Source organism: Ictalurus furcatus, chromosome 28 (assembly GCF_023375685.1).
Source record: "Ictalurus furcatus strain D&B chromosome 28, Billie_1.0, whole genome shotgun sequence".
Taxonomy (NCBI): Eukaryota; Metazoa; Chordata; class Actinopteri; order Siluriformes; family Ictaluridae; genus Ictalurus; species Ictalurus furcatus.
Genome location: NC_071282.1, coordinates 3,448,531 through 3,570,161, shown reverse-complemented (window position 1 = coordinate 3,570,161; position 121,631 = coordinate 3,448,531). Strand labels below are relative to the sequence as shown.

Sequence of the window (121,631 nt, the reverse complement as noted above, 5' to 3'; positions counted from 1 at the left end):
CTACTGCAACTCATTCTTTCCATGTGCCTTCCAACTGATCCAGAATGCAACTGCATGACCTTTCAACTGTTTTCAAGTTCTCCCACATCACCCAATTGCTGCGTTCCCTCCACTAGCGTCAAGATTTTTTAAACACTGACGCTCACCTAAAAACAGAACAAAAACAGATTAGCCCCCATCTACCTAAAGGTACTTGGTACACGGTGCACACATGCTTAACAACTAGTTGGCATGATGCTTCGTAAAAATCTAAAATATTTTTGTCTTTTTTGTTCTGGCTAGCAGGCTACTTTGTGGTTAGCTTTGTGCAGTAAAAGATTACCTGAATTTTATTCACCATCAGTACCTCCAATTTCCCCAAGAAAAGCTTTTTGAATGCATCATTAAATGTGCACGCATCGCATGGCCAAACAAGCCGCCAGATACAACGATTTTCCTTAAATAGACACGCAGAGTGACACTCCAAAAAGAGAGTCGTGATGCACTAGCAGCTGGCAGTTCATCCTCACGCGTGTCTGAACATATGATGGCCTCGGCAGAACAAACACTCATAATCTTTCATTGAGCTTGTTGCACCTTGCTGCTGAAAAAAGCAACAATTGATCTCTGAAAATAAAACAATGTACACCACCGGTCAAAAGTTTGTGGACGCTCGACTGAAATGTTTCTCATGATTTTAAAAATCTTTTGATCTGAAGGTGTGTGATGAAATAGTTGAAATCGGTGTTGTAGACAAAAATATACTCGTGCCGACGTATCCATTTCTTTCATTAGAAAACTAACATTTTATTTAAACATTTAAAAAAAAATGTTTTTTTAAACAGATGACTCTGAGCGCAATATTCCAAAAAGTACCCGATAAGTGTCCAGCGTCGGTGGGAACTCCTTTAATACTGTTTAAAAAGCATCTGAGGGGAAATTCCTCAAAAAATTGGGTGAGAAAACGCCAAGAATACATTTCTGGAAATTCGAGGCAGAAAGGGTGTCTACTTTGAAGATGCTAAAATACTCAATTATACTCAAAATAAAATTAAGAATGAGTGTCTAAACTTTTGACAGGTAGTGTATGACCTTTTTTCCAAAAAACATAAAACCTCAACAGGAATTAAACAGCAGACTTGTAATAATTTAGTCTGAGGAATTTAAATCCATTATAAAGCCTGGCATAGTGGGGGGACCCAAAAACTCGAAACAGGCAAGACTGATTCTGTAGTCCCAATTAACTAATCTGTGTATTTACATCAAAACTATGTGCTGTTACATTGTAACTAAAAAAGAACATTCCCATCATGCTTATGACTTGATTGGGGGAAAAGAGAAAAAAAAATCATGTGACTGAATGAAGAAAAAAAAAACAAGTAGACAACCTAATATAATCCATTCTCATATGTGGAAGATGATATTTTCCAAATTCTCATGATAAAATGTGATAAAACACTGAAGAAAGCTCACATGCTGAACGTAAAACTGTTTGGTTTTTTTTGATGATTCTTTATTGATTCTCTGTGCTGTTAAAGGACAGCCCGAGTTCGCGTTCATATAAAACCAAAAGCACGTTCTGACGATAATCACGACAACAAAGGGGGACCGTTTTCTGAAGCTGAGGAGGAACATTTCATTGGCAAAGCGACCACACTGAAAGTGGACTTGACCCATAACATTTATCCTGCTGCTAATGAAGCTCTCCCTACTGCAGCGGACTTCACCTTTGAGCAAGGAGGATCATGCAGAAGCTTAGGAATAAAGGATCAAAGTATTACGCAAATCGGTTTAATATAAACACACAAGGGGGGATTTCTGTGTGAGTGTGTGAGAGAAGAGGTTTAGTATGGTTGATGGCGCAGAATACCAGAGAATGTTCTGATTCATACATTGGGAACTATTGTCCTCTGGATTACTGCAACAAGAGGAAAATATTTATAATGGTCCCTTTTTAAAGGATAAGCCATAACCCCTTTTAAAATTTCTGACAGAGAGTTGAATACAATAGCACATGGCGTAGATTGGAAACGCTTCAGCCAACGCTTTGAGGAACCAGGGCTTGAGAATTCTTAGCGGCTAAGTGAGACACCGATGCTAAATGCTAACAGCAGTTCTATCAGTCTGACGTGCACCGACATGCACAGGGTTAGACTCGAAGCAAGCCATGCAAGCTCAGAATCACTACTGCCCGTATGCTTGCACATGGAAACTAGAAAGAAAAGATATAGCATTATCACTGCGACTTCTAGATCATTGTCAGCATCATATATTCCTCCTAAAAGACAAATCAGGTACACACAGTCTGGTAAGTATGTGTCACAACAGTTCATTTAGTAGGAGAACATCTAAAAGTGCTGCCAGTGAGAGGAGATTAGCACATAAAGAAAGGCAAGCCAATTAACTGTAACGGTACTGTGTAAAGATGCTGTGATGGCTGTGTGTGTGTGTGTGTGAGAGAGAGAGAGATTTGTACATCCCACCTCCAAATCACCTCCATACTGTAGTCAGAATGAAGGGTGAGAGAGTGAGACGTTCAGGATCATTGGAGGCTGAGAGAGAAAGGGGAGGGGAGACAGAGACACTTGAACCAAAATACAGAGAAAAGCAGAGCTTCTTCTCCTGCACTTCTATTCCAGAGAGACAAACAGAACACGCCTCCTTTCTTTTAACAGTCCAATGAATGATCCTGGATGATGATGATGATGGTGGTGCAGGTCAGCTTGAGATGGGGAGTTCAGCATGGGCTCCATTAGGCCAGGGCAAGAACTACATAAAGAAAATTTATAATTATATAATGATCACACGTCACAGGAATAAAAAAAAAATTATCCACTTACCACTAAAATGCAATGGATCAGCCAAGACAAGCATGTCAAACTTTTTTTTTTTTAAAAAAAGTAGCTCTGTTTCACCCAAAATATTTATGTTATATATATATAACTCAGAGGACGTGTTGTAAAATATCAGTAGTGTAATCACAGCCATTAAGTGCGTACCAAAGAAAGTGACTAGTCGGTCCAAGATGGCCGCCATCATAACGTGGGTATATTTTTAAAGATAAAGCAAGTTACAATGCGTCTTAAACTAGTCAGCAAGTCTCTGACAGAAAAAGTAGCAAAGGCATTTACTTATTAATAAAAAATATTCAGAATTTCTGAACCAAATGAACCTTTTTATAACTGAAGGAGCAAACTTTGAGCAGCAAACATGTCATTGCTGATCGTACACTTGGGGCAAGTAAAAAAAAATTATAATAATAATAATTATTTATTTATATACTACCAATCAAAAGTTTAGACACACTCATTCTTTATTTTATTTAACTCTGGAATAACACAAATAAAACTATGGGAATTATGTTGTGATAAAAGAAATCCAAAATAAATCTAAATAATTTAATATTTTAGCATCTTCAAAGGAGACCCCATTTTCATCTCGAATTTCCAGAAATCTATTCTTGGCATTTTCTCGACCGATTTCTTGAGGAATTCCCCTGAGATGCTTTTTAAACAGTATTAAAGGAGTTCCCGCCTACTCTGGACTCTTATATCGGTTGCTTTTCGGAATATTTCTCTCCGAAAAAAATATTTTTTTTATAAATTAAATGTTAGTTTTCTAATGAAAGAAATTAATATGTCGGCACGATTATATTTTTGTCTACAACACCGATTTCAAACATTTAATCACACACCTTCAGATCAAAAGATTTTTAAGATCATGAGAAACATTTCAGTCGAGCGTCTCCAAACTTTTGATCGATAGTGTGTATTTCACCAAACTATTCCTTTAAATCCATATTTCAAGCCTACCACTTATGGCCTCTTGGGCAAAATATTTGACGTCGATGTCTTGGTCTGCGGCCAATTTCTCCAGCACAGGCTTCACCTCAGTCTGCAGAGAGCTGCCAAAAAGACAAACGACAAAAGAGTTAAGCAAGTTTCCAAAAAAAAGAGAAAAATTAAAAAAGGAATACACAAGAAAAGCTTTCGTGTGCAGGAAGACGTACTTGCTGTCCAGAACAGGACCGATCTTCTGCAGAGACTTGGCCACGTTGAAGCGTACGTTAGCCACCTGATCGTTGGACATTTTCAGGACGACGGGGAGCATGTGCTTGGTGGTGATCTCCTGACCGCACGCCTCCGACAGAGCCTGAATAAGACACATGCACGCATTAGTGCTTACGTAAACCGGCTGTACGTGTCGTATCCTGTAAGGGGTTAGTCACTGGGCGCTCGGCTGTGGCAACGGCACAAACCAATGAGTCACCAAATGGTCTAGAGGAGAACGAGGACCTGCTCACTTTAAAACAGACGACACGGACTGCTAGCGCGGATAAAAATCCCTGCTTCGCAAAGCGCTAAAGCCTTGGGGCAGTTGCTATAGCAACCAAAGGTGAGTCACAGTGAGTGATCGTTTTAGCAAACACGTACGTTGATGCAGAAGAGCGTGGTCATACGATGCAGGTAGTTGGGGTCGTTGGCCATTCCCAGCACTTTAGGAACAATAGTGTTCTGAGCCCACTCGGCACCAAACTTCTCCACCAGCTTCGTCAGGTTGCAGGTGGCTGCCTCTCGGATGGCATATACTGTCTCACACACACAAACACACACGATCAGTTATCAAGTCTCAAAGCATTGACATATACCTCACGTTGGTGCCTGAAATTTCACTCATGCAAATACTATTCACATCTTCAGAATATTTACATATCCAAAGGCAAACAAAACACTTCCAAATGTGTGACGTTTCTCATCACTAACATCACTTCATAATGTTTATAATCACTTGCCCTCTCATCTCCTCCCCTACCTCTCTGTTTGCTGTACCTGTATTCAACCAGCAGAACAACAGTTTCCTCATCAGACATATATATGTATATATAAAAACGCATCACCCAGGATCAGTTTGAAAAGAAAGGCTTTAAAGTTGCCCGCTGTGCTTGAATACTAATATGACCGGAACATGGAGCTCATGAGGCCTGTGGATATTTAGAAAGCCATAAAGCAGCAGCCAGAGCTCGTTAAGTCAACCTCATCAGGTTTATGGAGATGTATTCAGAGGTCACTGAGGGTTTACATACCATGGTCGACGAGCCACGCCATGCACAGGGAATTCAGTTTCTCGTCAAAGAACTCCACACCCTGAAAGCACAACTCATCAGCATCACTGGCATAATCAATCGACATTGCGATGAGTTCCTTAAAAAAGATTTTTAAAGAGAGGTCCGAAAGTTCAATCGCCTCACTACAATCGAGCCGGTCCGGAGACTGGTCTTAACCGGGTCAGGCAGAGTGTATATATGCACAAGACCATCTCTTGTGAATGCGCCTGATTGTTTCCAGTCAATTAACATAAATTACCATTAAAGTGAACCATTAACGGTAAACGTCTACATAAAATAAGGCTAAAAGTGCAGTAGACACTTTTATGGAAATCAATGCTAGCAGTGACCGGAGAAACCGAGTCTCACCAGCTGGCCGGCCAAAAGCGGCATGTATTCAATGATGGCCAGCCGCACCCTCCACTTGGCATCTTCTGCAAGCTCTACAATGGCAGGGAGGAGAGACTGGGAGAGCTGGCGGATCCCGATGACCTCATTCACACAGTCCAGATTAGAGATTATGTTCAGACGCACCTCTGGACACTGTAAGAGAAGGAAGGAGATGCATGTCATCTAGCTGTTTTAAAAAAAATAGTAGTGAAACGGTTGGGGGGGGGGGCTTGGGGGTATGTTATGTTCAAAGGCCCGGCTGAGGAGGACGGGTACAACGTAAACACCACGGTGAGTGATAAAAGATGAAACAAGAGAAAACTGTGCAGCACTCATCCAATTCATCCCTCACTTCAAGGCTCCCCTGCAGGCCCGTGAGATCAAAGTGGGAAAGTTATACAGGACGCTCATCTGGTTAAAAGATGACACAGATCTCCCCACACACACACACACACACACACACACACAAGCTGTAGCTCTCTGAACTGAAGTCCTTACCTCATCTTTGAGCTGAGCCAGGAAGAGAGGAAGCAGGTGCTCGATGGTGTTGTCCTTGCCCAGAATGGTCGACAAACCCATGATCACGGAGGCCAGAGCCGATTTGACGTGCTGATTTGTGTCCGAAACCAGTTCCTACAGACACGCGCTAAGTGTTAATGATATTTGACAGCTGTAAAATCAAACATTCGCATCCCCCACATCTCAAACCACATCGGTTATTCGGACTCAATTAAATAAAACCCCTGCAATTAGATATGTACAGGGTTTAATTGAAATTACAGAGCACGCAGGAAGACAGACGGGCAGCAGGCAAGCTGCAAAGCTGTTTAGCAATGACACACTTGGTTCGACTTTGTTTCCAACTTCAGAGATGAGTGTGATGTCTATTATTAGCCTTCTTAAAGAACACCATTAGTCTATTTTTCAGCATCACATTTAACAGTCATTTTAATGCTGAATCATCCAACCAGCCAGTGCGTCCCCTAATCCTCTTTCATAACTTCGACCAAAACGCCATTATCATTTGGTTACAATGAGTTAAGCCTGGTTTACGCTTCACCAGAAATGCTTCTAAGAGGATTCCAAAATGAACTTTATAATCTTTCGAAACTCTAGGAGTTCCTTGAAGGTGTTCATCATGTGAAAGTGGACATTTGGCATTCAAGTAAAATGAGGTGAACATGCTGTCATTTTTGTTTGTTAGAAAGCATGATTCAGTGCATTCAAATTATACTCGGATCTCGTTTAAAGTGGAGGCTTTGGATGAAGCTTCCCAAATTTTTTATTTTAATAAGCATCATTAACTGTTAGGTTCTTAAGCAGTGATTCTAGCCTCACTCAAAAGTAAAAAAAAACAAACAAAAAAAGCCACTTGTTAATCTTAAAGTATTTTAACGATGCAGAAATTGACACTAAATCGTTTTGTTTACTACGTTCCAAAACACATAGAATACGCTACTGTATAGTATCGCTATATTTATTCACACATCCATACCAGCCAATCGCTTCAGTGTAGAAGTGGGTAGGCGTTTCATACATACTTCATTTGCAGAGCGACTTTCCCTACTGTCATGCTCCTCATCCTCCAAGGTCTGTTCAGACAGATGATTGCACTTCCCAAAAAACTGTTAACGCCCAAGACTTCTCCTTGATTCAGTGGATAATCTAACATCAATACTGTAGACCTGTACCTGAGAACTGCTGCTTTAATCATAAAGATTGGATACTTGTACTGAACTTCATTTCAACATACTTGGCACCACTTGACTTGATAGTATAAAAAGAGTAATGATTCATAATCCCATTATTCCGTGTCACCTAGAAGAATGAGTTCCTTTTCGAGTTTAGTACCCATCAAAACTCCTAAAATACCCTAAATCTATATCCGAATTTGAGAAAAGCTTCTTTGTGACAATGTCTATTGATAAAAGAGATATAAAAGTAAAAATAAATGCATTTAGTCAACAGTAGGATTAGGGTTAAGGCGACACCTACTGCTGCAGAATTTGAAAACATACCATCCTCATTCTGTTAATCCAAAGGTCAAGGTTAAGAGACACCAGTGACCAGGCTAATTTGATCTCCTTTACGTATTAGACGCTTTAACCGGAGACAGCTGCTGAGTCAGATGTTAGCTGCTAGTCAGTGTAAGGAGAGTCTAAAAGTGACAGCTTGGTAAAATAACACTGGCTGACCATCAGCGGATAAGAGGTGCACGTTCACAAAACGTTTAATCTGGTAGAGCATCGCCTACGGAGACTTTAGTCTAACGACCCAGACCCTGGTGACCGGATGAGTAACGTACCTTGACACAGGGAAGAATATGATTCATGATGATCGTCTCTCGGCTGTCTTCCGGTAAATTCTCGCAGAATTCTGACGGCCAAAGAATAAAATACAGTGAAATAATATGAAACGGATGAAACTAATGAATGAACGACTGTGTAACAGTTCTTTCTCTTGACTAGCAGCAACAGATTCTGGTGAGGGAATGTAATAGTTGCAAGGGCGGCCATACCTTTAACCTTATTGGCGGCAGCGGCGCGCACTTCAGCCTCGCAGTCTTTGAGGAGGTTCTGGAAGGCTGGCACGAGGTCGTTCTTTGTGATTTCTGGACCGACTGCCTTTTGTAACTACAAGTTCAAAGGAAAAAAAGCTATTTAAATAAACGATGCACGGCCAATGCATCAGTCTGAGTAAGATTTCAATTATATAGAAACTGAACATATGGTTAACTCTTCATCTAACTTTTTAATCATCACTATAGGCATGCATATATTTGTAAAGAATAATCGGCGGTTAATCAAAAGTTTTCAAGTTCATTTACATAAATGGTAACAATAACAAGTGGAAATCACAGAGGTGTCGGTTCAGCGTGTTAGACTAAAGTCCGTTCGGCATATTAGATTTCGGAAATAAATAAACAAACAAACAAACAAACAAATAAACGAAGCTCTTTTGTACCAGGTCTTATCCATCAGCTGCTTCGTACTTAATCAGGAATCTAAAGACGGAGGCGGATTACTTTCCTGCTCACCTCAGAGAACTTGTCTGCCACCATGTAGCGCACCCTCCAGGACTTGTCTTCGGCGGCCTGGCGCAGAGTGGGCATGACTAGAGACTCCAGGTCCTCCTGGGGCAGCAGCGTGGCGATGCTCACACACGCCTCCACAGCCAAGAGACGCACCGAGTCCTGCGGGATGCGTTCATCAGGAAAACAAGCACATACTTTAAACATCGCCGGATCGACCATTGAGCATGCTTTTGACATCAAGAGTTTCAGCCAAGTCTGCCTACACTTAGGGTTAAGTGAGAACTTCATGAGTACGAAGATGCACAAAATCAAGGTTTTGTTATGTTTCGGACAAACTCACCTGCTCGTCAGAAGCCAGTGCAGTGAACAGAGAAATGATGTCGCTCTTGACGTAATCCAGCTCCAACACTTTGGCAAACTCGCCCAGCTTAGACGCAGCGGCACGGCGGACCATCGGAGTATCGTCAGAGCAAAGGTTACGAAAGTGCCTAAGAAAGAGATAAATTAAAACAATGATGTCTTTATTTCTTTAAAAAACTTCCTAAATGATGTCTTTTCAATTATCAATTTTACAAAACCTTAATAAAGGGCTAGGCAATGATCAGTAGGTGTGTTCTGTAAATGTACTTATAACCATCCATTAAAACCTCTACATGTATAATAATACTAATGATTAATAATAATTAATAATAATACTAATACTAATAATGAGGAGGCTAGAAACTGAAGAGTGACTGACTGGCGAATCTCGGCTTTGACGGTGCTGGAGACCCGCGGGTAGCAGACGCTGAAGAGACCGCAAGCTGAAGTGCGTGAAGTGAACCAGTCGCCGCTGGCCAGGCGTTTTACCAGGGGCTCGAAGTGCACCTCCAGGTCCACAGGGGAGTGCTCATGTGAGATCTTCCGCAGTGATTCCACAGCTTTGTCCCGCACCACAGTCTCCTCTACCGTGGCCAGACTTTCCAACGGTGGCTGAGGACACGAGAGGAAAACGATAAAGGCTATGGCGAGTTATACAACGGTTGAAAGAGCTTTCATCACAGAGAGATATAGATTTGTTTTGGCACCTACAAGGAGACAGTGCACATATTCAGGGCCTCCGACCAGCATGGTGAAGTTGCCCAACTGCTCAGCGAGCGCAAGGAGCACTTCGTCCTCATCGTAGATAGTATCTAGAACATACAAAACAAATGTCATAAGAATCTTTGCTTGTGGCTTATATTTGAAAACTTCAAACAAAACTGAGCACGAAGGTGAAAATGACACAGGTGAAATGTTTCAAAGCCACGTAAGAAAGTATGAATCCTCAAAAATCTTACCTGTAAGGAAAGGGAGCAGTTCTGTGCGTGTCCTCTCAACACCCAATGCCAGGGCGATGGTGGAGAGCTTCTTAATGCTGTTCAGCCGCAACTGTTTAAAAAAAAAAAAAAAAAGAAAGAAAGAAAAAAAAAGAAAAACATTCAGTTATGGATTGATGAGATTCAACTTCTTGGCACTGATGAAGAAAACGGTTGGATGAGAGGGACGCATATTCATTTCCCACGGCTCACTGTAACTTCTGAAGGGACCGACATTATTATATCAGGGGAAATTTCCAGAACTGCAGGATTTCTCAGTAAGATGACAAGCTGTGTTTTTTTTCCCTAAAGTGACTGCGTGTGGTAAGCAGGAGTGTTAAATGACAGCGGTAGGTTGGATATTACTTTGCTCGGCATCCTCAGTGTTTCCACAGACCTCTGAATTCGCAAAAAAAAAAAAAAAAAAAACATCCATCATCAGTGCACACCAAATAATCCATCTAGTGAAAATCTACCGTCACACAGATTGGTCTCGGCCAATGTGCAACTCTTTTGTCAAAAGTCAATAAGTAGACTTTTTTTTTTTCCTCAACCTTGGATTTTTCCTACCAACCCAGGAGGGAGGAAGCGAACATGTGTTTCCTTCAAGTCACATGAAGCCAGCCAACCGAATCTTTCGAACATATTCAGAGGAAAGTGCTATCCCAACCCTTCAGCATCCATGAGCTCACAGGCATAGTGATCACTCAGGGTGGTGATTGATGGGGAAGAAACGGTATGCAACCCCTTCTACAGGCATAAAACGTCATCATCCAATACTGCTCCCTAACTATCGCCCAATTGACAATAGTATTTCCTGGGGGGGGGAGCGTGGCCAGGCATGTTTTCTGACAAATCGTCCGACTTAAGGTATATTTACACACACAGTAACTCGCAGCGACAAAGCGACCATTCATTGTCGAGGAGAGTTGTTGACTTCCAGCGACATGAGCGACCGTTGGTGACTCGATGCGAGCGTGTCCAAAGTTGAGAAAAGTTTAACTTTGATGCGGCGGCTACCAGTGGGAGTCAAGACGGTACAGCGCACATGATCCGCCATGCTGCCTGCGAGACCGGATCGTTTCGTGAAACCAGACAGTCCGACGTCTGCGCTTTCGCCTTGTATAGACGGCGACGGCAAAGAGCTCACGCACGCTGCTTCTACTTCATCTCGTAGGATATGGCGCATATATACACTGGTGAATTTTACATACGAATGCTCTCCCTCCAGAACGTTTCAACGGTTTGTCGTCAAAAGTCGAACGCAATTGGTGACTTGCAGCGATAAAATCCGCTGTGTGTGTGAACATACCTTCAATAGCCATCGCAATAGTTGGCATCTACCTGCGATTCCTGATACTATCATAGATCATCCCAAGCTAACCTCCAACGCAGAAAGTACCGCCAATCTGGATGTCGTGGACTCCTGGCCATGGCATCGTCAAGGTTTGAACTCAATCTCCAGAGGACTGAGTTGTTTTTTTTTTCTGGTTGTTGAAAACATAGCCAGGCGACTATGAATTAAAAAAACGACGACAACAACTGGACACCCTGAGAATATTGCGCGTCATGAAAATAAAGTATTGCGATAGGACATTTTGTCCACGCTGTTGACCCTGAATTTCTGGACTTGAGAAACTTGGACACGTCGATAACCTGCCTGGTTTAACATAAAACATTCACTTCATACTCCATGGATTTGACAAGTAAACACTTATCATTCTCAAACAGGGAGGACGGGAAAAAAAATATTTTTTTGCATTTGGTTGATGGTGGAAAACTTGGCTTTGATTCCAGAGCTGTGATTAATTATCTCAAGATTCAGCAAACCGAGTTTGTGGACCTGTGTTTATGAACAGACACTCCCATTATTTTAAGACAGGCTTATATAGAGTTCTAAAACAAAACAGGGACGTTTGTACATTATATGTGCACTATGCGGACTTGTAGATGTTTGTGTATGGAGTTTATTGATGCTGATGCATGCCCCTACTTGTCCTGAAGCTGAAATTGTGAAATCAAGCCTTGTAGTGATTCATGCTTCAGTATCTGCCAATAACTGACTTATTCTGTCAGCTGCAAGTTTATATGACATTACACCAGTCACATTTATATTAAGTGTTAACGTTAGCTAGTTACCTTTCTAGCAATTTGTCATTGTCACAAATACAACCTGACCCCCGCTTATAGTATTAAAGACATATTAGTGACGTGGTTGGTGAAATAGCTAAATGTTTTGGTAGTTAAAGAGTTATCTATCTATGCAGTTATAACGACGGTTGTATTTATAGGCCGCTTCAACGACACTGAATGCTAGCTAACGCGCAAGCTAGCCTTAAGCTAACCGGCTCTGAGGTAACCTAGCTAGCTAGCAAGCTAGCAAAGCGTCGCTGTTCTTTTACTCACAATACCTTAAAAGAATTTATATCTGTTTTAACTTTTATAACTGAGTTACCTGGACGTCTTCATTTCTTAATTCGTCAATAAGCACCGCAATGGGGTAAAGAGAATCATCGCCGTCGGCACCCGCCATCTTCTATTATGGTTGTTATGGCCGGCGCTGACTCGTGCTACGGGGTTTCCACACAGGGGCATTGAAGGGCCCTGCATTCTACCGTACTAACAAGCGTGTAAAAGTAGTACGTACGCGAAGGTCATCTATACTACATAGTACGGTAGTGTGCGGTTTTGGGCGCAGCAAAGCGCAAAATGAAGCGATTGGTCGGCGAGCGAGTGCGCTCCCTCGCAACAGCGCTTTAAATAAACTTGAAAACGTTTTCAAATATGTCCTTATTAGTAAAGTAAACTAAAACAACTGTGCATATAATATCATGTATGTGCGTTCTAGGTTTGAATCGAACAGCTAGTGAAACAGCACAGCAATAGCATCACGCTGAGCAAAGCAAAACATATTGTTTACCTCAGATGTGTGAGGGCTGTGAATAGTTTGGGGGTAGAACAATTTTCCAATAAGAACTCCAAGTCATTCAGTGTTTTATTCTTCTTAAACCACAGCAATTTGCCAACTGTTTGCAGTTTTTTTTTTCTTTTCATGAACAACACTTTTATGATACTTTTTTTTTTATCCATTTACAGTTACATTTCATGTTGGGAAACAATTTAGTTCCTGTTCTCGCTTAGGTTATAGGAGCAATAAACAGCCGTTCCTACATCAACCTGTCTTTCTTTCTTTTCTATCTTGAGGTTAAGACAGCATCCTGTTACGGTGAAATCAGAATGTGCGTAGTTCTCTGAACCTAAGACGTCCATCCATCCATCTTCTATACCGCTTATCCTTTTCAGGGTCGCGGGGAACCTGGAGCCTATCCCAGGGAGCATCGGGCACAAGGCGGGGTCCGTCCTGGACAGGGTGCCAATCCATCGCAGGGCACACTCACACACACATTCATACACTACGGACACTTTAGACACGCCAATCAGCCTACCATGCATGTCTTTGGACTGGGGGAGGAAACAGGAGTACCCGGAAGAAACCCCCGCAGCACGGAGAGAACATGCAAACTCCACACACACAGGGCAGCGGTGGAGTCGAATTGAAGCCCCGACCCTGGAGGTGTGAGGTGAACGTGTTAAACACTAAGCCACCAAACCTCAGACTTCTACTCACTACTCACTTCTACTTCACTCTGAGTAACCAATTTTATTTTGATCAGAGTCGTGGTGAGTCCGGAGCCAACACCAGTCCATCGCAGGGCACCGTGCACACACATGTTCACCCACATGGACACAGGAGGAAACAGTACACTGGAGACTCTGTCCTTAAAAGTATTACATTTTAATGTCTTCATCCAAAAAACTTAATCATAACACAGATTCTACACTTTATTTGTTAAATAACACTGTTTTAAAAATCTGTTCACACAGATTCAAACACGTCTCTGTGAACGGGGGAAAAATTAACCAACACTTTCTGACCAATCCAATTCAAGAACATTGTGGTATAATATTATTTTATGCCTCCATTTTCCAGATTGAAAAGGTTCAGTGTTCTGAATCAGGTCGGGAAAAAAAACCCCACAACTGAACCGTTCAATTCAAATGCCTGTTGCATATCGTATATCCGTGCTCATGTTTCAGAAGAAACATTTACATGCATGATTAGTTATCCTGCTGCACGATCAAAATATGCATGGGCCATCTGTCACACCATTCATTTGCTAATTCATGCTCATTGAAAACACATCAGCCTTCATTATTCAGATTACCATATCCTCTTTCACTGGAATACCTTTTTTTTTTTTTTTAAATAATCACCACATTATTACACACTGTTCTAGAATGATCTGATGTTCGTCCTCATGCTTATGTTGCCTTTGGATGGTGAAAGATGAAAGAAACTTATAGAATAGATGTGATAAAAAGATCTCATTTGCTGGGGATGCTTACAAAGGATGCACAGCAACCTATGCATAAAACAATAGGATGAAGTATTGTATAGCTTGGACATATTTCCAACAAGGGAAGCTCAAAAGACAACTGCTGTAGCTAAACCCTACAAAATTAATCACAAAGGGGAAATGGGGGAGACAAAAATTTGCATTTGCATAGTTTCTGGGTTAGCTTTTCCATAGTTTTTGGAAGGAGCATCTAAGAAACCTAACATACTGAATGTCTTATATGTTGTACATCCATCCATCCATCCATCTATCTATATTCTTATCCTACACAGGGTCACGGGGAGCCTGGAGCCTATCCCAGGGAACTCAGGGCAGAAGGCAGGGAGGACACCCTGGACAGGGTGCCAGTCCTTTGCAGGGCACAATCGCATCCACATTCACACACTGCGGACAATTCGGCAATGGCAATCAGCCTACAAAGCACGTCTTTGGACTGGGGGAGGAAACCAGAGTACCCAGAGGAAGCCCCCATAGCCTCCATGCACACAGGGCAGAAGTGTGATTCGAACCACCAACCCCTCAAGTGCAAGGGATACATATTATTCACTAAGTCACTGTGCTCCCCTATATGTTTTAAATATATATTTAAAATGGTTCCAGCCCTGTAAAAACTATATAATTTCAAATATCATTTAGATTTCCACTATTTCCAAGTAACTGATCTGCCTTGTTTCATCATTTCAGGCTTCTCTTTAACATTTTTACGGCCCTGTTCAACCTTTGTCCCATTTCCTTATAAGGCAGCTCACAAAATATACATTGTTTTTTTGTTGTTTTTTTTGGGGGGGGGGACCGGAAGGTTTGTTAAAGGAGTGGCACAAAAGATTGTAAAATCGTAAAATTCAATCAAGTCCAAGACAGCAAAACTGGCCGACACTAGCAAATCTTGCTTGTCTGTGAGCTCATGTATGCGGAAAATATAGGTAGCGCTTTCCTTTGAGTGTATGACGTAGCATGAGCATCAATTTGAAAAGATGCAGTGGTTGGCTTGAAATGTCTACGCTAGTGTTCACCCTCCTTGGCTGGTAGCTGTTGTATAAAGTCTAAATTGGGAGGAAAATTGGGGTTGTCAATGTTTTGCTCCCTTAAGTCCATTTGAATAATTGTGGGGGGGGGGGGGGGCAAAGTATAGACTGCAACACAGGCAGAGTACGGCTCAAAAATGATAGGAGTATAAGAAAGGAGGCGAGTGTCCTATATAAACAGACAGATTAAAGTTTTAAATGCATGGTTGATTCCGGTTAGCAGCGGACAAATGACCTACTAATGTCATATAACGATGAACCTGGCCTCGGGTATGCAGCGACGTCTCAGTGCAGCCTCACAGTTAATACAAATGGATAATTTTCTGTTCTCTAAACCTCTAGGAAGGATGAAAACAGAAATGGGTCTATGGAGATTTAATGATTTGATTTTGGACTCCTAAATCTATTTCAGAATAATAATCCTTCTCTGCGTACCTTCAAGATAGTCTCTCACAAATCGGGTCTGACAGAAATCATATCAAGACTCCGTGTGTCCGAAAAGCATGCACGAAAACATCTGGAATCCATCAAGCCATCTTGATGCCTCAGGACCCCCAGCTGCATAATACTAACAGATAATAAAAGAATGGCTTGATACAAAAAAAAAAACAACAACACTTCAGGCTTGCACTAAATTAAACATCTGACCTCGTTTGGGTTATGAAACATCTGTCGAGCCGAGTGTCTCTCAGCAGTTAATAAGGATCGCAATAATAACAAGAGCGGAGAAGGACTGGGGCGGGAGGGAGGGATTATTCATATTTCATTCATATTTCAAAGAAGCTCCTGCGTCACCAGCAGTAGCATCAATGCCAGGATTTGAAAAGGCTCAGAGTTCCTTGTGGTGTCACAGGGCTTAAGGCATCATCAATAATCCCTCGATTCATACACACACACTGAGAGGCCTGTACATGTTTACTGAAACTCACCCTTACTGACTTTTACACAACGGGAAGAATGTGTTCCTTTGTAGCATTACAGTAGTGAATCAATAGGTTAACCCCCCACAATAGAATTAACAATGAGACTCAGGGGAAAAGTCTATACATATATTGTGCTACATGCAAATATGCAAATAGTGCTAATTAAGAATGTTACCTAATAGGGACCAGTAGCACTAAGCAAATAAACTGCCTACTACTGGATATCTGAATAATGCATGAACCTAACTGCTAGCATTAACATCATGCTTAACTCCTTTCATTTGTTAAGCGTGTAAATGCTCACTGATCGGAACATGTCATGTCAAATCTGAGTTAGTGCGACGATACAGAAAAGAAAAACGTTATCGCATCAAAGCGTAAAAGCCAATCATGTTTGAATATGCAAACTGGAGCAAACCAGAGTTACTATCCTGACGTCTCAAAGTGTTTTATTCCTCTTGTATGACAGCAATTTACCACTAATTACACTTTTAATGATTAAAGAATGACTTTCTATCCACTTATAGAAAAGTTGTAGATTGTCCGTGAAACAATTTAGCTCTTGTCATCACTTCCATTATAAAAGCTGTAAACACAAGTTTACTTGTGTGAACTTGTCAAGTTTGTGTCCTTAAAACGCTAGTTACGGAGTCTTGAGCCACTGATAAATGAATATCGATAAGCCTACTTCTTCACAGCGATTTTCTTTTTTTTTTTTTACCGCAGAAAATACAACGAATAAATAACTAAATAAATACTGATAATTGTTCACTGGATTCTCTCACATGCTCTCTTTCTTCTCGCTCGCTCGGTCTCTCTCTATCCAATAATTGCCCTGTGGCCACATTACCACCTCGAGGCATTACTAGATGTGATATTATTGGCAAAGTGATATGGAACTATAATGCGTCCAAGCCCCGACTGGAACTACTTCAGCTGTGCATTTACTGAAAAATATTTGTACACCTCAGAACTTCTGTCAGCCAATCAGAATGGAGAATTCAACAGCCACTTCACTTAGTATTCACTTAGCTTTCGTTCATGATTAGCTAAACGTGGTAGTAAATATCAGGATGGAATGACGGTAAACTCTAGGACGCTTTAAATTTTTTTTTTTAAAGCACTGTGAAAGAACTCCAGTAATTCCTTTATTTTGTATTTTGACCTTCTGTGAATGCACAGAAGCTGTTGCACATGTTATATATATATATATATATATTTTGTGTATAATGAAAATCTCCGGTCATTCAACAAGATGTTCTTTATTTGACACCATCACACACTGAACACTGAGATGACTCCTTTCCAGGATGAGACATGACATCACTGAAACTGATCAGGGCAATCAGAGGACCGGGCGTCATTTCTTCCTCTGCTGGAGAAGGGACAGGACACACAAGCCCACGTACGTATACTCTGCACTGACTACGGATGTTACCCGAGACCTGAGGACGAGTTCAGTCCATTGTCTGAGACCAAGTCGAGACCATGTGGACGTGCACGTGGGAAATAACCAAAGATCCTTAAAGGGGCTGCTGAGTAAAGGATCCTCTGCTCAGAAAGATACAGCGTGATACCGTATTCACAGCAGTGAAGGAAATGGAGGGACCTGTGATGAACAAAGACGTCATATGGAATGATATGAGATGATCCGTGTGCAAAATGGCTAACGGTTCCATGCTGATATCGTGCACACACACACACGTAACAGAGGGAGGTTCTTTTTCAGGAGGTGCAGAAAAACTGCTAAAGGGAGAAGCAAATACGGAATCCAATGATGAGGGAAAAAACAACTAGGGCTGCGTTCGTCTCCTGCTGTGTTTCACTCGCCGTGGTTTCAGGATGACGTATCTGCTGTAACTGGTGTACTGCTCAGATAGGAAAGGAACGAAGAACGCCCTGTAGAACCTGGATGACCTACAAAGGAAGAGAAAGAGAGAGAGATGAAGGACAGAGATTTCAACATCCTTAAAAATTAAAACCTCAAGATATCTGTCTCTGTGAAGAGTTCATCAGGGATACAATTTTCTTACTTTACTTTTCTCAAGGACCTTCAGGATTTCATCCACAGACTTCATCCCCTAGGTCATGTAGTCGTTCATTTTTTTTTTTAATGCTAGACTAGGTCGCCCCCTATAGGACAAGTGCATTCAATGCAGGTGTCAATATAACACGCCACATTGATGGCTTACGAAGGATTTAATTCTAAACCTAATCTAACACGCAGGTATCAGTATTTTAATGAGATAAGGTGCATGTGGCGGTGCAGGATTAGTACAAAAGACTACAGACATCTGCACTCCAGGAGAAATCTGGCAGACATGGAGACTCACATTGAAAATATTTGCTGAAAGTTTTCATTTGCGCGATAGCTGCATTTTACTTTTCGTTTCCCATTAGTTATACTACTGCTTATGACGCTTAGATGAACAAAACCGGCCCCTACATGGAAACTTGGTTACCATGTACTTTGGTAATAAATAAATAAATAAATAAATAAATAAATAATAAAAAACCTTTTTAACAAAAGAGGAGAAATTGTTTCACTTGTTAGATTGTGGTATATTTATACGACAGCTGAAAGTGTGGAATAATTTTTCGCACCTGTGACAGCAGCGCCGACTGTAGTTCTGGCTGCGAGACAAATCGCAGGACTTTATTAACCACGCTCGTTCTAATGCGTTATGGTTTCCATAGTAACAGCTAATTCACATGGACTTGTATGGGAAGCGTTCCATATAATCTAAGCCGAATAATAGATCGATTTCAAATACGTGTTGTAATTGAGCAATAAAAAAAAAACAATGCTTAAGTGTCGACGCGTTCTGTAAGGAGACGTTTATTTCATGCTTACGGAAGGAGTCTCCAGTGTCAGTCATCAACAGACATGGAACAAACTACAGCGGTTTTGAATTAAAACGAACTGAATCGTTCATTTCGAAAATCACACAGTCACTAAAACACACTCTTTGACTATTCTATTCATCATCACATCCCACTCCCTCACACACACTTCCTTTCTTAAAAGGCTTACTTTGAAGTATCTAGGAAGGGTTTTTCTGTGACGATGCTCCACTCGTCTTTGTTAGCGGCGTAGCGTGGTTCTCGTGGGGTTTCGGTGTCTGTGGCCAGGTCCACCAGATAGTGGCAGTGCTTCACATCCACCTGAAATAGAGAGAGAGAAATCAGACAGGATATGTAACACCTTTATGAATAAAAATGACTTTCAATAGAAACATTTTGTCCTTGCTGCAATCCAGGAGGTCAAGCCGAAACCGATCCAACACTTCTTATAAGCCTAACCTGAACCATAACCCACAAAACACCGTATGATGGAGCGACACGTTTTTCCAGCATGAAACATACGAATTGTCTCCACCCCCTGGACTTTTGGTTAGCCTCTACCAAAGTAGGAGGAGCTTGAGATCCTTGGTATACCACTACCAACTTACAAGCTTCCCCTAGGTCGTAGCTACTTTAGCTTCATAGCGTCAGTACAAAATGTAAAGTATAATAAAACACTGAACTTTTGTTCTATTTGATGTGTGCACTGTAAGTTTTCTTTCCAGGGCTCACTCACGTATCGCGACGGTTCCTCCAGATTCTGGTCGTTCATATCTGTCGGGATGAGTCGTGTAGCGTCCGGGCCTGATGCGAAAGGCTTCGGCAGCTGCCCCCGGAACTCCGACTCGATGAACTGGAGCTGCCAGCTGGACCACGAGCAACACAAGAACAGAATTAAAAATAAAAGTTTACGACGGTAGAAGAACGTACACGTTACTTCAGGATCACTAGTCGTACTCACTTGTTGGGCAGGAGGAAGCTGCTGGGGAAGCGGTGCCACTCCTTACCCACGCACACGCTCACCGGCCGGCCGTCGGGTACCGTGTGGATGGACGGGTCTTTGGCGATGCGGTGGAACTCGGGATACAGATCCAGGGGAGCGTGATAACCTGTAAGCATATCACAACCATGACGATAAGAACCAAAAAAAAAAAAAAAGCTATAGTATGAGCACTGCAACTAAGCAACGTGAACAATGTGAAGTTACTTCAAGCCTGAGTTATAAGTAAGTCTAATAAATATCAGACAATGTAATGCATCAAATACAAATAAATATATATGCATTGAATCAGTGACACTGATGTGCAAGTTGCTCTGGATAAGCATGATGTAAAGGTAAAGGAAAATGTCGGTAGGCTTTGCGGGTCACCTCGGAAGAGAGCCACCGAACGGGAGAGAGAGAGCACACCGAAGAGAAGAACGGAGGCCAGAGCCAGCCAGTTGGAGGAGATGGTGTAGTGCTCCAAACGATATCGCTGAAACATGAAGTGGTAGCATTTCTGTAGAGAAACGGATAACCATCACGTTACGACTGAAACGGTCGGATTTGCTTTGTAAGTTTGTAACTCTACGTAAATGCCGTTTCTGCTGCTTTCAGGTCGCCCTGCAACTCTTTTCGTGTTTCAGCTTCTCCTTTACCGTCTTTATCGTTAGTCTTCGAGCGTGCACCTGTCCAGGGATGAGCGACTGCGATTCCAAGACCTTCCCGCCAGCATATTATCGAATTGCTCATATTACGCGTTATGGATCGGGACCAGCGAGACGACGCAAAGGACTACGATCGGTAAGTCTGATTAGAAAGGATTCTCTACATACAGGCATTTCTTAAAACGAGTGACGTTTAAGGAGGAACATTTACGACTAAATGAACGCTCAGACCGTGTTACCTGGAGAGACGAAAGAGCCACGGCACCGCACAGGCAGATGAGGGGGTAGATGGGAAACAGAAAGCGCTCCTCCTTGTGGGGACGTGTGAAGAAAATCAGCATCCAGAGGTACATGGGAGACAGGGTGAGCCAGTAGGGACGACCAAGGTTCTGCACTGTGGCGCACAAGTTCATTCAAGGAATCAGTCGACCCAAGACAACACAGACTGCTTTTTCTCTCCAACACACACACACACACACACACACACACACACACACACACTTCTTTACTCACCGTTGAACCGCTGTAGCAGACCCTCCATGAGAGCAGTAAGAGGAAGCGAAAACAGCGCCAGCACAAACACAATGTTGAAGTTGAGGAACCCGTTCACAAAATAGTAGTGCCAAGGCTCAGTACCTGAAAACAAGAAAACAATAGCTTACTTTAACTTCCCGCTGTCCTCTGGTAATTCATATTTAAAGCAACAAAATAGTGAAAAAAGCTATAGTATATAGTACGAGCTATATATAAAGCTATGATTTATGTATATATTATTCTGTTCAGGTAATATTCTAGCATACGTACGCTAGAGCAGTGGTTCTCAAAGTGGGATCGGTGAAGCATAGCCAGGGAGTCGACGATTTCTAAATCACAACCCACCATTATTAAAGATTTTATATTTATTATCGAGTCCCTATTTGACTGGTCACTTGAACCGAATCGGTTTAATTCAAATCCTCAAAAACAAGTACAGTAGGTCTATAAATAACGTCGACTCGGAATAAGTGTGTTCCGTTGCTGCAAAATTCTAGAATAAAAATCTCCATGACTCAAATAAATATACATAATATGATTGCATTCATATGAATAATCGAGCCGAATATCTGAACTACAATTATAAAAGCAGCTATGTTCGGAAAATAAACCTGCACTAAGAGGGTCCATGGATGAAAAATGTCCGAGAACCGCTGTACTACAGTAGATGTGTCAAATTATTTCAGTAATTGAAAGGTTTAGCATTCAAACGTATGAGTTTATAATGTTATACCACCTTAGACACTACACTGTGTTTTTACTGCTTAAACCATGGAAGGTCACTTTATAAAGCAAAAAATAAAAAAAGTGAGGCAATATCAAACTTTAATATTTCTGATTGGTTCATATTTATTTACCCAAAATAACATTTTCTCATCGCCGAAATTAGCTTAGGGTGCCTGGTCTGCACAGGATGACAAATAAAATCTGCCATCTTTAACTCATCGTCACGATATCACCTTTATCTGCCATCTTTAACAGGAATCATTGTTTCACAAGCTCCTCCATTACAGTTAGTCTAAATGTAAGTGGCTTCATATTCACTACATATGCTCACCACATGGGGTAGAATAATAGTATAATGCTGTTGTAGCACCTACACAGTGCACAGATTCATGGATGCTTTGACCTGTTAACTAATTACATGTAATTTGCCTCATAGGACACATGATATATATATTTGCATATATTGTAGTATAAACCATAATAATTCCATGTAGCTGATGTAATGTAGAGAATAAGCAGGAATAATAGCAACGTCACTCACCATAAAGATCTGGCCCATGAGGAGTGAAGACGTTGTACAGTATTATATTAAGAGGTGCGACCACCAGCTTGCCATAGTAATAACTGTCCACCACGACAATCGGGACCTATAATAACACGATGGTTTATTTTAATATCTCAAAAAAAGAAAAAAAGAAAAAAAAAAGATTGGGGAGTCAAATGTCAATTCGTTTCACAATTTTTAAACCTTGAGCTGCACTTCTACATCGTGATCTCGGAAATAATAGCGTCAAACGGAGTCATGCCGTCTTTACCAGAAAGAGCACAAGGGCCACTAGTGTCCATGTGATGAAACTTTTCCATTTCTTCTTCACCAAGAGGAGGTCAAACGCAATGGGAAAGCTGCAACAAAACAAAAATAACAAAACTGTCGCTTTATTCATGCCAGTTCAGTACTAGAACCTTCACATTCTTTCATTTTTATATATTTTTATATGCGATGACCGTATGAAAATGTGTTCTTGATTCATTAACAAATACAAGACTTTAATGCATACACTACTGTTTCATTCATCTACTATAAATGTATCAATCTCTCATTTTTGAATATAAAAGATGCTATATAAGCGATTAATATAAAAGATTCTTCATTAAAAAGATGCAAAAGAACTTCTACATTTGAGCGGTTATTATTTGTAGACACAATGAAGTTTCATGGGGTAGTAAATGGGCACAATATTGAACAATATTCTTCCTTTCTTGCCGTTTGAAACTCAAATTCAGAAAACTGACAAGGTTTTGGTTCATCCGGTTCAACGGTTTTCTTGCTTTCAGTTTATCGTGAGAAAGGAAAACACAGCAGTCATGATTATATAAGATGTTTTACATTTACATATGATAAAAATGGTTCATTGGCTTCACAGGTGAAATTCTGAACGCTCCCAAGGCAACCTGTAAATCCCTAATGATGCACTGTGTCGAGCTTTTGTTTGGAGGATTTCCTAACAGAATCATAACAGAGGCATTTTGTTATCCAGGAGAAGGTCTAAGAACTTGGTTTCCTTAACGACTTTGATGTGGTCTCTACTGATGAAGAGTTCTGGGCCACCGGTTAATGTTGCGAATACATAACTGTAACTGCCTTTCAATTGTACTCAAGTTCTTTCCCCTGTAACAGATGCAAAGGTCATCCACATATAGGCTGCAGAATATGCAGGGACCAATGTTATTGACGATTGGCTGAGAGTATGCTTCCCTGAGGAACTCCAACGTCTTGTTTGTGTATATTTGATGAAGTGTTTCTTAAAGCACTTGGACCCTGAAATATCTGCTAGCCAATAAGTTGGAGATGAAGATGGGTAACCGATCGTCCGCTAAAACCCATTTGATAAAAAGGTCTTTCAAGATGCCGTACTTCCAGGTTATATCGTGTAAAGAGACAGCGACAACATGTTCCGTTCTAAAGAAAAAACCATCTCGGATGTATGATTCTAGTCTAATCAGGTGATCCAAGGAACTCTTTTCACATCTAAACCGCACTGGAAGTCATTTATGTTTCTTCGAACCCAATATCCAGATGAGGCGTTTGTTTGCCATCCTTTCCATGGTTTTGCAAAGGCAACTGGCGAGGGCAATTGGCTGATAGATATTTGGATTAATATTGTCTTTTCCTGGTTTAGCTATGGGAATTATTATTGCTTCTTTCCAAGCGGATGGTATTTTACCAGATGACTAAAAGTTGAAATTATCCAAAAGTATGGATAACGTACTATTTAGTAAGTGCTTTAAGAATGGGTAATGGATTTTAACAGCAGTGTTGTGTGACGATTTCAAAGAGTTTAGCAATTCTTCCATCTTGAAAGGTTGATTATTTGGTTCCTTGTTATTAGTGGAGAAACTCGGCGGTATACGTTCCTGCTCCGCTCACGTAGACTAGAATTCAAGGAGGCAGTTTTCTACTGATGAATTCTCTTCAAAGGATTCTGCGAACGTGTTTGCTTTGTCTGAAATGAGTCTTGTTTTTTTGGATAATGTTGAATGTGTGATCCACTTCCCACACCCTTCATCTTGCGAACCATGTTCCAGATCCTCTTCGTAGGTGTATTACATGTGAAGTTTGATACAAATAGTCTCCAACTTTGTTCTGTTTTGTTTTTTTGCTTCATTAATGATCCTGCGGGCTTGAGCTATATAGATTTATAAATTTGGTTAGGTTTGCGGTCGATGGATGTTTGTTAAAAAGTCTTTCAGCCTTTTTCCATGCTTCGATAGCCTTTTTACACTGCTCATTAAACCACGGATTAGCCTTACAGTGTGATCCGATTGATGTCTTTGGTATTGTTACGTCCGCAGTAGCAATTAATTGAGGAGTGAGGCTTTTTATGGGGTCCTGATTGTCTTGCGATATTGAAAAATTTCTCGCCGCACAGGGTTTGAAACGAAGACCAATTTGCTTTCTTAAGCTGCCATCTTGAGAGTCTTTGTTGGACATCTGTTTTTGTGAAGCAGATGATAAGGGGAAAGTGGTCACTCCCACAAAGGTAATCCCAGACCTGCTACGAGCAATCTAGAAGAATCTCTGCACTGCATATGGTCAGATCAACTGCCGCAAAGTGCCATGACCTGGATGGAGGCAAGTTTTAGTCCCATCATTTAGTGAACATAAAGATAAGATAATACTTTATTAATCCCCATATGGAGAAATTAGGGTAAAAATCATTGTTCTTCCATTCTCTTTCCGTTGACATCCCAGCAGTCTTCTCCCCATAAAGGGTTATGGTGGTTAAAATGATTGAGAGACAAACTCATTGCACTGCGTATAGTTTGAGGTTTGTCTGTAGATACTCGGGTCAGTTCTATTTGACAGCAAGTTGCTTGCAATTTTGGTCTTACTCGGCATCGGAGCAGGGAGTCCTTCAACTTGTTTGCCTGCTTCAGGATAGCTCACCTTCTTTGTGTGCTTGACTTTCTGTATCTCTTTTTCTCTGATCCAAATAGGGCATGCTTTTAGAGGGTTCAGTAGAGTTTGCTTCATGGGGGTCCTCACCACAATTTTGACAGATGGCCTTATTCTTGCAGTCAGGAGAACCATGACCAATTTAAAACATCTCAACTTGTTCGGTATGAAGCCATTCACAGTGACACTTAGGTATCCTATTTGGATTCTTTCTAGCGGTTGGGGTCTGTTAAGTGTCAGGATGTACAGTATGTACCCGTTTTAATTATTTGACTGCCTTTTTTTTGATAGTTATTCTTTTTACAAATCGGTCACACCTAGTTGTTTCAGTTCTGATGTTATTTCAGCTTCGTCCACGTCCTGCAGCTCTCTGGTACAGATCACACCTTTGCTGTTATTTAAGGAAGGGTGAATGAATGCTTTCATGGCAACTCCGGTACTCGTAAGCTTTCCGAGATTGCTTTCTTAGCACATTCCACCGAAATTTTTCCAGATCGCAACTTTTTGTTGTCTTCGACTGGTCCTGCTATTCCTGTGACTCCTTTTTGTATAGTGAAAGAGGACAGTTTAGTAAGGGTTCATATCAGCAGATAGCGATTCTAGCAGAAGGAATCTTTGCCAGTTTTCGTTTTTTAAAGAAAACATTAAATCAGTGATTGGTTCATCATCCGAGTCCTGGTCCAGTATCAGTCTTTTAGTGTTTTGTTGGTTTGCCAGGTTTGAAGTATGCTTATTCATCATCTCTGCTCCTCACCCACCTCAGAACCCAACAAGGGCATGTACAGGGCTGCGGGAACCCACTGGATGTACACCGAGGAGACAGAAATGATATACTCAAGCATATAAACACAAGATTTGTACTACTCAACTGACCCTACGCCAGCGCCTTCTGGGAAAAGATATGGTTGATTGGAATACCAAAACAGTCCCAGGGCAAGTCCTGACAAGCCGATTGATTGGAACGAGCCTTTCCAACCTCTCGTCTGGATGACGCAGGAGCCAAAGTGATGTGTTGGACATGTGGAAGCCAACCACACCAAAATCCTCAATCACTAGGATCTCTTCCTGCACTGGTACGAGTCGCAACTCACGGCCAACAAGAGCGTGCTAGGGACGGGACCTATTCTACCCCCGGAGCTTTAATTCAGACGCTTCATCCTCTGAACTATGATATTTAATTGCTCCACGTATCTGAGTGTTTTCATTTGCCCATTCAGTCTTTGCACATCGATTCAGCACAAACACTGGTACTCACCCAAGCAGAGCGCTAAAGGGCCAGCCTACAATGGCGCCAGCCGCTATGCCCAGTATGGCCAGACTCGGGCTCCCTTGGAACCAGCCGGTCATCGCGACCACCGTGCTGTACATGCAGAAAGTACTGGGCAGAAATGCTGTGGATACAAGACGCACACACATTCTGAGTACGTATAATATGATGCCTCCATGTATGGTATGGCATAAAAGTACCTCAGACCACCATGACACTATTTAAACCTACAGTTTGTCAGGGGCGTCGGGTCGGAAATTGCTGGAAATTTTGTCTTCACACGTCATGATGCCAGCTTTGATACGTTAAACATCATAACGCCTTAACATTAGGCATGAAAAAAGCTCTCAACTACAGAGTGACAGACAAGAACCGACAGCCAGTAAGGGTAGAAACACTAGAAGTGTTCGAGAATGTAAACAAACTAAATGCAAGTCCAAGAATGAGAATCCATATGATGCCATAAGAGAAAAAAGGATCCAGGAGGGGTGGAGCTTTCGCTTTTCTTACTGAACAATGAAATAAATGAGGCATTTATATATTTTCTAATGTGGTGGGAAGCTAGTGAATAATAGTAGATTTATCCTTGTTGTGGAATTTGCATCATTAACCAGTTGCCAGCTACTGAGTAACGACAGGTGCTGGTGAGTTTCTCTGGATGTTTGTATTTTAGACTCGGTTATATTGGGTGAGAGCGAGTCATCAGGGATGTCTGCTTGGTGTGTATATTTCTTGCTCTGCATTTGAATTTTTTGACAGACTTAGAACACAGGTATTAAAAAAAAAACGCTGTATTTTAGATAGCAAGTCAGAGTTAGTGGGCTAGCGCGATCGGTTTTGGAGATGAACGGAGCTCATACAGCAAAATCTCATTTAAACTAATGCTCATACATGCATACCTGCAGAGGAGCAGAACATCCCTGCGCTTAGAACCAGGAAGGCCAGCATGAGCCGGGCGACGTGTAGGCCAAACTTCTTACAGACCGCCCTACAATTCACACAAAAGGTTGTTTTTTTTTTTTTTTTTGTTTTTTTTTTAAATGGCGTCTTGATAAAATTAAAGCAGAAACAGTCACAGATCTAATACAACAGCTAGAGCGTCACATTTACTTGTAGAAGTAGAGTTCACACACACAACAGGCGAACGCCAGCACGCAGCGGAGGAAGTAAAATACGAGGACCTGAAATAAAAAATTAAGGGTGAAAATCAATGAAAATGACAGAAAGCAACATGATTTCTACTTGTAGACCAGTGAATGTTTCTCAGAAGATTATTGATGCATATCTGTTATCCGGTTAAAGTTATTTGTTCAGCTTGTTCACTGAACCAAAGACTCGTTTAATTAATTAAGTTAAAAAATATATATATTGATTTTTTTTTTTTCCAAATCCAATTCATCAAAAACAGATTCACTCCAGTGTGAGAGTTGCAATTTTTGGGGACAGAGCCAGACTGGAAAATTAAAATCAATCAATCAATCAATAAAAAGAAACCTAAAACTAGAACCAATATCTCAAAATAAATAAATAAATAAATAAATAAATAAATAAATAAACAAACAGGACTATTTATGGAGCTGAAAAACAAACAGAAAATGTCTGGTGAGATTTAAGATGTTTTGCATCAGGTGAAGAAGTGAAGACTTTTCCGTTTTACCTTGTTGGTCTGAAGTATCTTGGCATGAAAGTACGCCGGAAGGGCATGCAGCCACAGGTACGCGTAGGAGCGAATGGCATAGACGGGGGAATATTCCCATGTCTGCATCCCTTTTCCATACAGCAGGTAATGAGTCTGAGGAAGAAGATCAGAAGCTCCTGGTTCAGTTTCTGGTTCGTAGACGGAAGAGTTTAGAGTCGAACGAGAAAACACTCAGCTCACCGGCTCCCAGTAGTTGAAGGTCTCGTCACAGTCGGAGATGTTGCTGAGCAAAGCGGCGCAGAAGCGGGCCGACACCAGGCACTTGAAAGCAGTGGAGCCCTCAGGAGCCCAAACCTGGCCGGCCTTACTGGAGGACCTGAAACGGGACAAGAGTGGGCTTAGTATTAGGTTTTCCATACGTTACCTTATTTAGTACAATAGTACTGTATATATTATTTATTATCAAGGTATGTATATTTGAGTAGTATGTACCGTTTCGTACGACAGCATGAGGTTTTGAACGGTATGGAAGTACATGTACATCACTTGTCACTTTAATAGGAACACCTGTACACCTGCTCCGTTTTCCAATCAATCATGCGGCAGCCGTGATCACATTACAACCGTGGTGAGCAGGAAAAACATCTCAGCATGCGCAACACATCGAACCTTGAGGGCGATGGGCTACAACAGTAACCCATCCCCTGCTCATCACGGCTGTAAAGAGTGATTATACGAGAGAGTTACTATATCTTTCCTAGCCATTCTCCTCTGACCTCTCTCATCAACGGAGGCGTTTCCACCCACAGAACTGTCGCTCACAGATTGTTTGTTAGTTTTTCGCACCATTCTGTGTAAACTCTAGACCCTGCTGTGTGTGAAAATCACAGTGGACCAGCAGTTTCAGAAACACTCAAACCAGCCCATCGGGAACCAACATCCATGCTGCGATAATCGAAGTCACAGAGATCATACATTTTCTGCATTCTTGACCTGTATCTGCACGAGCTAGATAACGAATAGATAACTGCATACAATGTGCAGGTGTTCCTAATGCGCATGCGCGCACGAGATGACCAGCGTGCGATCATGAAGTGGTTAATATTATTATTATTATTATTATTATTATTATTAAGAGCATAAACAGAAAGTGTGTTATACAGTAGTACAGTAGGTGTGTGAGATGTTGGAATGAATGAATGAATGAATGAATTAAATTATTTCATTACAGCTCGCTGTTAGACAGCTAGCACGGCTAAGACCCTGGAGAAAACTCGATAAACACCGACTTCTTGGCGAACTGAATCTGACACGTCATTGTTTGAGGATATTTGTGTTATTGCCTCTCATAAGCGCGTGCATTAATAATCTAGCACCGAGCTGTCAGCGAAACAAACGCGGAAGTCGACCGCGGCGTTACTCACTCATTTCTCGACTCGGTGGATTTACTATCCTCGACGCCTTTCTCGTCCTTTACCGCCCGGTTTTCGTTGACAGCCGGACTGTTCGCGGTGCTCGCGTCCTGTTTGCTTCCCCGTCTGTTACGCTGACGGAGTCCCTTCGTCGCCATGTTTTCTCCTGGCGCGTCATCATGGAGGCGTTTGGGAAATCACACCTTCCGGAAGTCACGGGAGGGCTTATTAATATATTCATAAATGAAAAGTATACCTGATTGGCTGGTTATGAAGGGCGGGCTCATTAATATTCATAAGAGAAACGCTATCTGTTTGGCTAGTTACGAGTTTCCAAAACGCATGAAGTCAGGAAACGGCTTATTAATATTTATGAGAAACGCTTCATGATTGGCTGTTTAAGAGTTTCCAACACGAAGGAAGGTGGGGGCTTATTATTATTCATCTGGCAACCGCTGCCTGTTTAGCATTTTACGAAGGCTCATTAATATTCATTACGGAAACGCTACCTGATTGGCCGCTGAAACGTTCTGTTTCTGACGTTTCATGTTGCTGCACGCGACAGTTCTACAGTATGACTGCTGTCAGAAGACATGCTGAGGAGATTACTCTGACCAGTGCTTCGAGTAAAATATGTGGGGTTAATACATGAAATTTTATGAACTTTATATGAATACATGTTTTCGATTTTATATAATGTAACAAGATTAGAGAAAACATGTTCTACTAATCTAACTTAGCCAGCTAGTACTATTACTAGAGCTATACACCCCCCCCCCCCACCTTCCCCTCTTTAAAAAAAAAAAATATATATATATATATATTATTTGACTATTACAGCCTCTACTATTCTGGGAAAGGTTTCTGCAGGATTTTGGACTGTGTCTGTGGGAATTTATCCCTATTCAGTCAAAAGAGAACTGATGTTGGATGAGTTCCAATTCATCCCAAAGGGGTTTAATGGGGTTGAGGTCAGGCCACAAGGAGTACCTCCATACCAAGCTCATCAAACCATGTCTTCATGGACCTCGTTTTGTGCACGGTCATGCTGAAACAGTAAAGGGCCTTCTCCAAACTGTTGCCACAAAGTTGGAAGCATATAATTGTCCAAAAATTTCTTTGTATGCTGTAGCACGTATATTACCTTTCACTGGAACTAAGGGGCCTAGTTCCAGTGAAAAACCGCCTCAGACCTTTATCCCTTCTACACCAAACTTTACTATTGGCACTACGCATTTCAGTATGTAGCATTCTCCTGGCATCCGCCAAACCCAGATTCGTCCATTACACTGCCAGATAGTGAAGCGTGATTCATCACTCCAGAGAACACATTTCCACTGCTCCAAAGTCTAGTGCCTAGACGCTTGGCATTGTGCATAGTGACCTTAGGCATGTTTGCATCTGTTTGGCCATGGAATCCATTTCATGCAGCTCCCAATGTACCGGTCTTGTGTTGATTTTGCTTCCAGAGGCATTTTGGAACTCTGTAGTGAGTGATGCAACAAAAGATAGGCCATTTTTACGTGCTACACTCTGTGAGTTGCATGGTCAACGTAGGCTCCCTCTCTGTAATTGTACAATCCCAAGTAAGAAACCTGGGAGTACAATTTGACAAGCTTGGATAAACAAATAAACTCTTTTGTGCTTTCTTCCAGCTCAAATCTATTTCTAAACTAAAAAGCTTTCTTTCGACTACAGACATGGTGTTTGTTATCCATGCTTTTATTACATCTCATTTACACTATTGTAACTCCCTCTATCTGGGAGTCTCACAGTCAGTTTTATCCCAACACCAACTGCTCCAGAATCCTGCAGCTAGACCTTTGATTGGAACGAGGAACCAAGAGAGTAGAATTTAAAACACTGCTCTATGTTTTTCAAGCCCTAAATGGTCTGGCACCACCTGTTTGGTTAGGTCTGCTAACCAATCTCTTCATTGGTTCATAGTTCCTGGCTCAATGATAATGACAAGGAAAAGATGCTTGGGGCTTTTCTGCTGCTGGCCCCAAGCTTCTGAACTCAATGCCATTTAGCAGCAGGACCTTCCCCTACTTTAGACACTTTTGCAGGCTACTCGAGTTCTTCCACTCCAACCTTGGCAAACCATGTCTTTATGGAGCTCGCTTTTTGCACAGGATCATTGTCACGCTGGAACATCTTTAGGCCCTTTATTTCCAGTGAAGGGAAGTTGTAATGGTACAGCCTACAGACGTCCTATGCAATTGTGTACTTCAAACATTGTGGCAGCAGTTTGGGGAAGAACCTCATATCGATGTGATGGCTGGTGGTCTACAAACTTTTAGCCATATAGCCTACTTCTGTATAAAAATTTTGAGCTAGAAATCTTAACATCATTAGATTCATAAGAAACTTGTGCATTCTTCACATATTTATTGGTCCTTGTCACCCCTTTGCCAAGACAGGTCTTCCACTGTGAAGAGGGGAGAGATCTACAACTGTAAATCTTGACAAGCTGCCAGGGTGGTTAAACAAACCCTGAGTGATGAGAGGACTTTAAACAATGTCACGATTACAAGATTTTCCAACAGCAGGAAAGCGCAGATAGAAGCACTGCGCCGGTCAATCATGTTCGGCTCCTGGATTCTGGCTGTGTTTTGCGTTTGCCTCTTCTTCCTCTTCATCAGGATCCAGAGGCCTAAGAACTTCCCTCCTGGACCACGACCCATCCCTATATTCGGCAACCTGTTTCAGCTCAACATCAACAATCCTCTGAAAGATTTTGAGAGGGTATAGTACCATATTGTCTTGTCTCAAATCACATACTTGTGTTCTATTCTAGATTACCAAGTGCAAGCAAGATAAAAGTACAAATAATGTACTATATTTGTCAAACATTTGAGGTGTGAAACAAAGTACACTTTTGGTGCTAATCTATCCCATCTTGCAATTCTGACAGTTTGGCTGTGTAAACTTATTGGTTTGGACATGCCAGAATGTACTCACATTTCACCCTTTCTATAGTTTAGTTTTGTGACTGTTTCTGCCTATTGACTTTTAGTTGGCTGAGCGCTACGGGAAAGTCTACAGCCTGTACATCGGGAGAAGGCCAGCTGTTGTTCTCACTGGTTTAAAGGCAATAAAAGAAGCTCTGGTGACCAAATCTGCCGACTTTTCCGGACGTCCAGAAAACCTTCTGGTCAGCCATGTCACGGAAATGAAAGGTGATGTTTAATTCAATAATTACAGATTCATTGGTTATCAGACTTGGACCAAATATACAACAGTGCTGGTAAATTCTCGATTCTTATTGATCAGAAGATGTTTATTCTTCTCATGTTTCTTTAACAGCAGCTCTGATAGTATCGTGCCAGCTGTAATTCAAATCACAGGTTATACATGAATGGAGGATGCACCACTATTAAAACATGCTATTATTTAACAAAACAAAATATACAGTTCTTGATATGGTAACGTTTTCTGTAAAGAGATGTTTGTTGAACATTTATGTAAGGAGTCTCCAGTGTCAGTGATTTGTACCAGTCCAGATTGCATTCGAGTTACAGTTAATTAATTGTGTAAATATGACAGGGGTTATCATGGCTGATTATGGTCCTGTATGGAAGGAACATCGGCGCTTCGACCTCATGACACTGAGGAACTTTGGCATGGGCAAACAGTCTGTGGAGAACAGGATTCAGGCTGAAATTAAGCACATTGTTGCACGACTGGAAAAAACTATCGGTTAGTTATCACATCACCGTCAGCATTTTATAATATTCAATTGACTTGATTTGCATACCTTGAATTCTTCCATTGACTATGGGTCAAAGATAAAATGTGTGTGGCAGTCTGGGCAGAACTTGATGGAGTTCTTTCTATAACATATTGACACTTCAACTTTAAGAAACCATATATATATTTTACCAAAACGACATAGAAATGTTTTTATTTACTTTTTAATCTGCCTATTGGGTAAGAATGAAGTTTGACATATACCGCATTCAATCTGTCTAAAGATGTCTAAAACCTTTCTAGCTTTGCTGACATTCAATTTCACGTTCTGATCTAGTTTTTGGACTGCCATGTACCACAATTCAGCCTAATCAAATAAGTTTGTAATCAGATTCTGGTTGTAAAAATGTCTGTGATGCTCTGTGTGACAGGTTTTCCCAGTCCGCCACACGTATGATAGATGGCCAACCAAAATTAGCTCTGCATGAACACATTTAATAAGAAAAATGTGAAATGAAAAATGATATGAATATGTTGTTTGTTGAGTAATGTCACGTTCATCATTTCTACGCACATTTTCTGAACAGGCAGCTGCATGAGTCCTCAAACTCTGTTCCATGACGCAGCATCAAATATCATCTACCTGTTTTTGATTAGCACTCGTTACGACTATGAGGATAGTACCCTTAAAGAGTATGTTCGGCGGTTGACGGAAAACGCGAAGATCGCCAATGGACCCTGGGCAATGGTGAGCTCGTATGGTTCTCTGTAACATACACCGTATGCTTGTACAATACGTATCGTATTCGGATCCAATCCAGTAACATATTTTGTTCCTACAGATTTATGATACATTTCCTGTGGTGAGATATCTGCCCCTTCCTTTTAAGAAGGCCTTTACAAATGCTCAGATATTAAAGCAAAGGGCAGCAAACATGATAAACAAGCACAAAACAACAAGAGTGCCAGGACAGCCACGAGACTTTGTTGACTGCTATCTGGACAAGATCGATAAGGTGTGTGCAACTGTGTGAACTTCCATGAACTGTTGAGTTAATACTGTTTCATAGTTTCCATTAGATCTCACACAACGTTAACAGCCTACACACACGAGATAACATTAAGCCAATCAATTGGGACATATCAATTAGGATAATATGGAAGGCAAACTAATCATTTAATATTGCAATTGAATGCTGTTTTGTGACCATTAACTTGCATCGATTCCTCCCGTCTATTATGCCACAGGTAAAGGATGTTGTGTAGATACTTATACAAATATATAATACCTGCACTATATATTCAAAAGTATGATATCTGATGTTTTCGACAGAGTGTTGATGGTTCGTCTTTTACCGAGATACAGCTTGTGATGCATTTGCTGGACCTGCACTTTGCTGGGACTGATACCACGTCCAACACCCTCCTTACGGCATTCCTTTACCTCATCACTCATCCAGATGTTCAAGGTCTGAACTGTGAATTAGCCACGGCACTGTGCTTTTTGTTTGATCCATTTAAAACCTTCTAAACACGTAAGACTTAAGAAAGGTGGTCATAGTGTCATGTGCCTTTATGTTCGACATTTCCAGAGAAATGCCAGCAGGAGATTGACGAGGTTCTGGAGGGAAAAGATCATGCATCTTTTGAAGATAGACACAACATGCCATACACACAGGCCGTGATTCACGAGTCTCAGCGCATCTCCAACACCGTGCCTCTGAGTGTGTTCCACTGTACCACTAGAGATACTGAACTGATGGGCTACAGCATCCCAAAGGTGACGATTTCCTTCCATTTCCACACATTCGCACCAATTCTTTTGTGTTGCTCATCAATTATCCACATTCTAGGGCACTCTTGTTATCCCCAACCTCTCCTCGGTGCTGGCTGAAGAAGGCCAGTGGAAGTTTCCTCATGAATTTAACCCATCGAACTTCCTAAACGAACAGGGACAGTTTGAGAAGCCTGAGGCCTTCCTGCCCTTTTCTGCTGGTGAGTGCTTTTAGACTTCGGCTTTGACTTTTAGCTAGCAGAGGCTACTCTGCACTACGTAAATAACACGATGTGATCGACAGCAGGTTTCTTCATTTGTTTCGACAAAAGCCACGTTACTTCTTTGTTGGAGAAATATATATATACATATATATAAAATCTGTATTAACAAAAGGCATGCCACTCTATTTTGCATGTCTATATGTGCGTGTAGGTCCTCGTACATGTCTCGGTGAAGGTCTGGCTCGGATGGAACTCTTCCTTATCTTGGTCACCCTGCTGCGTCGCTTTCAGTTCATCTGGCCTGAAGATGCAGGAGCACCAGACTACACTCCTGTATATGGAGTTACGCTTACTCCTAAACCTTACAAGATGTGGATCAGGCTGAGACAGGCAGCTAGAGGAATGCAGAATTAGTCAGGAAATATCTGTACACTCATAATGGTAACTAACTGAACAACAATAAAAAAAACTCAATAAAATAAAAAAGACATCAATTATCCTGGTCCTAGTTTCTCTTCACTGACTCACCGTGCAATTTTGACACTAAGGTTTGATTATTGTTATTATTATTTAAACCTCTTCCTCCTCTCACTTGTTTCCATTCCATCATTACCAGTTTAAATCCCGATGATGCCAATGCCATCAGTGGCTGGTAATCTAACAGAGAGTAATCATCCATCACTGGGGAGAAAAATAGGAGGAAAAGAGTAAGACAAGCTTTGCTTCTTCATATGTATATTTTCCTTACATGCATTGGTGGTACTGTTGTGCTTGGTTCCACAAAAATCCCACAACAATCCACGTAACAGCAAACTTGTTAAAGGATACAGCATCAAATATCATCTACTAGGCTTTGATCAGCGCTTGTTATGACTACGAAGATAAAACCCTTTTCATGGAAAATGCATAGATCATTAATGAACATCGGGGAATGCTCGTATCATTATCTCTAGTGTGCATCATATTCAGGTGCAATCCAGTAAAAATATTTTGTTATATTTTTTCCTGCAGATTTATGTTACACTGTCTGTGCCAAGATGTCTGGCCCTTCCTTTAATGAAAGCCGTTACTGAGATATTAAAGCAAAGGGCAGCAAACATGAAAAAAGCACCAAAACATGAGCGTTCCAGGACATCCACCAGACTTTACTGACCGCTATCTGGATAAACTCGATAAGATGTGTGGGTATGAGGGCAACTGTGCAAGCTCGCATGAACTATTGCGAAACTACTGTTTCCACCTGATCAGCATTTCTACTTCGATGTAGTCAGGGCTGAAAATAGAGTTTAAAATCGAATTTGGAGGGTGGTACCACTCTGACCGGGATAGGAAAGTTTAGTCCGAATTGTATAAATCTTGTGTAACCAAAACATTCAATCAAAATTTCTAAGAGCAGAGAAACCAGCTTCAACCTGCATTCCCTCTCAGAATCAATCACTGGAATTCAAAGCAAGAACACACACACACACATTCAATCTCCAATGTGACGCAATGTTGTCCAGTGGTGTATTTATTACAAACATATTCACGTAAATATAATCCAAATCGTCATCATCGAATAAGAATAAACAATCATCCAAATAAGTAAAATGTTCGTCTTTGTCATGTACAAGATCATGCAGCATCCTCGTGAAGATCTTTAAAGAACCAGAAGAAAATGAAAACGTTTAATATGATAAATAAGATTTTATAGATTTTATGTTTGGTTCCTTAAGTTCAGTGCATAAACATCAGCTGCTTATTACTGGCTTGAAGCTGGTCATGCATGCAGAGGAATGCCTTTTTGATACATCAAGAACAGAAGGTATTCAAACACCTAGAGACATAAATGATGCATCGATTAAAACAACAATAAGAACAAGTCTGCACAAATGATCTGTTGCTCTGAAGGAATTATTTTGTGATAATAAGCCAATGATATTGTTTCCCCTGGGTGTGGACTTGTTATACCCCCATTACAGTACAATCTGTTGCACCAGGTGTGCAACATCTGGATATTTATCATTTGGGTGGAATATAAATACGTTAATAAATAAAATATGTCTTTCTAATTGAGCCAAAAAACAGAGCTTAGGGGGAAAAAAAACAACACCACACATACAGTGTTCTGGATCACGGCTGAAGAAAAATAAAATGCTGTTTAAAACTAATTTTATTATAATTTAATAAATTATTTCGTCATATATTAAGCACCGGCGCCGTGATCTGCATGCTCGGGTGATTACTATGAGCACTTGCCGATGGTTTACCTTTTTGCATGGACCAGTGACTCTGTGAGATCGTTTTCAGCTCTACATACCATTCACGTGCTGTAGTCTGAAACCTAACCAAACAAAACAGCAAATTGACCAAAGGTATTCGTTTCCTTTGACCCGGCACACAATGTAATAGGTGTGGAAACGCTCTAAAAGAGTACAAGATGTAAAGGTCTTTTGGTTCACACAGCCTTGGGTATGGAAAGAAAAAAAAAAGGCTTAAGTGTGAAAACCCCCAAAGAACACACTGTAATTATAGCATTTACAAATCTTCTTTAATCCTAGGAGCTCATTTCAGTTGGATTACCTCAACAGGATCTCTGTAATAAAAATATGACCTGTAAAATTCAATAAATAAAGATTGATGTCCATGAGAAGTATTTAAAAAATGGTTGATTGGATATCTGGACCCAAGTCCAAAAGAAAATCTCCAGTGTAACCATTATTGGTAAGGCTCCTCTCGTGTTTACCTTAGGGTGAGGTACTTGCGTAATGTTCTTGCATTCTTGAGGATTCCTGGATTTACCGGAGGGTGATATTCAAGCGTAGAGGCAGCAACATGCGCAGCTGGTTTTGCAGGTCCAGCACTCGGGTGCGGGACAGGGCGCGATCCGGTGACTGGTATGCCAACCGGTAGCACAGACTAGCGTGTCCCATGTGAGGGTGGCGGAACCGGTCTACCAGCTGTAGGTCCCTTACAGCTCCACACGTGGCTATGCGGACTGCCTCGTGAAAGTCAAGTTCGTCAAATGTGTCTGGCTCCATCCAGAAGCTCACGTCATGGGTGTAACTCGGTGGGTAGAGTGAGAACGGTTGAAATGGGGAAGGCACCTGGATACCCGGTTCAAAACTTGCCAGGAAGCGTGGATCCGAAGTCCACAGTAGACGCCAGTCAGGGATCGAGAAGATCAGGGTTGCTAGGTGGTCCAGATTTAGCAGCAAGGTCAAAACGGAGCTTTTACAGACCTGGCGTTCAGCTCGAGGAATGGGGACGCAAGTTATTTGGCCAAAATTGTGGAGCTCCCGAGAACTGAGCCACGCTCGATGCTCCTCACCTAGATCCTCCTTCTCAAACGAGACGTCGTAATGAGAAAGCAAAGCTTCCAGATTATTTTGGAGACTCTGGACAGGTTGGGATTCAGAAGGTAAAACAGCGATGAGGAGAAGCTGATGGAAAACAGGGGAGCGGTTTGGAGAGATGGGAACTCTTTGATAAACCAACCCACTGAGCGCATAGATGGTACCGGGGCTAAAATCCTCACGCTGCATAATTTCCTCCGCATGCACTAACAAAGATGGCCGTAGCATATAGCTACTGCTGGGGAACTGCTGCTCCTCCATTGGCTCACAATCCTTCTCACTATCTTCACATTGGTCAAGGGGATGAGTCTCAATTGGCTTGATCCAGTACACTTCAGAGGAGCTCAGGTTTGAGCCGCAAGCCCGGAGTTTCTCTTGGGAGCAGCTGAGCAACTCTGGAAAGCTGCCGCTCACTGAACACACAGGCCACGAGGATTTGATCTCTCTGAGCAACTGCTCCAGCACAAGTTTCACAGGATGGCGCGACTGCCGACTGAGGAAATCCCTGCCATAGAGAGGAAAGACTGACAGCATGACTATTAAGTTCCAGTCATTCAGGGCATTCTGGATTGCCTAGCAGGAGTGACTCAAGGTGACTGGACTTCATCTTTAAGATGTCTCACATGTTCCTATGGGGCTTACTGGTTCTGCTGGAAACTCTCTGGCATTTAAACAGGATACATACCTATGATATGACCCCCTAGCTGACTGACTGAAACCAACACACTCTTACACAAAGCTTTTTTTCAACCAACATTCATTTGATCAGAGGGTTTACTAAACTATACATTCTTACTCGAACAGAGACCAGTGGCTGGTTAAAAAAAAAAAAAAAAAAGAAGTGAGGCATGCTTAACTAGTCAGAATCCCCTCCAAAGGACCAAGCAGAATATGACCAATAGTCAGGCTGAATGACAAAAATGAAGTCCAGAAAATTTATAATAATGATAATGAGTCTTTATTGGTCACGTATACAGTAGAGCACAGTGAAACTGTTTTCTTCGCATACCCCAGCCTGTCAGGAAGTTGGGGTCAGAGTGCAGGGTCAGCCATGATAGAGCGCCCCTGGAGCAGAGAGGGTTAAGGGCCTTGCTCAAGGGCCCAACAGTGGCAGCTTGGCAGTGCTGGGGCTTGAACCCCCGACCTTCCGATCAGTAACCCAGAGCCTTTAACTGCTAAGCCCCCACCGCCCCAATAAATATACCCAGCTTTCCAACTACACTAACCTCTGACCATGTGTCCAATGTTAAAATGATTGTCTCGATAGTATTTCCCTGGTCAACTTAATATATTTAAGTATTCACTCTGCGGAGTAATTGGTTCTTCACAGTGACCCTCATGTGATTTTCGGTTTCCTTATACCACAGTGCTGTGATTGTAATTGTTGGCAAATTTCTGTTGTACAAGAGGAATAAAACACTTCAGAACATGCTGCTCTTGGAAAACAATCAACGTCATTCATTATTATCCTCACCTTGCTGTGTTTTTTCCCCCCCTCACTTTCAGCTGAGAATATACTGTACAGTATACAATCCATGTGGCTTAACAGCCTAACTTTCCAGAACCTTCCTAATATCTCTATAATATATATATATTCATGTTGTTTTTCCATAACTGGAAAAATAATCGATGAATTTCCAGGACATGATGGAATTATGGAAATAGTGTATCTAAGATCTTAACACTTACCTGTTCACATATTCGCTCAACTCCTGGGGAAGCTCAAAACGAACCATCTCCTTCCCGATTGCGACGTCCATTTTGAGTTTCTCGGGCATTGTGTACGGCAAGCTCTGGGTAAAAATGTGGTTCAGCCCCCCTTCTGCATGAAAACCTTTATCCTGACTCCTACAGAGGGATTAAAGAGCATGTAATAAGCCTCATCTCAAAGCCATGCAGTTATTCACTGCCATGCTGATGAGCGTATATGCGTGCCTTACATTTTTTTTTCTTCCTTTCAGGAATATGAAATACGAGTGCATCCAAAAAATAAAAAAATAAATAAAAAAGAAGATGAATACTGGTTACATTTTGTATATAATCTCAAACCCTATTCTTGTGCTTGGCGATACTCCTGGTCAGCTGCGTGTGCACTCAGGTAAGAGTGATTGCAAGAGAAGATCGGCTATAACCCCTACTTTTGTTTGTTTCTATTATAACCTCTGTACTATATCCAAATTAATTTTGACGTGCATTACAGAAACTGAGTCATTGGAAATGACTTTGGAAATATTCCAAGAAAAAGGAAATGTGCTATGACTTGATACACAGGTTAAACTTACAGGCACTTAGGGCAAAATGGCCGCTTACCTGTAACCCGTGCATTTGTAACCTTGATATCTGTCGCGATCGAACGGACGGATCTCGCTGAGAATGAGGCCGGCCTCGGCTGCCATGGCGACCGCCTGCCAACTGTTGTGCCATTCTCTCATCGGGTTGTCACATGGAGTGCCTCCTTGGCCGTTGCATAAAGCCACGTGCACTTCTCCGCCGGCCTTGAGCACTTCAGCGCAGCTAGAAAGGAAAAAACAAAAAAACATCACAAAAACCATTGTGCAAGCTCGAGAGTTCGCGTGCAGCATCACAAGCGACCGTGTTAAACATTCTTAGCTGTTGTGTAACCCTCACAGGCTCACATAATGTCTAAACAAAGCCTTTACGGCCCTTTGAAAGAAAAGAAAAGAAAAGAAAAGAAAAGAGAAAGACGTCTGACCTTATGAAGAATTTGGCCAGGAGAGTACGGTTCTTCTTGACGCCGCTTTTCCGCCCACAATGAGGAAAATTGAAAATGACGCGGTCGTAGACACGGCGCCGGATGACCTCGTGCTCATTTAGGCATGTGCAGTCCACCTCAAAAAGCACTGTACAGCCTAAAAACCACACACACAAACACACTGTATAATCTGTATGCACTAACCTGTGTGTATACAGATTAGTGAGAGTATGCATTGAGGCTGTTCCATAGCAACTAACTCCAGGAAACACAATTCACTGGACAAAAGGATGCAAATCCTTCCACTTATCACCCTTCACAAGAGGAAAAAATGACAGGCACCGTAGTAAAGCCCACGCAAGCATACAAGTCTATGTACAAAAAAATTCCCATGTCGAAGCATGTTCTTCAAGTAATAAATCATTGTAACTTTTGGCGAACTGTGATATAAGAAGTCGTCGTCACTGATTATTTTCCTACAAAAGCATGCCCCGAAGCATTGTGCTCCTGGCGTGCACTGCCGTTTAATATCCAAAACATAGAATCAAAAGTCAAATTTTTTTTGCTTATCAAACGATCAAACAGTCTTTTTATTTTTTCACTCCTTACTTGTATAAATAACCTGAAAGATATTTAGAACATGATTTAAAAACAAAAAGACAATAAGTTGAAAAAAACCCCCCGATGGATTTAGTCATGGCTCGGGAACGCTTGCTTGTGGCGGCTGCGACTCCTGTCAGTCATTTTAGAGACACTCTACTGGCTATGGTAAATCCTGGGGGTGGAGCTTCATGAACATGGGCGGAGCAGGAATCATTCTAATGTCGGTTAGTTACGGTTACATTTACATAGCGCTTTTCTAGACACTCAAAATGCTTTACATTCTAGGGGAGGGGTGGTTTGATCTCCTCGACCACGACTAGTGTGCAGTATCCACCTGGATGATGTGACGGTGGCGTCAGTGCACCAGAACGCCCATCACACACCAGCTATTAGTGGAGAGAAGACGAGAGTGATGTATCCAATTCAGAGATGGGGATTATTAGGGGGCTATGATACAGAAGGGCCAGTGGGGGAATTTCGACAGGACACTGGGGTTATACCCCTACTCGTGTCCTGGGATTTTTAATGACCGCAGAGAGTCAGGACCTCGGTTTAACGTCTCATCCAAAATGCTGTTTGTTTGTTTTTACAGTATAGTGTCCCTGTCACTATACTGGGGGCATTATAACCATCCGGACCGGAAGTCACACACTCCGGACCGGAAGTCAGGTTTCCAAACCAGAACACTTGTTCTGAGACATTTTATACTAATAGGAAACAATAACACCTTTAAGCTGTTAATTAATATATATATATATATATATATATAGAGAGAGAGAGAGAGAAATAAAACAAAGCATGCTTCAATGCAAAGCACATATTTATATAGGAAAGTCTGAAAACATAGTACGTGAGTATGCGGGATAGAGTGTCGCCATGGCAACGCGCGTTGGTCGCGTGCTATCCCGGCTACTATTTAGTATGGAAGTCTATAGTTGTTGTTGTTTTAAAGCTCTTGAGGAGATGATGGTACTATACGGTGATGCTGAAAGTCTCACCTCGGTCTCGGAGGCGCTGGATGTTGTGGGCAGCGTGTTCCTGAGCCACGGCTTGCTGCTCGGTTTGTAAGCAGGACGCGGTGATGCTCGCAACTTCACCCGATTCACACACAGCCACCGAGAAGGAGAAGTTCCCTTCTCCAACCAAGAGCACTTCCAGCCTCTCCGACATCTTCACCAGTACACACTTCTCTCAGAGTGCGCTTCACCGGGACAGGAAAATCCTCCCGAGCATCCTCGATTCCATTTTATTTATCTTTCTAGAAGCGTCTCGAAGGGAGAGAGGAAGCGTGGAGCGCTACTGATGATAGAGGGGGATAGGATAAAGATTAACAGGTTAAAAATAGACAGCTAGTGGTTGAGCTTTTACAGCTCTTTTGTATGATAAGCCTAGCGCGCGCGCGAGAGAGAGAGAGAGAGATGCAAATTCGCTACCTAGCCACCGCACAGCCAACACAAATTTCCTTCCCTTTCGATATAAAGAGCCGCAAATGAGACCAAAATCAAACAAACCACATAATATAACATGTACCAAATATTTACACGTCCACTGAAAAACAACTATTGTTTTATTATTATTATTAAATACCGTTTTTTAGCTTACAAATTTTAGCAAATCGGTTTGAAGAGTAACAATGAGATGAGTCCGGGTGGAAACCATGGCTAGGGCTAAGTGTACACACTAGAGGTGGTACAAAATGTGGTATCGATCCAATACTAAGTAAATACAGGGCCAGTATTGCCGATACTTTTTACTTTTAAAAGCATGCACTTGAACGTACATGCACTTCCCTGTAGGGTAGAGCAGTGTGGCATGATTTATGATGTATAATAATGCATCGAAATCCAAAAATATTTTATGACCGCTGAAAGATTTTGTGATTTGTGCTCTCGACGTGCCTGGAATTAGTTGCGCATGTATCGTTGATGATTTTCTTTTTATTATTATGATTATTATTTTTTTTGTCAGGGTGACAGGCGGACAATAGGGAATAGAGAGAGAGAGAGAGAGAGAGAGAGAGAGAGAGAGAGAGAGAAATGAGGACAGAAAGAACAAAAGAAAGCAATACTTTTTTAATTCAACGAGTTTCATCATGTCCCTTTACTGATATCCAGTAACTCAACATTAACTTTAGTCTTCTAATATCAAGCGCACAGGACGCTCGCTCATCCACGAAAAGCGTCAATATAATCAGAATGCATCTAAATATTCACCGCAGGTGAACATTTCGGTTTGATGCGAATATTTTATGTTAAGACAAGCTTTTTCAATTGAGTTTCCTACTAACTAAAGTGACCCAGGTGGAATGAAGGTCTATGACAGTGGCCAGGGCTGTGTCTGAAATGATGCTAAAAGCTGTTAAAGTGCACTAGGAGTTTACAAGGTACATTGTTTGGACACTTGATGGAAGAAATTTCGCTGTATATATTGTACTTAATTAGCTATATTCCACAAGTCACAAAACAGTGCCTTGTGTAGGTTTGGGGCAGCTTCCAGGTTCCATTCAAAGCAGTGGGTTTGTTACCTATAATAATAATAATAATAATAATAATAATAATAATAATAATAATAATAATAAGTAGTAGTAGTAGTAGTAGTAGTAATTACTCAAATCTGATTTGATTGTCTGTAGCTCTTGTTTTTAGAATGGATTATAATACATAAGTATATAATAGACACTCCTAAAGTTATTGCTTTAAATAAGTGGATATGGAAGAGTATCGTTTTCAGTTACAGGAAGAGGAAAGGCCACTTTTGGAGCTGAAATGAAACGAAAACGAAAGTTTCCTGGCACATATGCCGGCTGAGAAGGAGCACTCAAACCAGGTCAGTGTATATGTCGTGCTTATTTCTTGACACTTTTTCGGATGTGTTTTGTATATTGTTCGGGTTTGTTCTTTTCTCTCTATGAATTATTTGCTTCAGTTTTTGAAGCTCATGTCTCGAACTTATTTATTCTCACCTACACTCTTATAGGGTTCTGTAAAGGTTCATTAGATAATTAAACCCCCACTTGAAATCCTTGAAACACATTAAATATGTTTATATTTTTTGGGGGAAAAAAAGAAGTATGATGTGTTTAGTACTTCTGGTGCTAATTTGTTGGTCGGTGTTGTATTTTCCTTATTCCTGTGAGACGTAAACAATTGTCTGCCTCCTCTGACGTCAGCACAGTATGTTCCGGGAGTGTACCTCTGTTATTATTTTGTTTAAAGATCTTATTATTATTATTTTTTGTTTATTTAGTACTGCCCTTTACGGAAGACCTAAGCGGCCATGCATTATTACTTTTTTCCTGTTGTTTTCTCGTGATCTCGACTTAATTTTCATATGTACTAGACATCCATCATCCCGAAGTCAATGGGGTTTTTTGAATGTTTTTTTTGTTTGTTTGTTTAATGCCTGAATTAAGGTCTGTGGTTAACAAAAGCTGAATATATGTTCACGTTTTATACAACGCCGTAAAATACATCAGTAATACCTCACTCAGGATTTTTTTTAAAAAAGCTTGAAAAAGACGGTTGCTAACAAGTGGTTAAATGGAACTACAGAAGTTGTCGCGGACATTAAACGTCATCACGCCGAAGAGTAAAATCATCTCGTTGTGTTTATACTCGCGCTCTTGCTACTCAAACGTTCCAACTTGTAGATTGCTCAATTTATAGTATTTCCCAATTGAATTGTTGTTGTTGTTGTTTTTTTTTAAATAAAGATTGAAAGAGTTGTCGGAAGCGTAGCGGTGATGACGTTGAAGTCATGCGACCGTGGTGTAGTTCGTTTATAGCCCAACATTAGCTTTTTACTTCTGGCGAGTGTATAGGCTTCAAAATCTTATGAATCTTATCTTAATGAATGAAATATGTAAGAATCATAAACTTTTGTTGGTCACAGAGCTTGTTTTCAGCAATAATTCAAAAGCCAATAGAAAAATCCTATTGGCTTTTTGTCAAGGGAACCAGGGTGATGCTAACTTCTACGTGGCCTAGAAAAATACATCATCCCTGCAGGACTGACGACTTCCACATTAGTGTCTGATACTTGAGAAGGGGACATCCCTCTCTCTCTTAATGTGGAGATAAACTCCATCTCTGCAGCTGGCAGTTATTACATTTATCATGGCGACGATGCCAACATGCATGTAACACCAGTCCCACTCACAATGGAGGAGATTTTCTCACAATAAAATTACACCATGAGAAAACAGCTTTTGTTATGTCGGGATCACGAGAAAACAACAGAAAAAAAATGAATAATGCATGGCCTCTTAGGACTTCCGTAGCCCTTCAGAAGCTACATGCAATTTCTTACATGTTTCGCAGAAGACAAGAGTAATAACAGTTTACACCGATCATCCTGTTAAACAGTTTACACCCCCCTCCCTGGATCTTAATGTATCGTGTTGCCTTCTTGAGCATCAGTGAATGTTTTCACCGTTTGTAATAGTTGTGTACGAGTCCCTAAGTTGTCCTCAGTGTAAAAAGATCTCAACATCATATAGCCGCTGTTAGAAATGGGTCAAATATGCCGAAGATGCTGGAAAAGCAAAGAATGTGCAGGACCCGGAGGATTTCTCTGAAGAACAGTGGGCAGTTTAACTGCTCAGGACAAACAAGGGACTCATGAACAATCTATCACAAACTATCACAAAACATAAAAACAGTCGTTGGTCATCTAGGTAATGACACACTGTATTAAGAATCAAGCGTGTGTAAACTTTTGAACTGGTTCATTTGTGTAAATTCAGTTATTATTGTGTCTTGTGGACTATATGTATAGATCTGTTATGTGAAATACCTTATTCAGGGCAGGACTAAATAAAAAACTAAATGCAATTTTAAAGGGGTCATATGATGATTTTAAAAGTTCATTATTTTTGTTTATTGGGTGTAATAGAATAGGTTAACATGCTTTAATGTAAAAAACAACAACAAAAAAAACATTATTTTTCACATACTGATTTGCCAGTTGACCAATTGTGCTGTGATTGGCCAAAAACCTCAAGCGTGTGTCTGAAATGTAATGCCCCTTACCATAATCGCGAGCTTCAGCTTCCAAGGCTTCTAAAGCAATTATAAACACAGTTAATAATGTCGTCGGTTTTACCGTATCAGTTCGAGAGTTCAGATTCTGAAAATGCGGATGATCGAGCAGATCAATCAGAACCAATTTTTTATTGTGTAACTCTCTTAGACTTTCAGATATGATGTTATAATGGTTTAATTTGTCTTCTTCATAATTTGATGTCCTGAAGTGACAACATAAAACATACAGTTTAAAAAAAAATAAATTAATTAAAAATGATGGCGGCATTATGCTGATATTTCAAACTGTGATGTAGACGTTCGCGGACGTAATATCTGGACTCCGATCGAGGTGTTTTAGGCAGGTCTGGAGTAGTGTTCTCTGTTAGAATAAATTCCTTTGTGGGAGACTATGAGCTTTGTAACTTTGCAGATCTTATACATGCAAAAACAGATACATTGCACACTGTAGGTAAAGAAAATATTAAAAAGCATCATATGACCCCTTTAATTATCTCATTTATTTATTTTAAATTAACAACATTTTGCAGATTCTGCAAGGCGTATGTAAATTTATGAGCACAACTGTATGTCCTGGCATACTGTGAAAATGATAAATAGACTTGACTTGAACTCCTGTAGAATTTACACTATCAGCTTATTGCAATGTACTTTTATTTCTTTTGGTACAGAGAAAATAATATTAATAAAAAAAGATGTCAGTCACTTTCTATGGTTGGGAAGTGGACTACGATGAGGATCGCCACCTCAGAGCGGAACAAGCGGCCAAATCTGGCAGGCATTACACCATGTACCACGGCACCAACGTCCAAGCAGCGCGCCATATCATCCAACATGGCTTCCGTCAGTCCCGAGATGGGATGTTGGGGCCTGGGGTTTACGTGAGCCGCAACCAGAAGAAAGCCGAGCGCTACCCTCTGAACTCTCACGTCACCGATCGCGTGGTCTTGAAGCTGAGCGTCGACTGTGGAAAAGTCAAGAAAATTGACAAAGATAACCACCCTATGCAGAAGACCTGGCATAGTAATGGCTACGACACGGCCTGGGTACCACCCAAATGTGGTATGAAGGCTGTTCCCAGTGGCCTGGAGGAAGACTGCGTGTGGGACCCCAAACGCATCGAGGTGACCGATATCGGGTTGGCACCCAGCACCACCATTTTGAATGAGCTCAAACAGTTACTCGCCCAGAAATCCCCGCAAGCCGCCGCTGCTGCCGCCAACCCGCAAGTGTGCCAGCTGTGCAAGTGGAAAATAGTTCCCGAGCATAATGTTCAGACCTGCTGGGGCTGTGGGGAAACTATCTGCACGCTGATGACCAAACACAAGTGCAATCACTGGGGCTAGGAAGTCCGAACCAGAGTACGATGATAGAACGACATAGCAGTATACCGTAATAGGGAGATGTTCTGATATAGTGATATATTCATTCATTCATCTTCAGTAAGCACTTTATCGTGGTCAGGGCCTCGGTGGATCCGGAGCCAATCCCAGGAACACTGACGGATATACCCCGGTTCATCGCTGGGCATATAATGATTTTTTTTTTTTTTATCAAGGGCACATCCTCTTAAAGCAACTTGGGAAACCAAACATCTCTGGGGAATGGGGGGAATTGTGGATTTTTAACCTGTCCATTTTATTCTAGCACTTTCTTTAATTAGATAATTGAATATGTCTTAGTACCCTAGTCTTTTAGGTGGTTTAATATCACCCTCTTTTTAAATATGAAGATGTTCATATGGTGTTATGCTGAAAACTCTGCTTTTTGGGTGCCACTATTAGGTTGTTCCACTACGGAGGTAATTTCCTGTCAGAAGTTATTGTATTATGTTATTGAGTTATTGTGTCATGCAACTTTCTGATTGTATGAATCACAAATCTATAAGTCACTTTCTTAAATCTGCCCCTTGACTTGCAACTCGATTTGACTTTATGACCTTAAAGGAGTTTTTTTGTGTTATTTTAACTCCACCCCCTCCGGCTCTTTTCATCGAGCCAGCTCACCACTCGCCACTGGACAAAATCTGCGAAATTTCGACCGTGAACTTTAAATCGCGAGTACATTTTTGGGAATAAATGATGACTTGGCATACAAAAGTCACGTTTCAAAGCTATAAATGAAAGTTTTATTTCATTTAACGAACGAAAGCATCGTCACACTGAAGATGAATGAATTCACGGTAATAAACAGCTTGAAAAGAGCTTTCTATGGAAGCATCTATGGACACTTTCAATGTTTGACCGGACAGATGTAATCATGTGCTGCAATGCCACAAGACACAATGCCAAAATACAATGAAATGTTCACTCTTGTGAATATAAACAAAGATACCAGGAAGGAACTCAGGTTCATTCAAACTGCACAACCTCTATTGCACATTAGCCTTTAGAACCCATATTGATATCTATGCAAATTTGTTTACATCACATTTGTTCTGTGCATCTCTGGGATAATACAAAGTTATATGACTTTTAAGGTGACATCTGCATACATGGACAATGAAAATATTATAATAGTTTTAGAGAATTTTTCTTCCATTCACTGCCTTGTTATATCTTGCCATGAAATAGTGATAATCCTAGTCTTATATCGACAATCTTTTTTTTCTTTCTTTCCCAAAACTGAGCTCCTATTAATCAGGTTTTAGTGTTGACTGTTAAATGCAATGGATTTGATCTCCCTTCATGAACTAAATAAAACAATATTGGAAAACTATGATTCATATTTTCTTACATTTTTAAGGGAAGAGCTACCAAGGGTATTGTATTTAAAAGGAACGCCTGTACACCTGGACATTCATGCCATTATCCAATCAGCACAATGCATTAAAAAAAAAAAACACCATGCAGATACACGTCAAGTGCTTCAGTTAATGTTCACATCAAACATCAGAATTGGGGGGATCTCAATGACTTTCGCATGGTTGGTTGTTTGATGATTTGTTTTTTGATGGTTTGAGTATTTCAGAAACCGATCTCCTTGGATTTTCAAAGAGTTTACACAGAATGTCACAAAAAAAAACAAAAACAAACAAAGAACATCCAGTGAGCGGAAACTCCTCGAGGTCCGAGGAGAATGGTCAAACTGGATTGAGCTGACAGGAAGGCTACAGTAAGTCAAATAATCACTCTTTACATCCGTGGTGAGCAGAAAAGCATCTCGGAACACGCACCATGGTCAAACCGTGAAGCAGATGGGCTACAACAGCAGAGGATCACATCGGGTTCTACTCCCGTCAGCCAAGAACAGGACTCTGAGGCTACAATTGGGCACAGATTCAACCAAACTGGGCAGGTGAAGATTGAAGAGATGGCACCTGGACATTTCCTTACTTTTGACTGTCTAGTTTGATTGTGTGTCCATTTGTAGCTTCAGATTCCTTTTCTTGGCTGACGAGTGGAGCCACGGAGGGTAACACATCATTGCTTTGAGGTGGCAATGATACGCACTGCACCACCGTGTCACTTTCTGACAATTTCAGATGATTACATGATTAATTAGGAATGTAGGAAAATTCATAATGAGCAACACAAGTTATAATGCCATTATCTTGGTTTAATCTGGTGTCATTAATTCAGGGTTGAAGACGCACACACAAAAAACATTTTACATTTACAAGAAGTCCATAATCTAGCCTGGTCCCAAATTCGGGTCAACAGTTTTCTTTCTTTACAATCCGTGTGTGGATTTTCAGTCACGTTGTACAATGTGTGTGTGTGTGTGTGTGTGTGTTTGTGTGTGTGGCATTGCCAGGCTGATCATTTAGCCGGTTAGGATGTTAAGACAGGTGCATCATTCGGCATCATTTCAAATTTTCAGCTGCCCTGCTGCTCTTTGTGCTGTATTATCCCCTTAGAGATGAGGTCTGGGATCTCCACAGCAAGCCAGGGTCCGAGCTGAGGAGAGCAAGAACACCACGAAGTGAAATACGCAACATGTACGACGAATCCGTTCTGAATCAATTCAAATCTCAATCAACTCGAATAAAGACACCTACTCCCAGCGCCATCAGGTGAGCCAGTCCGAATTTCGGCACGTTCCTCGCCCACAGCGGTTTGAAGTGATCCGTCAAGCAGATCTTACCCCCTCTTTCAGGATGAAATAAAATGGTCATTCTCCAAACCACTTTGGCTTCAGGAAGGAAACAGAAGAATCAGTAAAAGAAAAGAAAGAAAGGAAAAAAAATCCTGACCTGTACATCTTCGCCGTCTTGCCATCTAGTTCAGGGATCGCCACTTCAGGCGCCGTAGCGGGATACGTGACTGGAATCTTAAATCAGAGTTGGATTTTAGAAAGCATCGAGCAGGAGCTATTTTTAAAGAACACGTGGATCTACAGTATATGGCTCGCAGATTTGTAGGTAAACGTACTTACGTCGAATTCCATGTCAAATTCATACTTAAGAAGTTCGTGGATGTACCAGCATTTTCCAAACCACCTGCAAAGAAGAGTTCGTTTTATCTACACGCCAACTTTATCGCACAGATCAGGTCGCTTTTTTCAAATCCAAATGCTGCCATGAGTCATTCCAGAGGTTCTCAACCTTTTGTAACTAAAAGCCTCCCCTATCATGTGGCACGCCCCCCCCCCCCCCCATACTGAAGGAGACCAGGTATAATGATCTATTCTATATAAAATCTGTCTATATATAACCTAATCTATAATCTGTTTTTGATAGATAGATAGATTTTTTTTAAAATTACTTTTCATAACTTTTATGATTTTTTAAATATAACTTTTATAAAACTATATAACGGACACGTATGGAACATGAATGATCAAAAAACGTTTCTGAACACTAGAACTACTTTGAACAAGAGAACTAGGCTGTAATAACGTGGACTATTTTACATGTAAAACATGATGCATTCCATTCGTCTTGCGTTCTAGAAATATTCACATTTGAATGATGTAAATTGGGACGAAGGGCGCGTCTCGTTATCTATGACGTTGTTAAATCTCGGGCTCTCGGCCTCTCACTGAACAGAGCAGATGCAGAGAGAGGTGTGAGTGCAGCGGTTAAGAAAGACTTCACGCTTCCAGGACAGTACCGCGGACATTTGGAAAGTCGCTAAGGTTTGTCCAAAAAGTCACTAGATTTGTCGCTAGGCACCTTTTTCGTGTGCAAAAGTCACTAAAGGGGTCTGAAAAGTCTCTAAGTTGGCAACACTGGTCTGCACTGACAGCTAGATAAAAGGCAGGCTAAGCTCCGCCTCTCCCCTGCAAAAAGTAAATACAGAGGGACAGGGAATGTGGGGTTTTTCCATTTATGCACATTCTATTTGAAAAGCAATAAAATACACCGAGTACCCAAATAATGCCCTGTCTGTGTTTTTTTTTTTTGACTTGAAAACAATTTGCACCCCCTTCCCATCTCTCCGCGCCCCCCTGATTGAGAACCACCGAGTTATTCCATCCGTAACTGTTTCCTTCACGTCAGTTTCCTGACTCCTCACTGACGCTCTTGTAGAAATATGTACAACGCTGTAGAATTAGATGTGGTGCCATGACCCAAGGCGACTTCTTTCTAGAAGAAATGTTAAAAAATTTTTAAATGATATTTTCTGACAGAACTCTATTCTAGCGTTTTTGTATTTCTCTATTCGTTCTACTTTATTAATTTGATATTATTCTATTCGTTCTGTTTATTCTATTCTATCCATTGCATCCTTTTCTATCTAATTTTAGTCATTCTGTATATTCTATACGCCTCATATTCATTGGATTTTATTCTATTCTCCTCGTTAATTATAATCTATTATCTTCTATTCTGATAAAAACCAGTTTATTTATTCTACTCTACTTTTTTTTCAACCTCTTTTGTTCTATTTTATTCCGTTCTACACTATTCATTAGTTATAATCTTCGGTAATTATTCTAATAAAACTCAATTCTATTCTATTGGTCTTCAGACTGTCTTAACAATCCTTCCTCATATGACACATCGATACTCAGAATCGTGACGACATCTATTCATTCTATTTTATTCTATTATACTCCTCTCATCATTTTCTATTCATTCCATTCGACATTAATTATTCATTAGTTATTCATTCTCATCATTAGTTATTTTTCTACTCGGACAATATTCTGTTCAGCCTATTCAATTTATTTTATTCTACCCTACTCATTCATTATATAATCTATTAGCTTCTATTACGATTAAACTAGTCTAGTTATTCTACTCTATTTCAATCTATTCTACTCTTTTCATCCTTTTCGATTCTACTCACTCCATATTAATCCATTCTACATTCTTCTAATAAAACTCAATTCTATTTCGAACGGTCTTCAGACTGCCTTAACAACCCTTCCTCCTATGACACGCTGCTACTCAGATAATCGTGACGACAACACGCAAACGAGCAATCCCTATTCTATTAATTTCCTATTCGTTCCTTTCAATCTCTAACGTTAGTTATTTTCTACTCTGTTCTATACAGCCTGCTCAATTCATTTAATTCTATTTCACGCTTCAACCTTCATTAGTTCTAGTCTATTGTTTCCTATGCGAATAAACACGATTCTGTTCCATCGTAACCGTCTTCAGATCAGCGTGATACTCTGATCATAAAATCATGACGAAACAATATGCAAACAGTTCATCTATGACGTCATTCGACGTCACGATTTCTCGAGCATGTCTTACCTTGTACCCTCTTTATTGGATTCTAGACGAAACCAGTCGTTATCAGCTGCTTTGTTGTTTTCAACATACTGCAACACATGGAAATACAGAGACGTTTCACATCAGACATACATCTCTCACACACACACTTTAAGACTATATAAGATTAAGTATCTAATCTTAGTTCCCTGTTATAAACAGACAGTCAAACACATCACTAATCACTGTATATGAGCACTACACTGGGTATAACTGAACACTGCGCACTTTGTAGTGAACTATAAATCCTGTAAAGAGCAGTTTGGGATTAAGCCTGTGCAGAAATGACACGTATGAGTGACAAGCTGGAATTGTTTTAACTAAACACGGTTAATATATATTTAAATAAATAAATAAACAAATGTGTCTTACCTTAATTAGAGACAAATATTCCTCTCGCAGTCTTTGCACCCACAGCTCTTTGTCTCTCGGCCCAGAATTGGTTTTTAAAAGCGGTATTTGAGAAACTACTTTCCTAATGGATTCGTCCGCCATGTTGATAATAAGGTACGGGGAAACCGGAAGTACGGGACTAGCCTAGCTTCCGACGTCAGAGATTTTTTTTAAAAAATGTCTGCTATACTGTAAAACGTAACCTAGCACGATGGAATTAAAACGTTACAGTGTTCTGTGGCACTACAATATTGTATAAATTAAGAAAAGCGTATTGTTGTTTAAAATACATATATATTTATTCGTGTCAAACCGGAATCATGTTTAGTGATTGATTGTCCGGTCGGGAATATTTTGTGGTTACACCCGACGTCAATTCGCCGGAGTGCTCATCTGGGCTGAATCCTAAACAGCTCTGTGCGCTCTACGTTAGTGCGCTACATTGTATATGACGGCAAGGTTGATACGCCCTACGTAGTGCACTAGTTATAGAAAAACAAACGCATTTGGGATACGGTCCTTTTGCTTCGTTCTATTTCAGAGCACTGCCTCCTGCATCTCTCAGCATCCTTTCAAATTGAACTCGTTTCCATTTTTAAACCCAAGCCAATGGGTAATAAATTTAATAAATGTTAGAATGTGATTTTGTTCAGGCGGTGTTCAAAGGTTCCATGCTCAAATACAGTAAGTGGTACAAATGAGTGCAAATGTTATGTTATTACCTCATATATGAACAGTCATATGGATCACTTTTATTCCTAAACATCTTTTTTTTTTGGATTAAATGCAATTATTATTATTAGTAGTATTATAATATTTGGTTATGTATTCTACTAATATATAAATATCCACACTTTTCTGAGCATGCATGTTGCAATATAAATTATTTAATTTTTTTTACAGATAATTTGGCCAGATCAGGCTGGAAGTGAGTGAGCGTCTCCTCATGGGCAGCGTATTGGCCTTGTCATCTCGCCCTGGGCGTCAGAATTCCCCTTTCCCCCAGGACAGACCCCTGTCGAGGTGGGACAAGAGGGATGGAAGACTTCCAAACCCAGGCAGCTTTGACGGCCTTCATCGTAGCTGCAAAGGTGAAACAAATCCACCTGGGACTGTCAGTGGAACAGTAAAGCACGTTAATACCACGTGAAGACCACAGCGCTGACGAATTCTCAATTCTGATTGGTCAGAAGGTGTTATGAGAGGAATAAACTAATTGCCTGCTAACTATATCTGCAGCATGTGTCTGATTATCGCAGACAATTATAATAATTAAAAAAAAATCAAGTTCTCGGAGATGAACAGAAAGTCTGTTTACTCGAAACTTACTTATGGAGGTATAAGGGCAGTTTTTTGGGTAGTTAAAGCACCTCTGTGCAAAGCGATATATATATATATATATATATATATATATATATATATATATATATATATATATATATAATCCTTTCCGAAGGAACTAACTGGTTTTGTGGATGTTACACGATGGTAAATGTAACTATAAATGGGTAGAAAGTACGACATTACGCTCGTTAATAACACACAATTCGAATCTTTGGGGAAAATGGCTGTGGTAAGAGGAATAAAACACTGTTTTATTACACTCTTAAAAATAACGGTTCCAATTAGAACTCTTTTAAGTTGTGCAAAGAACCTTTTACTCCCGAGTTCTTTAGAGAACCGTCTATTTCCTGGTGCTTTAAAGAACCCAGAAATGGTTCTTCACATAAGTGCCACAAGAAACCATGTTATCATAAGTTCTCTAAAAATCTTAGCAGTTAGTAAGTGCTTTAAGGAACCAAAGTAAGGTTCTTAAGAATGATTCCATGTCCCAGAAAGACCAATTAGGGTTCACTTTCACTTGAAGAGCCAATACACTGCTCAGAAGAACTTGTAATAAAAAGTAAATAACTTCTTGAACCCCCAAAGAATCATATAGCTCAACTTAATGCAATGAAAAATGGTTCATGACAAGAAGAAGGTTCTTTGTAGAACCTATGATGCTGTAAAGAACCTTTATTTTTGAGAGTGTAGGGAAATAATCAGCTTTGGGCTGATCACACCAGCCTGTTGTCGAGTATTTTCTGATAACCGTTTTATTCCTTACTTTCAATTACCTTGAGCTGGCTCTGAAACTGTTTATCATTTGAAATGACGTCAAACTGTCCCCCCCCCCCCCCCCCCCCGTGTGTGTGTGTGTTTAGACGTGTTTCCACAGCAGGTTGAAGGCGTGAAAATGGTCATAAACAAAACCCTAAGCAGCTTTTTCAAGGTTTGTTTCATGCATGTGTTACAACCAGAAGCTGATCTTTTTCCTTTTTTTTTCTTTTTAAAGAAGGGATGCTTTGTGTAGATGCAACAGTTTAAATCTTCATCGTTGTAAATGTGGACTTTTGCTGCAAACCCGTGATTGCTTATATAACCTAAAACTCCAGGTCAGCCATACGTTTCACATCAGCGCTGTGGCTCCGTCGACGTACCGCTTCCACGTCGAGTACCTACAATCAGACACAGACTGCAAAGACACTGTAAGCACAGTTTCGCTTATTACTCTCTGCTTCCTGGCTGGATAAAATGAATAAGAGTTGATGTTTATAAAGTGTCGTCTCTGCTCACAGGGCTCGCCCATGCTCATTGGGGAAATGGACTCATCTGGCAGCCTGAACGCACACTCTTTATTCCACCTGAGCGAGCGAATACGAGCCAAAGCTGTATTCCAGGTTGTCGACCAATGTGGTACAAATGTTGTATATCACGTTGGATCTGTTGAAATGATTTCAAGTGACTTTAATTAAACCGTGTTTTTTAGACTGTGCAGTCGCAGTTTGTCACGTGGCAGTTTGAGACCGAGTACCGAGGCAGCGACTTCACAGCCGCCATCACCATGGCCAACCCGGACATCTTTAGAGAATCTGGTGCGATTCTCGAAAACCTCTGTGAAGGGATTTAATCTCAATGTCCAGTTAGGATGCACATTTTGCATCAATGACAGGAATGAAGTTGTCTCACGTACATTACATAACATTATATGTAACTATACACCGATCAGCCGTAACATTAAATCCACGGACAGGTGAAGTGAATGACGTTGATTATCTCGTTACAGTGGGGTTAACCTGTCAGAGGGGGGGGGGATATATTAGGCAGCAAGTGAACAGTCAGTTCTCGAAGTTGATGTGTTGGAAGCAGGAAAAATGGGCAAGTGTAAGGATCTGAGCGACTTTGACATTGGCCAAATTGTGATGCCTAGACAACTAGGTCTAAAACATCTCCAAAACAGCAGGTCTTGTGAGGTATTCCCGGTAGGCAGTGGGAAACCGTGTGTCCTGGCATTCATATGGATGTTACTTTGACACATACCACCTACCTAAACATCGTTGCAGACCAAGTACACCCCTTCGTGGCAACGGCGTTCCCTAATAGCAGTGGCCTCTTTCAGCAGGAATTGTTTGAGGAACATGACAAAGAACTCAAGGTGCTGACTCGGCCTCCAAATTTCATCTGTTGGATGTGCCGGACAAACAAGTCCGATCCATGGAGGCCCCACCTCACAACTTACAGGACTTAAAGGATCTGCTGCTAACATCTCGGTGCCAGATACCACAGCACACCTTCAGAGGTCTTGTGAAGTCCGTGCCTTGACGGGTTAGCGCTGTTTTGGTGGCACAAGGTGGACCTACACAATATTAGGCAGGTGGTTATAATATTATGGCTGATCGGTGTAAATGGCTAAAAATGAGTTCTTGAATAATGGTCAAATTGCTGTGGTATAAAAGGAACAAAACATTATATTACAACATATAGGAAAATAATCACTGGTACTGGTACCAGTAACAGTAGCCACATCACACCACCCTGTCATTGATTATTGAATTCCTTAATTATTATTGACATATCTAATAAATTCAGTCTAGTTAGCTGACACTAGCTAGTACTGGTGAGAACATTGTTATGGTTACAGTGTGCGTGTTGCAAAACATATAGCTATAGCTAGTATTCTGGTAAATGAATCATAATTACTAGCATAAGAAATGGAGCCTTTGAAACGCTTCACATTTCTTACTCTTCTTTAAATACCTTCTAATTATCTTTATGGGTCACTGTCTGAAATCTACGTCCTTGTTTCTCATGGGACAGTTATCACGGTGGCGCACTTCCTCCAGAGCGTCTCTCCACAGCTGGTTCTTGGAGGAGAGTTGGTTTACCACCGAGGGCGAGCTGAAGAAGGCGGGATCCTCACCCTCGCTGGACAATACTCAGGTTAGGGAGCAAAGCCTATATCGCTGTTAGCATCTTTTAGGTACTTGGAGAAAAGGTCAAGAAAACAGTTGGGACCAAAAGTTTGAGCCCAGTACTAAGTGGGAGTGAGCTAAAATGATGTGATTAAGGTCGTATCAACTGCATGTGTATGCTTAAAACAGATGCACATCTACGCATCTCTGAGGCTGATTGACAGAAACTAGCCCTGAACTCTAGCTAGCTAGCTAGCTAGCTAATATACAGTGTAGAGAACCAATCAGTCATGACCGGTCCTGTCCGGTGTGTTTTGTTACATGACCTGGTGTAATTTTGAAGTACAAAAACACAGAGAAATACACAAACACCTTCTATTAATCGCCTTACCTGTTTACTCTTGCTCTCTCCTGCCTCTGTGTGCCTGACAGCTTCTGTCTGTCACTCTGTAGTTGAACTTCTTTTGTGCCTAAAGTTCATGTAACTCAGCTAGAGTATGATATATGTGTACAAACTTTCGAAATAAGCACTAGTGGAATATTTTTTTTTTACGATTTTTTCCGATATTTTATTCCAGGTCCCAACTGGGTCGCCACGTTGAATGCTGGTAAAGGAGGTGCCCATGCCAGCTATTATCATAGAGCCAACAAGCAGGTACAGTGGTCTCTAATGTATATGACTTCTCCTTTGAGGATAATCACAGAAGGTCCAATATGAAAACGAGTCTTCTATTAAAGCACTTCATATTGGATCACGAAAATTAGGATCAACAGAAACAGGATCCAACCAATGGGCAAAATTATACACGTCACATTAAGCTGGATGTTTTTAATATACACTATATGCCTAAATGTTTGTGCACACCTGGCCATCACACCCATATGTAGTTCTTCCCTAAACTGTTGCCACAAAGGTAGAAGCACGCAATTGTATAGAATGTCTATGTATGTATGCTGTAACATTAACACTTCCCTTCAGTGGAACTAAAAGGTCCAAACCTGTTCTAGCATGACAATGCGCCTGTACACAAAAAGCAAGCTCCATGAAGACATGGTTTCCCACGATTGGAGTGGAAGAAATCAAGTGTTCTGCACAGAGCCCTGACTTAAACCCCACTGAACACATTTGGGATGAACTGGAACGCCGGCTGCACCCCAGACCTCCTCGCCAGACATCGTTGCATGGCCTTACTAATGCTCTTGTGGCTGAATGAACACAAATCCCCACAGCCACGCCCCCAAAATCTAGTGGAAAGCCTTCCCAGAAGAGTTGAGGTTATTTTAGGAGCAAAGGTGGATTAAATCTTAATTGAGATGTTCAACAAACATACATGAGTGTTATGATTAGTTGTAAACAAATTTTGGGCGATATAGTGTATCACAAAGCATGCCATAAATGCAATAGGTGGCAGCTTAATTGCGAAGTCGTATTTCGTCTATAGTATACAACCCTATCGTTAGCCTAATCCTAGCAACCCCTTATCCCCTTACCCCTAATCCTAGCAACCCATACAGTACAGTTGTAGTCGTCTTCCCAGATCCAGGTCGGAGTGGAGTTTGAGGCCAGCACTAGAACCCAGGAGACCAAGTTCTCTTTTGGCTACCAAATGGATTTACCTGAAGCCAACATGGTCTTCAGAGGTAAGAATCTCCAACATCTTTCATTTTACTATGAATAAGGAACTGATCATTGTCTGTATGAAATGTTCCTTTGAGGATGTTCAATCCAAACTTGATGATCTCGCGTTAGGTATGCTGGACAGCCGGTGTATCATCGGGGGCGTTCTGGAGAAGCGCCTGTGTCCTCTTCCGGCTACGCTAATCATGGGGGCCTTCGTCAACCACAGAGGAGACAAGCTGCAAGTCGGCCTCGGCGTGAACGTCGGCTAGATGTCTAAATGGAAAGTTCCAGAAGTATCCTCAGGTCTGTCCAAATGACTGGTTCATCACAGCTCAAGGCTAACCAACAGAAATAATGAGCTCTGAGTCCAAACGGAGAAACACTTCCATGTTGGTGCTGCCCTTCCTCAAACTACGACACGTCTGCCACCTCAAAAGACCTTTTTTGATCCTAACCTCGACAGGATAATGACTGGAGAAGAGACCGACTAATTACTAAAGACATATGCAGTTTTAAACATGCAGCATTATCGTTTGATTCATTATGCATTCATCTGCAAACCGCTGTGGTAGAAGAAGATAAAAAAAAAAAAAAGCACTTCAGGACGTGCTGTTATTTCCGACGTCGGTTCCTAGAACCGCACGTCCCTTTGTGTTTATTCCGTACTTATGCTATTATCACAATTTCTGCGAACCTTATCCAATAGGCAGCAAAGCAAACTGAACCACTGTAAGTCTAGAGAGATCCACATGCAGGCAACAAGTACAGGGTACTTTTGAATTGTTCATGATATCGATATTGTGCTGAATATTGGAATATATTGTACAACCAATTATCGGCACATCCCCATATTGTACACTTGCACATATTTATTTTTATTCTGGCTCCTTTTCCTTTAAATTATGCACCATTGGAAATCTAGTAAAACACCTAGAATCAATGTAATTAAGCGATGAAAAGAATGCTTAGGCTAGTAAAGATAATAAGCTGGAAAGGCTTCCAGTAGTTATGCATTTATTATATACAGTCGATTCCAGAAATATTGGCATCCTTCAAGAGAATGTACAAAAATGATGGTATAACATAAACATTACACATGACAAGTTTCCCCAGTTCCTCTACTACAAATAAAAAGAAGAAATACGCAGCAAAATCTTGAACACCCCTAAAGTGCATTTAATTCAAATTATTTGTTGTCCTACGGTTGGAATCGTGTGTTGTGATGAGACCAGACGAGACTGAAATCAAACTGTTTGACCATGTAAGGAGTTACGAATGTCCTCTTTTACAGTATATACTGTAAACTATGGTGGTGGATCATGGAGCTGTTTTGGGAAGATTAGTGACATGAATTCTGTACCAGGATCAGCCCAAAGCAAAGCCTGGTTGCCTTTGCCGGGGGGTTAAAACTTAACAATCATCACAAAAAAAAAAAAAAAAAATCCGTTATAGCAGCACAAAATCTTTTGCAACGACCATCTCAGTGTCAGGATTTGAACCCTACTGTGGTGTGAATCGAAGAGAGACGTCCATGTGCAGAAACTTCAGGATATAAAGGAAGGGTCGGCTTTAAGGTTTCGTGTGTGTGTGTGTTGGGGGTTTGGGCTTTTCAGTTGTGTTGAAACAAAACTATGCAGCATCTATATAGGTTTAAACTCAAAATAGCCCATATGCATATTTATTTATTTTTACTGAGGGTGCCAATAATTTTGGAGCTGACTCTATGAAAAGGATTTTTTTTTTTTTTTTTTTTTTTTGAAATCTGTCGTTGAATTTGAATACATTACTATGACGAACATGATGTATTACTGCACTACACTGTGGTGGTCCTGCTATCCTATATGCATAGAATTTAACCCACGCTGACCGTATTCAATGATTTATTTATTGATGAATTGATTTATTCTGCATCTCAGATTTTTGGCTGCTAGCCCGCATAAACAGAGTTGACCATGACTAGCCCGTCCATGACTAGCATTGTCCTCGTTAACCTAGAGTTTCTATTTCTAAGTGAATAAAACGAAATATTTCTTTCTAAAGATTGCAGCTTCTGCGACTTCTTCCTTCACATGTCTTCGCTGTTGTTTATGCTTTTTTTCTGGATGATGTTTGCCCTTCCCTCACTCAGGACGGATCTTTTTTATGTATAGGCTGTGTGCAATGCGGACAGGTGAGGTGCACCTGCCTGACAGGAAGGTCCTGTTTTGTTGTTTCTCCTGAATGCCAATCTTGCTAACGAGAGAGAATAAAAAAGTTCCTGTGTGATGCTTTGTGACGCAAAGTGACAGGTTATATTGATGGTTGCCTCAGATAGAGATCATATATCATGAGTGCTGAATGAGCCGGGACTCGGTGCACAGGCAAATACGCGCACACTCGATCTCCTACAGATTAATCTCTTTCTGACAGCGGCAGGGTGTTCGCTTCTTCTTCACGATGTGTCTTAAAGCCTGGAGATCATTTGTTTTCTGGTGAGTGTAAATCTGCTCGATTCTCGCATTGAAACCACTAGTGTGTGTGTGTGTGTGTGTGTGTTTGAGACTGAGCGGTTGAAATCGTTGGGCTTGTTCCCACTTGCAGAACAGACCAGCCTGGACATGCTGCTCAAACAATGTATCTCAGGGATGTTCATCCCAACTTTTTACACCGGCATCGACATTCCGAAGTCGAGCAGAATTCTAGACGCGACTGACGTTCGGCTTAAACGCGATAATGTTCGATGCACGATATGTGTCTTGCAGAGCAGAAGTCGTCTTCGGAGGCTCGATGGAAGCTCGACATGATGGCGTGCGCGGCAGCCGCTCTTTTGGCCCTGCTCCTGAGTTATCTGGCATCGTCTGAAGGTAACGCAACAACCACCGTACGTTCTGTGCAAAAACAACCTGATGCTATTCCGAAGTTAGCTGGCTGAGATTGTGACGTACAGGCTGATTTGGACGTTTACTTCCAAATCAGCTTTAGTGTCTGATGATAAAGCAGAGATAGTTGCACGACCGACATCAGAAAAGAAGCCGCATATGAGGTTGTGCTCTTATTTTGTGTGGCCCACAGTAGTATGAATACTGTATAGGGCGAGGTAAAGTCTAACAGGTTGTAATCCAAGCTGGGCAATTACGTATTGTAAAGAGTAATTAAAACACTTCATTGGACTTAAGGTATTTGGTCAAATTTCATCCCTTCTCTAAACCATCATGCTATTCTAAGCACACCTTGCTTGACTGATTTGACTACATTTGCCATGTTGTGACATTCACTTCCTTGTCTGACTACTTGGTTTGCTCAGTACACAGAGAAAGTGTGTTTGCTTTGAGGGTTATTCATGACGGTTGTTCAAATGTGATCTGCAAATATTTACTAATTAAACATGGTTGTGGTTAAACGCCGCCGCCCCCACCCCGAATGAATAAACCCGTACAGTACTCTGACATCATATAAGATGAGACCAAGCATAATCAGTAATGCAAGAAAATCACAGATATGCTGTGCCAAAATAGAATAACAGGGATTCTTGGATAGACATTTTATAGTGGATCAGTGGTTAAAGGCTCTGGGTGACTGATCAGAAGGTCAGGAGTTCAATCCCCAGCACTGCCAAGCTACCACTGGGCCCTTGGGCACGGCCCTTAACCCTCAATTGCTCAGTTGTATAAATGAGATAATTGTAAGTCGCTCTGGATAAGGGCGTCTGCCAAAATGCCACAAATGTAAATGAATGGCAATAGTTATAGTCTGACACTACAAGACCGTAATAGCATTGACGCAGTTTCTTCCCTCCCCCAAAATATGTCCAGTCAAAACATGATTTGTGTCCAAAATACGCTACTTTGGCCCTGAGGCTGCGGGTACAAAGCGAGAATCACGCACTCGACTCTACTTTAACAACCGCACTCTGTTGTTAAAGGAATGTGCTGGCATTTTTTTTTCCAACCTTTATTCCTACCTAGCACATCTGCAGACAAGTATATTAAAACATGTCCCTGTGCCCAAAAGAAAACCTGTTTACTTGAAACTCATTCGTGGAAGTCAAAGGGCAGTTGTTAGGGGCAGTTAGGAAAGCTGTTATGGGAAAAGAATCCACTCAGGATTCAAGTCGGCCCGTGTCACGCCACACGTTGTTGATTATCTATTAAAAGAACTTTTTGACCAAATGATTTCCTTTTCTCAAAATCTAAACAAAGACACTATCCTAGTCATGCTGCATGAATTTGACTACATATTACATACAAGAGATAATTTGCTTATCTGAAAATAGGCAGATTTGCACGAATCTTTATCTCGAAAATCTGATCTCTGGCAGAGAGTCTCTTCTCTTCTCTTCAGGCTCACAGATGACTGCTGTGTAATAATGTAAACAAATCTATTAATTTAGGTCTAAAAGGCAGAATCCAATCCAAGCTGTTAAAGGTGCTGTGGGTAGAATGTTTGCATGTGGTATGTGAAATACTTACTGACTTTTGTTTTCATGCAATCTTTGGTTCAAACAGGTTACCTTTCTATAACATTAATGAGGAGATATTATACAGACTGCGTGGGGATGCCCCCCTTAGTGATGCATAAAACAGTTTCAGGGAGGGGGGGATTGGATGTTGGGTGACAGGTGAGGTAGTAAACATTTACGCAGGTGTTTTGTATTCTGAAATAAACTGACACTCTCTGGAAGCCCCTCCTCTTCCCTTGTTTCACGCTTGTAATGTTTTTCTTTCGGTCAAGGCAAATGGAGAAGGTTTTGAGTTGACCAATACCAACCATTTTGCCTGAAAACCCATTAAATAGGCCTACAATAAATGATCAAAAATGTTAAAGTTATTGGCAATTGGACGGAGATTAAAAAACACGTTCAAACCGTTTGAGCAGCAGATCAGTACAGCGACTCTACCCATTCAGTTGGTTATCTGTCTGGTCATCTGTGAGCTCATGTACAAGGAAGAGTGCTGATAGCGCTTTTGTCTGAGCGTGTTACGCTGACACGTGATGCAGATATGATATGCGAGAGTTAGCTAGTAGGTGGCTAACTACAGCTGAGACCTGATCTGCTCAACAGTAGCTTTCGGACAGTCTTAGATCACAACCTAATGAATATGCAGCAAAAACAATTTGTTTTCATGGTTTCAGGATTGTACATGATGATAATGTAATTGACTCAGCTGACAGTTTCATAGCACTTGAAACTGACTCACACCCTGCTGCTATATTGCTTTGGCATGACAGGTTTTTTTTTGTTTTTTTGTTTTTTGTGCCATGACAGGTGCTCTGTCTCCTCCGCTCAACCTGAGTGTGGAGTTGCTGGACTTCAAGGCATTGGCTCGATGGCTTCCCGGACCAGGGAACCCAAAAGGAACCAGATACTCCCTCAAGTTTATAGACATTAGCCATTTGTAAGTAATGACTACTGCTCTAGGGACCAAAAAATTGTGAATTCAAATAAAAATAAATAAATAAATAAAATAAAAGCAATTACCTCAACCAACCGAGAGATTTGGTGTCTGAAGTTCGCATTTTAGATTTGCACAGAGGCCACAAACCTATTCAATTGCAAATTTAAGATAAAAATAGAACTAGGCTTGATTCTGATTGGTTATGAGGTGTTGGTTAAGTTTATATAACAGGAGCTCTGACATCTGCACAGGTTTATACGTTGTATTAATGCAGTCGTTCTAATACGTTATCGTTTCTATAGTAACAACTAGCCTACACAGGGACTTGTATGGGTAACATATGTTTTTGAAAACGCGTGTATACGGAATTGCAGTTGTTGATATGGTGAAATGTTCTGTGAGGGAACATTTTCGGAAGGACCCTCCAGTGACATTTGTAACGTTCCGATTTCTAACAAAGGAAAGAGGACCGAGGGCTTTTGCGGTTTGTTGACAATACGCATATTTTTGGTTTCGTCAACGTCAAGAGAGAGGAAAAAAAGAGACACAACCAGAGAATTACACCACCCTGTTATTGATAATTTCAGCATGCCTCATTGTGTTTCAGCATTCCTTTCAGATTATGACGTTATTAAAGAGCACTGAGTCATTATTACGACTAACTGGATGAATAGAAACAAAAGGAACGATATATATATATTAAATTCTCATTACTGGCTAAACAACTTGGCTTATCTTGGCTTCCTCACGAGAATAAGTTTGGGATTTGCAGGGTTCTTTTGTTTTTTTAAGATCTTTTATACATTTCCTCATGCTGCAACATGCTAACTGGCCTATGCTTTAACTGTTTGCATTAGATTCCTGTAGAGATTTTTCAGTTAAACAGAATTAGATAAGCCATCGGGAACCAGTAGGAACAACACATTCCATTAAACTACCATAAAAAAAACCCCCACCAGAACACATTCAAATGCACGGAGCACCGGATATCACAGATGATTGAAATTCAGATTTTTTCGCAGTAGGGTAGACAATACAATTCAAATTAAAATGCACACCAATTCCCACTAAGGTCCATTATGTGATGGAAACCACCAGATATTTTCCTAATAGATGGATAATTTGGTCTGTTTGTTTCTTTGTGTGTATTCATTTCATTTTCCATTTTTTTTAAATTAAACTTTTATTCACTCTCTTTTCATTCTAACTATCTAAATATTTGACAGTTTTTAAAGAGTTTAACATTTTACTACTGTGAGCTGCATTTGAAACATAAGAGGCGCTCCTGTGCAGTTAGAACTAAAGAATCGAATGTCAGTCACCAAACATGGCTGATCATTTACAGTTAGAACAAGTTAGAAATTTGTATACATTTCTTTAACGTTTGATTGCACTGATGTGTTTGTGTAATGGATGTCGCAGAGGTTTCTATTGGAAATAAATCTAAATGTGTACAGGTCTGGGAAATCCTAAAAGTTCTTTTCATTTTCAAGAAGATGAGGAAGTTGTATTAAAACAAGTTATATTAATGCAAAGGAAAATCTTACTGGGGTTTTTTTTTTTTTTTTGTAGCTCCACGTCAGCATGGAATCAAACCAGAGATTGCACGAATATCACCTTGACACAATGCTACCTGATCCTCAACCAGACAATTCAGACGGAGTATTTTGTGAAAGTCAAGGCAGAATGGAAGGAAGAGCGGTCGAATTGGACGTTCCTGCCGCGTAGCTTCCAGCCATATGAATACAGTGAGTATGAACACATGTGTAACACTACTGTGTAGACACGGTGATACAGTGATATAATCCATTTCCTGGTGGAATCCCAGCACTGCTTTTCACCCTGACAACACCATGATCACAGTGAAGCATGGGGGTGGTAGCATTATGCTGTGGGAATGCTTTTCATCAGCATGGACTGGAAAACTGCTCACGGTTGAAGCCAAAATGGATGGATGGATGTTCCATATTTTGAATGACCCAAGTTATTCTGGGTGTTTTCCAGCTTTTCTGAGTGCTCCAAACATGATCGTGTCTACTGCACAAAATTCCATATGGATTAACCTCAGCCATCCAGTCCAGTCACTCATGGAAGTGCGGATGAAATTCTCTGTTGACCTTTTTCAAATGACCTCTAAAAACACAACAGAGGTAAAACACTCTTCATCACCACTTTTCTTATATCAATAATATATGACGCAATCTGGTGATCCAGATATTCTTAGAACCACATACAAGTAATATATACACCATTCAAACGTTGTTGAATATTCTAATCTGCTTGGTCAGAAGGTGGTGGTTAATTTTCTTGAACAGCATGGCTATGATTTAGACAGGTTTTCGTAGTGCGCTCGTTCTAATACGTTATCATTACTATAGTAACTAACTCAAAGGGACTAGTATGGTGGATGCTCATGATTTAGTTGTAACAAAATGAATTATTTTAATATTTATATTGTTATTTAACAAACAAAACTATAATCTACTAGAGTCTCCATTCCTGAATTGGCTACATCACTCTCCTCTCCACCAGTAGCTGGTGTGTGGTGGGTGTTCCGGCACACTATGGCTGCCGTCGCATCATCCAGGTGGATGCTACACACTGGTGGTGGTTGAGGAGATCCCTATATAAATCTAAGGAATTTATTAATTGGTGAATAAAGCATGAGAGTTAAAGAGTGCATGATTTCATGAGTAAGATTGTGTTTTTTTCCCCCCCCAAAGCATATTGCACAGAATATAACTGCAAGGTCTTCCCGCTTTGTGAATCTGCCATCTGGGAAGTACTGCATCAATGCTTCTGCTTTCCTTACAGCGAGGTGCAAACGCAACAACAATGCCACCAGTTGTGTTATTCTGCATCAAGACCACAGAGGTATGAACATGGAAATTTCTCACTCAATGACAGTTAAGTTGATTTTCATGGCAGTGTTTTATGAGCAGTATTTTTTTGTGTTGAAATGTGTAATGTGTCAGTAAAACTGTCAAATTTAACATCTGTACGGATTTTGCAATTATGGATGAAACAGTATGATAAATTCCCATTGTCATAGTTATTATAAGCCAGAGAGGATAACATAAAGGTTCAGGTTATGTTATGTTATTTCTAGGCTTCTAAGAAGCATAAATTTTGCAAATACAGTGTTGTAAAAAAAAAAATGTTTGCCTCTGATTTATTCTGGTTTTTGTGTATATCTCATACTAAATGGTTTCAGAAATTAGAACAAAATCTAAGATAAAACAAAGGCAACCGGAGTAAACACAAAATACAGTTTTTAAATGATAATGTTACTAAATATTTAGTATTTACTAAATTCCCTAAATCTGTGAAACTGCATTCGTAAATGAGTTCCACTGGACTAGACGTAACAAGGCCTGATTACTGCAAACCCCTGTTCAATCACATCAACACTTAAATAGAACTTCTTCAACACCAGGAAGTTTTTTAAAAGGTCTTACAGAGTAACACACTGTGCCAAAATTGAAAGAAATTCCAGAAATGGTGAGGAGGAAGGTGATTGAAAGACATCAGTCTGGGAAGGGTTACAAAGCTATTTCAAAGGCTCTGGGACTCCAAAGAACCACAGCGAGAGCCGTTATCTCCAAATCGAAAAAAACTCGGCACAGTAGTGAACCTTTCTAGAAGTGGCCGACCTTCTGAAATTCCTCCAAGAGCACAGCAACGGCTCATCCAGGAAGTCACAAAGAGCCAATGACGATATAAAAGGACCTACAGGCCTCTCTTACATCAATAAAGGTCACTGTTCATGACTCCACTATCAGAAAGACACTGGGCAAAAACGGCATCCATGGAAGAGTGGTGAGGTGAAAACCACTGCTTACACAGAAGAACATTTAAGGCTCGTCTGAATTTTGCCAAAACACACCTTGATGATCCTAAAACCTTTTGTGAGAATATACTGTGGATTGATGAGTTGAAAGTGGAACTGTTTGGAAGACAGGAGTCCCGTTACATCTGGCGTTACAAATGCTGTTATTGGAAAAATAATCTACTTCGGGCTGCAATACGCCATGCTGTTGTTGACCAGGACTACACCAAGTGTTTTCGTTCCTTATATAGCGTCTATCAAAGGGGCGTCAACCTTAAAGTCCTTAAAAATTCTCTCCACAGCCATATTATAAATTAGGTTGCGATACATAACACAGAGGTGCTCTCCTCTATCTTTTCTTAATGATCTTTTGTTTCTCTCATGTTTCAGAAAGAAAAGATTGGGTGGTAATGGTGGGTGTCTTTCTACTGCTGTCCATTCCTGCTGTGATTGGTTTGATTGGGATGTACTGCTACGTGATGGCATTTAGGAACAACGACATTCCCATACCACTGGTATGTTAGCTAAATTTCTCCTAGAATTATTGTACATACACTATATACAGGATATTATATAATGACAGCGCTTTTAGTATAAAAAGGATCTTTCTGGAATTCTTTCAGAATGCATTTGTAATTGCCGAGCAACTGGGTGAATAAAAGATATACGACCCTGACTACACTATGTTCCTTCTTGTGTCCCTCACAGCATTTTACAGAAGGAACTGTCCAAATACTGAACACTGAGGAACTCCATATTTTTCCAATTTCATTGATGTTCACAGATGTATGCCAGGCGGCTGCACATCAGGAAATGGATGGGAACTCATCTCAGGGCTACTATGGGAACTCGCCTCAGCACTACTCTGGGATCTCATCACAGGGCAACTATGGGATCCCATCACAGGGCTACTCTGGGATCTCAGCACAGGGCAACGATGGTGTAATCAGAAGAAAAGATCAGAACGTGCCTCCAGTCCATGATTTTTATAGCACAGCTGAGAAGATGGAAGAAACCGATGAATATCCGACACACACGGAACATCATGCTTATGGCTTGCCACCAAGAACCTCATTCTCAGGTGCGAGTCTACCAACTGACCAAAATGCGGATATCGAGAATATTTTAAACTTGGAACTAGACAAGTCTGAAGAAGAAAACATACTGACCTCTTTGTATTCTTTTGAGCAAACAGACTCATACGAAGGAGAGACGGACAGCATAGCTTCTGATTACCTTTTCAATAGCAACTATGAGCCCAGGCCTGACCCGGCCTTGGTGTTTAGCAACCAATTTAGATCACAACATTAAACAGTGAAGTGAACAATGTTCATGGTGCTTCTGTTGTGCTCATCTGCACAACCCAGCTCAAGTATGTAGATTTGGGTGGAACACTGGGGTGGTTTAATAGAACATTTGGAGAGCAAACAACAATTCTGAGAGCAAAACAATTTGGATTTAATTAACTGTCACATTTTCTATAGATGATTGATGACTAATGAAGTACACAGACATAGGTATGTAGTTACTGAGTGTAACTAGTTACGTGCACCAAAACATTTCATTCATACGGAAATGATTTATGGCCAACATACCGTACAGAAGTAGCTTTTGAATTTAGGCTACTCTACAATTCTGGTCATGGCCTAAACATTTTAGTGCTTTCCTCACACTAACAATCCCTATACAACTCCATAAATGCTGCTAAGGATATAATTATGGAAAACGCTAAAATGTGCAGGACAGGTTTCTTATTTCTTAAAGGGTTTCTTATTGACCAGGGTTTGGAACATGTATAGAATGTTATTATGAAGGAATGAGAACACTTTACTAAAAAGCTAAATTTTTTGGGGGGGTAGGCTTTCATAACAGGGTGCTATGAAGGGTCAAAATGACTTAATCACTTGCTACCTCTTTACGTCTGAAATGTTTATGCCGTGATGTGTAAAGCATGATGAAAGACTCAGACATTAAATATATTAAGGATTTTTATCAACACTTTTCATAATAAACATTTGTGTCATATTTTATACATCAAGAATGTATATAGACAAAATAAATATGCATGAATGCCATGCCATTATACATTGTTTGGTCTGCTTCATATGGTTTATATTGTCCTGGAGAGAAAATATACCCCAGAAATATGCTTTTGGTCCTTTCAGTAGTTTCGTGTCCTCATCTTGTTTTTGTTTTTTTGTCAGTCAACTTTTTTTTTTTAGTCCCCACCAAACAAAGAAGAGAAGAAGTTCTTCTTCCCCTCCTCTCTTGGTAAACGGAAAGACTTGCTTGTGCGAATGTTTCTTTGCAGAGGCGATGTCATCTTCTGTTTCTCTTTCTCCCTGTCGTGTACCTGTTGCTGCACCTGCTGGGATATCACCAGACGCATGTCCTCCTGGAGGACAGAGACCAAAAACAAATAAGATAGTATTCGTAGCATTTCACCCAACAAGTGACTGTACTTCACTATCTAGGAGTGTGAGAACGTTGCAGGATGGTGGTAGGCTAGGAGAAAGAAAACTGAAAGAGTAACACAGTGAATGGTAATGCTATTTAATCAGTGAGAGGAAGTGTGTTATCAGAGTGCTGTTGGAGTCTTTCATGACTGTCTTAAACAGTACAAAGACAAAATAAATAGACAGTGTTAATGGTTGGACAGCAGCAGAATAGGAGTAGTGGTTGAACTGGTGGTTCAGGTAATTACGACTACCACAACAACCACCACCAATAATAATAATAATCATAATCATAAATCCATTTTCCACACCACTTATCCTAAGGAAGAGACACGAAGTACCCAGAGGAAACTACTGAAGCACAGGGAGTATATGCAAACTCCATGCACACAAGGCAGAGGTGGGATTCGAACCCCCAACCTTGGACATGCAAGGCAAATGTGAGAAGAAACTTTTTGTAAAATAAACACAAAAATCAGTGTAAATACAGAAGAAAAAAAAAAACAAACAAAAAACACAATTCCTGATAAATTCCGATGTTTAATGAATGAATTCTAAAGTCACTAAACAAAACATTATTCTAGAGTTTGAGGTAAATAAAAGAAATACTGTATCAAATATTGTAACGGCTAAACTGTGAGTGGTTCTCTGGATTAATTATAGACTAATAATATACTGGATGGATTAATATTTCTGTTTTAAATGACCATAAGCAGGACTTTCTAGTCAAAGCGGAACTTGATACATGGCCAATTTAACTTGCGCATGATTACCCGTGAAATTCCTTTCCCTTGGGAGCATGCAGACTCTTTCATTCTGATCAAGCAAGTGGCAATAGTCCAATCTGGTTATGAAAGCATGAACTAAATTCTGAGCATTATATAGAGAAGCTAGTTAGTGGAGTGACATGCTATTTAACCCTCAGTGCCTTCTTTGAGATGTATTGAAAAAAATGTAAAGCCCCCCACCCCCCCATATTTTTCTGCTAATTGTGGTTTATATTTTAGATTGCAAAAAACAAATAAGGGTACAGATCAGGTTTTGCTGTTTTGAAAACCACAGTATTTCAAACCAGTATTTCAACATTGCTCAACTCTTTGAGTCCTCTTAACACAGTTTCTCTAGCCAAATAATTTAAAACACTTGCACTGCAGTATTATATACACATTCAAATGTCACCCTTGTAAGAAGATACCAGATTAACCCCCCCCCCCCCCCCCCCCGAAAAAAAAAAAGTTTTCACAACACACTGTACATTGTCACAAAGCTCCATCTATTGTCTTAATGTGGTATTGTAAAAGAAGGAAACAGTTCACACACCTGCCATGATTCGACCTCCTGAGAGAGCGCCACCTTGTGTCTGATGGTGTTCAGGAGCTGCTGGTTGAGCGTGTCACGTTCCTGCCGGGCCACAGCGAGCTCTTCTTCCAAAGCACTGTGTTCACAACATAGTAACAGCATGAAACCACTGCACTGGGAAACAGTCAGGCAACACCCAAAACTACACCCGAGTCACTACAAATCTTAAATCTCCACTGTTTCAAAGTATGCATAGCAAGTCTTGTTTTTGCAGTGTACACATCAGAGCTCCTGAACTGCTAGACATTCCTAAACTTTTTAAAAACAAAAAGTTACTCTTGGCTGAAAAGGATCAATGAGATAAAGAGAAGTGATAACATGAGAAGTGTCTCGCTCTGGAACTGTTTGGCTGGCTGTCTTGTTGCTATTTTTGTCTAATGATTGATGGAGAGACAGCAATTTGCAAAATGATATGGATGGAAACATGCAAAAAAAGATTTTGCAACAACCTTATACCTGTATGTTGGTTTGCTGGGATCACTGCGAAACAGCTTCAGTTCGTCTCTTAATGCCGCCAATTCATCCTGGCTGGACTCAAGCTATGAAAATGCATAACACAAAAGTACGTGGAGATGAAGTGATTTAAAAAACAAAAGAATCCGACTGAGCACAAATGCAGTTAAAACCTGAAAAAAATATATCATATTTAAAACAATGGTTTAACATTGTAGCTTTGGTAAAACTAATTAAAGGGCATCTTTGCAGATGTTAATAGAACAGTTAGATTTGCACCAGATTGTACGATTTAAGGTGTGTTTTAAAATGAGTGACACACAAAAAGTCAATGAACCATTGTAACTACACAAAATTAAGCATGGAGAGGATTGATAAAACAGTTTATTTCTATTTTTGACTAGGGCATGAAAACATACTGGAGTCACTGGTGTTGCAACATGGATATACCATTAGCCCAGATTACCTTAAGTGAATTCTAAAACGTGAATGCACTTTTTCCACAGATTCCCACCAAATAATTAAGTGTGACATTCCACAACACATCACATCATGGCCATGAGCTACTTCGCTTGCAACCTCATGGCCTCAACATATTATTTGTGGCCACACTTTAATTAAATAAATAAATACCAACATGTCACCTCAACGGCTCTGTACTAAGAGTCAAAGTACAATCTTTAGAATCTAAAGTGGGCATCAACTGACCTCCATGGATATCCATTAAACTGTCAGTGGTCTACTTTGGTCGGTCTATGTCCACCTTGATTTGTCAACCAACCAAAGTAGACCACTGACAGTTTAATGGATATCCATGGAGGTCAGTTGATGCACACCGGGATGCAATGAAAAAGTAGACCAACCTCTTTCTTTAGCCTTTCAATCTCCTCATCTTTCTCCTGCAGGACAGCAGAATGGGCAAAGATGCTTTCTTTAGCCTGTTAAACCAAATCACATTCAATAAGTAAATAGAGAAAATGTTTTTTTTTTTTTTTTTTTGTCCCCACCCCAGCAGAAAGAGCAAATAAGAAACATAAATCCAGTATACAGCTCAGAAAGTCATGGTTTGGGACCAACAATGGCAGTCCCAGGACTGACTCTCACAACCTTCTTCACTAGCATAGAACATTTATCTTCATCCTCTGCTGAGCTACTACTGATAGTACATTTATTTCCATGTACACACCCTATAAGAAGAGAGACACAGTTAAAGAAACACCAACAATGACCGTAACAAATGAAGATCAACCATTTCCATGAAAATGAGATCACAGTTTCAGCTAGCTTATATTCTCATAACCATATTAATACTCAAGGGTGAAGTATTCCTTTAAATATACCTGCTTAAACCCTTGAGGATTAAGAACAGGTCACGTGACTGTCGGGAGTAAACACACTATTACAGTGGCTTGCGCAAGTATTCACCCCATCTGCTGTGAATCAGAACTCTGATTGTGACTGGTTAAGCCAGTAATAATTAAAGGGTTTCAGATCAATGGGGGTGAATATTTATACAATCCCAACATGTACTTTCCCCCCCCCCCCCAATTTGTGAACAATTTTGCACGCTATATTGATTCCCCCACCCCCTACACTAGTTTATGTAGATTCATCACATAAAGGGTAGAACATGACAAGCTACAAGCTCCAAATATGGAGTTAAAAATTATAACAAGGAGAAATGAGAATTTAGTTTGAAACAAGTGGGGGGAATTAAAAATAAAAGAATCCAACAACAGTATAAATGCTTAATATTGTTGCTGTAATTTTATTTATTTATTTTAACAATTCTGCATTCTTTGTTTCAAATCTCTTAATGCAATTAGCATACAAGTGTTCATTTGGACAATTACTGTACTTATTTTTTTTTTGCACCGCTTTGACAAAAGATTCTCAGCGTCTTTACTCGTGACTCAAGCTCTACAGCTAACAAAACTGTATGTCTAGAGCCTCATTTGTAAGTGTTTACAAATTCTATTTTACTGCTAATTCCACAACACTAACAATTTGGCCCAAAAAATGAAGTTTCAATTGAAAATTATTTCTTTATTATTATTTTTTTTTTTTTAGTTTTTTCCACTAAAGTAAAAGATGTGATCAAGTAAATGTGAGATTATAGCCACTGGTTTAGGATCAGGCCTCAAAAGTGGAATGCTATAGCTGATAAGTATATATGGAATATACTGATATACTAGTATATGGAAATAGACAAATATTTATTATACATAGAGGTTACGGTATTTTACAAAATAATGTACATTTTACTGTTGAACAACATTTTTATTTGTATTTGCTTGTTCCTGTTACTCTGTTAGCAAATAAACATTTATAAATAAACTCTATGAATTGCCAACACTCCCTAGTAAAGAATAATTACAAACCAAAAAACAAACAAACAAACAAAAAAAAAGGGGCAGGGAGGGGATAATTGTTTCAAATATTCACATATAAATAGCGCGTCATTATTAATGCCGGCGGCTGTTAGCCTTCCTTAGGTCATTATACACTATGACCTATGGGCTGGTGTTTTCGGTTTTCTATATTATTATTTTTGCCTTTTGCTTACAGTCCTGAGATGACCTCCTCACAGAAATGAACCTTTTTGTAAACGAGACGCTTATTTAACATTTATCTGTTAAATAAACTGTTCTGTTCGCACCTCATCATGTTTTACTCCTTACTTAGCAAGTATAGAAAACTGCAGTACTACCTGAGACTGTTGCAGTTCATTCTGGAGGGACAGGGGGAAGCATGTGGTCTCCTCAAGACTTGCCTCTTCTCCAAAAGCCTGGACTTTCTGCTGGAGGGTCCGGTTCATGGTGCGCAGCTGGAACGCCTCACTCTGGTGCTGCTCCAGCTGTGGAAAAGCCAGAAACAAATCCAATTTCATCCACGAAACCAAACCTACTTTTCACTTAATTTAAAATTCTGATGCATCCGTCAATGACTGCCAAGGTGAGTGGTAGCACTAAACACATTATCCAAGTAAGCGTACTGTTTAAATGACGTACTGCTCACAAAAGAGGAAGTTTGTGTGAAGGAGAGGTCAGCAAATATGGACTCTGTCCCTACTAACAGGAACTATTGCATCATAAAAGTCAGAATAGCAATAACAGAGTTATAGTTTGCTTCAGAGTAATATTTTTCATGATCTTTTTAACCAATACCCACTGATCTTCCACTTCTCACCTCACACTCCTTTTCTTTCAGGTCGGTCTGTAGTTCTAGGAGTCTTGCACGCAGCCCCTCCCTCTCCATCCTCAACCTTTCGTTGTCCTCATCTGATGACTTCAGCCGCTCGTCCATGTTGGAGAACCGCTCTTTTAGAACTTGATTCTGTTCAATAAGGAAACATTGCTGTGTGACATCTCATGCTGCAAGGAAATGGTTCACTATACACTTCTCATATCTACAGTAGTGGGTGCCAATATTTAAGAAGGATTATGTACACATTTCACACACACTTTGCCCACAGCTTTAAAGCCAAGCCACCAGCATACAACACGTGCACTACAGGGGCGTTTCAAGGATTTGAAAACATCAGGGGCTGAGCCCAAAACATTGGGGGCTAATAATTTGATATAGTGACTTTCAATTACTTTAAAATTCGACAGTAAAGTGAACTGACCTTTAATTAATTAAATCTTTATTATGAACATAGAGTAACTCACTTTGCCCTGATTGCAGTGGGTTTGATCATCTGTCAATTTGAAAATGTCCATTTTATAATGAATCACATTAGATTCCTGGCACAATTATATTAATAGATAGGTGACTTTGAATTGGAATTACTTTAAAGTTCTACAGTAAAATTAATGAATATTTATTTTGATCATAGAGTAATGCCCTATGAACTGACCTAGGTTGGTCATCTACCATATTGAAATGTCCATTTTATAATGGTTTAAAAAAAAAAAAAAAAAAATTCCTCCAGTGACTCTGAAGGGCAATTACTTTAAAATTCTACAGTAATTTATTTTTTTTTCCTGTTGTGAGCATAGAGTAGCTCACTATGAACGGATACGAGTGGGTTTTAGATTTGAAACGTCCCTTTTATTTCAGCAGTAATAAATAGAACTGATATTTTGGTGTTCGAGGCTTTCTCTTTTAAATGAACCAGCTAGACTTGTTAAAGATGTATATTATTATTATTATAAATAAAAGCAATGTTTTTAGTTTTGCAGTTACGCTTCTAATTGTTGCGCTTTCTGGTTTGCTGTGTTTTTAGTTACAAAATTACCTCAAAACAGAAAGTGGTGGTCCTTATGATCACAACAAAAAGAACTGCAGTTTTCCACTCAGATAAGCATATCCAAAACAACATCATATGAATATCCAGATCATATAAATAAAAGCATCAGTAGATTTATCCATCCATTTTCCGTGCCGCTTATCCGACACAGGGTCATGGGAAGCCTGTAGCCTATCCCGGGGAGCTTGGGGCACGAGCAAACCCGTCACAAGGCACAAATCACACACTACGGACAATTTAGAGATGCCAATCAGCCTACAACACCTGTCTTTGGACTGGGGGAGGAAACCAGAGTACCTGGAGGAAGCCTCTGAAGCACAGGGAGAACATGCAAACTCCAGGTTTTCAAATTTGCTGTTGAAATGGACAATCTTGGATTCTCATATTCAGATTAATCATAAATTGGTTCATGTGACTTGTGAAAATCCGTGTAGATTAGACTCCATTTTGAGTCGGCATCTACTACGCCCGTGTATGTACCTCTGCTTGTAGGCTGTCCAGGCGAGCAGAACTTATCGATCTGCTGAAGCTCGTGTCCTCCATTTCCTCTTTAAGAGAGCGTAGCTCTAGGCGCAGAGAGTGCTCCACCGACACTGCCTGGGAATGAGAGATGAACAGTAATGAGTGTTAGACGCTCATTCTTTAGAAAGGGGATGACAGAAAACTGGCTTCTGTGTATTCTAGTTTCTGTAATCGTCATAAGTCATTCAGTGACTACATGGGAATGTTTGTTGTGCGTGTATGCAAATACATCATACATCCACTAGCTTGGTTCTATTTTTAGACCACCACTGGCTACAAACACTTTCAAAACGGGTCACCTCGGCCAACTGCTCCACCAGCTTCTGGTTGTGACTGGACAGTTGCGTAAGCTGCTCACTTTCTTCACGCCGTCGGTCTCGACCCTGGGTGAACATACACACAGCATTGCCAAAATGGAGATGGTTAATGTTGTAAAAAATACTTGAAACAAGCATTAAATACATATAAAAGCATATCATGGCATGGTTATTGTGATAGCCATACCGTTATGCCTACCTGGTTGTGCTTCTGGTCGTACTTTTGTCGTAACGACGCGATATCAGCCTGTAGCTCTGCCTCCCGCTGCCCTGCCTCTAGTTCCCGTACCTCCAGGTGTCTCTGTAGCGTGTGCTTCTCCTGCTGCAAAGCCTGGAAGCACACGTAGCCATATTAACATAACATAGCTTATTAAGCTAACTTTGCATAATATTCCATTGCGTTTTATGAGTTAGGGTAAATCTCAGTGAGCTTGCAAATCTGTAGAAACACAGTATGGATGCCTGACAGGATTCATTATACCACAGAATTCTTGACCTCTCAGTTCTGATCGCTCAGAAGGCGTTGACTGATTTTCTATAAACAGCAACTCTGACAGTAGCAGCTATTTCTATAGTAAACAATTACTTCACAGGGATTTGTACAGTGGCTGCGCCATATAATCGAAGCCTAATAATAAACAAATCAAACGTGTTGGTATTTAATAAACATTCCATCGTTGATATGGTAACGTTTTCTGCATTTAACCAGAAGTAAAGCTGCAAAGTAAAGCTTTCCACCATGGGAGAGTCTTCAGGACTGAGGGCTTTCTGGTTTCTCATTTCACAACACAAATAAAAAGCTATAAACTAAAGAAAGAATCTTAAGAAACTTAATTGCACTTATGCTGAGTTAAAATGACGTTATTTATGAGCTTCAGACTCAAAACCAACCAACTCCCAATTCCTCGATGTTGTGTAAGCTCACGTTATAAACACGACTAGCAGCAGCTTCACATTCAAAAAGTTGGTTAAGAGTTGGCTAATAGATATCAAAAACACTCCCTATGCATTAATGACCACAAAAAAAAAAAAAAAAAAAAAAAAAAAAAAAAAAAAAAACAACAATAGATCAGCACAGGTTTGCTTTTTAGCATGTAACTTAGCTTCCCAACCTGAAACAAGCCAGTAAATGATACCAAAATATAGTTTAGAGTCTGGCTAGCTAGCTAGATTTATGGTCCTGTGTCCTTTGCCACAGAAATGACCAAGATATTAGCTTGAGGTGAATATGCTAATATTTGGACGGAGATATGTACACTAATCCTTTCCTTCATGCACAGAGGTATAATGCTTACGATAATATCGTATGAATGATGTCTTGCTCATTGTAGCAATATGGGTGCTTCGAGCAAAATCTGTAGTGCCTTTAGGAAGCTAAGACAATACAGTCATGTAATTGTTTAATCTGCATAAAGGAAATGCAACCCTATCTTATACTTAACTAGGTGTAGCCACCCATTACTGTTACTTCACAGCTAAAAATCTGGACATGCCACTTTTCGCCCACAGGTGTGACTGAGCAGTTTATTTTTATTCTCTTGGCTTTAGAGAACCATGTTTCAAAACTTCACACACTCGAACCAGGAAGTCTGAATCAAAGGCACAGTGTGTCCCAGTTTTGCATAGCAGCACTCATGAGCGTCATGTTTGTCAATGAAGGAAACATCTCTCTGACCTCCATGTCTCTCCTCATCTGTTCCAGCTGAGCTTGCAGCTCCTCGTTCCGCTCCAGAAGAGCCTGGCCCACTTCAGCTGCCAGGATGAGATCCTTCTCCAGCATAGTCGAGCTGCTGTCCTGGTCTGTGTGGGATGCCAGCAGGTTGTTTGCTCTGACCCCCAGGCCCATGATGCGATGCCGGGAAACAGGGGTCGATGAGGAGAAGGGAAAGAATGAATCCTCCAGGGTGGGGGAAGTTAAGCTTTCCTTTCGTGTCGAGATCATTGGAGCTTTTTGTGGGTTTCAAGCTGGACTGCTTCTCCTTAAGTTTGGTGTAGGATGTGAAGTCATGTAACACCATCTTCAGCGCTCAATGGCGAGTGGGGTCTTCATTGTGGATTTTTGGTACTCGGCAGGTCAAAATCCTGAAAATATACAAAAAGATCAACCCAACGACAATGATCTTAACTCTTAAACTTACAATTTGTACTTGTTCAATCCTTTAATACTTAGATTAGATTTCAGTCTTTCATTTTGTGACCCAGAACACCTGAGAGAGGAAAAGCTAAAAAAAAATAAAATAAATAATAATAATAATAATTCCTCAGAGCCCGTCTATTATCTCTGAACTGCTTTTGTGAAGCAAATAAAATAACAAAAGCCATAGTGTTTCCTACACATTCCAGGAGTCATTCAAGTCTGCCAGACTGGTTTTGTGTTTCTAACAGTGTCCATGCCTTTTCACAGCTTGAGCCACTCTTACAAAAGCCTAGAAATCATTACACAACTAACCATCCAAATAATTTGAAAAGTAAGCAGACTATGGTAGATCATATCCAAAACCTCTAGGCTAATTTCCTATAACCTGACATTTCCTAGATAAAACAGTCTTAAAAAAAAAAAAAAGGTTTTTCTATGAGTATTACAGTTTCACCCCAACCGGTATCAGCCTTAATGTTCACATCACCACCACCACCACAACAACAACAACAGCCTCTGAACAGGCTCCAGTTTCAAATTTCACAAGTTAAGAATTAAGAAGATGTTGTATATTTGTAAATAAATCTATTCCCAGTTTTCTTTTGTTTGTGTTTTTCTTACCTGGCAAGTTCCTGCTTTGGTGCTATCGTGTATAGCTCAAGGGAGGCACTGGTGGTTTCCTTGGAGTCCAAGTTCTGCAGTTAATACCCAAGCTCCACCCTTTGTTCGTGTTCTTGTCGGGTGGGAGGGTATGAAACTGGTCATGCAAAAAAAAAAAAAAAGGTGGGGAGGTGCTTCATGCAGGTGATGCAGAATTGCACAAGCCTCCCTCAGGTGAGGTTGTTTGGTGTTGAACTCACCCAGTAAAGCCATGAATGTAGAACCAGTGCAGCTGGTTTACACCTACGAATGTGAACAAATTAAGGACAATGTTCAGTTTTGTCACTATATATACATACATGTATATGCTCACACACCTGTACAGCTGCTCGTATTCATGTAATTATCCAATCAGCCAATCATGTTGCAGCAGTGCAATGCAAAAAAAAAAAAAAAAAACAAATAAAATAAAAATAAATCAAGTAGCTACAGGTCAAAGAGCTTCAGTTAACGTTCTCAGAGAATGTGATCTCAGTCGTTGTGAGCCGCATGGGTATTGGTGCCAGAAAGGCTGGTTTGAGTACTTCAGAAAGTGCTGATCTGGAGTTTGCACAAAACAGCAGACTCTAGCCTTGATACAGAATGGTACTAAAAAACACCCATCTGAGCCATAGAATCATGGAATGTAGGCGTGGAAGGAGTGACTTATTTACATTTATGGTATTTAGCAGACACCCTTATCCAGAGCATCTTACATTTAGCCCATTTTATACAACTGAGTTGTTGAGGGTTAGGGACTTTGCTAAAGAGCTCAATAGTAGTGGTGGCTTGTGAACTCACAATCTTCCAATCAGAAGTCCAATGTTTTAACCACTGAGCTACCACATTTAATGGGGAAACTGCTCGTCTTTTACACCATAATGGAGGAATGATAATTTGTCCTATTATATGTACATATATATGGTCGGGATAAACATGAACATTGTCTTGAATCTTCTGGACTTCAAATGAAGTTTCCAACTAAAATGTAGAAATTGAGATTGCAGCAGCTCCCATTAGGAATTCAGTCTGTTTGTTTTCTGCCCTGTGAGAAGGTGAGTTGCTCCAGTCTTGGCATAGCATGCAGACTGAGTGGCTATAAAGTTCTAAGGGAGTCAGAACAGTAGTGTGAGTGTGTTGAGTATCTGTACACAAGCAGGAGCCTGTGGAACTCCTCCTCACTACTTCCTGTTCTCAGATCTGCAATATTTTACCCCAGGAGGAACAGAATGCTTACTCTTCCAAAGAAAGCTTTGAGTGAATCTGTGTTTCTTTGGTATGATGCCATACTGGATTCAGGATGTTCTACAAGATACATGACAAATACTGCTTTCTTTGTGAATCATTTTGTATGATTTACAGTGAGAAGTTTCACTGTGCACTGCACATTTTAGTGTTTATTTTATTTTATTTTATTTTATTTAAATCAGCTGCAATGCAAGTGTTACTCAGTGAGCTCTTGGGTTGTAATGTTATAGCAAGGAAATCTCCAGGAGCTTTGACAGTGCATTGCGTTAGGCCCTTGTTTCAAACCACACCACATGATCCTGTTGTTGATTATTTTCCTATAACAGCACACCTTTTAAATGTTTCATTCCTTACTTTACATCAATTTTATAGCAGATTACACCACGTATCCATGGCCTTGTAGTTTGTTTGTAGAAAACAATGGAAAATATATTTGACATATGAGCATTTGTATTCGTCAATGCTTTCATATTCATATTCATATTCATATTATTATTATTATTTATTGTGATCATTGTGCAATAAGTTTTCGTTTAAAGACTATATCAGCAATTACTGTAGACATTCAGATTGAATATATAAATATGTAGAGGTTCAAATTGAAATAGCAATGGCTGAATTCTTAACAGCAGAAGGAATTTATTTATTGATATTGTTATTGTATTATTTTACAGGTCGATGAACTGCTTTTAGTGCTTAAATGCTTTTTGCGAGTTACTCTAAGAGTCTTAACATTATGATTAGAAATTGTATCCAACATCAGCCAGTTAAGATATACTTTAAACTTTAAAAATTATTTGTGAATACAACTTCTTCTATACTACAAGGCAAGCTTTTCTCTTCCCAGAAGCACATTTAGCCATCATTCCATCCTGTGTTTGTTTGCAATAGCTGGTGGGAGTGGTGTGGAGGTAGGGCTTTTACTGGATTCCTTCCTCTGCCCACAGCTCTGCTCCCCCAAACCCCTAGCAGACTCCAACCATATCAACCATGAAGGGACACTACACTATCTGGGCACTGCTCTTGGTTCTGTGTGGACTGCTGCCGTTATACACACAGGGTGGACAACAGATGCCAAAACTTTCAGACAAGAAGCTGTGTGCTGATGCAGAATGCAGCCGTGAGTAGTAATGTGTAACAAAACTACAGTATTTGTACTGCCAGGTGTCAGTACTTTTGTGTGACAAGATTTTTGCATTGGTATACTGCTATGTTGTTTGGTTGTTACAAGTAGAATTATTGAATATCATGAATGCTACGGTATATCTTTTGATATTGGTGCAAAATAAAAGCCGATACAATTCTCTAGTATTTTTCTGGAGCAGGAATGCTGGATTTCAGTTCTACTGTGGGTTATTAAGGAACATTTCACCCCGAACAATATTTATAATCAACATGTGAGCTTCAATGGAATCCAGTATTTATTTTGTAATGAATAAACAAGTTCTTTCATCAACAAGTTGGTGTATTTTCACTTTGGTGAATGGTTTCCTACATTACCCACAATTCCGTTCAATTCCTGATAGTAGTGCCAATCAGATTTAGCCTTCAATTCATCTCTACATAAAGAGAGTCATGCAGCAGTTCTTCAGTCCTTTAGTCTGTCCAGTTATTTCACTTCCATGTCTGTACACTCTGCTGAAACAGATCAGCTTCCAAAGCTTCAGCATTCATGCTAATACCACCGTTAACGTCATCACATACCTAGATCGCTAACTAGCCAAGCTAAGTTTCTGCCATAACTCGGTGAAATTAGTGAATGAGAAAAGTAGCTCTTGCTCTTTTTTCAGGAGCTAACATTATCACTTATGATTGAAACTTGTTAAATATTTTCTCTCCTATTACGGATTTTTTCAACATAAACATATGTTTAGGGATTTTCTCTGCGTTTCATGGTGGACCTTTCTTTTAAGTGGCTAATATGGAACACTTATTTTCCACCAGATCCCATCCTTATTGCCAAAGCCATCCAGGATTATTATCCCCAGGACTGTCGCTTCATTCCCATCCACCAAGGCCAACTCGTCTATGTCTATTCCATGCTGAAAGACCGGGGCAACCTCTTTTGGTCTGGCAGTGTAAGTTTTCGGATCGTAACACTTTACAGAGCATTATTTTATACTTATTGATAAATAAGTTTTATTACAACGTCTGAGTGTGATTGACCGTAGACCATGCTAGGAGCAGCTTATGTGGGACACAGAGAAGCAAAGTTTGTTCGTGATTCTTTGCAAAAATAAAAAAATAACCACATATATGTATGTCTATCAGGTCCAGGGATCATACTATGGAGACCAGGAGGCTCGGCTTGGCCATTTCCCCAGCAGCGTAGTTGAAGAGACCCACGCTTTAATGCCAGCTGAAGTTGAGGTCAAAACAAACGTATGTATTGCATGCTTTTTAGTACACGTTCTGAGTTTTTAACTAACAAGAAATGATGCAAACTGGTTTTATTTATTTATTTATTTTTTCAGAAATGGGACTTCTACTGCCGCTGAGATGCTGACATCCTCCAATGAGAGAACATTATTTTCTTGCACTTTACAAGTTCTGCTAGCATGGCATGCATTGTTTTTCTAACACACTGGCTTATGGACCGGCTTCCTTAAAAACTCATTACTCTAGAACAATTAAGAAAAAAAATCATGTTTTAATTAAGCTTAATTAAAAAAAAAGTAGCTACAACTTTTTATATTGTTTAATATCAAATAAACGCCAGCTGCTACTAACGACTTCCGGGTTGTTACTTGTGTCACGTGACGATAAACAACAACAACCGCAACCAGTGACAAGGGCTGCGTCTAAAATGGCGTCAATTTTTTAAAACTATAAGCGCACTATTTAAGCTGTAAAAGCAGTTCCAATAAGTGCACTTGTTTAAGAAGGTGGGAAGCCATTTAGGATTTGGCCGAGCTCCGCGCGAGCTTCTGTAGTAGCCATAGGAACGAATGATGACAACACAAGGTGCGCGAGAGCCTTCTTCCTCTCTTCAGGGAGTTTCAAATCCAAAGAAGCACTTCGTATTTTATTTTTTATTATTTTAATTTCCGTCCGTGTGTTAAAGTAACCTAAAAAAACACTATTTTTTTTCCAAAATAAATAAATAAATACATTTTTAATCACCTAACTATCCAGGGATGGAAACCAGTTCACCTTTTTATTATATGCTTCCGGCTTCCGGTCACGGTGAAGTTTGGCGCGATTTCACAGAAGAAGCCAAGTTTCGCCAATATGGCTGGCGCTGCTCTACTAATGAGGAGGATTATTCAACCACTACCCTGATGGGAAACTGGTCGGAAAAAAGATTCGACACTGGGAGAGCGAAAGCGTTACGACGCCCTCTGCCGTCTCAGGTTTGTACTGCAGTAATAGCAAACGGACCAACAGCAGGAAAAGGGTAAATGCTTAATTAACCCTGATACACTATATAGCCAGTAAAAAGTAGTAGAAAGCCTTCACTGAAGACTGGGTTAATAAATCCCAGAGCCATGGTTTCGCCTGGTTTCCCACTGAAGCTAAGCAGGGGTGAGCCTGGTCAGTACCCGGATGGAAGACCTCCTGGGGAAACAAAGGTTGCTGCTTGAAGTGGTATTAGTGAGGCCAGCGGGGGGCGCTCACCCAGTGGTCTGTGTGGGTTCAACCACACTGTGCTGAAGGTTCCTATAACATCACGTCCCAAAGTGTTTTATTCCCCTTATACCACAGTGATTTGCCAGACATGATGTTTTTTTTTCAAGTCATGCTTTTAACCACATAACTCCTCTGTCCTAACGACCATGGTGGAAAGAAACCTTCATCATATCAATGATCATAAGTTGTTCTTTGTTATATAACACATTGTTTTAATCTGTTTTTATGATTATTCTTATGATTATGTACAGTGTTTGTTTACCATACCAAGTTGTTATTATAGAATCGATGCCGCTGTAAACCTGTGATCTGAATTACAACTGGCATTATTGTCAAATCTGCTTTTCTGTCAAATGAACCAACGCCTTCGGAGATTTCAACAGCACCATGATATAACATGGTATACCTGGTTTGACCTTCGAATCCTTCATGTGTAAAGCACTTTGAGACTTTGAACTCGAAATGAAAATAGCTATATAAATAAACATTACGTTACATTCCCTGCAGGAACAGTATAGAAGTGGTAATTATTGGTGACTGGACTTTATCTTCACCATTTATCAAAGAGATATAATCAGTTTTACTGAATGGTGGGAAAATCCAATGCCTTTAAACCCTGTGTTTGATTCATACCCGTGACATCATTTGAGAGCTGAGCATAAATAAACAGCATGGCTCAATAGGTAACGGGTGGCGTAGTAGACTGCCCTTCCTACTACTGTTTCAGTTTGACGTCAACGAACTCCAGTGTCATGCAAGTCTTGTGACATCACAGGCGTGTGTGTATAAAAAGCAGGGATTTTCCAGCATTTGAGAACTGATAAACGAATAAGCGCCAAAATGTATTGATTTAAACAAAAAAAAAAGTCCAGTCACAAGACTTAAATTGTACAGGAGGACATTTAACCTGACCCAGTTGACTGAAGCTTTTTGCAGATGTTGTTGTTGTTGTTGTTGTTTTCAAAAGCATCACATAAAATTTATTCCTGCAGTTCTCTCACTACTATGACACCACATACTCCTCCTCTTACAACAAGGAAGAGAAATCTCCTGTTTACAGATGTGAGTTGTCTTTCATATATATGTTTTAATTAATTTGTTAAGACACTAATGAATTAAATGGGTGTCTGTTTCAGTCTGACGGATAAACAGGACCAGTTTATTTCGATTGTTTTGTGTTGTTACAGCTTTTAAGAAAGAGCCCAGAAGCTTCCCGGGTCATCAGCCCGAACTGGACCCACCTCACACCAAACGTGTGCCGAACTCCTGCTACAGATTGGACTTCGGTGGGCGCCACTCATCTGGACAGACCAAAGTAATCCAGGAAAATATTAGCAGGGAGCTGGACTCATGCATTGCTTCCAAAAACTGCTCTACAGCTTCTCAGTAAAGTCGAGTCTTCCTTCCGCGTACATGTCCGTGTTGTGTGAAGAGCGCATAACTTATTCTGTTAAAGATGTTACAAGTGCAATCGTTGATTATTTTTGTTTCTTACTAGAACAACTAACCTTGGAAATACAAGTGTATTATCTGTCTGGTCTGGTCTGGTATGTTTACATGGCCCTCTGGTCAATCTTTTTATAGACAATGCCCAGCACTGCTTAATTCCACCCCCATTCTCAGTCTGTGAGCAAAAAAAAAAAAAATCACACCATGCTTCCAAAAATTTAATGACAAGAAACATAGTAAAACTAGAATAAATGCTCGCACTGGACACGTATGTAAGTGCACTCTGTATAAAGTGTTTATAGAAGTGTATGCAGTGCTAGCTAACTACTTAACACGGGTAGTGATGGTCAGCTGTAAACCTTAAGGGAACGCATTACAAAGAAAAACATTGGGGATTCACTCTGATTGATTCACTAGCGAAATCAAAGCTCACTCATGACGATTGTGATCAGTTAACTGTGTTAGAATTGTTATATGCTGGGTATTAAACAGCATGGCACATAGAGTACTGTGCAAACTGAAAAGTGTTCTCTTTGGAAAAATAACTATGTATTTGAATGAATGTGTTTTAGGTAAGTTTAAGGGGCTTAGGTTTAATCCTCAGCTCAAGCATTTCACCGCTGTCCATGAGGGTTTCCTCTTGAGTCCTCCCACCTCTCAAAAACATGTCAGTAGGTGGATTGGATGTGTTTTATTGCCCTTAATTGTGAATGTATGTTCTCCGAGGTGAATAAATGACAAAATAAAATTATTTACAGTGGCAAGAAAAAGTATGTGAACCTTTTGGAATTTCATGGTTTTCTGAATAAATTTGTCATCTTAGTCAAGGGTACTGACAAATATAATGTGTCTAAAATAATAACACACAAAAAAATTCTGATCTTTCATGTCTTTATTGAGAACAACCAAAAAAATCTCATAGTGTTTGTCATTGTTTTAATGGTTATAATGGGAATTGTGTTGGTTTGAATGAAACTGTAATGGTCCCTGTGAGTCTCTACTGGACTCTACTTTGTTGTCCTTCTATTGGTAACATGTTATGTCTAGTGGATACCATTAAGAACCAGTAATGGTCATAGTTTAAAATGGTTAGCTGGTGGTTTGTAATTGACAGATTTTTTTTTTTTTTTTTTGTTAGGGTAAAAATAACCCGGAAAATACAAACCCATTTATGAAATAAAATGAACCCAGAATTTTTTTTGTAAAAATGAAACTGTCTTTTGGGTTGAAAAAACAACCCGCTTTGCAGGGTTAAAATGAACAACCCAACTTGATGGGTTAGATTAACCCAGAATGTGTTCTGTCCCATATTTACCCAGCCGTTGGGCTGAAAATAACCCAATTTGGGTCGTTTTAAACCCTTTGTTTGGACAAACATCCGTTAAACGTATAAATGTGAATATTTGCTTTAGTATCCTGCCTGACAGTTATTCGTTCTGTTATATCACAGGGTTTTTTTTGTTTTTTTTTTACTTAGTCAAAGTCTATAATGTCTGATTCAAGTGATGTTCTTCATGGTCTTGTTTGTATAGTTCATGCTTTACGTGTCACTAAAGAAGAACCGCGACACGGTAAACGTTCATTTGATGTACCTTTTTATTTTCTAGGGAAAACCCCTACAATTAAGCAGGCCATCGTCTCATTCACAGCAGGTGATGCAACAGTTTGCTGGTGTTTCAGTTGCAGTAGTTTTGCAGGTCTTGTAAGCTGCAGGGTTTATGGCAGCACAGCTCCACAATGCCTCTCTTCACCATCAGCTCACTGTACTCTTTATAGGGGTATTCAGCCAGCTCGCCCTCCGGAGCAGATTTCGGGGGAAGGAACCCTGGAAAAAGACCTCATAAATCAGTCATCCAAAAACGATGGGTCCATTTTGAATCTGAGGATAAACACTGGAAGGAATCTCATTTAAACGTGAATTCTTCCTTACCCAGCAGAGGATTCACCTCTCTTTTAGGGTTGTAGAAGAACCCGTTAGGGCCGCAGACTAGGTACAGGGCTTCAACCAGGTGAGAACCACACAGGTGTTGGGGTGCCACAGCATTGACTCCTGCACTGTAGAACGCCAGCAAGAACAGCAGAACACCACCCTGGAGCCAAATCGCCATTGTCTGAGTGACACAGAGGGGCAGGAACAAGAAAAGAAGAACACTGTATTTGATCAGACACCGTGTAACTAAAGTAAACTATCCCCACTTGGGATGAGGTGGAGACCCAACAGGAAGCAGACAGACACATCACGAAGTGTTTTATTTCTCATTATATATAATTATAAAATATCATGTTACACATATCACATTATAATGTCATTTTACAGATAATTGTCTACCTGAGAAACAAGTTAGTTCCTGGGTTAAAGCAGCTATAAGCAACAATTCTCTCGAAGGTTAAAATTGTTTAGGAGTTAGGGCTCTTACAAATTTGTAAGAAATCGAGTCAAATCTTATTTTACAGCCGAAATCTTTCATGTTTCTTTCCTTTTAGAAGAAACGCTCTCGAAAGGAAAACCCGATATGTTTTATTTGATCCCGATCCCACATCTGTACGTCACTGTTCGAGATATTCGCATCCGCTAATAATCTATACCAAAGTATAACAGAAAATGTAAATATCTTTAAAGCAGTATAGGGTTTGGCTAGCTCTTCCGAACATATCCACAACCCAAAAGAACCGTTAAATAAATAAATAATAGAGATGTGATTGTTTTACCTGTATTAGTTGACAGAGGAGACGCTCTGCGAAGGTGGTTGGAGACGCTGAGAGATCAGAGATGGTTGAGGACGAGCCGTGGCTCTTCTCCACCTTTATACCTGAGCAGGTCGGCTTCGTCAGCGGAAAAACAGCGCATCAGAGGTGCACAGAGCCTCTAATGCTGTTAAGTGGCTGTCCAATCGCACATGCCACATTAGCTGTGTTTGTTCTAGCTAATTCACTTTTACGCCTGAACAGACTCGACTTCCAGAGCAGACGCCCGCTTCTTCGGAAAAGTCGCGTGAACGTAGGCGTACGCCTTCCAGCGTGCATTCGGAGAACTTCACTTCAAATCAGTTCGGGAATAAAAGTTCATCAGAGCGAACGGAACCCTGAATCATGTGTCCAGCAAAGTGCTACAATTATTGGGGATTAAAAACAACAACAACAACAACACCCTAGTAAACAGGGTGCTTGCTTCAGAGGGTAACAGAAGGTGACAGCTGTTGGGTGTAATTTGTGAAGATGTTTTTCCTGGACCAGAAACCAGGCAAAACCATTAATGAGCTCCACAAACACGGGCGATACGACACGTGTTAGTGTTTCCTGCGCTCGGGCGAAAGGTTGATGACCAAACTGTATTGGTAAAAATGAACATCTAACATTTATAAAAGCACATCGGGATCCATCAGGCATAGTTAGATAGTCGCATTTGATTTGTTTTATTTGTTATAACTTTGTTAAAGTGGTGGAAATCACAGCACACCATTATCGAACGTATTTATTATTTATTATAGCTGTTCTTATAGTTAGGATCCTGTTTTACTGGACAACTGAATGGGTTTAACTCAACTGAGCAACTCGTGAACTTGAAGACCTTCTTAACTTCCTGTAGACTGCAGTATAAATAATTTATTCACTCGAATCAAATGACAGGAAACATCTAATTTCTCCTGATTCGTTCGACTCAAATCATTTCTCCTGATTCATTCGACTCAAATCATTTCTCCTGATTCATTCGACTCAAATCATTTCTCCTGATTCATTCGACTCAAATCATTTCTCCTGATTCATTCGACTCAAATCATTTCTCCTGATCCTAGTCCTTGGAATTATTTATTTATTTATTTTTTAAAGATAGCCCGGTCTAAATGTTGAGAACCTTACAGAGTAATGCACTTGTTCATGTGAGCAAGATCATACTTCTGAGCATTTATTTTTATTGTCTGCTATGTAAAAGTTGATGTCTGTCCTAGACTAAACAAACATTCTCATCTGAAACACATTGACACTAGTACCTATGGGTTGAACTACTGACTAAGGACAGAGTGAAACGCCCCCTACTGGTTTCTTGAAAATTAATAAATAATGTTTGCTGATTGTCATGGACTGTATTATATAATGTCAGTGAGTCTGGTCTTGTTCTTTGTCTCGTCACATCAGGTGCAGGTGCAGCCTCACGCCAAATGTATACAACAGGTAAGACTGATTAGCTCTGAGTTTAACATCTTACCCACTGTAAGCAAGACACTCCAGAACCTCTCACACATTAGACCCTACTACTGCAATCTTTTCACTGTACTGACCCAGTTTTCTTAAGCAGGGCACAGCGACACATCCAAATATTTTTTAGGCTGTTGAACTTTTCTATGGAATTCTTTAAATGGAATACTACAAATCTAACAATTTCCTATAAATATTACTGGTGCATGTATGAAAATAGTTCTCCATGGGCCTTATAGGTTCATATGATTTCCCACGTAATCCAATTCATGTGAACACCGGATGAATCCTGTTGCAGTGGAAATGTGGTGCTGTTTACAATCATTTGATTATCATCTGTATTTCAGGTGCTGACTTCGTGCATAAACACAGAGAAACACTGATTCAGAGATTTAATTCAGTAATGGAGGTTGCAGACTGTCTAAACAGCAAGAACATGATTACTGTTGAAATGTACAATAACATTCAGGCTAAGCCAACACCTCAGGATCAAATGAGAGAATTGTACACATGTCTCGAGTCAGGGGGAAGAGCTGCGAAAGAAGAATTCTATGACATCCTTGAAAGGAGGCACAGTGGGTTAGTAGACGATTTGAAGTCTGAATTAGATCAGGCATAGTCAACACTTAATGGAGTAAATCTCACATGCTGAGTAAACGACATACACACCCACACATTATGCTGTATTTTATTTTTCTCACTGCTATTGTGAATATGACATATAAAAGTAAATCTTACAACTTTATTTTCAAGTAATTTCCACATCTGGGTGATATAAAAAAGGTGTACATTTGTGGTTATTCTGATTATTGTGTGATTATTCGAGTATTTTTATTTCCAGAGGTTTGATGAAGTACTTCATATGGACAGTTTAATTATTGTAGACTATATTGTATCATATTTTTAATTGCTGTATCTGAATTTTTAGAGCAGGGGTGTCAAACTCTTTTTAATTACAAACAAATCTCTTTATTTACTTTATTGCTGATACTGAGAGACACCTTAAAGCGACATATTTTCAGTTTGTTAATGAATAATTACACTTCATTAGCATAGTGTCAGTATCTGACTTTGTGGCCCTGTGTTTATAGCTCTATTTTGCCCCCTAGTGGAATAACAGAGACTAACACTTCCTGAAATCTCAAGTACACAAAACATTTATAAGTTATTTACACATGTATGAATTTTGTCTCATTGCCTTTGCTTTAAATGATCATATAGAGAGTTTATATACAGCTACTGCTGTTACTACTGCTTTTAATATTACTATTATAATGGCTACTACTGCTGCGACTACAGATATTAATATTATAAATACTACACCGCCTAATAAAAAGATCTGTAGTACAACTAAGGCAATTACTGGTAACAATTTTAATACTAAAAGCAATACTACTACTACTACTACTACTACTACTACTACTAATAATAATTATAATATAATAATAATTATTATTGCTGTTGTTATTGCGGTTATTATTATTATTATTATTATTATTATTATTATTATTATTATTAGTAGTAGTAGTAGTAGTAGTATATTTGAAATAAATAATTATAGCATCTTTACTTCTACAACATGCAACGTGCATGTGCTACTACTAAGGTTATTCCTTAATACTACTACTAATACTCATTTTTATACTGCTACTTATAATACTATTGCTACTAATCATATATAGACTTTTATTAATACTTATAACACTAGTATGGTTACTTATTTTTAACTATATATAAGATTATTGGGATTAGTGTGTAGTTCTGAAAATGTAAATGTAGTTCTGCTGTTCATAAGTGTATTAATAAAGGATCTTAAAGGCTTAATCCTGGAGTATACTGCCGCTGTATTGTTGTCTTCATCTTGCTTACATCACACACACACACACACACACACATACACACACACACACACACACACACACACACACACACACACACACACACACACACACATATTATTTCCTGTTCCCAAATAAACCACTTTCATCATCTGATTACATCACTGGATATACAGCATTTTGTGAGGTCCATGGAATCCAGATCTCTGACAGTCATTGACTACAAAATATTTGCATCCAAGTATTAAAAATAATCCTAAATATTTATGATTGTTTGTTGTCCACTTGGAAAATGGAAGGACTATGTAAAAAAAAAAAATAGCTGTAATTCCTAAACAGTTCTTTAAAAAAACAACAACAACAACAAAACAACTCTTGAATTAAAGTTAAAAGTCACACTCCAATCACATCTCGACTACATCATTTCAAATCCATTGTGTGGTGTAAAGAGGCAAAATTACGCAATTATTTTCCAAATACTTGGACTCGACTGTACAGGACTGCTGTAGCATTTAACACATGCACACACTTGTAATGTCAGTGTTCTTTCTTCTTATTGTGTGTGTACAATTACTTATTTGTTTGGTCTTTTTTTTTTGTCACGCGCTGATAGAGCATGCCACAGGTGAAAACGTCCTGATTTCACACATGCGCACTGATGGGGAACTGATGTACTGAAGTTCTTGGGAAAAAGCAGCAACACACTGCTGATGATGCATATAGACACAGATAGTTTTCTTTCTTTTTGATTGAACAAAAGATAATTAGCTGATACAACTTCATAGCGTGCTGTACATGTTCTTAAAACCAAACTTAACAGAAGTATCTCTCACTTCCAACAGCGACATTCAGGTAGGAATCAGTTGTGCATGATCTCTGCTCATTTTTAGAACAAATTCAGCTTTTGTTCAAATCAAAGCCTTTCATTTAATTTACACCATCTACTTTACATCAGAAGTATTCTCCTTCGTCTGAACTGCATGTCTACTGTCAATGTTTTTTTATTATTATTATTTCATTTTAAATTTCACTCTAAAAAACTATTTTGGAGGAGACTAGAAAACGAGTCACCAAAGATTCATGCACGGGGTCATGCATTCATGCACCAAGACGGTGAGTCATTGCACCAACGTATGGTGTTTCCTTCCACGTCTCTACATAATCAGGGTAGGTGGATTGCCTACACAAAAATGCCCCTAGATGTGCATAAGTGTGTGAATGTGAAGAGGTCAAGAGCCTCCGTTGTAGGGTTTCTTTCTTTGATCAATGGTCATCAATGTTGTCATCCTTTATTTTGTAAATTTGGTATACAATCCATGGCACCAGAGCTGGTTGCATTATGATGTATCAATGAATTAGCATTATTCCTACTCAAGGACTGCATTAAGCATTGTGTTGCATTACTACATTTTTTACTATTGGCACCCATCGGTTATTAGACTTCTTTACATAAATCAGAGTTAAAAAGTACATTGGTAGAAAGAATCCCAGACATGTTTCAACTTTAAATGACCCAAGGTTTTATTAATAGCTCGTAGCCATCGGTATACACACGGAAACCACTGTGGCTACACTTTGCTTGGTGGTGTGGTGTGAATAGTCAGAAATGTTAAAGCAGGGAACTAACAAAGCAGTAGAATGTAGGCCTTTTTCACTGATCTGAGACTAGTCTAGTCATTTGCTCTTATTACGTTTCATCTTAGAATAACATAGGAAAGGAAATTCTGGGACCAGAAGAGTGTAAAAAGGCCGCCTTGACTCAAACGCCGACTTGTGTGCTCCCCTGCATTTGTTCCTCTTTGGTATTTATTATGCAATGGTGAACACAGGGAACATGTGAGAAATTAGCTGTGTGAAAACCTGTACTTTCTTTGTAGCATGCATTGTCAGAAAATGATTGAATGAGTTAAACGCTTAGTTTAGCAGCTTCGTCAGTGTTGCTTTTGTGAGGTGGTGCTCTGGTAAAACAAAATAACACTTCACCTCATTATATGGTATACTCACGTACCATCATGCACCATCCCAAACATTTATACATACATTTATACATACACATCCACTTTCAGTATCACGTTTACGACAAAAGTGAATAGACACATTCCTTAAGAATCTTGTTTTAAAGAAACTCTCTGTAATTTAGTCATAATGCTTTCGAAAACCGCCATCACTACTGAGTTAACAGCAAGTTTCCAATCACTACACGTCCTACAGGAGTAGTAAGCAAACCAGACTTGAGCGACATACGTTAAGGAACAAGAAGAGTTCGTTTTCTTCACTACGGCATTTCCTCTTCCTTCACTACCTGCACCTGGTCTCTTTGTATTGTCTGGTCCCAAGTTCACTGTGAAAACGAAACATCAAATCACTGAATAAACTTTCCTTTTCTCATAGCACAGAACATCACCTCCCATTCTATGCATTTGAAACACAAGAATGTCAAAACCATGCACTTCTTTGAAATATGAGATTATAGGTTTAGAAATTCCATCACTCTGTTCTTTCTCGTTTTCATCACAACAGATGCACAACAGGCTTCCTACACGCAAACCCTCACAGACTCTGTGCAGCCATTGTTTGGGTTTGACCAGCTATGAAAGACAAAGAGCCCTTATATTTGGTGGATGTGTTTTATGACTAGCGGCCGCATGGTACAAACAAAACTCCAGCGGTGTAAATGATTTAGATCTAGCAGCCAATTGGTCAATGCCATGTTTAACTTCTGGATGGAAAAGAGAAACTTTCTAGACATGTCAATCTTGACTCTTTCTCTCTGTCGCCTGATTAGACCCAGTAGTGGAGTGCAAGTGCAGGGGAGCACAGTGGATCAGCAGGGGAAACACAGGGATGACAGACTTGATAACATGTTGCAGCTTTACTTCTTCTGTGGGCCAGACACTGCAGGCTTGTCTTCGCGAGTGATAGAAATAAAGCGCTCGGGAGCATCAGAGGCCTTGCGAGGTGCCGTGATGGTCAGGACTCCGTCAGAAGAGATAGATGACGTGATGCTGGCCGGGTCCACTCCAGATGGGACACGGTATTTTCTGAGAAACTCTCGTGAGATAAACCCGTGGTCATCCTGCAAGGTATGAGACACATATTGGAGATCTAGGCCTACTTACTGAAATATGATCTGGTTTGTTATACATTTTGAGAGATTCCACTCTAGATGTAGGCGGTGGGTTGTATTTTGATGTGTGGATTTACCTGGCGATCCTCATGTTTGGCATGAACTTGGATATAATCTCCGCTGATCTTTACTGACAGCTCCTCGGGTGCGAAGTGCTTTATATCCAAATTGATGGTAAAACAGTCTTTTTCCAATTTCATCTAATAAAGAGAACATGGAAGGTATACTCATGAAATTGTATAGTATGAAATGCCAATCGAACTTGCCCATCCAAATGTTCCCCTGATTTACATCAATTTATATACAGATAGAATTGCTTTATAACTTATACAGAAACATTAATGTTACAGAATGCTATAGAAATGTAATGTTTAATATCAGCCCATGATACAATCATGGTACAGTGCAATCACTCGAATTTAAGGTATAATGGGTCTCCGTGTTGGCTGGCTTTTTCCATTTAAAACGTATTAACAGATTTACTTAGATACAATATGTAACAAGATCTAATTAAAGTTGAGTTTAGGATCATTTTAAAAAACACTGTATGTAGCTGACAATAACAATAACACTGTTTATAATAGGCCTTAAACATTAATAGACTCAGTAAGCCTAAATATAAAAATGACGTGGAGGTAATCAGCTGCTTAACTTCAGAGATGTCCTTTCCTTGTCACTTTTTGATTAAAAGCAGGTTCATTTGACTGGCAAAAAAAAAAAAAAAAATCTGTGAAAACCCCATCATTCTTGTGATATGTTGGAAAATATAAGCATTGCAGATTCTGGATAAATGACAGGGAGCTCGGAGTCCACAGAAGAACCCTTCCCAAATAACATTTTTTTTTTATAAGTCCCTGTAGTCAATGAAATAGAGAGAGACAAAGAAATATATGAAATAAAATGAAAACTGGCACTTTTGCTCACCTCTGAGAGCCCACTGTCCACCCAGCTGGGCCAGCGAAAGAAGGAAGGGCGTGGAAAGTATAGTGAAGGGTAGGGTGCCAACACATCACTCTCTGAAATGTGTTCCCCAAAATGTTGGTCGAAGATCCGGGTGGGAAGGAAGGATGTCCAGAAGGAGCGGCGGAACCAAGGATGCTGGATGGCGATGTCCATTTTGTCTCTAAACAGCACAATGCTGCTCAAATACAACCTGGTGCCTGTCCTGCCAGTCTACTTATATACACCACTGGCAATGGGCGCAGAGACGGGCCTAGATCTTTCTGGAACAATGATGTAAACTGTTTGCTTCTCACCCCTCGTTCTGTCCCTCCCACTCTCTTCTGTTAGTTGTCTTGCCCCCCCCTTTCAAACACCTCTCCTGGTATGTATCTAAACTGCTGCTTTTATTTCATTCACAAAGACACCGGATGGATTATTCCACAGGCTTTAAACAGGAGAAACTTTGCCATGTAGGATCGAGAGTACCCAATGGTCTTTTGGTTTCTTGGCACAAATACTGTGAACCCAGCAAGCTTGCTCTGTGCCAGGGAAGATTAGGCTGTCTGTGCCCTGACATGAGGTCTGAGCTCTCTTTGTGACTGTTTGTTTTTGGCAAAGTACTGGGTGCATGGCCTGTCTGTTTGCTCAATGGTGCTGGGATCATTCTGCATGGTCAACCGCCATAGAGTGTCATTTGCTTCCAAAGAAGCATTTACTCGTGCCTGACAGCTGCAGAGGGCTTAATCATTCTGGCACAAGTACCCAGGACAGAGTTAATGCACAATCAGTCACACTCAGTGACTTATTTTAATTAGTATTTTGAATACTATGTAACTTATATATTTGACCAATATAGATGTAATTATCCATATATCATGCCAGTTCCCATGTTCATTAACCCTGGGCACATCTGGTAGCTTTGTGACCCACCTTTTGATTCTTAGCCAGCTTCCTTAACATTGCTGGTTAAGATAACATTCATTTTAATTTCATTGCCCCAATCTAGAGGTGTGCAACTGGCACACTGGCCACAATAAATACTGCAAGAGCAGCTGGGATCGATCAAACTTTCTGCAGGAGTGGGTGGGATTGTCCAGAATTCCATTAGGAGCTGTCAGACTCACAGAAATACAGGTACCATGCTGTACTATCCTTGTCTCTGTAGTGGTACCATCAAGGGTACATTTTTAGCGCCATTGGTATACCGTAAAGTCCCCTCTAAAAGTATTAGAACAGCAACGCTATACATTGAAGACATTTGGGTTTGAAATCAAAACATGAACATGAGACAATAGAACAGAATTTCAGCTTTCATTTACTCATATATACATCTAGATGTGTTAAACCATTTAAAACGTGACACCTTTGGTGGCAACCACACAATTGTTTGTGAGCAAAAGCATAGGAAGTGATAGTCTTAAAGTAAATTAAAGTAAATAACTCTTAATATTTGGTTGCATACTCCTTGCTTGCAATAACTGCATCAAGCCTGTGACCCACTGACATCACTAAACTGTTGCATTTTTCTTTTGCGTTGCTTTACCAGGCTTTTACTGCAGTTTCTTTGAGTTTTTTTTGTTTTGTTTTGTTTTTTTTTTTTGGGGGGGGGGGGGGGTTGGTTCTCTCATCAGTCTCCTCCTTCATGGTGATATACATGCTCAACTGGGTTAAGGAAGCATCCCAGAAGCCAGCATGCAAGCCAAAGCCATGACACTACCTCCACCATGCTTGACTGACTGATGAGCTGATGTTTTGGATCATGAGCAGATACATTCTTTCTCCACACTTTGGACTTTCTATCACTTTGGTAGAGGTTAATCTTGGTTCCAGAACTTTTGTGGATCATCTCTGTATTTCTTTGTGAATTCCAGTCTGACTTTCTGATTCTTACTGCTTATGAATGGTTTGCAACTTGTGGCCTCTATATTTCTGCACTTGAAGTCTTCTTCAAATGGTGGATTATGATACCTTCACCTCTGCACTGTGAAAGTTGTTAGTGATGTCACTAAGTGTTGTTTTGGGGGTTTTGTTTTGTTTTGGCTGACCTGTTCCATGTTAGTACACCTGTGGTTTTCTTTCTTTTTCAGGACATTCCAATTTGTTGTATTGGCTATGCTCAATGCTTGTGCAATAGATTGTCCCTGTTTTCTCAGCTTCAAAATGGCTTGCTTTTCTCTCATAGACAGCTCATTGGTCTTCATGTTGGCAAAACCTAGGGCTCAAACCAAGAGGAGAAATTCAGAGCTATTAATTCTTTCGAAAATCAATATAACAGGACACACCTGGGCAGCAAGAAACACCTATCAGTCACATGTAGAGATGATCTCATATTCATATTTTGATCTCAAACCCAAATGTCTTCAATGTATAGTGAAAACAACAGAATTGACCTGGCTGTTCCAATACTTTCAGAGGGGACTGTATATATTTTACATTATGTGAATGTGGTGTAGATTTAATTACCTTTTAGAGTAGTCTTTGAGGTACAATTATGTTTCTTAAACTATTTTTCAAGGATACATACTAACGGTACCGAGTCTCCGACACACTTCTATGCCAATCTCTCAATATGATGATGACTCAGGTGGTAACCATTTAGGAGAACAAGAGGAACTGTGACTGTTGTTTTGGGTTTGCAGTATCACTTAGCATCTGCCCCCTGTAGGCTTTGCCATACCAGCATGTGTGCAACAACCTATTTCTAGACCCATTTATCACCCTTGTCCAGTCACAAGCTCACAGTCTCTTTGCCCTGCACCCTCTCGGTCCCTTCTCCCTCTTGTCTCACTGTCAGACTTTCTGAATAGCCAGAAACATCTACTCCCTCTTTTTTTTTTTTTTTTTTTAAACAAAGGATACCTGCACTTTTTTTCAGTATGGCTGATCGCACAGTTCCCCATGCATACCCCATGAGTGTTAATTATGAGATGTGCACTCCTGCTCGGATATATGACCAGAACTTTGCAGAAGGTAAGTGGGAAAACCAGCTCTTATACAAACGTAACAACATGTAGTTTTGGGAGTGCATTTGGCTGAAGATTTATTGTGTGTGTGTGTGTGTGTGTGTGTGTGTGTGTGTGTGTGTGTGTGTGTGTGTGTGTGTGTGTATTCAATTAATTCTTTGAAAGATGTTCCTAGAATATCATAGCTTATTCTTCCACACACCACAGTCTATGTGATGACATCTTTAAAAGTTTGTAGAAGCTACTTTTCAGAAGCTAGCTTTCAGAAGACGAACTCAATCAGAGAGTGAGATAAAAAGTGTTAAAACTGGAGTGTTTCTACCACAATAGACAGCATGCTCTAATACAATGTTCTGCCAACTTAAGAAGAACTGAATTCCCCTTGTGAACACAAGTGGATCTGCAGAACATGGGCCAAATTAAATAACAAATGCCTGAGCCGCCATCCACCATGACAGTATATTATACTCAAGTGAAATATAAGGCCTAGGCTATGACCTATATTTAGAGTTCTACACGTGACCACACAAAAATAACTTTCTAACTAGTGCAGGTTGGTTTCTAGGACTGAACATATCACAGTAATTAAATACTCAGATCAAGCCTGTAATATAAAGCCAAAATATAAACGGTGCCAATGGAGCCCATTTCCTGGTCTGAAGCTGGCAACACTTATTGTAAATAGATCTGCTTCCGGTGATGTAAGAGAGGCATGGTTTTCTATTTGGATTGTGCTGTCAGGCAACTAGTATGAGTATGAGAGGTTCATAGATAAGACATACCTTTATTGATATAAGAACTACATTACATGTTTATTAAATCTGTAGATACTATAATGACATCTTGGCACCACATTATTGCAAATACCATAGAACTGAAAGGCATGCCTTTGCAACCAGCAATAAATAAATCTCACTGTATAGTCTTCACTATGCTTTAGCTCACTGTTTGCAACATCAGCTTGTGGGTGAAGAATTTCTTCACTTGGCAAAGCTCCTTGTTTGCCAAGATTAATTTTCACTCCCAACCTTATCCATGCACTACTGAATGTGTGGAATGTGTTACCCAAAGTCAAAGCTAAGAACCAGCAACCATTTGAATCCTGTGTGAGAGACCAGGTTAAAGATGATGAAAAAAAAAAATGACAATGAAAACAATTCATGTCATTTATTCAATTGCAGAATTAAAAATGTGATTTAACACTGTCTTTCAACATGGGTTCCAGAAAGTCTACTAGACTAAATTCTTAGCATTTTAAAAATGAAGATAAACTAAACTGGATTTACGTGACAATTAGGTTAAATGTAATAAATAATGTCTACAGCTACAGTTATCAGATATTGGGCTCACAGAACTAATTGATTCACACAATTATAAAACATGACAAGTTAGTTTGAAGGTACAGCTTCTTAACAATTACTATCTTTCCTGTCATTGTGAATAAATGGGTGTACTGATCCAGAATAGATAATTACTAATTAGCATACATCATAGCTTCAGTGACACTCCATGTAGTGACATTAAGCATGATCTTTTTTTATGCAAACTCATGCAGTTTGGTTTCACTATTCTGCCCGTTTCTATCTTCAGCACTAAGTCCTCAGGATCTGATGGCTCCGGTGCTGTACCATGGATATTACATCCGTCCTCGTATCAACAAACAGCTGGAGAGGGGCTTCTCGCAGGTGGACAGCGAGGACGACTGGTACCGTGTACTACTAGACGTCTGTCAGTTCACGCCGGACGAGCTGAGTGTGCGAACTGTGGACAACCTACTGGAGGTGACTGGGCGCCATGCGCAGAGGATGGACCAACATGGCTTTGTTTCCAGGGAGTTCACACGCACCTACATCCTTCCTATTGGTGTTGACCCACTGCTGCTGCAAGTGTCGATATCTCATGATGGGATTATGTGCATCCAGGCACCAAGGAAGGTCCAAGATCTAGAGTCTAAAATCAATGAGCTCAAGATCAAAGTGGTAAAGAAGGGAAGGAAGAGCTGCTAAAATGGACCGCCAAGTTCAAATCTTTTTTTTTTTTTTTTAAACAGGGTAAAAGTAAAGCAACACCCAGACTGGGTGGGCATGGTTTATACTTGATTTTTTTTAGGTTTCGCATCAATTGAGGCATAGATAACTGAGAAAATGATGGTGGCTGACAATAACTTCTTAGAGTAGGACTTTACTAAATATACTAAATATACTTTTAGATAAGGGGTGAGATTCGCAATTTTCCAATGGTGCAGCATCTGTTAATTTTTGGCCATGCCTTCTGTCTGGCAATTTAAATTTCACCAAGTGTCACTAACAATGGCCTGATTTATCATACAAAGAAATGTATTTATTAAAACAAAAAGTTTATATCCTTACAATTTTTACAAAGTCCTCACTTTCAGCGAAATGTAAAGGGAAAGATTATTCACAACTACCATGTAAAAAGTTCACACTTGTCTGATTAGATGGTGATGGTAGCATTTTCTTCTTCTTCTTCCTTTTATTTATTTATTTTTTAATTAAACCTGCATGACAAGTGTTTCTTGAGTTTGGCATTTTCACTTGCAGAAATGTAGTGCTTTGACTGGCAGAATGTATGTAACATTGTGTGAGTGTTTTAAAAAACAAACAAAAAAAAAACATTTTACAGAAAATGCTACTTAGCAACATTTTTCCAATAAGTGCTTCAATGGAAGTATCTTCCCTTTTATATTTAACCTTAACATGAATCTACAGAAACTCTATAGAAAAGTTGTTATTCGGATTTTCCTGTTTTACCTGTATGCAAACAAGTTTCTCTGAAATTTTGAAAGACACCCGTACTTTCAAGAAACCACAAAAAGGTGAAAGTCACGTTGTATAAATGTCATGAGAACTTTAAGTTGAACTGGATCCTATGGTGAAAAACCTGAACATTTGGGCTAGAGCAGGGGTGTGCAATCTTATCCGGAAAGGGCCGGTGTGGGTGCAGGTTTTCAATCCAACCAAGCAGGAGGCACACCTGATTCCACCTGATTAATCAGTTGATCTTGGCTTCCAATAGATTCAGGTGTGGCTCTTGCTTGGTTGGAATGAAAACCTGCACCCAAACAGGACCTTTCCGGATAAGATTGCCCACCCCTGGGCTAGAGACACCACATGTGGTTCAGTCATTTGCACAGGTTCAACTCTATTATACTATAATTCCATAAGTCTCCATAGCGTCATGACCTCCTGCCAATTTTAGAATTAAATTAAACATAATTCCATCCATACATTTTCTGTACCGCTTATCCTACAAAGGGTTGCGGGGACCCTATCCCATGAACTCGGGGCACAAGGCGAGAGCCACCCTGTACAGAGTGCCAACCCATCACAGTGCACAATCACACACACACACACATACACACCATGGACAATTTCGAGATGCCAATCAGCCTTTGGACTTGGGAAGGATATCAGTGTACCTGAAGCACGGATAGAACATGCAAACTCCACGCACACAGCTCAGAAGCATGAATCGAACCCCCAACCCCGGAGGTGTGAGGCAAACCAGCTAACTAAAATAAACCACACTAAGCCTTGCAGCTCCATGTTCCCGGGGTGCATTCCTAAACTCGACATATTCTCTGGTTGTAGTTTCGCATGTAGGTTTCCTCAAGGTGCTCCTTTTTCCTTCCACCTCCCAAACAACATACAGAATGTGTGCAAGTGCAAGGTACACATATATGATTCATCCATTCCAGGATGAATCCACCACAGCTCTGAACAGCATCAAGTGTTCTGGTTTGTTTTGAAATTCAGTCCCCATTTCCCCATATTTCGATAATCAGGTTGTCAGTCATTTTTATTAGTCTCCTGTTCGTTGTGAAATCTTGCTGCCCATATAACCAAAAAAAGATATCCATCTATAGGCTTGCTGGTTAAACGTTCACTGCAAAGGGAAGGTCAAAGGGACAAACGTGGAATATTCATACTGTAGCGCACCTGCCCAAATTCACGTCCCTCTGAACAAGGAAATGAAGAGGCTAATAAAACGGAGTGGGTTGTTGTTGGACTCTTCAAACATGCGCAGCCATGGGAAACAGATTAACCAATACCTTGGATAAGTAAGTAATCAAACGCTAAATTTACATTATATATGTGTGTGTGTGTGTGTGTGTGTGTGTGTGTGTGTGTGTGTGTATATATATATATATATATATATATATATATATATATATATATATATATATATATATATATATATATATATATAGTTTATATAGTTTTCCCCCATTAGCCTACATGATGGTTGATTTAAGAAAAGACTTATTCTCTAGCTCAAGAATTTCTTCTTCTTTTTGAAAGTGATTTATAGGTTATAAACTAAACCTAGTCTAAATAAAAAAAAGCGCCTGTTAATTCTTGTCTGATGGTATGAGTCGTCTAACTGTAATATTGTAGAACTGAACATTACCTACATCGCCTTAAAGTGTATACTGTCTAGGTATATTGCGTTTTTTTTTTAATCCAATTATTAGGATTTATTAGGCTATTATTTGTATTCATAACCAGTTATTCGCGGATTTGATGAGATTTGAGTGGAAAGAGTGGGGCTTTGGACAAGGAAGTGAAACCTGAACGAGGATATTTAGTTCACTGGAGCCATCAGCAAAACAAACCACGTTTTATAACACTGTCAAGTTAAGCCTTATAATATATATGTATATATATATTATAATAGGCTATGTTTTGGCCGGATATCGTTAAACGTTCTCTAGTAAACCGGAATTAATAAGAAAAGCAGCTTGCAGTGTTGACAGATTGTTCAAAGTCCGCCCTTAAAATCAACAACCTGCACACAAATATAAGATAAAGAGTATATAATATGGGGGAGGGTCTAATCTTGTTCAACATGACGCAGTAAATTAATAAATAAGAATACGAGTGTTTTGATTCATGTTCGCGTGAGTTATTCAGTTTATACTGTAGAGGCTTGATCAGCAATGCATTGGCTAAAACTGTGGAGAGGAAATCAGTGTTACATTAAAGCGAAAATAGGGAAATATTTGGGTTAAAGCTATAACTCGTCGTTTCTTAGACTGTGGTAATAAAAAATGAAAGTCAAATTTCAACAGAAACATTACAATTGAATGTTTTTGTACACACACAGACACGCAGCACTGAAAGTTAAACCCTTTGAAGAAGGCTTTAAGGCTCCGCCCACTCTGAACAATGACGTCATTCATACAGCCCTGAAAAGTCGTTTCCTGCTCTACTGCTGTATATAGCCTACTGCTAGCTACATGTATATTACATTGTGATATAATGTACATTCGGTTTCCTTTATAATCCTTTATAATTCCTTTATAATATACACCAGGTTTACTACAGTAAAGTAAAAAAACAAACAAACAAACTACCGAATTTATATTCAAAATGAATTAAGTAAAGATTATCCATGCGGAAAATAGTAATAATAAATGAATGGGGTGTTTTTTTTTTTGTTTGTTTCTTTTTGCAGTGACAGCATGTCTGGGGGCGTTTTATTCCTCTTATATCACAGCACTAACTTGGTACTGTGTCTGATATGGAAACACTCTTTACCTTTAAGGGTATTCCCAGGTTGATGACGAGTGTGTGTTCAAGTTGCTTGGTTTCAGGATGATGTTTCCAACTGACTCATTTCTCTCAGTGTCTCGGTCAACAGGATAGGGGTCATGCCAAACCACAATGAAATCATTGTCCTATTCAGAGTCCTCTTCAGAATTACGTAACTGAAGTCTATAATGGAGCATAGGTTAATCTATGTTTTGGGGGTTGTCAAGAAAGCCTAAAAATAAAAAAAAGGAATTAGTAACCTTCGATGGAAATTTGTCATATATAACCAAAATGGTGAAGAATGGAAAGAGAACATCTCGATGGCTCTAAACTATTTTTAATCTATGATTGTAACTTTAAATAGAAATGGATGTATAACTGGCCCTCCTTGTTCCTATAGTTCAGAGCAACACTGGTCAATCACAGATGTGTGATTAACACTAGCCATGTGTGACACTGTGTTCTCAGAATCCCAATTTGGATTTGGTAGCAGTTGTGCAATAAGAAGCAGCAAACTTGTGGGTGGATTAGAATTAGAAACAAATACATTAGGAGAAAACAGGATTGGAAAAAAAAAACTCAGCCATAATCTCAATTTGTTAAGAAGACTTTGACTGGATGGAGATTATGTTCTGGTATTCCACTGGATTGAAACTGGATCCCAGAAAGCAAAGCCAGTGTGATTGATATTTTATTCAGATTCCATCCATTTGGTGAGCTCCAGAATGGGAAACGTGGGCTACTATAAAAGTCTTAGCTATGCTTTATTTTTCTATCTTAGGTGGGGTTTAAGTCCAAGGAAGCTGAGTGAAAAGCGATCAAAAAGGAAAGGTAAGAAAACCAGTGATCAATATAGCTTTATTATGAATACACTCAGATACAGAGTGTCGTTTAAATGGTAATGTTTGAAACAAGACAGTTTGAGAGAATTGAAGAAAAATTGTGAGGAAAAAAAAAAGAAAGAACATTGTGTATATGGATACTAAGTCACTAAGGCAACAAGGAAACATCTTTGGGCTGCTAGCTATCTAATCATCATCAGTTAATACTTACTTACCTAAGCTTGGAAGAAGACACAGGAATGCTAGACAAATATGACCTCGAGCTACTAGATTTGTTGATTTGCAGAAAATGTTCAACTTCATATGATTACACAAGTGGATCTTACATTTTAAACCAGCTTACTGCTCACAGCTAGGTAAATATTGGTACATGAACAAGACTACACAGTATAATCACTCAAATAACATTTATCAATGTCTTCTTAGAATGGCTGATGTTTTAGTAATAACACAAAGCTTAGTCCTCCATGGCCTATTGTTTTTGAGATTTCCAATCCCAACATACCCAAAACAATTACGGGCTGATCACCAAGTTCAGGTGTGTAGGGAGCTGGAATGTAACAAAAACATGGTTTAGGACTGGATTGTATCCCTGTGCATTAACTGCCTAGTACAAAGGTTGTGTCTCAAATCCACTATATTCCTACACTCTGTACTTGTTGTAGCCTACTTGGATTTTTGAAGGATATTAACCTCAGCCTAAGATTGGCCACAAGCTTCAGGATCGTCTGTCTATGTACACATACAAACAGTGCTTTTGAACACAAAAACAAATTTGTGAGGGGTTTTTTTTTTTTTTTTGAGCAAGGCAATGTTACTGGACTGAAAAATTCATGGCATTCCATCTTTAAATGTTTCTTAGGAATGTTTATAAAGCAGTTAGTGACAATGGGATACAGGAAAATGTCTGTGTTGAAAATGTTGGTAGCTGTCACATAATGAGCCTTAGGACAGATGCAATTGCAGTTAAGAGCTTTAATGAAGATTATAATATCCAGAGGGCAAGGCAAAAGACATAAAGAAATACAGCCAATGGTCAGGCAATCAAGCTAGAGCAGGTAAGGCAGAAATCAACATCAAAGGCAAAGCAGAATTAAAACCAGAAGAGACAAAACAATAGACCGGCTTGATAACATACTGAAATTATGGCACCTGAACGTATTACTTCATGTAGACTTTGTGCATGAGCAGTCTCTTAAGTAGTGTTTTGTGATTGTCAGTGTGATTGGGAACAGGTGTGTGATTAGTCCTCAGGAGAAAGTGACTTGTCTGTGTGTTCCATTGGGAGTTGTAGTCGTCGGCCATGTTTGCAGTTAGTGGTGCATTCTGGGAAATTGAGTTGCTAGTTTGCCATGACAAATGCAGTGTCATTCATGGCCTGAAATTGCCTCTTATTAAAGTATGGGGTTCTTGGCTGTGTTTATTGAGTTCCGTGAGATGTCTAATAGGGTTGTAACAACTCAGATTAAACACTAACATTTGCAGTACCTCACACTGTTGACACTTGCCAGAACAGACTCATTAGAACAACCACAGATATATATATATATATATATATATATATATATATATATATATATATATATATATATATATATAAATATAAAAAAAAAACCCCAAAGTGTTTGAACTTCCTGTATATTGTAATATTTACATATTTGTTTTAAACTTTCTTATTGGCATCCGTTTTATAGCAGCATTCTTGCTTAGCCCATTGGCCATTTAGGAAAAATTTAAATCATAGTGCTTTCTGATGTTCCTTCCACTTCGACTAAGCACTGTGTGTAGGTCTAATAGTCCATACTTAAGCAGTATTAGTACATCATCCAGGTAACAGTACATAACATTTCATTCAATTTCTCAGTATGAACATGCTACTCACACTAAAAGTAGACAAAGTACACCATTTGAGATGTAGCTAGAAGAAGAAGAAGCCTTTATTTGTCACATATAAATTACAGCACAGTCAAATTCATTTTTTTAGTGCTCTCCCCACATCTGAATCAGCTAATTAGCTAAATAACAAGCCAATGTGGGTGTGTTAGAGCAGGCAAAACACCAAAATGGGCAGGTATGTGGTACTCCAGGAGCAGGGATGGGAACCAGGCTATGTTTAGGTGCAGTAGTGACTCAGAGGTTAAAGCACAGATCCCAACTACCTAACAAGCTAGGTTATATGAAAAAAAAAAAAAACATTTTATTGTACCGTATGTGTGATAAAGCTTTCTTTACTTGATGAATTAACTGTGTTGATAACTCTAAGTAACAATAGTATTTTGTCTTTTTTTTTCATGTCAGCTCCACTTGCAGCTTCACGTCATCAGGTATCTATTTGTTAAAATTACAGTACTGACTCTATTGGGGTATTTACTTACACCAAGCTTTTCTCTAGTACCATATTGTCTTTGCCTTCTTCCTTCTGTTTGGTGAGAATTATAAGCATACTATTGCTTGATCAAAATTGAATCCTCAACTAAACCCACTGCCAGACTTATTGGAGTAGTTGGAATGATTCACTATTTGAAATGACCTGGAGATAATGAAGAACAATCTTAATAACTTGACACACCTTCTATGTTGGTTAGAATGTATTGAATGGTAAACTTTCCATCCCTCAGGCAAACATGGCTTGGATAATGAGCATAAGGCACATTCCTCTTGTTTGCTGCTCTGAGTTAGGAGTCAAAAGTATCTAAATTTCACTTGATTTAATTATTAAACAGGTAGTTGGAAAGAATCAAATTAATACTCATGTTGCCCGTCACTACAAAATAATAGTGCTGACCAGAAATCGGATTTCACGCCTAAACATGTGAATGTGCTTAATTATATGGATAAGGGAAACACTCTAGGTCAGGGCCTTTCCCTAAAGAGTTCACTTAGTTGTTTATTAACAGCAATGTTGCCATGTGAATATTTCCCACTTACGTTAAGCTTTAACTGTCTCTTCTGGATCAGACTATAGATCCCCACATATATGACAGCGTGGCAGCCGAGCCCCAGTATGCCATAGTGAATAAGAAGAAGAAGGCGGATTCTGATGGCTTGCACTATGCAGAAATTCAGGTGCTACAGTCCGAAAGCACAAGCAAGCAGAGGAGTGCGCCACCCACAAACTCAAGCACGGAATATGCAACCATAGACTTTCTGAGAGGCGCTAAACCAAAAGAGTCTGCTGAACCTGCAGATATAGTTATTCCACCTGGAGATCTTCAGAGGCTAATGGTTAAGTCTCAAAAGAAGAGGAGTATTTCCACACATCGGGCTGTCATGGTTTGAATAAATTGTTTGTTTGTTTTTTAAATCATTTGCATTTAGTTTTTTTAATACTTTTTTTTTTTTTTTTTTAAAAAAAAGAAAGATCAAATGTATGCTGTATTTGTTACACATTAATCATAATTAATGATTTTCTAGACCTGGCAGTGCACACTGTATATTCTCGAATGTTGGAAAGAACAAAGAAACGCAAAGACCATTGCAGCATGCTGTTAGTGCTCGATGGTCAGTTGATTTCACGGTAACAGTACTGGCTGTGTACAGATCCTATTTATCATACTATGCTTCCTTTGTATAATCTATTTAGGAAAAAAAAAAAAACCAATATTTGCAGGCACCTATCTGTGTTCCTATCGTCTACATATCTGGATTTGCTCTTGGAAATATGATACACTCATGGACGGCTGGTATAAATGGGCTAGCAGGGCTAAGCCTCCGTTTTTCAAAAATAAAAAGACATCAGTAGGGTTTCAAATTTATGAATGATAAAGTGATATGAAGAAGCAAGGATTGGGCTGATTTCTTTCCAGCCCAGACTGTAGTTTCATGCAGTCCATCAGTCTCACTCGTTTTGGGTGATTACACAGAAGGACACAGGTTTGATCTTCATTTGGGCGGATATTAGCAATTGAGTAAGCACATGTGAAATACAGTCGCAGGCATAATGAACATGAACAAAGTGAAGCATTTACTTTATCATCCTTTTTGCCCAAAATGTATTTGGAAGAGAAACTAAAAGTAGATAGACTAAGTACACATTGTACAATCAGAGTACAAATTATACAATGGTATAATACTACTACTACTACTACTACTAATAATAATAATAATAAAAATAATCTTTTATATTGTCTTAAACGATTGCAGGATAGACAAAATGAACACTTATGACTCGGCATTAAAGATTAATGACTGAACTCCACGACTAAACTCCATCTTATTGGTTTCAGAAACCACAACTATTATATTGCTTATAATATATTACCAATATTCAACTAATACATTTCTGAAGATAATATGTGATAATAGAAGAGAACCTGCTCTTTTGAAATTACTGTGAAGTTTTAATTATGCCCAAGTATTCGAGCTCAGGAGGTTCATTTAAAAATATGTACAAAATACATACATACATTTGGGTTTAAATAGAGTTTTAGAAGAAAGAAAAGAAGTCATGCTGATCTTTTTTTTAATTTAATTTTTTTTAAAGAATTTAAAAAAATTTTTATATCAATTTTAGTCCTTTTTTTGGTACTTCTTGTTGCAAGGAAATTGTGATTGTTGTAAATGTTTATAATTAAAAGGAAAATAAATCTTACTCCTGGTGTTTTCCATGCATTCACACACCCAGTGTAACTCAGATTACAGATGGAAATATATAAACAAACAAATATTAATATTAATGCTTTGTTTTTTTTTTTTTAAAGCGTCATGAAACACTAAACTACATTTTCTGAGATTTTAACAGCGGTTTCTGACAACGCTTCTGACATTGATTCTGGTTCAGGAGTGGCTTGACACTAGGAACGTGACACTGCGACATTTCTGTATTATAAATTCTTTATTCTAATATTTTGAGATACTGGATTTTTGATTTCCGTGAGCTGTAAGTTGTAATCATCAAGATTAAAACAAAAAAAATAAGGCTTGAAATATTTTACTTTATGTGTAATGAATCTAGAATATATGAAAGTTCCACTTTTTGAATTAAATTACAGGAAAAAACTAACTTTTATATATATTTTACAGGGCATTCAGTTATATTTAAAGGGGAGGAAACAGACGGTAGTCAATGTTTTTCATTGGACTTTAACTTTGGCAGCTATAAAAATATTTTTATAAAATTCTTTTTATTTATTATTATTTAAAAAAAAATAAATAAAAATCAGCAAAAGAGTCAGCATGGGCCACTGAGTTAGTTTCTCGGGGTTTCATGACCGTTTAAATATTCTTTACATTTGATTACAGCGCCGCCTTCTGGTGAACAGAAGTAGTTTTATATCCTGCTTTAAAAAAAAAAAAAAAACCCCAAAACATTATGTACATAAACATGAAATTAACAGTATAAAATGATCTTTAAATTTAAATGAAAGTAAAAGTGAGTTTTTGTGAGGGAATTTTAATACGAAAGTAATATATTTATTTGGCGTTTGATGACACATTTGGTGTCCAGCTTGAAGCAGGGAGTCAGTTTGGTATTTTTATTACATGAATTCTTAACAAAGCTGTGAATCAATCGATAAATATAATAACAGGGACAAAAATGAAAGCTTATTAAATATAAAAGTAAACGTTTTTATAGGCTAGTGCTTCCACGGATGTGAAGGTGATGGCGCTTCTTTTCTTTTTTTTTTACACCTCAGTGTGGCGCCTCTATTTGTTTCAGTCAGTGCTTTATCAGAAAGAAAAGCTAAGCTAGATATTTACTTATTAGCTACGTTACATGAAAATTAGCCGAAGTTCATTATACACTTGCAGAAATTCACTCGACTTAAAAAAAAAAAAATCATGCTGAGAAACGGTGTCTCTCTAGGACTGGTGCAGTTTATGGACCAAGAGGAGCGCCATCAACTTGGACTAAATGTAAAAACAAACAAACAAAGCTAGCTGCTAGTCACTAATTGCTAGCTAATACAATTGTTTGGCTGCTGCTGCTGCTGCTGCTGTTGTTGTTGTTGTTGTTGTTGTTGTTATTTTTACTCAGCTAACAATTAGCAGCAGTTTTGAACTGGTAGAGTGTAAAGTGTAAAGTCTAAACTATCCCTGACATTTTAAAAGGAAGGTTTAAAACTAAATTCAAACACTTTCAACCTTTGAGGAAAATGGCTGAAAATGTGAGGGAGACCTGTGAAGCCAGTGTTTAATTTTTTTTTTTTTTTTTTTTTTTTTTTTTTAAATGTCCCTCACAAACACCTCCCAGAATCAGCAACTTCAAACAGGAAAGGGTTGTCTTTCTTTTTTAAAAAAAAAAAAAAAAATTGTTTAAACAATGTGTACAGTTTTATTTATAATACCATTTGTATTTCGGTGTCGTGTTTGTGGCAGGACGTTGACCCAGAGGGTGAAACTCTTTCTGAAGATAAATGAAACGAATAAACACTTGTGTGTGTGAAATTAATCGGATAACCTTACAAAACTCTATTAGCTAGGATAGTGAAGGAAGGTGCTAACGTTTTGCGTCCTGCTTGCACCGTAGACGCCTTTCCAGCGTCTCGCTCGGCATATGCAAGACATTTTAGGAAATGGAGGGATTCGCAAGGAAGTGGTGCGCGAGGGAGAAGGCCCGCTTGTACCGAGAGACGCTTCAGTCAGCGGTAAGTTTCTCTTTAACATCACCTGTATTCTTGGTCACCATAAGGTCTGTCGCATGTATTGTGTTGGAATTGTTAAGTAGGCTGTATTACTGTCCACATCAACAGTCCACTTTTCTGGATTCCTGGAGTATGCAGATCAGCCTTTTGAGTCGACGAGGGGCTCAAAATTTCCCAAAATGATGAAGCTAGGAAAAGGTAAACGTTTTCTGGAATGTAAAAATACTTATACAATGTGAAGAATCAAACATGACTGGGCGTGCTGTTTATAGAAATAATAAACAACCCAACGTTAAACGCAACGAACTGTTAATACACTCCGAAATGTATTATTTTCCTATAATGGCACGTCCCGGTGTTTTATTCTTCTTACACCACAGCAATTTATAACTCACATGTTAGTTCCTCTATGTGCTTGCGTTGTAGCAGCTATAAACAGTCATTCCCGTATCAACCATATCAACAGTCGATTTATGTTGGGTGTCTACTATGCAGCTCCCTTTGATTTAACCGTTACTATAGGAACGATAACGTATTGCAGTGAGAGTGCACTAATATAAGCCTGTGATTTGCCTCGATTAGCCGGAACTACTGTCCGAGCTGCTGTCATAGAAAATTAGTCCAGACTTTCTGACTAATCACTTGTGATAAAGGATCACACAGTCCTGTCGCTGATTATTTTCCCAATCACAGCATGCGGCGTCACGTTTTATGTTTTGTCACTTAGACGTGACCCTGTGGGGCCTCGATATCAGCCTCAGGACCATGAGGAGAGGAGAGTTCTCTCGTTTTCTCCTGCAGCCCAGGTATGCCTATGGAGAGCTGGGTTGCCCTCCGATCATCCCACCAGGGGCCACGGTGCTGTACGAGGTGCAGGTCTTCGACTATCTTGATTCCGCCAAAGTGGACGAGTTCTTTGCGCTTTCACTGGTGAGTTTTGTACAGTACGTTTTTGCCCTTTTATGCTGTGAAATCGCAACAAGATTTTTGAATTTCCCCTGTTGGGGATCAAAAAGGTAGATCTTATCTTATGTTTAGATTCATTGGATAAACTCCTGAAGGCTAAGATGAGCCTCTTAAAGGTGCGGTCAGTGATTTGAAAGTCAAAACACTCTTTGTTATATTTGGTAAATTTACCATCACATTCACATTCTTTCACCTGTCAATAAAGTATCAGCTCAGAGGAAAAATTCCTGTGTCTGAAAAAAAAAGAAGAAAATGTGGACCACCAGCATCCAAGCAGTCAGGACAAAAATGAGTCTGTACTTGCCTGTGAATCAAAGCTTCCACCTTGCACCCGCATTCAGTGTTCCAGCCAGGGCATTGTATGTTAAGTGTGAAAGCAGAAAGCTTGGGCTGTTATTTGTTCTATTATTTCGTCCGTCAAAATCACTTACAACACCTTTTAATAAATCTTTTAACCAAAAAAATAAAATAAATCTAGCACTTTCTTAAACCCTCCAAAAATGCTTGTACTGCCATTACAATGCTCTACATCCTTTCGACATCTTTAAGAATTATATTTTGATGTACCAAAAACATGCCCATTTGATGTGATGCTGAGTAAAAGTGCTGTTTGTCCAAATCTGTTTCACAGGAAGAGCAGAATTTGGTTCCTCTCTCTAAGCTGCTGAGCGTAGTCGAAACAGAGCGAAGCTTCGGAAACCACTGTTTCAACAAGAGCTACTACGAAGACGCCAAAGACAGATACAAGCAGGTGGGCTCAGGAAATCGGGGCTTGTTTTACCATAACTAATTGCAGAACCCGGTGCGTGCGTGCATGCGTGAAGGAGGACTCAGGAAGGAGGCAGGTGAACTGTCCTTCAGAGCTTCAGGCTCTGTTTGTTTTTGTTTTTGTCACACTTTTCATTCACTCAAAACAAGACCGAACCAAATTTGGTCTATTGTATAGTGAAAGAAGGGAGCGGGGGCAAAATACAGTTTCATGTATCAACTTATGCTAATTAAAAACATTCTTCTTTTAAAAAAAAAATTATTATTATTTTACTGCAAGGAGACCCATGGCTTAGTGGTTAGTACGTTTGCCTCGTGCCTCCTGGGGTTGGTGGTTCAAATCCCGCCTCCGCCCTGTGTGCGCATAGTTGAATGCCCCCTTTTGCTATTAAAAATGGATGGATTTTACTGCAAGCAAAGCAAACAATTAAGGAAAAATTAATTAATGTAGAAGTTGGTATTTTTCTTTAACTTTTTAGCAGTATGTAGAGATTAAACAGTAATTCTTGTAAAAACAAATGTGCATATTCAACAGCATATCTGAAACGAGGTCAGGTTTCAGAACAGACCATCTGCTTGTTGTCTTTGTCGCTGTAGGCCATGATGTTGCTAAGGAACCGCGAGCCAGTGGATGAAGAGGAGAGGAAACGTGTGGAGGAGGCGAGCCTACCCTTCCTGCTCAATCTCTCCTTGACCTATCTCCGCCTGGAGAAACCTCGCAAAGCCCTGCAGTTCGGCCAGAGCGCTCTGGAAATCAGCCCCCGTAACACCAAAGCGCTGTTCCGCTGTGGTCAGGTCAGCGACTCGCCTGCACCTCTTCCCCTTCGAATTACTGCTTAATGAGTCAGGTCATTTGGTTAGCTGGTTTGTTTTTTGTCAGTCAGAGCCACTAAGAATGTTTTGAGACGTCGTATACTTACACTACCAATCACAAGTTTGGACACGCAAGATATTTATTTCTTTTCTTCTTTTTTTTCGTTGTCTTAAAATGTAAAATACCTTGACATGTAAATTTAATTCATTTCTGAATCAGAATTCATTTTAAAAAGCAGTTTTTGTTGTTCAAAATAGTCAAAATGAAGAAACCCCTTCTATGAGCAGGTGTGTGTGTGTGCGTGTACGTAAAAGTGCTAAAATTGAATCTCTGACTATTTCTCAGAAGCTTCATCGAACAACATAACATATATCATGTCAGTCAGTATAATTTTATATGATCAATAATTAGTCATGAATAGTTTAAGATTCGTTAATACCGATATGATTTTCTATTCCTCAAACAGAAAAACAAACCCACTATAAAGTCACGCAACAGTATGAGTACAAATGACATAAATAACATGGCCTCGTGATGCATCTCACAAAGAGAAGGGAATTTTGTTGCAGTTGAGAGATTTCTGATCTTTTATTATTTTTATTTATTTATTTATTTATTTTTAGATGTTTTACGTTGCCAAGGAGACATCGCTGTGTCAATCATTATGCGATGTGACACGCCCACACAGTTCTGACCGGGCGCTTTTAGTTATAATTAAGTCGTAGCTATGGATATGATTCTCGAATCTGCTCTTGGTAAATGCTTATTTGATGATATGATTAGAATGATGGAGATTTTTAAAAAAAAATTTTTAAACATTCAAAACAATGAAAGGGCTTTACTTCTCTTCACTAGGCATGCTTTGAGATGAACGACTACGAGAAGGCACAAGATTACCTCACCATGGCTCAGGCCAGGAAGCCGTTTGACACCGACATCAACAACTTGTTAAGAAAGCTGGCGCAGTGAGTCGAACTATGCCACATTTTGCTGTTTAGGTTGATTAACGTTGAGAGGACGTCTAAAGCTTTTCTTGCATGCTTGCAGCCGTTACAATGAAGAGCTGGACAAGGAAAAACACATGTGCTCCAAAATGTTTTCTGCTCTCAAATTCGAGAAGTGATCAGTAAGTAGGTGCGTTTTACTAAATAACCACGTTATTAAATAACCCGACACAAGGGGGCAGTGTGAGAGCAAATGTACATTAAATCCTGAATCAGGTAGGTTTATTTATTTAAATTTTTTTTAACAGGATATGTGAATGTCTGTTGCAATCATTTTTACTCACACTTCTATTTTTGTGTTTCCAAGCCGGTGGGACTCGGAGGTGCAATTGAACTTCTCACCACGTGAAAGTGTTATGGAAAGTTTCCAATCCGTTATAGATTTATACACAACTGAACAACTATTAATTTAGTTCATTTCTTCGTTATTGTTCCAAAGTTGGAAAGTTCCAAAGTTACTTTTTTTCGTTATTGTTCCAAAGTTACCTATTGATTCAGCAATTTGAATTATTAAAACATTGAAATATTAATTTTTTTTTCTGTCAATTTTTTTTCCGTTATTGTGACTACCTTCTGTTTTCCATTCTGCTTTTCTGGCAGGCCTCGTGCCCCGTTTACATGCCGTTTGACAGCGAGTAATCGCTGAGAGTAAAAATATACACAGACACACACACACACACACACACACACACACACACACGCACACGGCTCTGGGCGTTCACTGGTACAGTGCATTATCACATCATAGAGTCAATTATCATCGCTGTTTTAGGGGCTATAAACCATTAGTAATTGCTTCAAGCTGAGCCACTGCTTGCTCAGTGCACTTCAGAGTTATGAATGGTTCTCGAGAGAAAAGATGGTCTTGAGTAAAAATTTGTCCATGTGGTAAATACATTATGTAGCCAAAAATTCGCGAACACCCGACCATAACACTCATATATTTGTTGAACATCCCATTCCAGATTTAGTGCCCTTTTGTTGTTATAATAACCTCAACTCTTCTGGGAAGGCTTTCCGCTAAATATTGGGGCGTGGCTGTGGGGATTTGTGTTTATTCAGCCACAAGAGCATTAGCACTGATGTTGGGTGAGGAGGTCTGGGGTGCAGTCGGTGTTCCAGTTCATCCCAAAGGTGTTCAGTGGGGTTGAGATCAGGGCTCTGTGAAGGACATTCGAGTTGCTTTACTCTAACCTTGGCAAACAATGTTGTCATGGAGCTCCCATGGTAGCATGCGCATCGTCATTGTCACGCTGGACAATACAGGTTTCGGCCTCTTAGTTCTAGCGAAAGGAAATTGTAATGCTACAGCATAGAAAGACATCCTAAACAATTGTGTGCTTCAAACTTTGTGGCAACAGTTTGGAGAAGAACCACATATGGGCGTGTTTTCTACGACCACAGCTCTGATGGTAGTGCAGATGGCAAGGCAAATCACAGGTTTATATTAATACGCTCGTTGTACTTTTCCATTTCTGTAGTAACAGCTAATTCGTAGGGATTTATATGCAGTGTGTTATGTAACATTTTGGTCGATATGGTGATGTTTTCTGTAAGGAGATGCTTATTAGACGTTTACTGAAGGGGTCTCCAGTGTCCATACTTTGTAACAGTCAGTAAGTTTCCGCCCCATGGGAAAGTTTTCAAATGAAAGATTTCAAATTTTTACATTTACAAATTGAAGTACTCAACGCTGTGTTTGTTCAGCCAGCTAAGCAGAAGCACCATAGCGCTCCGAGCGTTCTGCGTGCAAATCTGAAGCTGATACCATCTTAAAATGGAGACACGAGATAGCGTTGGACCTGGACGTCTCTGCTAGTCCTAGCATGCCACCTAAACAGAGAAAAGGTTTGTGTGTCTCCAATCTGATGAACATTCAGAGGAAGGTTTGATCTGATAAGCTGGTGCTGCATGTCCTCTCTACACACACGAACGGATTTAGGATGGCCACCCATCGGTATAGACACTATCGTTCTCTGAATACGAGACACCAGTTTAGACTGGACTGAACCTGGCAAGGAAGCACAAATTTTCCACCGTGAGTTTTCTCTATACTTCATACATATACATAATGTCTGTAAACTCAACAAGATCCAGAGATGTAGAGGCCATATAAGTGGCGCAGACTGCAGCGTGCCACGTGCTGGCGAGTTCCTTTGGTGCGAATGCAGATGGGGAAGAGAGAAGAGGAAATAAAAATCATAGCTCTTAAATCTGTTCGGTGTGGCAGTTAATATGATTCATGCACCAATAACTTCAGCAAACGCTGCTTTCCATTTACTCCCTCATCTCCGGCCTGGCAGATCAATGCCCTATTCATATCATCGCCACTGACAGCAGGAGCCTGGCCTTTTCTTTCCCTTTAGCGTTATGAAAGACATTTCTCTCACTTCCTCTCTCTTAAGGTTGGTTTTCTTTCAGCTTTATATACTGTAGGAAAGGTGTGTTTTGATTTCTCTCTCTCTCTCTCTCTCTCTCTCTCTCTCTTTCATTTCTTACCTCTGATTAAACACTCCCCAGTCTAGGGTAACACTGGGCTAAATTTAGGAATAGCCATCCCTCAATGGACATTTTTTTTCCCCCCTTGCAGAGGGATTGTCTCTCATCTCTTCTTGTAGAATGGCAGTATCTCAGGCACACTCTGATTTTATTTGGATGAAGAGAGAAATGTGTGAGGAACTCACAAAAAGGGCTTTGCCTAAAGTTTTGTATAGTAAAAAAGATTATTTCGAGGAATTTTAGGGAACATTTGGGAGTGCTGACGGTTTAATGGGATATGCAGAGGCACCTAGTAGGGCACAGTGCTTCTTTGTTAATGGTGCCTAGAAGTCCTAGCTCTGGGCTTGTTTATCCTGGCCAGTGGGATGCTCCATGATGCATTAAAAACCCAGGGTACATTACGGAGGAATAGGTGAATGAGTAGTAGGTTGTATTTGATTTACATTGAAAGTTCTCATTTACTAAAAAGTGCAATCGAGTTCAAAACCTTAAGTATATGTTGGTGGACGAGACAACTTCATGCTAAGAGCATAAATGATAAATTGCATATTCTACCCTGTGCTTTCACTGACCAAAGAGCCCACAGCTCTGCCCACTAGTTTTTCTATTGATGGTGATGTTCTACTTGCAGGTATATTTAGTTCACAGTTAAATAGCAATGTATAGCATATAATATAATAAATATCAGTCGTATATACAGTAAAGTAATAAACTTTTTAGGTCTAGGTATAACTTTAGCTGTAAGTTTAAGGAGCATTATATATACTAAAAACACCTATAATCAGAATCAATATTTTCTTGAAATGGTAAGTATTTTATTCCTTTGTCGATGATATCCATCATCTTTTAAGGGCTTATCTAACATTCTTCATGTGATCTAATACAGCGTTCGAAAAAAATCTGAAAGGGAAATGATGGTGCGAGTACTGAAATTCAACCCTAGTTTATTGATCCCGAAAGAAAAACGTGTTTTTAAAAAAAACTTATTTCATTCACAGTCTCCGCAAGTATGGCGCCATAAAAACAGTCCCTCTAAAAATGGCCGCTCTGACAAAGAGCCAATTACCCAGGAATGTTCTAACCAGCCAGTGGAGACCATCGCATGGACACGTCTCTCAGCAAAATACTCATTTTACTCAAAGTGAAGCTAAATCTGACACTGGAGACTCCTTCCATAAATGTTAAATAAACGTTTCCTCACAGAAAACTTACATTTCTCTCTCTCTCTCTCTTTTTTTTTTTTGTTAAATAACATGGTTTTAATTTGTTTATTGTTAAAGTTTTGATGATATGGAGTTCACCTGAATGAACTGCGACTATAGAAATGATAATGTATTAGAATAAGCTCATTAATATAAACCTCTGATTTGAATTGCAGCCAGAATTCCTATCAAAGCCGCTATTATTGAAAATCATTCAACACATAAGCAATAAAATATGACCTAAGCAGTAAAAAGTCCCAAATGTAACCACATTATAATGTTCTACGCTGGAACGTTTCAGCTTTCGGTTGCTCTTAAAAAGCAAGTGGACTTGAGATATACAAGACCAAAAAAAAGGGGGGGGGGCGGTGTTCATAATGAAATCACATTTCAGCAAAATGATTTCCTATAAAAAGCTGGTTTGGACCCATTAAATGGAAGAGATTTCAAGCCGGATTGTTATTAAATGGAGAGTCTGTAAAGTTTGTAGGTTTAGCTTAATCGCTGCACATTAGCCATTGCGTTTATGAAATCCTGCTAGTATAAATGACATTGGCAGCTTTCTCAAGAGTGTGTTGGCATGGAAGAACTGTTTGTCTGATGCTATCTTCATCTCCATGAAGATTAAATA

At 39.7% G+C, this 121,631-nt stretch overlaps 16 protein-coding genes across 26 annotated transcripts; 9 read left to right on the top strand and 7 right to left on the bottom strand.

The window, feature by feature from the left end:
* Positions 1 to 1,470: 1,470 nt before the first annotated feature.
* On the bottom strand, positions 1,471 to 12,423 carry ppp2r1ba (protein phosphatase 2, regulatory subunit A, beta a). The gene is made up of 15 exons (XM_053617987.1): positions 12,300 to 12,423; positions 9,827 to 9,917; positions 9,579 to 9,679; positions 9,247 to 9,479; positions 8,848 to 8,995; positions 8,511 to 8,666; positions 7,992 to 8,106; positions 7,779 to 7,849; positions 5,972 to 6,106; positions 5,453 to 5,626; positions 5,063 to 5,123; positions 4,413 to 4,567; positions 3,989 to 4,131; positions 3,792 to 3,883; positions 1,471 to 2,748 (listed from the first exon to the last, which is right to left on the bottom strand). Exons 1-15 carry the CDS (start codon positions 12,375 to 12,377, stop codon positions 2,732 to 2,734), a joined length of 1,770 nt encoding a protein of 589 aa, XP_053473962.1. The 5' UTR covers positions 12,378 to 12,423; the 3' UTR covers positions 1,471 to 2,731.
* A 5,034-nt stretch (positions 12,424 to 17,457) lies between these two features.
* Positions 17,458 to 29,981, bottom strand: alg9 (ALG9 alpha-1,2-mannosyltransferase). The gene is made up of 15 exons (XM_053617425.1): positions 29,749 to 29,981; positions 28,565 to 28,700; positions 28,343 to 28,477; positions 27,796 to 27,866; positions 27,585 to 27,673; positions 26,674 to 26,809; positions 22,777 to 22,864; positions 22,503 to 22,608; positions 21,215 to 21,337; positions 20,941 to 21,095; positions 20,424 to 20,553; positions 20,016 to 20,163; positions 19,791 to 19,920; positions 19,245 to 19,375; positions 17,458 to 18,127 (listed from the first exon to the last, which is right to left on the bottom strand). The coding sequence occupies exons 1-15, from the start codon at positions 29,892 to 29,894 to the stop codon at positions 18,004 to 18,006; spliced, it is 1,848 nt and encodes a 615-aa protein (XP_053473400.1). The 5' UTR covers positions 29,895 to 29,981; the 3' UTR covers positions 17,458 to 18,003.
* A 2,295-nt stretch (positions 29,982 to 32,276) lies between these two features.
* Positions 32,277 to 35,941, top strand: LOC128603182 (cytochrome P450 2D3). The gene is made up of 9 exons (XM_053617431.1): positions 32,277 to 32,484; positions 32,756 to 32,918; positions 33,286 to 33,438; positions 34,017 to 34,177; positions 34,272 to 34,445; positions 34,763 to 34,898; positions 35,022 to 35,209; positions 35,283 to 35,424; positions 35,639 to 35,941. Exons 1-9 carry the CDS (start codon positions 32,323 to 32,325, stop codon positions 35,839 to 35,841), a joined length of 1,482 nt encoding a protein of 493 aa, XP_053473406.1. The 5' UTR covers positions 32,277 to 32,322; the 3' UTR covers positions 35,842 to 35,941.
* Positions 35,942 to 36,392: 451 nt separating this feature from the next.
* Positions 36,393 to 43,703, bottom strand: fdxacb1 (ferredoxin-fold anticodon binding domain containing 1). Of its 4 annotated transcripts, XM_053617429.1 has the most exons (7): positions 43,681 to 43,703; positions 43,512 to 43,545; positions 43,077 to 43,374; positions 41,476 to 41,632; positions 41,073 to 41,276; positions 40,452 to 40,610; positions 36,393 to 39,267 (listed from the first exon to the last, which is right to left on the bottom strand). In XM_053617429.1, the coding sequence occupies exons 3-7, from the start codon at positions 43,246 to 43,248 to the stop codon at positions 38,205 to 38,207; spliced, it is 1,755 nt and encodes a 584-aa protein (XP_053473404.1). In that variant the 5' UTR covers positions 43,249 to 43,374; positions 43,512 to 43,545; positions 43,681 to 43,703; the 3' UTR covers positions 36,393 to 38,204. The 4 variants fall into 4 exon arrangements, with proteins under 4 accessions (XP_053473404.1, XP_053473405.1, XP_053473401.1 ...); XM_053617430.1 differs by lacking the exon at positions 43,512 to 43,545 and having other exon boundaries at positions 43,077 to 43,377; positions 43,666 to 43,686; XM_053617426.1 differs by lacking the exon at positions 43,681 to 43,703 and having other exon boundaries at positions 43,077 to 43,377; positions 43,512 to 43,615.
* Positions 43,704 to 44,122: 419 nt separating this feature from the next.
* gig2p (grass carp reovirus (GCRV)-induced gene 2p) lies at positions 44,123 to 49,838 on the top strand. 2 transcript variants are annotated; one of them, XM_053617439.1, is made up of 3 exons: positions 44,123 to 44,461; positions 44,809 to 44,904; positions 47,792 to 49,838. In XM_053617439.1, exon 3 carries the CDS (start codon positions 47,816 to 47,818, stop codon positions 48,464 to 48,466), a length of 651 nt encoding a protein of 216 aa, XP_053473414.1. In that variant the 5' UTR covers positions 44,123 to 44,461; positions 44,809 to 44,904; positions 47,792 to 47,815; the 3' UTR covers positions 48,467 to 49,838. The 2 variants fall into 2 exon arrangements, with proteins under 2 accessions (XP_053473414.1, XP_053473415.1); XM_053617440.1 differs by lacking the exon at positions 44,123 to 44,461 and having other exon boundaries at positions 44,684 to 44,904.
* An 825-nt stretch (positions 49,839 to 50,663) lies between these two features.
* ufc1 (ubiquitin-fold modifier conjugating enzyme 1) lies at positions 50,664 to 54,321 on the bottom strand. Its single transcript, XM_053617443.1, has 6 exons — positions 54,163 to 54,321; positions 53,773 to 53,840; positions 51,498 to 51,561; positions 51,316 to 51,392; positions 51,121 to 51,211; positions 50,664 to 51,019 (listed from the first exon to the last, which is right to left on the bottom strand). The coding sequence occupies exons 1-6, from the start codon at positions 54,283 to 54,285 to the stop codon at positions 50,939 to 50,941; spliced, it is 504 nt and encodes a 167-aa protein (XP_053473418.1). The 5' UTR covers positions 54,286 to 54,321; the 3' UTR covers positions 50,664 to 50,938.
* Positions 54,322 to 54,432: 111 nt separating this feature from the next.
* On the top strand, positions 54,433 to 60,965 carry si:dkey-71l1.1 (uncharacterized protein LOC569883 homolog). Its single transcript, XM_053617438.1, has 7 exons — positions 54,433 to 55,274; positions 56,388 to 56,455; positions 56,993 to 57,098; positions 58,321 to 58,443; positions 58,994 to 59,070; positions 59,954 to 60,056; positions 60,166 to 60,965. The coding sequence occupies exons 1-7, from the start codon at positions 55,130 to 55,132 to the stop codon at positions 60,303 to 60,305; spliced, it is 762 nt and encodes a 253-aa protein (XP_053473413.1). The 5' UTR covers positions 54,433 to 55,129; the 3' UTR covers positions 60,306 to 60,965.
* A 15-nt stretch (positions 60,966 to 60,980) lies between these two features.
* On the top strand, positions 60,981 to 70,739 carry crfb12 (cytokine receptor family member B12). 4 transcript variants are annotated; one of them, XM_053617434.1, is made up of 8 exons: positions 60,981 to 62,507; positions 62,783 to 62,879; positions 65,282 to 65,411; positions 66,984 to 67,159; positions 67,416 to 67,561; positions 68,135 to 68,285; positions 69,631 to 69,755; positions 69,949 to 70,739. In XM_053617434.1, exons 2-8 carry the CDS (start codon positions 62,816 to 62,818, stop codon positions 70,549 to 70,551), a joined length of 1,395 nt encoding a protein of 464 aa, XP_053473409.1. In that variant the 5' UTR covers positions 60,981 to 62,507; positions 62,783 to 62,815; the 3' UTR covers positions 70,552 to 70,739. The 4 variants fall into 4 exon arrangements, with proteins under 4 accessions (XP_053473409.1, XP_053473408.1, XP_053473410.1 ...); XM_053617433.1 differs by having other exon boundaries at positions 62,778 to 62,879; XM_053617435.1 differs by lacking the exon at positions 60,981 to 62,507 and having other exon boundaries at positions 62,539 to 62,879; positions 70,025 to 70,321.
* Positions 70,740 to 71,181: 442 nt separating this feature from the next.
* bicdl2 (BICD family like cargo adaptor 2) lies at positions 71,182 to 82,660 on the bottom strand. The gene is made up of 11 exons (XM_053617437.1): positions 81,358 to 82,660; positions 80,275 to 80,681; positions 78,799 to 78,930; positions 78,582 to 78,665; positions 78,241 to 78,357; positions 76,698 to 76,844; positions 76,219 to 76,365; positions 74,372 to 74,446; positions 73,512 to 73,594; positions 73,017 to 73,131; positions 71,182 to 71,635 (listed from the first exon to the last, which is right to left on the bottom strand). Exons 2-11 carry the CDS (start codon positions 80,539 to 80,541, stop codon positions 71,459 to 71,461), a joined length of 1,344 nt encoding a protein of 447 aa, XP_053473412.1. The 5' UTR covers positions 80,542 to 80,681; positions 81,358 to 82,660; the 3' UTR covers positions 71,182 to 71,458.
* A 713-nt stretch (positions 82,661 to 83,373) lies between these two features.
* On the top strand, positions 83,374 to 85,398 carry mia (MIA SH3 domain containing). Its single transcript, XM_053617444.1, has 4 exons — positions 83,374 to 83,743; positions 84,568 to 84,701; positions 84,895 to 85,005; positions 85,098 to 85,398. The coding sequence occupies exons 1-4, from the start codon at positions 83,614 to 83,616 to the stop codon at positions 85,119 to 85,121; spliced, it is 399 nt and encodes a 132-aa protein (XP_053473419.1). The 5' UTR covers positions 83,374 to 83,613; the 3' UTR covers positions 85,122 to 85,398.
* Positions 85,399 to 85,405: 7 nt separating this feature from the next.
* On the top strand, positions 85,406 to 89,348 carry cfap68 (cilia and flagella associated protein 68). Of its 2 annotated transcripts, none has more exons than XM_053617441.1 (4): positions 85,406 to 85,587; positions 85,759 to 85,976; positions 87,246 to 87,315; positions 87,441 to 89,348. In XM_053617441.1, the coding sequence occupies exons 1-4, from the start codon at positions 85,572 to 85,574 to the stop codon at positions 87,641 to 87,643; spliced, it is 507 nt and encodes a 168-aa protein (XP_053473416.1). In that variant the 5' UTR covers positions 85,406 to 85,571; the 3' UTR covers positions 87,644 to 89,348. The 2 variants fall into 2 exon arrangements, with proteins under 2 accessions (XP_053473416.1, XP_053473417.1); XM_053617442.1 differs by having other exon boundaries at positions 85,406 to 85,643.
* Positions 89,344 to 90,431, bottom strand: LOC128603190 (insulin-like). The gene is made up of 3 exons (XM_053617446.1): positions 90,412 to 90,431; positions 89,633 to 89,813; positions 89,344 to 89,527 (listed from the first exon to the last, which is right to left on the bottom strand). Exons 2-3 carry the CDS (start codon positions 89,808 to 89,810, stop codon positions 89,379 to 89,381), a joined length of 327 nt encoding a protein of 108 aa, XP_053473421.1. The 5' UTR covers positions 89,811 to 89,813; positions 90,412 to 90,431; the 3' UTR covers positions 89,344 to 89,378.
* Positions 90,432 to 95,239: 4,808 nt separating this feature from the next.
* Positions 95,240 to 98,617, bottom strand: cryabb (crystallin, alpha B, b). The gene is made up of 3 exons (XM_053618156.1): positions 97,786 to 98,617; positions 96,939 to 97,061; positions 95,240 to 96,810 (listed from the first exon to the last, which is right to left on the bottom strand). Exons 1-3 carry the CDS (start codon positions 97,975 to 97,977, stop codon positions 96,607 to 96,609), a joined length of 519 nt encoding a protein of 172 aa, XP_053474131.1. The 5' UTR covers positions 97,978 to 98,617; the 3' UTR covers positions 95,240 to 96,606.
* Positions 98,618 to 100,237: 1,620 nt separating this feature from the next.
* hspb2 (heat shock protein, alpha-crystallin-related, b2) lies at positions 100,238 to 103,545 on the top strand. The gene is made up of 2 exons (XM_053618220.1): positions 100,238 to 100,773; positions 102,357 to 103,545. Exons 1-2 carry the CDS (start codon positions 100,680 to 100,682, stop codon positions 102,770 to 102,772), a joined length of 510 nt encoding a protein of 169 aa, XP_053474195.1. The 5' UTR covers positions 100,238 to 100,679; the 3' UTR covers positions 102,773 to 103,545.
* A 1,117-nt stretch (positions 103,546 to 104,662) lies between these two features.
* zgc:193711 (uncharacterized protein LOC569781 homolog) lies at positions 104,663 to 112,456 on the top strand. The gene is made up of 4 exons (XM_053618185.1): positions 104,663 to 104,847; positions 107,103 to 107,152; positions 109,462 to 109,487; positions 110,122 to 112,456. The coding sequence occupies exons 1-4, from the start codon at positions 104,816 to 104,818 to the stop codon at positions 110,440 to 110,442; spliced, it is 429 nt and encodes a 142-aa protein (XP_053474160.1). The 5' UTR covers positions 104,663 to 104,815; the 3' UTR covers positions 110,443 to 112,456.
* Positions 112,457 to 112,470: 14 nt separating this feature from the next.
* Positions 112,471 to 118,985, top strand: fkbp6 (FKBP prolyl isomerase 6). Of its 3 annotated transcripts, none has more exons than XR_008385037.1 (9): positions 112,471 to 113,019; positions 113,633 to 113,750; positions 113,856 to 113,945; positions 114,475 to 114,677; positions 115,345 to 115,464; positions 116,079 to 116,276; positions 117,151 to 117,260; positions 117,343 to 117,515; positions 117,607 to 118,985. XR_008385037.1 is itself a non-coding variant. In XM_053618184.1 (9 exons), exons 1-8 carry the CDS (start codon positions 112,945 to 112,947, stop codon positions 117,416 to 117,418), a joined length of 990 nt encoding a protein of 329 aa, XP_053474159.1. In that variant the 5' UTR covers positions 112,471 to 112,944; the 3' UTR covers positions 117,419 to 117,421; positions 117,607 to 118,985. The 3 variants fall into 3 exon arrangements, 2 of the variants coding, with proteins under 2 accessions (XP_053474159.1, XP_053474158.1); XM_053618184.1 differs by having other exon boundaries at positions 117,343 to 117,421; XM_053618183.1 differs by having other exon boundaries at positions 117,343 to 117,429.
* Positions 118,986 to 121,631: the final 2,646 nt, after the last annotated feature.

Coding starts and splice junctions, on each gene's coding strand:
- ppp2r1ba (XM_053617987.1), bottom strand. CDS start 12,377: ATGGCGGGTGCCGACGGCGATGATTCTCTTTACCCCATTGCGGTGCTT. Junction 6,107..7,778: donor ATATTCTTCCCTGTGTCAAG/GTACGTTACTCA, acceptor GCGTGTCTGTAG/GAACTGGTTTCGGACACAAA. Junction 4,132..4,412: donor CCACGCTCTTCTGCATCAAC/GTACGTGTTTGC, acceptor TGTCTTATTCAG/GCTCTGTCGGAGGCGTGCGG.
- alg9 (XM_053617425.1), bottom strand. CDS start 29,894: ATGGCGACGAAGGGACTCCGTCAGCGTAACAGACGGGGAAGCAAACAG. Junction 21,338..22,502: donor TCATGGGCCAGATCTTTATG/GTGAGTGACGTT, acceptor TCTTGTTTTCAG/GTACTGAGCCTTGGCACTAC. Junction 19,376..19,790: donor TGGAGGAACCGTCGCGATAC/GTGAGTGAGCCC, acceptor TCTCTATTTCAG/GTGGATGTGAAGCACTGCCA.
- LOC128603182 (XM_053617431.1), top strand. CDS start 32,323: ATGTTCGGCTCCTGGATTCTGGCTGTGTTTTGCGTTTGCCTCTTCTTC. Junction 34,446..34,762: donor ATCTGGACAAGATCGATAAG/GTGTGTGCAACT, acceptor TGTTTTCGACAG/AGTGTTGATGGTTCGTCTTT. Junction 35,425..35,638: donor CTTCCTGCCCTTTTCTGCTG/GTGAGTGCTTTT, acceptor ATGTGCGTGTAG/GTCCTCGTACATGTCTCGGT.
- fdxacb1 (XM_053617429.1), bottom strand. CDS start 43,248: ATGTCGGAGAGGCTGGAAGTGCTCTTGGTTGGAGAAGGGAACTTCTCC. Junction 40,611..41,072: donor TACAAATGCACGGGTTACAG/GTAAGCGGCCAT, acceptor ATCCCTCTGTAG/GAGTCAGGATAAAGGTTTTC. Junction 39,268..40,451: donor TTGAGCGAATATGTGAACAG/GTAAGTGTTAAG, acceptor TCTCTATGGCAG/GGATTTCCTCAGTCGGCAGT.
- gig2p (XM_053617439.1), top strand. CDS start 47,816: ATGTCAGTCACTTTCTATGGTTGGGAAGTGGACTACGATGAGGATCGC.
- ufc1 (XM_053617443.1), bottom strand. CDS start 54,285: ATGGCGGACGAATCCATTAGGAAAGTAGTTTCTCAAATACCGCTTTTA. Junction 53,841..54,162: donor AATATTTGTCTCTAATTAAG/GTAAGACACATT, acceptor CATGTGTTGCAG/TATGTTGAAAACAACAAAGC. Junction 51,020..51,120: donor CTCACCTGATGGCGCTGGGA/GTAGGTGTCTTT, acceptor TGCTCTCCTCAG/CTCGGACCCTGGCTTGCTGT.
- si:dkey-71l1.1 (XM_053617438.1), top strand. CDS start 55,130: ATGGGCAGCGTATTGGCCTTGTCATCTCGCCCTGGGCGTCAGAATTCC. Junction 55,275..56,387: donor CCTTCATCGTAGCTGCAAAG/GTGAAACAAATC, acceptor GTGTGTGTTTAG/ACGTGTTTCCACAGCAGGTT. Junction 60,057..60,165: donor AGCCAACATGGTCTTCAGAG/GTAAGAATCTCC, acceptor ATCTCGCGTTAG/GTATGCTGGACAGCCGGTGT.
- crfb12 (XM_053617432.1), top strand. CDS start 62,756: ATGCACGATATGTGTCTTGCAGAGCAGAAGTCGTCTTCGGAGGCTCGA. Junction 62,880..65,281: donor TTATCTGGCATCGTCTGAAG/GTAACGCAACAA, acceptor GTGCCATGACAG/GTGCTCTGTCTCCTCCGCTC. Junction 67,562..68,134: donor CCTCTAAAAACACAACAGAG/GTAAAACACTCT, acceptor CCCCCCCCAAAG/CATATTGCACAGAATATAAC.
- bicdl2 (XM_053617437.1), bottom strand. CDS start 80,541: ATGATCTCGACACGAAAGGAAAGCTTAACTTCCCCCACCCTGGAGGAT. Junction 78,666..78,798: donor ACGACCAGAAGCACAACCAG/GTAGGCATAACG, acceptor ATGTTCACCCAG/GGTCGAGACCGACGGCGTGA. Junction 76,845..78,240: donor TGGACAGCCTACAAGCAGAG/GTACATACACGG, acceptor CTTATTGAACAG/AATCAAGTTCTAAAAGAGCG.
- mia (XM_053617444.1), top strand. CDS start 83,614: ATGAAGGGACACTACACTATCTGGGCACTGCTCTTGGTTCTGTGTGGA. Junction 83,744..84,567: donor TGCTGATGCAGAATGCAGCC/GTGAGTAGTAAT, acceptor ATTTTCCACCAG/ATCCCATCCTTATTGCCAAA. Junction 85,006..85,097: donor AAGTTGAGGTCAAAACAAAC/GTATGTATTGCA, acceptor TTATTTTTTCAG/AAATGGGACTTCTACTGCCG.
- cfap68 (XM_053617441.1), top strand. Junction 85,977..87,245: donor GACGCCCTCTGCCGTCTCAG/GTTTGTACTGCA, acceptor TTATTCCTGCAG/TTCTCTCACTACTATGACAC. Junction 87,316..87,440: donor GAAATCTCCTGTTTACAGAT/GTGAGTTGTCTT, acceptor GTGTTGTTACAG/CTTTTAAGAAAGAGCCCAGA.
- LOC128603190 (XM_053617446.1), bottom strand. CDS start 89,810: ATGGCGATTTGGCTCCAGGGTGGTGTTCTGCTGTTCTTGCTGGCGTTC. Junction 89,528..89,632: donor AGAGGTGAATCCTCTGCTGG/GTAAGGAAGAAT, acceptor GTCTTTTTCCAG/GGTTCCTTCCCCCGAAATCT.
- cryabb (XM_053618156.1), bottom strand. CDS start 97,977: ATGGACATCGCCATCCAGCATCCTTGGTTCCGCCGCTCCTTCTGGACA. Junction 97,062..97,785: donor TGGACAGTGGGCTCTCAGAG/GTGAGCAAAAGT, acceptor TCTCTTTATTAG/ATGAAATTGGAAAAAGACTG. Junction 96,811..96,938: donor CCAAACATGAGGATCGCCAG/GTAAATCCACAC, acceptor CATACCTTGCAG/GATGACCACGGGTTTATCTC.
- hspb2 (XM_053618220.1), top strand. CDS start 100,680: ATGGCTGATCGCACAGTTCCCCATGCATACCCCATGAGTGTTAATTAT. Junction 100,774..102,356: donor TGACCAGAACTTTGCAGAAG/GTAAGTGGGAAA, acceptor TTCTATCTTCAG/CACTAAGTCCTCAGGATCTG.
- zgc:193711 (XM_053618185.1), top strand. CDS start 104,816: ATGGGAAACAGATTAACCAATACCTTGGATAA. Junction 104,848..107,102: donor TTAACCAATACCTTGGATAA/GTAAGTAATCAA, acceptor TTTCTATCTTAG/GTGGGGTTTAAGTCCAAGGA. Junction 109,488..110,121: donor TTGCAGCTTCACGTCATCAG/GTATCTATTTGT, acceptor CTTCTGGATCAG/ACTATAGATCCCCACATATA.
- fkbp6 (XM_053618184.1), top strand. CDS start 112,945: ATGCTGAGAAACGGTGTCTCTCTAGGACTGGTGCAGTTTATGGACCAA. Junction 113,751..113,855: donor GAGAGACGCTTCAGTCAGCG/GTAAGTTTCTCT, acceptor CCACATCAACAG/TCCACTTTTCTGGATTCCTG. Junction 117,261..117,342: donor TTGTTAAGAAAGCTGGCGCA/GTGAGTCGAACT, acceptor GCATGCTTGCAG/CCGTTACAATGAAGAGCTGG.